The following is a 143,603-nucleotide window of genomic DNA, read 5'->3' on the forward strand; positions in this document are numbered from 1 at the left end:
CCTACCATTCATTTTTAATCAAAAACATAGAGTTTATTTCTTGGATGCAATATCATCAAGGGGGATTCCAGATCCCTACCATCTTTATTTCATTGAACTTTGTTTAGTTGCATATCATCTTTGTTTTTAATTTCTGAAAATCAAAACATCATCTTAATCCACGAATTTATTGAATTAATTAATCTAAAATTATATTAAATAATCTAATATATATTTCGTTCCCTGAGGATTCGACCTCGGACTTCCGAGAATTTACTACTTGTGCGATTCTCCTGCACTTGGGAGAATAATTTTATTTTTGCACCAAGTTTTTGGCGCCGTTGCCGGAGAACGGCTGATTTATTAGTATAATTTTAGATTTAATTAGTATCCTAGTATTTAGTCTTTTTCTTTCAAAAAAAAAAAAAATCTTTATTGTTGTTTTTTTTATTCCCTGCACAGTCTGCATCAAACTCTGATATCTGAGTAATCCACCGTCTGATTGAATGCAGGACCTATGTTTCTTTCATCTGAACGGTCTGATTGACATTCTGAAACTTTTAAGACTGTCAGATTAATACGAAAACTTGCTGCTGTTTGTTTTGAATTTTCTGCATTTAATTGTTTGTTTAGAATCAGAATTTTATTATCATCATATCTCATTAACCCTTGTTGCTACTTGAAAATTGATAAGAACTTTAAGAAAAGATCAAGGGAAATCATAAAAAAAAAACAAAAACAAAACAAAAAAAAACAAACAAATAAATAAACTCTGAAATTTTGTATGCTAGGTTGGAATAGGGACAACACTGGACGTCTGAGTCGACAAACATTTGACAATTCCTTAGATTATAATATTGAAAATCCTTCGCAGTATCTCACACCTTGTGAGATGGCAAATTTTCCTGATGATATAGGAAGTCACCATGGTGATGAAGGTAAACCCCCAGTTATGACACTTCGACAATATTTACATCCCACTAGGACTAGTCAACCTTCATGCATGATTATTCCTGAAAACGTAGGACACTTTGAAATCAAACCAGGAGTAATTCAATTGCTGCCAAAGTATCATGGAATGGAATCCGAGAACCCTTATCTTCATCTTAAGGATTTTGAGGAAATTAGCATCACATTTAGAGTGCCAAATGTATCGGAAGATGTCCTTAAATTAACCTTGTTTCCTTTTTCCTTGAAGGATAAAGCCAAAACATGGCTGAACTCCTTGAGACCAAGATCGTTAGGAACATGGCATGATATGCAAAGAGAATTCTTAAAAAAGTTCTTTCCCGCACAAAGGACTAATTTTTTGAAAAGGCACATTAGTAATTTCCAACAAAAAGACCATGAAACATTTTATGAATGCTGGGAGAGATTTAAAGATTTGCTACTCTCTTGTCCTCATCATGGGTTTGAAACATGGAGAACCATTAGTTTCTTTTACGAGGGATTGTCTCCACAATTAAAATAATTTATAGAGACTATGTGCAATGGTCTATTTTTGGAAAAGCAGCCCGATGAGGCATGGGACTATTTAGACTCTCTCACAGAGACTGCACAATTATGGGATACAGGGGATAGAGTGAATAAACCTTTGCCTAAGACTACTAGCATTCCACACGGGGGCCTTTACAACCTTAATACTCAGGATGATATTCAAGCTAAAATGGCAGCCCTTACTAGGAAGGTAGAGGAAATTGAACTTAGAAGGATTGAACCCGTCAAGACTGTAGAACATAACAGCGAGTGTTGTAGGATTTGCGAGATGCCTGGCCATCTCACCACTGATTGCCCCACAATACCCGCATTCAAGGAAGTCTTGCACGATCAGGCCAATGTTATGAATACTTATCAAAAATCTTTCAACAATCCTTTTTCGGGTACTTACAACCCTGGATGGAAGAACCATCCAAATTTCAGGTGGAGGAATGACCAACCTCAACAAGTATATAACCCAACTCCTCCACCTCCGCCACCTCATTATGCACACGCACCCCCTCAAAAACCCAGTCTCGAAGAAACTTTACAATCTTTCATGCAAGGTCAAGCTAAAATTAATGATGAATTAAGAAATCAACTGACAACGCTGACCACTGCTTTAAGTGCTCAAGAGAAGGGTAAGCTACCAGCTCAACCACAACCTAACCCTCAATTCTACGGCGGTAGCAATGCATCATCTTCAACTTCGCATAAAGAGCAAGCAAAGAGTATAATAACATTGCGAAGTGGAAAGATTATTGACCGACCAGTCCCAGAACAAACACAAGTCATACCTGATTCTGACCCTCCCAAGACAAAAGAAAAGGACAATGAAGAAACCGAAGCACCAACATCTACTAAAAAAATTGAATGTCCTTTTGCTGCACCATTTCCACAAAGATTAAAGCCCTTGCAAAAGCTTGAACCAAACTCTGAAATTCTTGAGCTTTTTAAGCAAGTAAAAATCAATGTACCTCTTTTTGATGCAATAAAACAAGTGCCTTCCTATGCAAAATTTTTGAAAGATTTGTGCACTGTCAAGCGTCGTTTAAATGTCAAGAAGAAGGCATTTCTGGCTGAAAATGTGAGTGCAATTTTACAGCATAACATTCTTCCTAAATATAAGGATCCAGGTTGCCCAACTATCTCGTGCATCATTGGCAATTTTAGGATTGAGCGAGCATTACTAGATTTAGGAGCGAGTATGAACTTGTTGCCATATACGGTATATGAGCAACTCGGTTTGGGTGAGTTGAAGCCAACAACTGTCACCTTACAATTAGCTGACAGGTCAGTGAAGGTCCCTAGAGGAATTATCGAAGATGTGTTGGTCCAAGTAGACAAGTTCTATTTTCCTGTTGACTTTATCGTACTGGACACACATCCGGCTTCCAATTCACCATCTCAGATTCCGGTCATCTTAGGACGCCCATTTCTTGCAACTTCTAATGCATTGATCAATTGTAGGAATGGTGTCATGAAGCTTTCTTTTGGTAATATGACTTTGGAACTGAACGTCTTTAGTATAGGCAAACAACCCAGTGAATATGAAGAAAGTAAAGAAGTTGAATGGGTTGAAACCATTGCGGAAGAATATTTGTTAAAACAAACATTTACTGAATCGGCCGACAATGGTTTGATAGATTGGTGTTATGAAGGTACTGCTGATGATACGGTTCCACCTGGTTTAGATAATTCGGATGTTATGATGGTCAATGGGTGGAGACCGAGAATAGAGGAATTTGAACATTTGCCATCTCGAGGAACAAAGATAGTACCATCCCATGAACAAGCACCTAAGCTCGAGTTGAAACCTTTACCGAAGGAACTCAAGTATGCCTTTCTTGGATCCGATGACACTTTTCCTATAATCATCTCATCTGATCTTGATCATGCCCAAGAAAGAAAATTACTTGGTGTTCTAAAGAATCATAGAGGAGCTTTAGGGTGGTCTATTGCAGACTTGAAGGGGATTAGCCCTTTAATTTGCACGCACCGGATATATTTGGAGGACAATGCCAAAACTACAAGGCAAATGCAACGCAGGTTGAATCCTACGATGAGAGATGTGGTAAAAGCAGAAGTCCTCAAGTTGCTTGACGTGGGTATTATTTACCCAATTTCCGATAGCAAGTGGGTAAGTCCTACTCAAGTCGTGCCCAAGAAAGCAGGTCTGACGGTAGTCAAAAATGAGCAGGGTGAGTTAGTCCCGACTCGTGTCCCCACGAGTTGGCGCATGTGTGTTGACTATCGAAAATTGAATTTGGTCACTAGGAAAGATCACTTTCCCTTACCCTTCCTAGACCAAGTTTTGGAAAGAGTTGCAGGACATAATTTTTATTGTTTTCTCGATGGCTATTCCGGATACTACCAAATCGAGATTTCACCAGAAGATCAAGAGAAGACTACTTTCACTTGTCCTTTTGGTACATTTGCTTTCCGTCGGATGCCGTTCGGGTTATGTAATGTACCTGCAACATTTCAAAGATGCATGCTCAGTATTTTTGAAGACATGAACGAGAAGTTTTTGGAAGTGTTCATGGATGATTTTTCTGTTTTTGGCGATTCTTTTGATGATTGTTTACTACATTTACAAGCTGTCTTAGCTCGGTGTATAGAAAAGAACCTGATACTGAATTGGGAGAAATGCCACTTCATGGTGCCAAAGGGAATTGTCCTAGGACATATTGTTTCATCGAAGGGCATGGAAGTTGATAGAGCTAAGATTGACTTAATCGCCAAGCTACCTGCACCTAAGACGGTTAGAGATGTTAGATCATTTTTGGGTCATGCCGGATTTTATAGGAGGTTCATCAAAGACTTTAGTGTCATAGCTCGACCATTATGTAACCTCCTATCCCTTGATACACCGTTCAATTGGACTGAAACATGTCAAGAGGCATTCGAAAAATTGAAGGCTATGCTTAGCACTGCACCCATCGTGCGACCACCTGATTGGTCATTACCTTTTGAGATCATGTGCGATGCTAGTGACTATGCGATAGGAGCTGTCCTAGGACAACGCAAGGATAATAAGCCATATGTCATCTACTATGCAAGCAAAACCTTAAATGATGCTCAAATGAATTACACCACCACCGAGAAGGAATTGCTTGCAGTAGTATTTGCATAAGACAAATTTCGTTCTTATATCCTTGGTGCTCCTATTGTTATCTTTACAGATCATGCAGCGCTAAAATATTTATTGGATAAGAAAGATGCCAAACCACGCTTAATACGATGGATACTTCTACTCCAAGAATTTGACATCACTATCAAAGATAAAAAGGAAGTAGAAAATGTAGTTGCTGACCATTTATCACGGCTAGTTTTTAATGATTCGGTGCCACAGTTGCCCATCAAGGACTCGTTCCCTGAAGAGCAATTGTTTACACTTACTACTATGCCATGGTTTGCTGATATTGTAAACTTTCTTGTCACGAACTGGATGCCGGAGCATTGGGGATCGAATGATAAGAATAATTTCTTACGTGAAGTAAGAAGTTATTATTATGATGCCCCCTATTTGTTCAAGTATTGCAATGATCAAATCTTTAGAAGATGCATTCCGGATCATGAGATACAAAGTGCACTCTCTTTCTGTCATGCCAGTGCTTGCGGAGGACACTTTGCATCTAAGAAAACAGCAGCTAAGGTGTTACAATGTGGTTTTTATTGGCCTACACTATTTAAAGATGCCCACGAGTTCTGTAGGACATGTGACCCATGTCAGCGTGTTGGAAGTCTAACTCGTAGGCAAATGATGCCTCTTCAGCCCATTACTGCTATTGAAATTTTTGACATGTGGGGTATTGATTTCATGGGTCCGTTTTCACCATCTTTTGGCCATGAGTATATTTTAGTTAGTGTTGAGTATGTGTCAAAATGGGTAGAAGCTGTTGCTTGTAGAACTAATGATCACAAACTTGTTTTGAAATTCCTAAAAGAAAATATTTTTTCACGATTTGGGATGCCCAAGGTTATAATTAGTGATGGGGGAAAACATTTCTGTAATAAGCCTTTTGAGATCCTATTGCGAAAGTACGGTATCACTCATAGAATTGCAACTCCTTATCACCCGCAGACTAGTGGCCAAGTAGAGTTAGCCAATCGGGAGATTAAACGAATTTTAGAGAAAACGGTGAATCCATCACGCAAAGACTGGTCTTTAAAACTTTCTGACGCATTGTGGGCTTACCGTACTGCTTATAAAACTATTCTTGGTATGTCCCCGTATCGGCTAGTCTATGGAAAAGCATGTCATCTACCAGTTGAATTAGAGCATAAATCATATTGGGCCATTAGAAAATTGAACTTTGAATTGTCAGATGCTGGTTTAATTCGAAAATTACAATTAAGTGAGTTGAATGAAATTCGTCGGGATGCGTATGACAATGCTAGACTTTGTAAAGAACGAATGAAAATTAGGCATGATAAATCAATTCTAAGAAAATCTTTTGAACCTACACAAAAAGTTCTTTTGTATGACTCTCGCTTACATCTGTTTCCTGGAAAGTTACGATCAAGATGGACAGGTCCTTTCATTGTAAAAACTGTTTTTCCACACGGGGCAGTTGAAATTGAGAATCCACAGGATGGTCAAATTTTTAAAGTAAATGGACACAGATTAAAACCTTTTCTTGAGAATTTTGCAGATGAAGAGGACTCCTTTCCCTTGGGGGAGCCTTCTTATGACTGAGCATGACGGCCAAGGTATGTGTATATTAGTTAGAATTATTTTTTTTCTTTTATTTTTCTTCTTATTTTGCAGGTCTTCTTTTCTAAAAATCAACAGCTCAAGGTATTCTTCTTCTCTCCAATATTCTTTTCTCTATTGTTTCTCACATATAGTTTTCTTACATTTTTTTACATTGAGGACAATGCAATGTTTAAGTTGGGGGGAGGGAAATATTTTGATCAAAAAAAAAAAAAAAAAAACTTGTTTTTGCATTTGATTTATTCTATTACTTTCTTTTCTGAGCAAATGCACATGTATTTTCATATTGAGTTTGTGCAACTATTAAGGCAAGGAACACATGCATACTATGATTGATCAGGGATCTATTATTAGATCCCCACACGTGTACTTAATGATAATAGAAAGGCCTCAGGAGTTCATATTTGTTAACTGCATTTTTGTTAGCCTTATCCGTAAAAGAAGTATGAGTATCCTTGTTCGTACCATAAGGTTCAGGATTTGGTTTTCACATAAAGATAGAGGTTGAATATCCCGACTAGATTACTTAGGTGCCTTATGATCCGACTTTGGTTGACCTATAGTCACGATGCAGTCACATATATAATAAAAATATTTATATGGTTCAGTCTATCATTTCTTTTCTTGCATAATTATTATTAAAAAAAATAATAATACTTATGATGACAAGTCTGGCCTCGTGGCATAGTCTGGTTCGAGTAATTAAGTCCGAGGGGTGTTTCACCTAATGTCTTGAGCCAACTGGATCGGGGGTCATTGACTGAAAGCTCGCTACATGGACCTTACTAGAGCCTAATGGGGTTGGATAGCTGTAGTTGTCATGTGTATTGAAAGAAAAAAAAATGAAATAAAAATAAGCATGAATGAGTTGGTTAGGCTGAACCTAGTGACATGTGGTAATGGCTGGTTTGACTCCATTGTATTGGACCTCTGTGTACCCGGGTTGTTTAGTTGAGATTGATAGCTCTTTCTTTACATGCGAACCATTCTTGACAAATTTAGACAACATGTGATATTCTGAAAATTTGATGGATCAGGTTCTAATAAAGTGTAGAAAACATTTGTGGACTTGAGTAGTGCACCTAAAACTCAGGCGGTGCTCTGTTGTGGTGGAGGTATTAGTACTCTGAGAAAGTCATATTATTTGATGCACACTACACTTTTATATTCCTTGCTTTGACGGTTGCCATACTTGAAAATATATGTCAATTAATTACATGTGTATTAGCTTAGGGTTTATTTTTATTAAAATCTCATGTCATATCATTCATGATGTTTGTGGGTAACATCCCTGAAAACCCTCACGAGACAACACTCGTCCACTAGGGTAACCTAGGGGTTTAACGGCTTGTTGCACGTGCTAAGTGCAATCGTGATTCCTACGAAAGTGAGTACTTATTTTAATTTTATGCAATTAGTTCTAATAAAATATCAAAGGTTAAACCACATCTTTTGTACTCTCATTTTATTATTTGCTCGTTAATTGCTAGAGACTAGCAATAAGCTAGTTGGGGGGTGTGATGAGAGCACAAAAGTGCGATCTACACATTACTTAAATTAGCATTATTGCTAACAAATAATGATAACAGTGCTGCATTAATATTTTATTTTTGTTGGGTGCAGGTGATCGTAAATCAAGTTGAAATGCGCATCGGGTCCAAAAATATGCATCACCGCAGGTGACCAGCCAACCACATGGGGTCAGTCCCAGTTGCACACTAGAAGGAGCATTAGCCGACTAGGTGCAGCCACATCCAGCGTGCAACCCATCCTCCCACGAGTGATCAACGGCATCCGCGAGCCAGACCACCGCGTCCGTCTTCTCCGCATGCAAATCTCCAGTGAAGTTTCCCAGCGCCCGCGTCCCAGGATCCATGATCTAATCATCCGCATCCCGACTCCTCTTGGAACCCGCGATCAGTTCTTTCTCCCGTGCGTCCACGAAGCCTCCCAACATCCCGAATCTCAGCTTCCGTCCGTTAGCTCCTTCCTGTGATGCACTCCGAAGCTTCCACGCTCCAACACTTCACGAGTCCAAGCTTCATCTTCAGCTCGGTAACCATCCAGCGCATCATCCGATTCTTCCGGATCTACCTTCATCCAGATTTCATCCGCGTCTCAGCCTCCTTCATCGCGTCCGCGTGGAAAATCCAGCTTCCGTGTCCGTGTGATCAGCTCCCAAGCATCCCGTGTCCGTGTGATCTCAGCGTCCCAGCTCCCAGCTCTTCCGTTCGCCAGCATTCATCATCTCCTCCCAGCTCCCGTCCGAGCTCATCCAGCCGTCCGCTTCAATCGCGTCCGCGTGCAAACTCCATCCATCCCCGTGATGCTCTCGTGCATCAGAGCCCCAGCATCCCGTGGAGCTTCTGATTCCGCCTCATCCGCAAAGCTCCCAACGTCCGCATCCGGGATACTGGGCATCTCCACATATCCCGTGGGATCAGGGATCCATCGCGGCATATGGAGGCTCTCGGGGGGTTTAAAAGAGAGAAAAAAACAGAGGCTGGGGATTCCTTCCCATTCGGTGAAACAGAGGAGTAGCCCTCTGTCAAAAGAAAAAAAAGAAAAGAAAGGGAAACAGGGCCTCCCCTGTTTCCGAAAAGAAAAAGAAAAAAATGAAAGGGGGATTAATGTTTTCAATGAGTGGCTGATTTCTTAGGGAGGGAGATGGAGGAACCTTTGATGTATTGCTCTTTGAAGTAAACTCTAAACTTTTACCTTCAATGAATCATATTTACTGATATGTTTTTTGATCCATGCATAGTTATTTCGTAGATAGCTCTTTAATGGATTATGATTATTGATATATGGATTGCTTTAGTATTTGATTCGTCGTAGACGTAGAAAGCACGATGAATGCTTAGAAATTGAGTTCATATGTTCATGAAACATATGCCATGATTAGATCTATCCTACCATTCATTTTTAATCAAAAACATAGAGTTTATTTTTTGGATGCAATATCATCAAGGGGGATTCCAGATCCCTACCATCTTTATTTCATTGAACTTTGTTTAGTTGCATATCATCTTTGTTTTTAATTTCTGAAAATCAAAACATCATCTTAATCCACGAATTTATTGAATTAATTAATCTAAAATTATATTAAATAATCTAATATATATTTCGTTCCCTGAGGATTCGACCTCGGACTCCCGAGAATTTACTACTTGTGCGATTCTCCTGCACTTGGGAGAATAATTTTATTTTTGCACCATAAAGGATGCGCGGATAAGAGTTAAGCAAACAATTCATTTAGACATTTATCTAAGTAAGTAAGTGAGAAAATTAAACAATGAAAGAAAGCATCACAAACACAACAAACGTATAGTGGTTCGGTGCCAACTGCACCTACGTCCACTCCCCAAGCCTCTTGGGAATTCCACTATAATCCCTTTGATTACAGTCCGGTTGTTTTACAAGCTCACAACCTAACTTGTTATTTTTTTCGGGATCATAACGAACTCAAGTTGGTTTTTCCATGCTCACCAACCCAAAACCTATCCCCATTGTTTTCCGGGTTCACAATCAACCCAATTGGTTTTCCCAAGGGCTCACCAACCAAAACCTTATAACGTTGGTTTTCACTGGCTCACCAACAAACCTTAACCCCTCGATTTAATCCCTTAATTAAATCAAGTTACAAGATTTCAGAATAGGAGTTTAAAACAAATACAAACTTCTCAAACAAGCAGATATAACAATATAAACAAATAGAGTAAAGAGAAGAAGCCCTCAAACAAGTTTTGCAGATGAAGAAACTCGGCTTCTTCTTTACTTGATCCTCTTCTGATTTTGTATGAGCTAGAGGATCACTGAGGCAGCACACAGTTGAAGAGAAAGCTTTGGGATTCACTCCGATGCTCTTCTTCTCTCTCTTTTGCTTTGAATAGCCCTTTTGTGCTTTTGGAAGGTTTCTCTTAAAATCCCTTTGAAATCTTTTTCCTATGTGCTCTCTCCCGCTTTCTTTACTTCTCTCCTTGCTCTTCCCTTGATTTTATAGCTTTGGATGGCGTGGGAACAAAGATCTAGCCATTAAAGACAAAAATAGAGCCATTGGAGTTGAAAAAAACTAGCCATTATGCCTCCCAGTCACAGTGGAGTCGTCTCGCCCGTCCAGGAGTCGGCTCGGCTGAAGTGGGAGACGTCTCGCATTGGTGTGGAGGCGACTTGTGCTTCGTCCGAAAGATAGGAGACAACTCGCGCTTTGCGAATCGAAATACACTTTCTGTCTGCCTGAGAGAGGCGTCTCATAGTTGTTGGGAGTCGTCTCGCGCTTCATCCAAAAGGTGGGAGACGACTCGCACATGACTTGAGTCGACTCGCACTTTGCGACCGGAAATATATGTTTCTGTCTGTCTGAGAGAGTCGACTCGCGCTTTGTGAAGATGGCTCGATGGTGTGCCAATATGCCATGCTTGTGCCGGAGTCGACTCGTACTTTTTGGGAGTCGACTCGAGGACTGTTCTTTTGAATTTTTCTTTGAATTTGTTCCTCCAACTTTTCTTGAGAACTTTTGAGGCCTTCTTGCATTCTTCCAACTTGTTATATTCCTTGCAAAACAATTTATCTTTCTTCTTGCAAGACAACCATTAGTAATTATACTTCAAGATTTTGTGATCATCAAAATCAATCTTTGGGTCAACAAATCACAAGCATTACGATCGGCTCGTGGTCAGCCCCAATGGACCTGTGCTGCAATGTACCCTAGTCCACATAGGCCATGGCCAGGTCTGCTTTAATACAATTCGTAATAATCTAAGACCTCACCCAAAAAGCTAGCCCTATAAAAATTTTTGGGTTTCTTAGTTTTATATAAGTACCTAAGATCTTTCGGATGAATAACCTGATGGAAAAAATATTGGGCACCTCGACCTCGGACCGAACTAATCTCCTTGACCTTGGTATAAACCGAGATAAACGACCTCGGCCCCAGTCGAGAAGTCGATCAGCCGAGGAGCCATCAGTCGACGAGCCAATCGGCACGTGCCGACAAGGACTGATAGTTCTGGCCGCCTGCAATTGTGGCAACTTTGCCTTTGACGCATGGTCAGTGTCGTACGCCACCCACACAAAATGATGCCCATGCCATAGTCGTACTACTAGTCGTTACCTATCTATTGACACATGTCATATCATATCGAGAAATGATAAAACAGGTTGTCCTATATAAAAGTACAGGTCGGGGGACCCCAGGTATGAGATGAAACGTCATTCATAAAGAACTCCACTATGTTGAAATCTCTCCCTTCCATATTGTTGCCACCCCATTCTGACTTAACCATCGGAGAGTCTCCTGCTGAAAACTCTCCAACAAGTGAACTTCTTGCAGGCCATCTCCGAAGGAAGCCAGCTCTAGCACACCTCGGCCACTTCATCCAAATTGGTTCTTGTCGACCTCAAGGTCATTCCAAACTACACTTTGACCTCTATCCAGATTCAGTGGCAACAGATTTGAGCTAGAGGAGGGCACTGCCCCAGCTGCATTGGTATAAGGTCAAGGGAGAAATTGCCAAACTGCGGTAATGAGGAGCTCACGATGCGTCACATGCCTCGCAACACCGCGCTCCGGCCTCGCGTGGGTCACTACAGAGCCCAAAACATGTTCTGCTGGAATAACTCACTGCACTGGCGAATAATGAGATTTCATCCTACTCATTCAGTAGGTGCAAGCGCTGACTGCAGCAGTCAGGGCTTGCAGCAAGTAGCAACACAGCCAGAACCAGTCTGGTTGGAATTTGGTCAGCTCGGCCACCATTGTCGGTCGCCAGCGCACCACATGTCCTTAGTCAGCCACCGCTCTCAAGGTTGGGACTCGGAACGGTCCCGTCAGAGTCGACGCACCCGATGGAACAATCCTGGTCGGAATGGACAATGGCGTACTCTAAGCCCCCATTTCGGCAAGAACTCCGTTCAGAGCCTCTCACCACCTCTCCAGCTAGAGCCCTTGCCCCAACAGATGCAAACCTCAATAGGAGAATCAAGAAAATGTGCCGGCAAATTTAAGCCCTCAAGGGACAGGTTTCCAGAGCAAATAACGACCTCAATTTCTCCTCGGAACCTCCCTTTTTTCGGTAGATCATGAAGGAACTGATCACACCTCGGTTCAAGATCTCCTTAGATCTCTTAGATCACCTTGAGAGCTTCAAGGCTCAAGTATGAAATGCAACATCATTCACAGAGAACTCCACTCTGCTGAAATCTCTCCCTTTCATACTATTGCCACTCTATTATGACTTAAACATCGGAGGATTTTCTGCTGGAAACTCTTTGGCAACGGACTTTTTGTAGACCAACCCTGGAGGAAGCCAGCTCCAGCACACCTTGACCACTTCGTCTAGCTCGGTTCCCACCGACCTCAAGGTCATTCCGAGCTGCGCTCCAACCTCGATTTGGATTCAGCGGCAACATAACTAATGTAGGACTAAACACGCGCATGCACGGTTCCTCACACATCATCTCCACATTGCATCTATTTTGTAGTTCCTTGAAAGAATAACATGTGTCTGGTGGTACCTTAGAATGGGAGAGTCCCTCATCCTTGGAGGTAGGCTCGCTTATCCCAGTTTTTCTATATAAGTGAAGTAGGAAGCCATAGAAGACTATCCTTGTTCTGTGGTAACAAGCTGTTTTTCAATTGATAAATTTTGGTACCATTTCCTTAAGAAATATGATCTTTAGGATTTGCCCACGACTCCTGAGTAATTTTGATGTAAGCAACGATATCAGAAAGATCTCTATTGAGAATATTGAGTAAGCAGGACAAGCCATATGGTTGCATCATTCCTATGCCTTGATAATAGAGTTAGGTGCAGTTGGTTTGGGTTGAGACCTATTTATAAAACATAACTTATGTTTTGCTACAAGAGCAACAATTACATCTTCAGGTACTATAATTGTCTCCAATAAGAATATGTGGAGTCCATACAGTCCTCTGGACTATCGGTGATGCAAATATGAGAGCTGAAACCAAATCCATACCATTATTATTGTTGATGCTACAGGATCTGTTTGGAGATAAATTCTTCCGGCGTGCTCATGATGATAAGATACAAAAAATAGGATGGACTGCGGTTGAGACGAGACGGAATCTTTGATGTCCAGCTGAGATACCATGATAAAATTGGTTGGAAAGAATTGTTATATTTCCTTGAATATATATAAGTCCATGTGACACACATTCTATAATTTCTAGGATGGTTAGAAATACAAATTTCATGATCTTAGAAATAGCTATAACATATGTACATAATAAAAGTCAACAACAAAATTATATAAAAATATAAGAAAGAATCCAATTTCGAGATTGCAGAGAGCACGAGTATGAAAATCGATCCTAATTATTATAGAGAGATGAAAGCTCATATGCTTATCCGGATTGCCTAACAGAGATAATGGAAGAAAAAAAAATTTAAAAGTTTTGTATAGCAATAATATAAAAATAAATTTTAATAATTGTGGAGAGATGGCAGCTTACATGATTGACTATGTTGGCTAATAGATCACGCTCTTAGCTCTATAATATTACCAACACTACAACAAAACATATTTTTCCGACGCTTTTTTAAATGTATAAACCGACGCTTATAAGCGTCGGTAATTTCAATGCCGACGCTTCTTAAAAGCGTCGCCTATGTCAGAGTGGATTTTTTTTTACCGTCGAAAATAATGGAATTTTTGCCGACGCTTTAAAGCGTCGAAAATATTTATTATAACGACGCTTTAAAGCGTCATTATAGTTATTTTTTTTAAAAAAAAAAAAGCTCAGTTACAAATTTAATGATGCTTTAACGGGAGCTTTTGTTTTCTATTTTTTGGGGGGAAAAAACACCCTGTATCCATCAAGAAAAAAATCAAGAAAAAAAGAAAGAAAAAGAGAATGAAAGAAGGGGTTCGGGATCACTGTGACTTGGAGAAATTTCGACCTGGCAGTCGATGGGTTAGGGATCACTGCACCGGTTCTTGCTCTCTGCTGACCATTAGGTTTGACATCAAATGGCAACACTCAAAATCTTACTCTGTGAAAAATGGCGAGACTTAAATATTCTCAATTCCATTAGACAGTACGAGTCGATCAACGTAGGTAAAAATAATTTATTGGATTTCATCTGGAAATAACAGAGATCCGAATTGGAGCTGTAATACCTTGGACAAGAAGGTTCAAGAACGGTGATGACTGTAACGAGGGATGGATCCAGCCCTATCTCTTCTGTGGCCTCCCTCATGGCTGTCTCGCGATCATCTGCATCGCCCTCCTCCGCCTTCCCCCTCGGCAACGACACTGCACCTAATTAATAATACCCAGCAATGAATTAAAGCAAAAGCCCGAATCTCGGCAATCCCTTTGGATCAGAGTAAGGAAGGGAGACATTAGTTGGAGATGGAACGAACCGGAGTGGGTGGAGAGGTTGGAGGAGCGCTTGATGAGGATGACGCGTAGATCGCCGCAGTCGCCCTCGAAGAGGCACATGAGGACGGAGGGCGGCGGCATGGCAGACTCGGCCAGCCCCATCCTAGAGAAGACCTTGCCCCCGCGCGTCCACGGCATCGTCGTCATCGGTGTCGGCCCGGGAGGGAGGGGGCTTGTAGAGACGGAGGTCGGGAGCGGAGAGAGGGGAGGACTCGTCCAAGTCCTGAACCGAGAGGAGATCCCTCACGTCGATGGAGCCCAAGAGGACGAAGGCGGATGGGGGAATGGGAAAAGAGGTTTTGCTGGGGGTTAGGGATTTGTATCAAAAGAAAAAAAAAGTCCGTCCACGGGTATTGGGGGATATTTTGGCCGCTCGCGGGTTTTTAGAGCGGCGGGGGGGAGGGGGGGGGGGGGGACGCTTCATATGAAGCGTCGTTAGCCAGTTTTAGCTTACTTCGACTCATATTAGCGTCGTCTAATTTCAATATTTTTCAACGCTACCCACAAGCGTCGGCGAATTTTGGCGTAGTGACAAAATTGCCGACACTTCTTCTCGCGTTGGCAATAAAGGGTTGGAAAAACTTATTTTTACAGTAGTGCAAGCTCCACAATATTACCAAGTGAGGGAGGAAATAGACAATATGTTAGAGAGAAAACAAAAAAGCAATCAAACCGGCTGTTTCGAACAGAGGAGAGAGAAACTCTGGTGTAGAGAGAGAAGTTCCCAACGGCTATCTGGTCGGCGGCGCTCGCGAGCTCATTGACCGGGGATCTTGGTGCTCCGGTGGGCGGTGTGCGTCGTTTGGCCGCGGGATCTTGGGGAGTCCTCGTTTGCTCGTCGAGGGCCGGGTTGGCCGCAGCCTGCGGCTGGGATCTGGTAGCCGAGGAGGAAACCCGAGGAGCTCCGGTGGGCGGTGGTTGTCGGTTGGCCGGCCGGGATCTTGGGGAGTCCTCGTTTGCTCGTCGAGAGCCGGGTTGGCCGTAAGCCTGTAAGCGGGCGAGCGGCTGGGATCTGGTAGCCGAGGAGGAAACCCGAGGAGCTCCGGTGGCGGTGGGTGTCGGTTGGCCGGCCGGGATCTTGGGGAGTCCTCGATTGACCGTCGGTTGCCTGGGTTGGCCCGTAGCCTGTAAGCGGGCGAGCGGCAGGGACCTGGCAGCTGAGGAGGAGACCCGAGGAGGACGGTGGGCGGTGTGCGTCGGTTGGCCTTTGGGGAGTCCTCGGTTGAGGATCTGGCAGCCGAGTAGGAAACCCGAGGGGAGCGGACCACACCGGAAGGGGGAGTACGCCGGTACACTCTATCCTCTTGACTTGGCTGTTGTGTCTTCAGGTGGGCAACAGCGGCATGGAGCACAAGGGGAAGCAGTCGGCGGCGAAGGCGTCGGAGGGAGCGGCGAGAGGCAACGGTAAGCCCACTGCCACCAGCTCGAAGTCGACCGGCCGTGGGGTGCGCCCTACTGCCTGGTCGAAGCCGGGGCCGTGGGTTACCCACTGGCCCACGGCCGAGGAGGTGGACCGCCTGAGCCGCCGCTTCCCAGAGTGCTGCGGCCGCCGGAAGAGCCGATAGAGGCGGCCCGGCAGGTGTGGGAAGGGCGGGCGGCGATTGTCCGGAGTTTTGGTCGCCGGATTCCGGCGGAATGGGTGGCCAAGGATGTGGCCACCCGCGCGAAGCTTGAAGGAGTGGTGGCTGTCCCGTTAGCGGACGATTACATCGCCCTGCGATTCCGGTCGACGGAGGACCGGGATCGGGCTCTCAGGGGAGGGCCGTGGGTGGTGGCGGGGCAGTTGCTCGCCATGAGCCGTGGGTGCCGGACTTTGAGCCGGGGGACGGAACGGTGAACAGGGCGTTGGTATGGCTCCGGCTGCCGCACTACCGCCGGAGTACTGGTCGACGTCGACCATCCTCCACATCGCGGCTCGCGCCGGCCAGCCGGTGGCGGTGGATGAAGTGACCGAGCAGCAGGTGGCGATGGGGTTCGCCCGGGTTAAAGTGGCGATTGATCCCACTGAACCGCTGCGGCCGGGGGTGCTCATACAGGGGAAGACGAAGGTGCGGTGGCAGCCCTTCGTCTTCGAGAATGTCCCTGTTCTTGCCCTAGCTGCGGGCGGATGGGGCATACGGAGGTGACGTGCCGTTTCCGATGGCCGCGGCGCACACAGGGAGGTGCATCCGGCGGCAACGGAGGCGGGGGACAACCGGATCTACCGACCTTCGGTGGTGGGGTGGAGTCCAGGGGCCAGTCTTCGGCCCCTGGATGGTGGCCACGGCGGAAGATCCCTCGGGGGACCTGCCGCCGCGGCCGAAGGAACCTCCCGGGCCCGATCATGGGCTGGGTCGTCTGCGGGGCGGCCGGTGAGTCCGGTGGTGGCGTCACATCGCCTGCAACGGTCTCTCCGGCAGACACGGCCGGCTGGCAGAAGCCGGCTAAGGTTGCTCGGCGTCGATCGCCGGTGGCAGCGGAGGGGGAAGGGCTCCAGCTAGCCCCTCCTCTCGGCCCGTTTCAGGTGGACCTGGCCGATGACGACTTGCTCGGGGACGACGAGACGAGCCAGCCGAGCCGGACCGACACGGGGGGACCACTCACATGCGAGCGGACCCGGGCCGAGTCAGGACAGCCTGTTGCAGGCTGAGACCGGGTCTGGTGGGCCAGCTGTGGCCCGGGCCCAAGTTCAGAAGAGGCCCAGGCCACCGGTGGACCCGGGCCCGCATGGAGGCCCAGGTAGGGGGGATCACCTACGTGCGCTTCCTGCGGTGGGTCAGCGGGCTGACACGCTGTTGGCCCGCGGCCGGGCCCAGGGGCGGGGACGTCGGGGCGTGGGCTGCCGGGTGCGACTCGGGATGCGTCTGCAGCGCGGGGCACGCTGCGTGCTCGATCAGCCCCGGGCCTGCGGGCTCCCCAGCGGCGGGAGAGCGGGCCGGGAGCTGTTGGGCCGGGCCGACTCGCACGGTGGCCATCCCCCCTGAGTGAGGCAGCCATGGGATGCGCAGGGTGGTACTGGCCCCGCTGGAGTCTTCCGGTTTGGCCCTCTGCCCCTGGTTGCGGGTGAGCAGGGGGAAGCCTCCTCTAGTGGGAGTAGGGCCAGGGATCACCTCAGGCCTTTCCGGAGGGGGTCAGGCCGCGCCACCGAGACCAGGAGAGGGTACGGACCACATGACTACTGTGCAGCGTATCAGGGCGGCAGTCATGCAGTCCACTTCTGACGAGCAGGGGATGGGCCCAGGCATCGTACCTGAGGCTGGCCCCGCGTACCAGGGGGAGGATGGGTCTGAGGCCGACTTTGTGGACTGTGATCCATGAGGATCCTAGCTTGGAATTGTAGGGGGGCAGCCAAGCCGTCCTTCATGTCTTCTTTCAAACGGTTAGTGCAAATTCAGTGCCCAGAGATCTGTGTCCTTAGTGAGACCCGGCTATCTGGTGAGGGGCTTGCACGTCTGAGACGACGTCTGGGGAGGGACTGGGAGACATACGCAGTCGAGTCCCAGGGGTTGTCGGGAGGTATCTTGCTCCTGTGGAGGCGTGGGGTGGCGACCTTTGATGTCTTCCATAACTGCTCTCAACAGGTAGTTATGGTTGTATCGGCACCTGATGCTCCTCCGTGGGTTTTGTGTGGGGTGTATGCGAGCACGAATCACAGGGTCAGGAGAGTCCTCTGGCAGGAGATTGCTAGTCTCACTGCCCAGGGTGTCCCGACAGTTGTTGTTGGTGACTTCAATGCATCCTGAATTCGGGTGACAAGAGGGGAGGGGCAGCCTTCACGGATAGAGTGGACAGGAGGGAGTTCCGTGACTTTGTGTCACGCACGGGCCTGGTGGACTTAGGTTTCTCAGGACCTCAGTTTACTTGGTGCAATAATCAGCTTGGCAGTGCTAGGGTTTGGGAGCGTCTGGACAGGGCCTTTGCGTCCCCAGACTGGTTCTTCTCTTTCCTACCTGCAGGGTTACTCACTTACCTCGGATCGCCTCGGACCACTGCCCCCTGCTGATTTCTACATCACTGGGACCCAGGCATCCTAGCCCCTTCCGCTTTGAGAAGGTTTGGCTATCGTACCCCCAGTCCTGGGATATTGTACGTGATGCATGGCGCCTCCCGGTGCGTGGAGACGCTATGCACCGGGTGTCGCGCAAACTAGAGTTGGCCAAGAGGCGTCTCCGGAGATGGAACCGCGAGGTTGTGGGCGATATATTCCGGAGAGTGGAGGGGGTTGAGACCGCGATCTCCGAGCTGCAGTCGAAAGAAGATTTGGAAGGCACGCTTTCGACGAGCGATATGGGTGACCTTCGGGGGCTTCTAGCGACTCACCACTCCCTTCTACGACAGCACGAGATCTTCTGGCGTCAGAAATCTCGAGTCCAGTGGGTGCGTGAGGGTGACCGCAATACTAGTTTCTTCCACCGGACTACGATTATTCGGAGGCAGCGGAGCACGATTCACTCGCTGCGAGATAGGTCGGGACGCGGGTGGAAGGTGAGCCCTCCATTCGTCAGATCTTGTTGGATTTCTTCCGCACCAGATGGACGGAGGAGGAGGAGTCCGACGACAGTAACCCCATCCCTCCGGGTGGATGTGAGGATCGAGGATGATGAGAACGCAGCCCTGGTCCGACCGGTGTCGGCACAGGAGGTACAGGAGGCAGTCTGGGCTTTGGCTCCAGACAAGGCTCCGGGACCAGATGGGTTTCCCCCGTTCTTCTTTCGACGATATTGGGGTATTATTCAGACAGCGGTGGTTGAGGCCATTCAGTGCTTCTTCTCCCAGGCGGCGATGCCAGGGGATTGGAAGGCTACCTTCATCACGCTCATTCCGAAGCGTCAGGAGGCGGCCGAGCCCTGCCACTTCAGACCCATTAGCTTGTGCACTACCTTGTATAAGGTAGTGGCCAGAATTATGGTTCGGAGGATGAAGCCCCTTCTGCCTGCATCATCAGTCAGGAGCAGGGGGCGTTTATAGCTGGCAGAACATTTCCCATAATGTTCTGCTGGCTCAGGAGATGATGTGGGACCTTCAGCGAGCATCGAAGCGACATAGCCTGATGGCTATTAAACTGGATATGGAGAGAGCTTATGACAGGATCAGATGGAGATTTCTTCAGCAGACACTGGAGGCGTACGGATTCCATAGGCAGTGGATCGACTGGGTGCTGGGGTGTGTCAGGGGGCCAAAGTTTTCGATTTTGGTCAATGGCACACCTTCTCCTTTCTTTGAGTCTACTATGGGGCTGCGTCAGGGATGCCCTTTATCCCTTACTTGTTTATTCTTTGTGCTGATATTTTGTCTCGTGATTTGCAGAGGGTGTGTGCCCGTAGGGAGCTGGAGGCCTATGTTCCCGCCCCGGGGGCTAGTCCTCTTTCCCACTTACTCTTCGCTGACGATTGTCTTCTTTTGGCCAGGGCGCGGGTTTGATGCACGGGTCCTTCGTAGGGTGGTTGCAGATTACTGTATGGCGTCGGGCCAGAGAGTCAACTTTCCAAAAGTCAGCTGTCCGCTTCAGCCGAGTACGGAGAGCAGGGTCAGACAGGAGATTCGTGGGATTTTGCAGATTCCTGAGCAGGAGGAGACATTGACCTACCTGGGAGTTCCCATCACAGGCCGCAGATTACGAGTGGCAGAGTGTTCCAGCCTGGTGCAGCGGGTGGAGAGCAGGTTGGAGGGATGGAGAGCAGGTTCCCTATCTATGATGGGGAGACTGACTTTGATCAGATCAGTGTTGGGTCCATGCCAGTTTATCTCATGGCCAACACTGTGGTTCCGAAGACGACCTTACTGAGGATTGAGCGACTGTTGCGGTGCTTCCTGTGGGGGTCACTGGCGGAGGCCGTGGGGTGCATTGGTAGCCTGGGAGCACGTATGCCGGCCTACCAGCGAGGGCGGTCTCGGGGTGCAGTCCCTGCTGGAGCGCGCGAGGCCTTCATTGCTCGGCATGCAGCTCGGTTCCTGCTAGAGCCACACGGGCTGTGGAGTCAGGTGATGGCTGCCAGATATGGACGTGACGGCTCAGAGGTGGCATGGAGTGGCGGCGAGTTTCCTTCATGTGGCGTGAGATTGGGAGGTATGTGCCGACGTGTCGGCAAATACCAGGTGGAGTAGGCGATGGGCGGAGTATTGATGTGACTGCGGACCCATGGGTGGACACTGTCCCATGAGGTGCTGGCCGACCATGATTGATGCTGCGGCGGCGGAGGGTGCGGGTTTTGATCTTCTGGCCCCAGGAGAGTCAGCATGGGATGATGCAGGTTACGTCAGCTGTTTGGGGGACATCTAGCTGAGAGGATCCGGTCTCTTCCGGTGCCAGGCTATGGGGGGCCTGATGTTAGGGTTTGGGGCACTTCCTGCCGATCCAGGGTCCGATTGGGAGATCTCGCCGGTGTTATCCAGCAGGAGCATGAGCCAGGGCCGGACTACACTTGGATCTGGAGGTCAGGGCTCACCCGAGGGCTGCACTCTTCCTATGGAAGGTGGCGTGGGACGTCTCCCGACGAGAGCAGCGCTGAGTAGGCGAGGATGTGAGATCCCTGCGGAGTGCGGGACATGCAGTGTGGAGGAGTCGGTCGACCACGTGCTTTTCCAGTGTACGTGGGCGAGGTCGGCATGGCAGTGGGCAGGGTTCCCAGCAGGTCTGGCATGGGAGGCCTCAGTTTTTACAGACGATGCAGCAGTGGTTGGTCCGCCCTCGGACATGTCAGGAGGCTATTCGAGCGACTTGCACAGCACATCAGATCTGGCTGGCAAGGAACGCTCGTACCCTCGGTGAGCGCAGGGTGTCACCGAGGTTCGTGGTGGAGCTAGCGCACGTACAGGCTTTGGAGATCAGATCCTCTTCAGATGGACCTCTGATAGCTCGGGACACCTGGGGTTCTCTTTCTGCCTCGGCAGCTTCTCAGATGGTGTTTTTCACCTGGGAACCCCCACCCCCGAATTTCCTCAAGGTCAACTTCGATGGATCGGTTTTGGATGGAGGCGCGCGAGGTGGTGCGGGCTTTGTGATACGGGACCCGCACTCCAGAGTTGTGGCAGCAGGGGGATGTCGACTGTTCGGCATATCGGTCCTCGGGGCAGAGTTACGAGCTGCCTGGGCCGGGCTTCGATATGCGAGGCAGGCTTTGCAGGCTGGCTCGATTGTTTTGGAAGGCGACTCAGCCACAGTCATCAGCTGGATTCAGAAGGGGCTGAGGGGTGAGGGCTCAGACCACCCTTGGTTCGGGACATAGGGATGATGTGTGGGGTTGGGGTGGCCATTCAGGCCAAGCATGTATTTCGAGAAGCCAACGGGGCAGCCGACTGGGTGGCTGCCTTCGCGGCTCATCATTCAGGATACACCCTGTGGGTGGGGGAGGGGGAGCTGCCTCTGGCTCTCCGTGAGTTAGTATTTTTTGACTTTATTGGGTGTATTCGTACACGTTTTGTATGAAAACCCGCTTTTAGCAAAAAAAAAAACAAAAAAGCACAGCTAATATTTTAGCATACCATCATCAGTTTCCGGTATGAGAAAGATGGTTCTGTACGAGAGAGAAGCTTTCTGTGACAACTTTGCAGCTGTTTTCCTCTATTAAGTGGTCCCCTACAGTTTGATGATGAGCTTACGGATGACCTGGAGCATGTATGGAATGACCATCCTATAGCTTATTTGAAAATCAAGAAAAATATATTATTTTTATCTATCTATCTACCTACCTACCTCCTTTTTTTTATCAGTATTAGAAAATATTTTCTACAAACAACGACAACCACCATAGGAGAGAAAAAAAAAAGATTAAAAATTAAAACGATGATAATCTTCACATGGGTCGCAGCAAGGTGCTCTCACCATGCTTCAACAGCCACGTCGCAATCACGTTTCTTTCTTTAATGTAGGAGATTAGTGTCTCCATTCTCCTAGTTGCCTTTGTTTTCTATCTACATTTCTTTGCGAACGTCACAACCACTCCCTGCGTATAATTGAACGAGCCTGAGGTCCTTCCTGTCTCGAATTGACAAAGCTCAAGTTTCTCTCTTTGCAGTAGGAGTCTCTTCTGAGATGGTGGGGGTTGAAGTGATCATCGCTGGATGGGCGGCATCTCCCCTTATCAGTAAGGCGATCGACATGCTTAAATCTTATTTGGAGGACAACCACGACTTGGATAAAGATATGAAGAGGAGGCTGGGCGATGTGCAACTCGATCTTCCACGTATCGAGCGCGCGATCAACGCTGCTGAGGGATGGCCGATCGAGGACAAGCCTCTTCTGGCATGGCTAAGGCAAGTCAAAGATGCGGCTTACAAGGCAGAGGACTTGCTCGATGATTTGGAATCCAAATTCCACCAGGGTGAAAATAAGGTGCGTGCTTCTAGTTCCTCTAAGCTACAGGCTGTCAAGCGTACAGTTTTGACTGATGATGATCTCAAAAACTTGAAGAACCTTGTGAATGACCTTGAGCGAATTAATCCACAAATTAAGTCTTGGGAACAAGTGCTGCAGCAGCACAATGCAAATATGAGAGCTGCAATCAGCAAGAATAGGTTTTTTTTAACCCCTCAGGAGGTGATTGGACGAACTAGAGAGACAGATCGTATATTACGGAGGTTACTGAGAGGAGAGGAGGGGACTAGTAGTACTCCGAGCTTTGTTGTCCTTCCCATAGTAGGCATTGGGGGTGTTGGCAAATCTACGCTTGCATGGCATATTTATACGCATGAGAGGCTTTTCCCTGAGGACAAAAGTCAGGAGGATCATTTCTCATGGAAAGTGTGGTTGAACGTGTCTAAGAATCTTGATATTATAGAAATTGCAAATAAGTTAGTCCTGAACAAAGAAAGCCCGGTATCAGAAATTGTAGATGATCGTGATTCTGTTAATGCTATTTTGGAAGATATATTGAAGAAATTTAAGAAGTTGACGAAGGACCAGAAGTTTTTGATTGTCCTCGATGATGTATGGGATGTGGACACACAAAGTTGGGATAAACTGAAGAGCTTCTTAGCATGTGGGGCAAGGGGAAGCACTATATTGATAACAACTCAATATAAAAGAGTAGCAAAAATCATGCGCACTATGAAGCCTATAAAATTAGATGTTCTAACGGACGATGACTATCAGCAACTTTTAGAACAATGCACATTTGGTGGTGATCAGAATCTTGAGGAACAAACAAGGCAAGATTTACAATCAATTGGTAGGAAAATATCTATACTGCGAGGCTTACCTCGGGCCGCAAACGCACTGGGAAATATGTTAAGGCCCTTTCTGGATTCGAATTACTGGGAAACATTCTTGAATAGTAAATGGTGGGAACATAATAAAATTTTAAGAGATGTACTACCATCTCTGGGGTTGAATTATCAAAACCTAGATGCAAGTCAGAAACTATGCTTTGCTTATTGTTCCATATTTCCCAGGGGTCACAAATTCGAGCAAAATCGATTGGTACACATGTGGATGGCTCAGGGTTTCATCCAGCCCAAGACCGCAGGGAAAATGAGAATAGAGGATATAGGGAGGCAGGTATTTGCCGAACTTGTACATAGGAATTTCTTCCAAAAGATATCTGAAAATGAGTATGTGATGCATGATATAATCAGAGAGTTGGCAGAATATCTTTCTTCGGATGAATGTTCTGTGATCAATGATGAGACTGAACAAATTCAACCGGGAGTGCGCCATGTAACTGTTACAACTCAAAATTTGGTTGCATTTAATGATTTGAGCATGGTTGAAAAGTTGAGAACCATTTTGTTCTTTGGCAATTATGAAACGGATGCATTTTATAAGGTTCTTAAGAGCATTTTAAAATATTCGAAAAGCCTGCGAGTGTTGGATTTATCTTACAGTAACTCAGGAATCAGCAAACTGCCAAAAGCTATTAGTCACTTGTCACATCTGCGGTACCTGGATATCTCTAACACTAAAATCTGTTGGCTGCCCAAGCTATTTTGTAAGCTTTACCATCTACAGGTGCTGAACTTGCAGCTGTGTGATTTTAATGAGTTACCTAAAGGCATGAATAAATTGACCAACTTGCGCCATTTATGTGCAGAATCTAAGACAGTTTCTCTAATATCTGGGATTGGGAAACTTACTTACCTTCAAGAACTAAAGGAATTCCACGTTAGTAAGAAGAAGGGTCACAAGATAGAAGAATTAAAGGACCTAAGAGCACTTCGAGGGCAGCTATTAATTCAGAATCTTGAAAATATTGATAGCAAGGAAGAGGCCATGAAAGCAAGACTAAGCGAAAAGAGGCACCTTGATGCACTGCATCTTTATTTTGAGATAAAGGATGGACCAGTGACTAGATCTGGCTTCATTTCAACAAGAATACTCAAAGTATTTTCAAAAAGCGAAAATACACCTAACTTGAAAGGGCTACTTGAAGGGCTCGAACCTTATTGTGATATTAAGGAACTAGTAATCAAGGGTTATGACAGCGAGATGTTTCCAAGTTGGCTTCGGCAACTAACCTCTCTCCAAGAGCTACAGTTTTCTAATTGTGACAATCTCCAGCATCTGCCTGATTATTTGGTAAACCTTTCCTTGCTCAAGAAGTTGACCATATGCGACTGTCCTAAGGTCATGTCATTGCCAAAGAATCTCTTGCCTGCCTCACTTAAAGAATTGCATATCTCGGGATGCCAGCTGTTGAAGGAACGGTGCCAAAAGGAGGGAGGACCAGATTGGCCAAACATTGCTTGTGTACCTTGCATATGTATTGACCAGGAGATCATACAAATGTTGCAAGAAGGAAGCTCAGACACGGCTGCTACTTCTATGTCTTAGGTATATGCTCTGCTTTCTAGCTTTTGTACACATCCCTCAGTTACACTTTACATTTGCTCTGTGTATTAATGATTTCAAATTCTAGTAATATACTAGGACAACAGCTTATGCCGGCCAATATTATCTGCCCTCCCTTTGTTCTTTTTTATTATAATCATTGTTTTTCACAATTGATTAGATGTTCTATTGCTTAAAGAGCTCAGTAACCTCTCTGTAATCTAATCTCAGGTTGAAAAATCCAGTTCCTATTGTTTGTGCTAGTAACACATTGATTGAAGTTCCAAAGATAGTCTATGGCACCTAAGGACAATTTGAGCCTTGTATGAGATATCGTGCTACCTCTAGGTATATGAAGTCCCATGTTATATCCTGTTAACCCACAAGTATGTATTTTGTTTTGTGATCTAGCAATCTTATCATATAGTCTGATGGCAATCCTGCACCTAATCAATTTTTTCCCCTACGTTGTACTTGTTTACATTTCTAAGGTCATGCCACAACCAGCTTTATGAGGGCATTGCATCAAGCTACAGCATACTGATGCATGCACATGTATTTTTGAGTGTGTGGCTTGTACAAACAATCACAGCCTGATTTGTGGTCAACCTTTGCATTAGCAACTGATTGATGTCTGTTGGTGTGTTGCTATAAAGGAGGCTCATTTAGGAATTTGATGGGATTCAGGTTATTTTTCGAGGATGGATGAGATTTGGTTTGTTAATGACATAAAAAAAAAATGTAATCACTATGTATGTACTTGTGCAAGTTTGGGATAACATCAAGGTTGCAAAAGTACCAGTCAAGATTTTGCTAAACTTAATAGAAAATCTCATCTTAGTACAAGCTTAGGATTTTATTATCCCTAACCCCATATTGCATTTTCATTATTTAATTTCTCATGTTGTTGGTTGCTGATCTTGCTCGAAGAATTGCATATCACAATATGCCAGATGAGCAATGCCTTTAGAGTAGGGAGCTGATTGGCCAATGACTGTTCACATCCCCCACATGCATATCGATCTGGATATGCTATGAGATGGTACGACAAAGCCACTGCTACTTCCATTGCTTCGGTCCACTCTCACTTCCTATCCTTTATCTGTCAGTAATATTTTGCATTATTCATATATTAACGGCCTGACCGCAATATTATATGAGGACAACAGTTTACATAAGTCCTTATTTTCCAGCTCTTTTCCTTCTTTTTTTCTTTAGTCATATTCATATTTCAATTGTCTGAAGAGCTCGCTGGTCTAATTGAGAATTCTCTTATTAGATCTCAGTAACGGCACATGTTTTTTAAGGCTTAAAGCACACATTCTGTATTTTGTCATCCCACTGCTTTCTATTCATCTATCGCATCCTTGCAGGTAAATAGAAATATTTCCATTTCTTACCTGGCATTTTAAATTTCTAAGGTCAGCTTGAGATGAGAAACTCTGGGAGGCATTGTGCCAAGGTGTCACCAGTCATTCACGATTTAGATTTGGTAGCATATGGCTTTTGCAATAAATTCAGTTCAAAGTGTTATCATCTTCTAGCACCTGATCAGCCATTCAATTCTTCTGATAGGTTGCATTGGACCAGCCAACTTCAAGGATGCGACAAGCTTCAGTATGTTAAAACTGTTTCAAACCACTTTATGGCCCTTTGCTGAACCCTGAATCAGTTTTAATCACCTAAGAGAAAGTCTTGCTAATCATCTCAATTTGAAACCCCAGGACATGCTGCGATGTTCCACAAGGAAGCCAGCTTCCAAATGTTTTAAACTGGAAAGCACTTCATAGGATCCTGACATGCTGTAATGAACTCTCATTTGGAATGCCACAAGTTTGCGCATTCTTTTCCCTTCTTTTCCTTTCCTCTCTTTTATTTCTTCCTATTTTTTGTTTTTATTGCTGAGAAATGTGATCGCCATGCATTTACATGCATCCTTGGATGATAAATTGCAGAGTTGTTGAAGTTAGATATGAGTAGTTTGGGGTCTCACAAAATATGATGCAAGGTCTTACTGGATGTTCAGCGCATATCTTCTCCACATGCCCAATGTTCAGCACCATCTGGAAAGAAATCTGCTCAGAGCTGGGGATTCTTCGTCCACAATCCTCTTTCGACTATCTCTGCACGTCCAGTGGAACTTAGCTAAGAACAGTCGGCACATTATACTAATGCTGCTCATAGCCTGGCTTGGTCCTGTTGGAGAGAAAGGAACGCCAGTCTTTTCCTTAACAAACACAGACCCGTTGCCTCAATTGCCACTGAAGCACTGCATGCATTCAATGATTGTTCACTAACCTGTAGACCTCTGAATCCTCCTCAGTTGCCTCAATTGTTAGGGTGAGGCATGTTCACAATCATCTGGTCGACCTCTGAATCCTCCATGCACCTTTTTGGTATCTCTAGTAATTGAAGATGACAAGTGGCACAGACTTTGGCACAGACTCTGGCACGGCACAGGGTCTGACATGAATTTCTCTCTGCTACTGGAAAACTGATGGTATCATCCCCTCCCTTACTTGGATGACTGAAAACTCTAGTCACTGGGTCTTCTTCAGCAAACACTTCGACCGGCTCATGGCTAAGGAGAATGAAGAGCTGTAGAATGATGAGATTGCTCCTGGGGCTTTACACATTTGAGTTTCTTGATGCTGGAGATGCTCCCAATTTTGGTTCATCAATTCTCTGCTAATGTAACTGATCACTTGATCTCACTCCTTTTGTAAATACTTTTCCATCCTCAATAAAAGTCCGGTGGCTATTTACTTAGCCTACTTTTCCATCAAAAAACGATCTTACTAGATGTTACCACGCTTGTGTAATTCTGTTTCCTTTTCTTACTATTACAGCCTGCAATCTGAGCTGAGGATAGGTTTTGGGAGTTAGCTGACCCTCGTGGGATCGGCCCACCAATTTTGAATTGTCGATGATAGAGTAGAAGCCCCAAAAGGAGAATTATGAATTTATTTGATAGGGGATTGTAACATTTCACCCGGAGATGGAAAATTCGCTATTATTCGTTCATGAATCATGAGAGCAAACCTGTGATGAGGAGATGAGCTACTGGGAAAATTTTTTGCATGCTCAGAATGTCCATTAAGATGCAGCATCAAAAGCTGGATTCTCCATTACGAGATATGTGGGCCTTAAATTCACGTTTGCATTAAGTTTTTTGACCGAATGATGGATTCCATGTAAACTGCCTTTTACATAAAGAAGCAATGATTCTCAAGTTCAACATTCAAAGAAACACTTCTATTAGCAGAAAAGGTGATGCGCATTGTTTCATTTTTCCAAAAATTCAGATAAATACAAAAATAGAGATGTGAATGCACACAGTTCAGGGGTGCCCAAAAATTCATTTTTTTATGTAAGTGGAGGAAGGAAGACCTTTCCCCAGATGTTATTAAGAGATGGAAAAGAATATCAGGTACAAGTACAGAGGATGAATAGAGGATGATGTAGAAGACAGATGATCTTAATGACTGAGTAGAGTGTCAATCTTCCTCTCTAAGATTTTGTCCTATTTTTCCCTTCTCGGTTGATTGGGGATTTCTTCTTCAGGAACACCCTACAGTTTCTTTCCAACCAAATTTGCCAACAAAATACAAGCACCATTTGATCCTATACTCTATGAAAATAATGGATCCTCTCGCATCTCCAGGTTGTTTACAATGTCTGTAAGGAAGTTGGCTAACCTCTCCAGGCAATGCACTTTTTGACAGCTAACCAAACACCTTTGGAATAGGAGCAATGAATAAGAAGGTGATTAGTGGTTGCTTAAGGAGCTCCACATAATACTCCGGACCACAGTAATATATATATATATATATATATATATATATATATGCTTGCCCAAGTCCCTAATTTCCAGCTTTATTTTCTTCTTTGTTTTCATTGGTCAGAATTCATACTCAAGTTGTTTGAAGAGCCAACTGACTAAGTGATGGATTGGGATGTAGTTTCCTTGCCATAACGCCTATTTCTGGTAATGGTGCGTGTGTTGTTTAAGCACATAAGCACATGCTCTGCATTTTGTTATACAACTTCATTCTATGCAATATGCATTGATTTAGTTGCATCCTTACAGCGAGTTAGAAATTTCTCGATCTCATGACACTTCAAATTTCTCAGGTCACCCATAGCTGAGAGACTTTGGAGAACGTTGCACCAAGGTATCACCAGGGACAATTTAATTTGGGTTGTGTGGCTCTGTTATCAATTATAGCACAATGACAGTATCTTTGACAACCGTACAGTTACTTCGTTGCTTCTGGTAGGTTGTTGCAAAGGAGCTCCTTTCAGAGACGCCATGTACTTCAGTCTGTGGAGACTTTTCTTCAACACTAAACAGGAACGCGACGAGCCTTCGATTGCTTAGAATGGCGTCAGCTGAGGCATACAGGCAAGCCCCATTTAAAGGCCTAGGATACAGCCTGCATGGTTTCAAACCAGAACGAGCTTTCGAGAGTTTTAAACTACCTCCTATGGGACGGGTGGCATGCTCTGTTGACATGGAAGGGAAGCCATCTTATGCACCAGTAACTGATAATGATCTTCTGTCTTCTGATATGCTGTTGGGATGGATTAATTATGCCATAAGCTTTTTATTGATGAAAAATACAATCGCTGCAAAAGACAAAGTGAGAAGAGTCAAATTCTGATTTGTTGTCATTATGGTCACAGAACATGATATAAGAAATTATTGGAGTTTATCAATCTTGTGTAACTTCGCTTCCTCTTTTGCCTTATTATGGTTTCTTCTTGAATAATGACATAATTTTGATGTAGACACTGAAAATTATTGCAAAGTGGACAGATGTATTGCAATAAGGAAAACCAATAGATGGATTCTCCTTCGTGTGAGTCCAAAGCCCTAAATTCATGCTTACAAGAAACACTGTATCCAAAAAAACTAAAGGCAATTAAATATTTTTCCATTTTACAAAATTTCAAAGGAACAGGCATCCATTTAAAAGAAATGGCAGTATGAAAGTACAAGTTCTCGGAGTCAATACAGTAAGAAAAAACACGTATTAGTTCTCTCTCATGACTGGAATGCGATAATTGTTTCTTCTAGAACCATTTTACGCATTGAAAGGATCCACCTCACCATATTTCCTGCTCTCATAGGAAAGTTTCTCTAGAGGAATGTTTAATTCAAAATTCTGAGCAAAATGTTCAATTCAAAACTGTGCGCTAAATTTAGGTTTCAAGTGATGGAAATGCATTCCAGCAGATCATTTTTTCTCTCTATGAATCCAAGCAAATGTTCGGTGGACCCATTCTTCAGGCCAAGGTAACTTCGATATCCGACATTCCACAAATCCTGAACCTGAATACATTTAGAGCAGAAAAAGCTGCAGAAGGTAAGAGTAGACAAAAGCCAACAACGCCTTGACCTGCCTGTTGGCACCCTGCTCCCCTCTCAGCATGCACTGGGGAGATGTTCCAGGTTCAGACGCACAAAACGGCATTTATCACAGTTTTCACAAAATTAATTTCAACACAATGAAAAACATAACCACCACAATGCCAACATAGTTAGAAGAACGAAATTTTTAGCAGCAGGTTCCTACTTATTCTGGATGGTTATTTGCAAATAAAACAAGTAACTCATGCCAGTCCAAATGCCATTATTCTGGGTCAGTCATCTGCAAACAGATCCAGATACTTGTTTTCAACAAATTTTGAAAAAGCTCTCTCAGAAGCAACTTCAGAAATTGGCTTTCATACATCATACAAAAGGCTAAACTTCATAGCAGCAGGAATTAACAGGATAGAGGATGCCACAGCAGCTCCAAATATACGATGCGAAATTGAATATGTTGCACTCAGCTGTGGCTTCTTCAGAGGCAGATGTGGTGATAATGGACGGTTTGAAACAACTTTGGTGGATTCAGATAAGGCTCGACTTGCATGGAGAGCTCGGCTTCCATGGGACGAATTCATTGGCTGTGAAGTTCCCAAATAGAAAGAAGATCCACAAGGGGACCTAGTGAAAGTTTTGTAGCCTCCAAGTTGCTCAAGTCTTGGAAGAGACTGACGAACCAACCTGTATGAACATCCAGAACTGGTGCCAGTGAGAGGATCTGAGAAAATTGAATGCAACATGATGTTTGCACCATAAAGGAGCAACCATATACATGTGCTATGTTCAATTTATAGAGATATTAAGCCTACTAAAAGCCAAGACTGCGTAATGGCTTTAGTTGTTCTGCATGTGAACATACACTTAGTATTGTTGTAGAACTCAAGAAACGTAGTAAATATTAATAACATAAGCTCAGGTGCAAGACATAGGGAGCTAGCTAAGAGCAAAAGGAACAGCAAAACTAGCAAACCTCTTAACTAAAACAAGCTCGTCATAGATGCATGGCTAGCAAACCATGGACTTCTTTAAGTCTTTAAGGAAGAATACCAGGTGAGTTAATTCCTCATAGAGATTTGCACCAACGGCATATATTATGGAGGTCAGATGGTTATATAGGCCATCCCCCTTCGGTCCTTGGTATTTTTAGCAGCATATGCTTTGGCAGACATGGAAACAGGATCCAATCATGTTGCAAGGGATCAAGTCATCTGAGATTCTAAACAATTGTCCAAACTTTTATTTTATGAAGTAAAAAATGGAACTGAAAATGAAGAGTTATATTTTATCACTGAAAATTGAAATTTTTCCCTCCTACCATGAAGTGCAAATAGAGAACCTATATGAAGCATGGAGTGAGCAGTTGGGTTAAACTTACATGCTCCTGCACTAAAATAGTTAACAATTAAAACCTACAGAGTCAAGAAATAAACTAGAGACAAGCTAGATAGGCAGTGCAACATAAGCATCCTCATCAGTTTGCTTGGCTTTAAGCAAGAAAGCTTGATGATCGAGCTTCATTATGGAGACAAGTCTGAAACCGAGGTTTTATGCAGATCACACTTATGTCAACATCCCAGTGAGGAACCAATGATATATGGAAGAATATTTGAGGAGTAAACTGAGGGTTTTGCAGCTTTATCTCAGGTTCTAACCTTTTCGAGAAATTTGATGTGGTGCACCAAAAGTGCTTTTTTTGAGAAAGTAGTATATCAAGTGATAAGGAAAGAATTTTGCAATACAAGCACAGACAAGGGTGTGAGGCCTTATTAAAAATTGAGATGCGCAAGTTAAGCCTTCCAAATGAGAAAACTCCTAGCGAGCAACTTATGCCACAGAACCATTGGATGAATTTATAAGCAAAACAGAGGATAGAAGAAAAAATAGGCAGAAGAAAGGAGTCTATTTTCAAATTTAGAAAACTTTAGCCCACTTTATGGTTTGTATGTGAACTGTAATTTCTGCCAAAAGTTAAAATTTCATTAACGAATAAACTGCTATGAGCTGTGGTTGGGGTTGCAGTTTGCATATTATCCACTTTGACATAAAAATGTTGTAGTTGTATGTTCCCTTCACATGTAGCAGAATTTCACTGCTTTAATATGATTCCAATTGGAACTCTTAACACCTTTGACTTCATTTAATATACTTTTTGAAATGAAATGCAAGATTTCAGAAATCCTAATTTTCCTCAGAGAACCTTGTATTGAATTTACATGGGAACTGCCAAACTTTTACTTATCTCAAAGTAATTCACAAAATAAGGATAAGAAATTTGGCTTATTCAGATTTTACATTAGTACCTTTTAGTGAAACAGCCAATCACTAAAGGCAATGCCACAAGGCACATCAATTGGCACAATTAGCCCAATATCAACCATTCTACAGTGAACCAATGTTAGCAACAACAATAACAATTTTAGGAAATATACTGCTCATATCTATTCTATGTTCATCTCTTTCCACATTTCCAATGGATTTCATACACCAGTTTTTTTGCCAGTAGTTTGACATCTTTCCTGGAATTACTTTCGTGACCAATTTTGATATTCAAGCCAGCAATATAGAGATAATAATTTTTCTTTAGGGTTAAGCCAAACTTAGAATTCATAGGAGTTAAAATGAAAGCACGGTTCGTCGTCTCAGTATCAGACCCCGTACCGGTGCCACACTAGCACTGTGTCGGTACGGTACAGTACGAGATCTTTTTGGCGTACCGAATATCCATACACCATCCATACCGGATACCGGTACCAAACTGGTATGGTATGGTACGCCTATACCATCCGATTCAAGCCGGTACGACGAACTATGAATGAAAGTGTTCTGGGTACAAGCAAAATCTTCCAAGATTACTCTTGATATCAAGAACCCAACAAGATCATATTTTTAAATATATGTCTTTCATTATAACACATTAATCTTACCACAACTCATATGAGGTCCATAGAATAATCTGGACTCACAAAAATGGAAAATCATGCATAAAATCTAAAAGAAAATGAAGATCAGGAGCATAGAATTAATGCAAGTCAACAACTTCAAAAGTGCTAGGCATGAATTATCAATTATCATACTAAGAAATGCTTTTCAAGTTTTCTATATAGGAGCATAACACCATAACAAATGCTATTATATCACCCAACAATGTTATGATTCTATGAAAATAATAAAATCTGTCCCCAAATATTATTTTCCCCTCTTGTTAAATAAAAGTGCTAGGCATGAATTATCAATTATCATACTAAGAAATGCTTTTCAAGTTTTCTATATAGGAGCATAACACCATAACAAATGCTATTATATCACCCAACAATGTTATGATTCTATGAAAATAATAAATCTGTCCCCAAATATTATTTTCCCCTCTTGTTAAATAGAAACCATGAACATATACCAAAACAATATTTATGGTCATGCTCAAGAACCATTACTGGTTTTCAAGCATCTTAAAAAAAAGTTCATATGCCATGTTTATTTCTCTGAAGAACAAAGGCTGGGTATCAAATTTTGACCAATTTTTTATGGGACTTACTTTACAAAAAATAGAGAGTTGCTCATATAATCATGGAAAGAGTAGAGCATCCATGCCCTTAGGACAGCATACGAGCATAAATTGCATGAACTCATTTCAAACAAAATTATGCTTTTCAGAAAGTTAGGCTCATATCAGACCACTATATTCATGTAATGACCCAACTATCTAATTTATCACCAAACAATCTTATACTCGTAATTTTTTATACATAAGAAGAACACCATGATGAATACTAATCTATGACCCAACAATCTTATGGTTTTACCAAAACAACAAAATCTATCATAAAAATCACTATGTCCTCAGGTCTTATTTTCTCCCCTTTCAAAACACAAACCTTGACACACATCTCAAGCCAATACTTATAATCATGCTCATGCAACATTATGAGTGTTCAACCATCTTACTTGAAAGTCAATAATATACCAAGTCTCATTTCTTTAAAGGAAAAATAATGCTGGTATCAAATTCAAAAAACAAATTATTCTCAGACCTATTCTACAAAAAAAGAGTATTGGACCTGTTTTCACATTCTAATATTCCTCTCTTGATTGACCTTGATTTGGATGGATGAAAGGCATGCCTAGGTTCTTTTTCATGACTCACGTAAGAAGACACAATATTGCCGAGTGATTAAAAGAAAAAGAAAACTAAAAGATGCACTAAAAGCATGAACAATATTAAATGAACGGATTGAATCAACCTCTATTTAATCTGAATTCATGCAACACTAAACATCGAACGCATATAATTGAGAAAAACAAAAAGAGGGAGAACACTCAACCATCATTCAATCTGATCTCAAGCATCTTTGGCACCCCAAATTAATATAAAGAGTAGATCGAACCACTAATCTAGAGAAGAATCCTAGTTCTATGATAACAGGCTGATGTAGCCCATTTGGTGTAGATACTGAGGTAGATCTACTGTAGTCTTGGGTAAGGTTGTGAGGGAGAGGGTATGTGAGATCTTCTTGCTGCCTTAGGAAGTTATTTCCAGCAATAACTTCCCTTGGACGGTTGCTTCTTGTCCTGGTAACTCTCATGGTGGTTGTCAGCAATTCCTTGCATGATTAACTTCTTTTTTGTCCAAATAACTTTCTTTAGAAAGTAAATTCGAGCAAAAAACTACCCATAGTTGCCTCTTATAAAAGTGGCGGAGCATAATCTTTTCAAGTGTCATGCATAAATTGATTAACCAAAGCTTGATGGGTCTAATATTTTTGACCATTTCTATAATTGGCTGATCGCTGATTAATTTTTTGGGTGTAAACAGCACCTATACTTATGGATAACAGATTGAACATCTCAATGCCCTAAAGACAGCGCATAAACATAAATAGTAGATGAACTCACTTGAACAAATTTATGTTCTTTGCAAAAGGTCAGGCACCATCTGGCCATAAAATCGTCCATATACATAGATCATAATCGCAGGTGATCTGCTTACATTCAATAGAGGTGCACCAGAATGAAACCAAACTCTCTCTCCCCTTTCAAAAAACGGGAAATAAATCCTAGAAGCATGCGCCAATCTCTAAATTTCCCTTTCAGGATGCATTTTATTCATGGTGGACAAAAAAAGTTCAGATTTTCAATATTTGCATTTTTTTTCCAATCAAATCTCGAGCAAAACTTCACATTTTTTCAACATTACACACCGATCTAGAAAGAAAAGAATGAAATCTACCTCCAGCTGCCGCAGATTTAATTTTCGTCGCCATCTCAGGGAAGATCGCGGAAACCCTAGCAAAATCGGCAAAAAAAAGAACAAATTAAACCGAATAGCAGACATTGAATAGATCTAGGGTTTCCATTCCCAGAGTGGGAAGTGCCCCTACCTCGCACCCTATCTCTCTTTCTCCCTCCCTTGCTGCGTCGAAGCCCAAAAAGATCAATGTTCTTCTCGATAAATAAGCCACCGCTGAATGGGAACCGGAACAGGGCATTGGGCGGAGGCAAGCAAACCGGACAAAACTGACTCTGTTCGACGGTTATCGAATCGGACCGGAGTAGACCGTACGAAGGACGCGGGCACGGGGGAGAGCCGAGCTTAACGGGCCAGGTCGTGGAATGGACTCAACACATTCCCATTAAACTGGCCGGACTCAGACAATGGTCAAGTGGATACGGGATGAGGGGCAAAGAAGGGATAGAAATTCTCTACTCTACTATATCGTTAGATGGTGGAGGACTACAACGCCTTCTAGACTGTACATATGTATTGGAAGACGAATAAAATTGCGGACTAGATCGCAGCTTTTGCTGCCCAGCACTCTGAGAAGTTCTTTGAACCACCAAGGGGCCACTCCTCCACTGCTTTATCATTTTCTCTTTTTTGATTCTGCCAGCTACATTTATGCTAGAAAAGTGTGAGCAACCGTTGTACCGAGAAGAAAGAAAAAAAAAAAGATTCTAATTTGTGAGAGGTACCTTAAGTGTCACCGGTTTTGAGATGCTGTATTGTACCTTAAGAATGGGTCGAAAGGATTTGCAAGAGATACCAGTATTTCATCGGATTCTGCAGAGAAGTGCATGTAACTAATTAACCATTCAATTGGCATCGCCTGACTTCGTCGACTCTTCCTTGCAATGGTAGGTGAGAGGAGATGACAAAGTGGTGGAAACACAACCTGAGGTCTGTGATCGAAGCCCTTATTAGTAATGGAAGTGGATTCTCCACTTCAAACATAACTAAGAGAGGCCAAATTATCATGGCTACTTATGTACATGATCATGAGTACCTAAGTAAAAGAGCCAACCGTGCTACAGGTCAGATTCCATTACAAGTTCTTCTAATTATTTATTTTAGGAAGTTTTGTACATAACCCTTGATAAGCTCTAATAATACAAACAAATTACCAAGGTGATGATCCACAAACATTATTAAAACAAGTCAGCATATGTAGAAAATCCTCTACTTTGTTGCTATACCGAACCGAAATATTATCAGGATATTGCTCTCTAATAAATCAATTTTACATGGGTGTTTTGCATTTCATCTTTTTATTTCCTGAAAAATATAAATCTATAGATCAAGGATCGCAAGCATGTCAAATTGATCAAATTGATCGGAAAGATATAATCAACCAAGGAAAACAAGTTCAGTGGCCTGGTAAAAGAACTTAAACTTTCTAATAGGATGTGAATATTGCAAATAAAGAAATATTAAGCGAAAGTAATAACTTGTAGGTAGAGAAAAAGCAGCAAATAAAATCCCTACATGAAAGAAATATAATTGAATACACCGGCAATTATTCTCAGAGTAGAATAACCATCATGCTAAAGAACAGAATAATCCAATAAGAGTCTAAGATGCCAAATCCTCTTAACACTCAATTGATCTCCTTAAGATAGAATAGGATGTCATTTTAGAGATTTAAACCAAAAATGGATGCAGAATCCTCTCAATGCTCAACAGAAGCTGTCCAAAATCCGGATAGTCAATTATTCATGTGTGTAGAGTGTGATAAACAATAAAGAGTGAAGGTAGCATTTTTACTTTTATGATACAGATTGGTAATTATTTCCAGTAATAAATATTCTCTTTTGGTGGTATTTGTCCTAATTAGCCCTTCTTTGGTGGTTGAATGAGTCTTGTTCTTTTAACTTATTAAAAAAGTCAATTCAACAGTTAACTATCAAAATATGGCTTGTTGAGTAGTTGCTAAGTGGCCAACATGGTCTTCCAAGTATATGTACAAATGATTAGCCTAATATTGATCCATCTTATGTTTTAACTATTTACTATAGTTGGCCGATGATCAATTAATTTTAGGGTGTAAATACCTTTCTTTATTCCCTAGTCTTTCAAGTTTCAACCTATTTAATGTTGCTAAAAGGTCGAAGTGAAAAGATCATGAGACTTTATATGGATATGGACTTGCTTCTCTGGGGATAAATAACTATCAAAATAAAACCAAACAAATGAGACTGAAACCATCCATTTGTAGGATCTAAGACATCTTCAAATGAGTAGTCGCATTCCTTAAGCAATAATATATATTTTGAGATATAAGTCTGAGAAAAAAAAACTAAATCCTAATTTCAAGTGGGTACCTGAGTTGCATCAGTCTTCCTCTTGGGAAAAAAAGAGAATTTCCCAAGTGGCCAAGTTCAGGAGCACAACTAGACTCCTTAAACTCAATAGACAAACTTAAACTTCCAACATGGAAATATTAAACATAAAAATGGTAACGGATAATAAGTTGTCTTCTCAAGTTCTACGTGCATGAAATTGATTTCAATCTTACATGACTTTCATCTTCAACTAAAACATTTATGATCCAAAAACCGTTTCTAAGCATTCATGCATACTTATACCATCCCCACAATCAATTCTTTATAAAGAATGTTAAGTAGAAACATTCATGTGCTTCAAAGAGTTACATTAAATTTATGCATGAGCTATACATAAAGTATCTCCATTCAACTTTTCAATCTTCAAATCTTTGTGATGTTCAATCTCTTTGGATGATGAAAATCATTGACTAATGGACCAAAACATGCATAACCATCATTGATATTATCAGCATGATATATAGAGAATCAACTGATCCTTTTTGAGATAAATCACTGGTTGCAACCTTTAAATAAGAGCAAAAAAAGAAGACTGAATTACCTCTAGTTCATTGTTGTAACAATGGAGCCTCTCAAGCCAGTAGTTCCTTGCAAGGAATGTAAGAAATGTCAAGAGCTCGCTGATTATGGTGAATCTTAGCAGCACCATCATTTCTTAGGATTCTGGAAATGCTCCAAGTTCAGTTCAGTTTTTGTTTGAATCCTAGGAAGTCCTCATGAACTTGATCCATTGTCGTAGAAGTGATGCCATTTACCCTTGAATTATCCAAACCAGGCTATCTCCCTTAAGATAACATAGACAAATGTATCAGAATCTGATACCAGTAATAGAAATGGAAGATACGGGAGATAGAGACCTCCCTTAAGATCTTGTGCATCCATGATGAATAAAATCTATTTTAAAAATCAAATAACACTTCACTAATTCATAGGATGAACTGTTGAACAACTATTACTCGCATAAAAAACTTTATTACTTGGGAGTTGAACGCTTTGAGTCCACTGAAAACATAAGTACCTTTGTTACAAGGCTGAAACTCCAGTATGATCATGTGTATTTCTGGGCTGATATTTGGCCATTGTTGCGGGATTTTCACCCCGACAACATCATAGTCCAAACCGAGCCGAGCAGGAAAAGCGAATGCGTCCCACCGAGGTATTGTCCGTCTGGGCCCATGGGCAGGAGCTCGCACAGGGGGCTTAGGCGTCCCTCACGGTTTTGTCCCAAAAGGCGCCTCGGTGAGAAGAGGTTCTTGAGCCCCCCATTTAAGGCACAGACCTTTCCGCTGAACGGTCGATGTGGGACTAAATTCGGTGCACCCCCCCCCCCCACACAACATAACCCTCCCAGCGGAAGGTCCTGAGCCGGTTTATCTGATTGACGGCCTCCAGACCCAGAGGGTAGCTGTGGCGAGGAGCGCGCCCCTTCCTGGCGCGCCATCTGTTGCGGATTTTCACCCCGACAAAGCATAGTCCCAAATCGAGCCGAGCAGGAAAAGCGAATGCGCCCCCACCGAAGTATTGTCCGCTCTGGGCCCCGTGGGCGCGGAGCTCGTACGGCGTGCACACCACCTACGGGCGCGGAGCTCGCACAGGGGGCTTAGGCGTTCCTCACAGTTTTGTCCCCAAAAGGCGCCTCGGTGAGAAGAGGTTATTGAGCCCCCATTTAAGGCACAGACCTTTCCGCTGAACGGTCGATGTGGACTAAATTCGGTGCACCCCCCCCCACAACATAGCCCCCTTGAACACCACCACCCTTACCCTGAGGGCGCGCCGAGCTCAGGCCAACATTGACCAGAGCGTCCTCGCTCACGAGGTCATTCAGCAGAATATTCTCCCCGAGGCCGCTAAGAGCGTCGAGGATCCCCTGCTCGCCCTTGGACAATTTAGGGGAGCTTTGTTGGCGGTTTTAAGCCGGGTTTGCCTCCCACCGAGGGTCCGAACCCCCATGCCCGCTCGGAAGACAAAAAGAAAAACTTCTCCTTCCATCCATAAATGGATGTAGGAGCACCCGAAAGAGTTGGCCGACCATCCCGAAGGGCAAGGTAGAGCCTACTCTCCATCTCCTGGATTGGACTTCAGCAAGAAGTACCACCGGAAGACGTTTACGGAAGTCGGCACCTGTGGCCTTCCCGTGTGCCAGGCACAAGGATAAAAAAGTCGGACAATCGTCCTCCACGCGTTTGGAGCAAGATGCAACCGGGACGACTTGATACATCGCCAGGAGCTCATTCACGAACCCGTAGAGGGGGGAACCGCAGGCCGGCCCAGAGTGTTTCTAAATACACTCCGATCCGGCCTGGAGGAGGTTCTCCGTTACCGATCCCCCAGCCCCGCGAGTTCCAGACGGAACCCCGCGCTGAGGAAAGAACCATTCCTCAGTCATCTCCACCTCCTCAACCACTCATGGTGGACCCAACTCGTCCGGACCACGGACCCATCTCAAAAGAAAAGAGAGAAAAAAAAAGGAAGGAAGCAAAAGCAAGAGCCCTTCCGAGCAAACGAAGGGGAACACCTACTTAGATCTTCGCCGGAGACGTGCGAGGATCGGAGAGGGAAAACCGAAGTAATTGCTTCGGAAGCGCGAGAGAAATAAGGGAATGGAAGAAAGGGATCCAGAGAACAACAAGCAACGGCAGCCAAGCAGAAACCCTAAGGACCGGGACGGGGGTCTATATAGCCCCCCCAACGGCCCGGATCGATGAGGGCGGAATCCAGCCTCCCGTTCAAATCATGCCGCGTGTCAGCCCCGGAGATCGAGGCGGCATATCCAATTTGGATCAGCGCTTTAAATACAAAATCAAGGAAACATCCCCTCGAGTTGTGGAGCCCCATCATGAGCCCACGATGCGAGGACGCTTCGAAAAACGAAAGGGTGTAGCCCATCATCTCCCATTAAGAGCGCCTTAAAGCGCGCGAAGCGCTGGAACAATTCAAAATTTCCCGGCCTACAACACGGCAGAAACGGCTACTTCTCACGCCCGAGCTCACAAGCGGCTCGAGCTCGGAAGTCAGAGGGTAGTGTTGGGGGAAAAACGAGCCACTTCGGAACATGACCGCCCAGCCCGGCGTCCGACCAGAAGGCGCCCGACCAGGCGCCTGACCAAAGGATGCCCGACCAGAAGGCGTCCGACCAGAAGGCACCTGGCCAGAAGGCGCCCGACCTAGGGACGCCCGACCTAGTGGCGCCCGACCAGGCTTTAAGGCCTGCAACCGGATCTGGAGTCCGACCAGGCGTTCAACTCCAAGACGCCCCGCCCAAACACTCTGGGCCCTTAGCATCCTCGACTTCAAGAGCCTGATCTTCCGACTACACCATTCACCTGTTGCAGTTGCATCCTCCTGCCAGCCCGATTAGGGACCATGCCCTGCCATTGCACTCAACAATTAATGCGCATGGCCTCTGCTGATCTCCGGCTCACTCAACAATTAATGTGCATGGCCTCTGCTGATCTCCGGATCACTCAACAATTAATGCGCATGGCTCCTGCCATCTACGGATCTCAAGCCTTCCCACGGCAAGTCCGCCTGGCCGCGTCCGATCAACCACGACGACTCATTGCCGTCAGCCTGATCTCCTACGGCAAGGCATTAATTCATACGATCATGCATTAATCAGACACATGCAATCATACAGTAACCCGTTCGCTCCATCACATCGCAGGTATATCTATATCCCTCCATAAAAGAAAAAGGGAGGACTCTCTAGGGACTCTCTCTCCTTCCACTCGTTAGCCCCCTCTGACTTAAGCATCGGAGGGCCGGCGCCGGAAACCCCGGCCACCGGCTTTTTGCAGATCCTCCGGAGGACGTCGCATGTCGACGGACCGTCACCCGCAATCTCACGCTGGAGCTCCTCCTTCTCAACCGAGCGGTCACCCCCGGATCCAATTTCCAGCAACAGCCATCATAATTGTTGGAATTTGGATAGATTTTTAAAAGTTTTAAAGAGGTGTTAATAAAAAAGATTTGTAACCCCCAAAATTTTAAAAGAATCATTTCAAATCCCATTTGGAAGTTTCAAAACTTCCTATTATCTCTCATTATGGCCTTAATGAGGCCATAAGTATTCAACCGTTATGGTTGGATTACAAAAGGCCTATAAAAGAACCATTCCTTATATCTAAAAAAAACTAAAAGTCTTCTTCTTGCTCCCATAGTCTCTTCCTACCACTATTTTCTCTTTTATAATTACCTATTTTATTTTATATTTTGGGCAACCGATATAGATTAGATAATCTGCCTACTACAAACATGCACGGTAGATTAGGCCCGCTGTGAGTCGTTTGGGTTGTATCTTGGAATCGTCGTTGACCGCAATACCTGCACGTGAGGAGGCAACAACGGCTTTAGAACAGTGCGTCTCTTGGCGTGCCTCTCACACCTCACAAGCCAGATATTTTCTTACCACTATTTTATTATAATTATTAGATTTTCTTTTTTTATGTGATTTAAATATTTATGAAGCATCTTGTGGATCAATATTTTATTATAATTGTTAGATTTCCTTATTATGTGATTTAATATTTTACAAAGCATCTTGCTATATCAACATTCTAAAGCCGTTATTATATTGTTCCATCTATATGTTTATATATTCTGCAAGATGCATTGTTGAACACTGTTTTTTCTCATCTTTGATAGAAATCATTATTGGATACACTTTAAATAATATATATATATATATATATATAGTTTAGCTTTAGATTCTCAATTTTAACATTAAACTGTTTAATTTAAAAAAAAAATTGGTTTACTATTTTAATCAAGAAAATAGATTACTGTTTTAATTAAAAAACAGTTTACTATTTAATTTAAAAAAAACAGTTTAGCATTTTAATAAAAAAAGTTTACTGTTTAATAAAAAATAGTTTACTGTTTAATTTAAAAAATATAGTTTACTGTTTTAATCAAGAAAACATATTACTGTTTTAATAAAAAAACAGTTTACTGTTTAATTTAAAAAAAATAGTTTACTGTTTAATGAAAAAAACAATTTACTGTTTAATTAAAAAAACAGTTTACTGTTTTAATCAAAAAACAGTTTACTGTTTAATAAAAAAATAGTTTATAAAACAGTTTACTATTTTAATTAAAAAAACAGTTTATTGTTTGATTAAAAAAATAGTTTACTGTTTAATTAAAGAAAACAATTTACTGTTAAACTAAAAAAAAATAAATAAAACAGTTTACTGTTTTAATTAAGAAAACAGTTTACTGTTTTAATATTTTTAAGAAAATAGTTTACTGTTTTAATTAAGAAAATAGTTTTACTGCTTTAATAAAAAAACAGTTTACTATTTAATCAAAAAAAATAGCTTACTGTTTTAAATTAATAAAAAAATAGTTTTGGCTAAGATATATATTAAAAAAAGGAGGAAAAATTAAAAGGAAAAAGTTTGATTGATTAAAGCTATAATAAGTTTTGGAAGATCAAAAAATTTAATTAGAATAGTTAAAAACAAACTCTTAGGATTTTAATTTTCGATAACAATTTGCTTCAAACAATAAATGGTCATTTAATGAGAATTGTATTTGCTTGCAAGTATTTAAACCTAATTGGTGACATTGATGTTGTTTTCCTTTACAATTATTAGTAAAGTTATTGTTACATAGTATATTATTAAGAAATACTCTTAGTAACATCTTGTTTACATTTATTCATTAGTGACGTTATTGTTATTATTTTTCCTCACAGTTGAATATTCTACTGCCCTTTTAAACTTTAAAATCTTAGAGTTTAAAATTTAGAATGGCAAATATGGAAGAAGCTAATAGTGTTAAGCCCGAGAAATTTAGTGGACAAAATTTTCGTAGATGGCAAAGACAACTTAAATATTGGTTGACTGTGTTAGGACTTGTATCTGCTATAGAGAAACCACAGTCTAATCAAGAATTATCTTCTCGGATGACTAATGAGCAAGTAGAGTACCATTGCTATAATAGAATACTTAGTGCTTTATCTGACCACCTTTATGATGTGTATCATGCCACTACCTCAAGTGCAAAAGAACTTTAGGATGCTTTAGAGGCTGAATATGGGATAATAGATGCTGACATTGATTGATTTACTGTCTCAAATTTTAATAGTTATAAAATGGTAGATGATAAACTAGTGGGAGATCAAATTCATGAGTATCAAGAACTTTTGAGGGAAGTTGAGAAAAAGGAACTAAATTTAGTAAAAATTTTAAAGTCTTCTGTCTTATAGATAACTTACTGATCTTAACATCTTCTGTGAGGAATATGAAATAGTATATGAAATAACAACGTCATACTCTCTCCAATCTAATGGAGTAGCTGAAAGAAAGAATAGAACTTTAATGGATGGTTAATACAATATTGATAAGTTCTAGGCTACTTGAGAACTTGTAGGGAGAAGTAGTTCTTACTATATGTTTTATATTGAATAGAGTAACTATGAAAGATAATGATAAGACCTCTTACGAAAATTTGGAAGAAAAGAACACCTATCTTAAAATTTTTAAAGTGTGGGGGTGTTTAGCAAAAGTGGCAATCCTTGAGCCTAAGCGAAAGAAAATAGGGCCTAAAACTATAAATGATGTCTTTATAGGGTATGCTCAAAATAGTAGTGCTAATAGATTCTTAGTTATAAACTCTGAGATTAATAAAATTTCAAACAAAGTTATAGAATCTAGAAATGCTACCCATTTTGAAGATATATTTTCTTATAAAATAAAATTTCACAAGTAATAGATAAATCATCTACTAATAATAAACCTTCCACTAGTACAAGTGCACCTAAGGAACCAGAACCACAATTAGAGTTAAGAAGGAGTAAAAGGTCTAAAATAGAGCAAAATTTTGGAGACGAATTTTATACCTTTATAATAGAAGGAGATCCTACTATCTATAAGGAAGCTATGTCTTCTTTAGATGTTCCATTTTGGAAGGAAGCTATAAAAAGTGAGATAGAGTCTATTATTCAAAATAACTCTTAGGAGTTAACTGATTTACCTCCTGGAAATAAAGCTATTGGGTGTAAATAGGTATTCAAGTAGAAGTTAAAACTTGATGGAAGCATAGACAAGTACAAAGCTAGACTAGTGGCTACAGGTTTTACACAAAAGGAAGGAATAGATTACTTTGCTACATATTCATCCGTATCTAGGATAACTACGATTAGAATTTTAATTGCCTTAGCATCAGTGCATAACCTAGTAATTCATCAAATGGATATTAAGATTGTCTTTCTAAATGGAGACGTAGATAAAGAGATATATATGGAGCAACCTGAAGGTATTGTAGTTAAAGGTCAAGAACATAAGGTTTGTAGGTTAGTTAAATCTTTGTATGGTTTAAAATAAGCTCCTAAGCAATGGCATGAGAAGTTTGATAAGGTGATCTTAGAATATGACTTTAAGATTAATGAATATGATAAGTGTGTATGCTACAAAGAGAGTAATGGAGAACATATGATCTTATATCTTTATGTTGATGATATATTAATACTTGGGACAAATTTGGAGATAGTAAATGATGTTAAGTCTTATCTTTCTAGAAACTTTGACATGAAGGATTTATGAGAAGCTTATGTAATTTTAGGAATGAAGTTAGAAAGAACACGTAATGGAATTACTCTTAATCAAACTAGCACTATAGAAAGAATGTTAAAAAAGTTCAGTTATTTTGATTGTAAACCTATATCAATACCATATGATCTAAATGTGCATTTAAAGAAAAATAATGGTGAACCAGTATCTCAATTGAAGTACTCACAAATGATTGGATCATTGTTATACATAGCAAATAAAATTAGGCCTAATATAGTATATGCAGTTGGAAGACTTAGTAGATATACTCATAATTCTAGCAAAGATCATTGGGTTGCTTTAGAGAGAGTCTTTAAATATCTTAGAGGAACCATTTAATACTCATTGTGTTATAAGGGATTTCCGAATGTAGTTAAAGGGTATAGTGATGCGAATTGGATAACAGACAATATGGATGTGAAGTCTACTTCAGGGTATGTATTTCTTTTGGGTGGAGCAGCAATATCTTGGGGATCTAAGAAACAAACTATTATCTCTCAAAGTACTATGGAGTCAGAACTCATAGCTTTAGATACAACTTGCTCTGAGGCTGAGTGGATTAAGAACTTGATGCTTGACATGCCTTTAGTCAATAAACCCATGCATGCCATTTTCATACATTGTGATAGTAAGGCAGTAATAGAGTTAGTAAGGAAGGCACATACTAATAAGAAAATAAATAGACATTTGCAAGTGAGGTATAAATCAGTTAAAAACCTATTGAATAAGAATATTGTGTCTTTGAAATTTGTAAAGTCTGAGAAAAATATAGCCGATCAGCTGACCAAAGCTCTTTCTAAGAGAGCTGTCATTGACTTGACGAGAGGGATGGGCTTAAGCCCATAAGGGAGTCACCTAGGGAGGTAACCCAACCTTTGTGATTGGAGATCCCATGAAGAAGGTTCAATGGGTAGAAATAATACGTATTGCATGACTCATTTCAGCACTACTTTTAAGGAGAGAGTCTCCTGCTCATCCCTATGGCAATAGTGCTTTGATATGTGACGTTAAGGAAGGGTGTTACCCTGAATGAGCCCGAGGCAGGCATACTCCTACAGGATACAAGTCACATGTATTCTTGGAGGACTCACCTAAATGAGAGTTATCGTAAGACCGCGACTGTGAGAATTAGGCTGTTCTCTAATAACTCTCATGAGAATCAAGATTCAGCGCATGGCCATAAGTAGCGCCTAACCCGCACCAAGTCTATATCAATACTATGTGTGTGGCATGTTAAAATCTGGTCCAAAGGGTCTAGTTCAAGACTTAGTTCACTATGATCCTTCATGTTAGAACTGTCAACACTAAGTGGAGATTCAAGTCCGGAAGACACCTGCACCCATTGCATAGTATAAAGTTGCCCAAATTTTTATGTATATAAATATGTATGTGATTTTATAAAGTTTTGAAACTTGTGGGGGACTGTTGGAATTTGGATAGATTTTTAAAAGTTTTAAAGAGGTGTTAATAAAAAATATTTTTAACCCCCAAATTTTTTAAAGAATTATTTCAAATCCCATTTGGAAGTTTCAAACCTTTCCATTATCTCTTATTATGGCCTTAATGAGGCCATAAGTATTCAACCGTTATGGTTGGATTACAAAAGGCCTATAAAAGAACCATTCTTTGTATCTAAAAAAAAACTAAAAGTCTTCTTCTTGCTCCCATAATCTCTTCCTGCCACCATTTTCTCTTTTATAATTACCTATTTTATTTTATATTTTGGGCAACCAATATAGACTAGGTAATCTGCCTACTACAGACGTGCACTGTAGATTAGGCCCGCTGCGAGTTGTTTGGGTTGTATCTTGGAGTCGTCGTTGACCGTCAATACCTGCATGTGGGGAGGCAACAACGGCTTTAAGACAGTGCGTCTCTTGGCGTGCCTCTCACACCTCACAGGCCAGATATTTTCTTACCACTATTTTATTATAATTGTTAGATTTTCTTTTTTTATGTGATTTAAATATTTTATGAAGCATCTTGCGGATCAATATTTTATTATAATTGTTAGATTTACTTTTTATGTGATTTAAATATTTTACAAAGCAGAAAAAGTTTAACTTGGGAGTTCGAACGCTTTGAGTCCCACTGGAAACCATAACGTACCCTTTGTTACAAGGCTGAAACACCAGTATGATCATGTGTTGTATTTCTAGGCTGATATTTGGCCATCATAACAGCCCAAACCATCCAAACTTGAGGCACAAAGTATGTAGATCTTAAAGTCTGCTTCAGGCAAAATAATCCCATGCTTGATATTTGTCACGCCCCAGATCCGGAATATGATTTGTTGTGCTCTAAATCCAAAACATGACATGGTTGTGCTATCGAGAGGTACAGCCTATGATAACACGAAGCTAACATTACATTTATTTTTCAAATCCATCTCAAATATGGTAGAATAACCAGGAATTTTATTTTATTATCCATTAAATAAAAACTAATACTGGTTCAGAGTGTCTAAATCCAAACATAAATACAAATCCCACAATCTTTACTATTCAGATAATCACTTACTATAATTTCATAATCAACTGAAGAATTAAAGTTCTGCTCTGCTATATAGATCACCAAGCTTGCTAGTGCGAACTCCAAGTGTGGACCATTCTTTATTCCTATCAACTGTATTTGTCTGGAGAGAGAAAAAAGAAAAAATGGAGATATATGAGCAACATGAGTCAGTAAGTAAACCTTCCACTATTTTACCGGATTAAGCATAAGTTTTTGCATGTCAAGGCATCATTTAAAGAAAATAACAGATATTACAAAATAAAATATTTCAAAGTACAGTATATCAAAACAAGTCATAAAGCTAATCATGCATGCATAAATCATTCGTCAAACATGATTCATGGTGTATAGCATAAATAAAATCATAAATCATTTATTATTGATCAAATTACTACTCTCAGACTAAATGCTAAGGTCACTATTATACCTGTGACAGGGTCATAATCGATAAATATCAACTACTATTATCCATTGGTAGGGTCGTATGCCAACTATTATTATCCGCCGGCATGATTGTATGCTAAGTATTATTACCCGCAGGCAGGGTCGTATGCCAACTACTATTAGCCACTGGTAGGATCGTATAAAACTGAATATCAATCTATCCCACTTTTAGAGGCCATACATAGCTATCTAGCTAACAACCTTTTGCTATAGTCATTAAGAAAATTTTTTTAAAGTCATATTTCTTGAATTGTATTTTCTTGAATCATACATAAAAAAATATTAAATAGCTTTATAGAGTTTATAGCCCATAAATAAATATTTAATAGTTAAATAATCATGAAATTATTCTTTTCATAACAAAAATACAATTCAAGAAATAATCATGTGACGTTAAGGAAGGGTGTTACCCTGAATGAGCCCGAGGCAGGCATACTCCTGCAGGATACAAGTCATATGTATTCTTGGAGGACTCACCTACATGAGAGTTATCGTAAGGCCGCGACTGTGAGAATTGGGTTGTTCTCTAATAACTCTCATAAGAATCAAGATTCAGCGCATGGCCATAAGTAGCGCTAACCCGCACCAAGTCTATATCAATACTATGTGTGTGGCATGTTAAAATCCGGTCCAAAGGGTCTAGTTCAAGACTTAGTTCACTATGATCCTTCATGTTAGAACTGTCAACACTAAGTGGAGATTCAAGTCCGGAAGACACCTGCAACCATTGCATAGTATAAAGTTGCCCAAATTTTTATATATATAAATATGTATGTGATTTTATAAAGTTTTGAAACTTGTGGGGGACCGTTGGAATTTGGATAGATTTTTAAAAGTTTTAAAGAGGTGTTAATAAAAAAGATTTGCAACCCCCAAAATTTTAAAAGAATTATTTCAAATCCCATTTGGAAGTTTCAAAACTTTCCATTATCTCTTATTATGGCCTTAATGAGGCCATAAGTATTCAACCGTTATGGTTGGATTACAAAGGCCTATAAAAGAACCATTCCTTATATCTAAAAAAAAAAACTAAAAGTCTTCTTCTTGCTCCCATATTCTCTTCCTACCACCATTTTCTCTTTTATAATTACCTATTTTATTTTATATTTTGGGCAACCGATATAGACTAGGTAATCTGCCTACTACAGACGTGCACTGTAGATTAGGCCCGCTGTGAGTCGTTTGGGTTGTATCTTGGAGTCGTCGTTGACCGTCAATACCTGCACGTGGGGAGGCAACAATGGCTTTAGGACAGTGCATCTCTTGGCGTGCCTCTCACACCTCACAGGCCCGATATTTTCTTACCACTATTTTATTATAATTGTTAGATTTTCTTTTTTTATGTGATTTAAATATTTTATGAAGCATTTGCGGATCAATATTTTATTATAATTGTTAGATTTCCTTTTTATGTGATTTAAATATTTTACAAAGCAGAAAAAGTTTAACTTGGGAGTTCGAACGCTTTGAGTCCCACTGAAAACCATAACGTACCCTTTGTTACAAGGCTGAAACACCAGTATGATCATGTGTTGTATTTCTAGGCTGATATTTGGCCATCATAACAGCCCAAACCATCCAAACTTGAGGCACAAAGTATGTAGATCTTAAAGTCTGCTTCAGGCAAAATAATCCCATGCTTGATATTTGTCACGCCCCAGATCCGGAATATGATTTGTTGCGCTCTAAATCCAAAACATGACATGGTTGTGCTATCGAGAGGTACAGCCTATGATAACACGAAGCTAACATTACATTTATTTTTCAAATCCATCTCAAATATGGTAGAATAACCAGGAATTTTATTTTATTATCCATTAAATAAAACAAATACTGGTTCAGAGTGTCTAAATCCAAACATAAATACAAATCCCACAATCTTTACTATTCAGATAATCACTTACTATAATTTCATAATCAACTGAAGAATTAAAGTTCTGCTCTGCTATATAGATTACCAAGCTTGCTAGTGCAAACTCCAAGTGTGGACCATTCTTTATTCCTATCAACTGTATTTGTCTGGAGAGAGAAAAAAAATGGAGATATATGAGCAATATGAGTCAGTAAGTAAACCTTCCACTATTTTACCGGATTAAGCATAAGTTTTTGCATGTCAAGGCATCATTTAAAGAAAATAACAGATATTACAAAATAAAATATTTCAAAGTACAGTATATCAAAATAAGTCATAAAGCTAATCATGCATGCATAAATCATTCGTCAAACATGATTCCTGGTGTATAACATAAATAAAATCATAAATTATTTATTATTGATCAAATTACTACTCTCAGACTAAATGCTAAGGTCACTATTATACCTGTGACAGGGTCATAATTGATAAATATCAACTACTATTATCTATTGGTAGGGTCGTATGCCAACTATTATTACCCGCCGGCATGATTGTATGCTAAGTATTATTACCCGCAGGCAGAGTCGTATGCCAACTGCTATTAGCCGTTGGTAGGATCGTATAAAACTGAATATCAATCTATCCCACTTTAATTTAGAGGCCATACATAGCTATCTAACTAACAACCTTTTGCTATAGTCATTAAGAAAATTTTTTTTAAGTCATATTTCTTGAATTGTATTTTCTTGAATCATACATAAAAAAATATTAAATAGCTTTATAGATTTTATAGCCCATAAATAAATATTTTAATAGTTAAATAATCATGAAATTATTCTTTTCATAACAAAAATACAATTTCATAAATATGGAGTTCATAGTTCACAAATAGTACTTAACGATAAAACAATCATGGATCCATTAATTCACAATAAATTATGAGTTTCATAATATTATATGCTTGATCCTTAATTTAAAAAAGATATGATATCATCACCATTTAACACTATTTTATATTTTCATAATACCAAAAAATAATTAAAAATTTAAAAATTAGGAAGGAGTATAAGGCTTACTTACAAGTTTAAAAACCAGTAAGGAGTATAAGATTTACTTACTTTTTTCGTCTTAAGCAGTCAAACTTCACTAGGTGATTCAGTTAACCCTATTAAAAATATTAAAAATGAGATTAATTTCTATTCGAATTAAAATAAATAAGAAAAGAGATAGTTGGTCGGGTAATAGTGTTCAGCGGTTTCGGGTGGGTCAGAACCGAGTGATTCGATCAATAAATCATAGGGCATGGATTCGATCAAGACCAAGGTTAATCAATAAGGTTCATCAATGAGGGTTTCAGGGACATTCAATAGGGTTAGGATGATCAGTCCAACAGGCAGTCCGAGCACTAGGGTGGATCAGGGCTCTTAACAGGGGTCAATTCGGATTCATAAATCAGGTCAACAAGATCCGATACTAGGTTCTTTAGATCTTCTAGAGAGATAAAGTAGAGAGAGGAGAGAGAAAATAGAGGGAGAAGAGTAGAGAGAAGATAGAAAATTAAGAGAGAAAGAGAGGAACGTCTCTCTCTCTCTCTCTCTCTCCCCCCTCTTCTTCTTTTCTTTTTTCCTTGGTAGAATAGAGCCATTCTTGGATTGATAGATTCGTGTCCCAGCTCGCTCGCCGATAGCTGGGGCTTCGACATCGGCCAAAGTTCAACGCAGGGGAGAGGCTGGGAGCTGCGGCAACGAGCGCGTGGCAGCGAACATGGCCAAAAAAAAGGAAGAGAAACAGTGAAAATATGGGACAGTGAATAGAAGAATTTTTCAATCGATTTTTGGCCAATTTCTCGACCAATGGTGGAGGGGGCATGGAGAGAATAGAAAACAAAGAGAAAGAAGGGTGGGGCGTTGCCTCACCCCAATTTCTGCCAGATTTAGAGGAGAAAGACAGAGTCTTCTTCTCCTTTTCCTGCTGCAATAGGGAGAGCTTTGGCTAATGGGCCTATTCTTCTTGGGCCGGTCCATTAGCCCAAGTACAAGATTCCCTATAAAGGAAGTCCAATTATTAGATCAAAAGGCTGGTCGCATCCTAATTCCAATGAGATTCTTGATATGCACCGAAATAGTTCTCAAAATATTAAAATCTACGACAAAAGCATGGCCATAAAAATCGCCTTGTTCTGGCGAACTTGGGTCAGCCAAGCATTCCAGCCTAGGATATCTGTTGCCCTATTTTCTTATTTCCTCGTATTCTTTCTCACAACCTCTATCCTCTTTCTGACTAACTTGGAGCCTAAAAGACTGCATCTTTTCTCAAATGCGTGGCTGGAACACCTTTATTAGCCCCAACAAAAGCCTCGGGAGCAAAATTTGTTGGAGATCTCTGTCACAAATTAAGAGGCGCCATCCCCTTGAAAAGATAGATACATTCACCATAAACAACTAAAGTTTCGTCCAAAAATACCAGGAAACCCAATATCTAAAGGAAGGAAATTGATATTTCTTACAATCGTGCAGAATAAAAAGCTGTATGCAACCAATTCAACGCGATTCATGGAAGCATCTATGAAATCATTAGCGTCAGCAGTCTCGGCAGCCTAAGAAAATTCGAAACCTGAGGCAAAAGTAAGCATGAAGAAAAACTGGAAACAAACGAACCAGGGTCAGCTGTTCGACGTCATCCCTGTCGAAATCGTTGCAGGACTCACTGCCGTGGATCCTGCGCCCTCGGCGGCGACACCCCTGATCCCGAAAATGGTGGGATTTTATGCAGTCCGCAAAAATGAGAAGGGAGAGAATATCAAAAAGATCTTGTGATGGGATTTGGAATCTGCAGGGATCGTTTGGTTCGCAGAAAAATAAGGGAGGAAAGTGAGGTCAACGGAAAACTAATGAGATGCCTCTTGTTTGGTTGGAATTTTCAAAGGAGAGAGACGGAAAAATTGTATTCCCACGAGAATATGATTCCCACATTTCGGGCTCGTTTGGTTCGCGGGAAGCATTTTCCTTCCTAGGAATATGATTCCTGGGAAACAAATTCCTAGGAAGAGGATGCCTAGGAAAGTACTTTTGGTTCGTTTGGTTGATCATGGGAAAGTGACAAATTTCCAAGGTGCTTATGTTTGGTTGGCCATCCACTTTCCTAGGAAAGTTATATATAATTCCTATTATGCCCTTAATAAAAATTAGGTTTTTAATGCCTCTTTAATGCTTCTTTAATGTTGAAAGGACTTTTTGGGAAAAAGTAAAAATGGAGTGATTCCCGCCTCATGGGAAAGTAACTTTCCCATGTTTCTCATGGGAAAGACTTTTCCATGAAATGTGGGAATCACATTCCCATGGGAATATAACTTTCCCTTCTCTCTCCTTTGAAAACTCCAACCAAACAAGAGGCATCTCATTACTTTCCCGTTGACCACACTTTTCCCCCTTCTTTTCCCGCGAACCAAACGAGCCCTTCATGGAAAAGACTTTCCCATGAGGGGGATCACTCTATTTTTACTTTTTTCCAAAAAGGCCCTTCAGCATTAAAGAAACATTAAAGAGGTATTAAAGACCTCATTTTTATTAAGGGCACAATAGAAATTATACATAACTTTTCCAAGAAAGTGGATGGTCAACCAAACATAAGCACTTTAGAAATTTGTCACTTTTCCATGGTCAACCAAACATGCCAAAAGTACTTTCCTAGGCATCCTCTTCCTACGAATTTGTTTCCCAGGAATCATATTCCTTAGAGGAAAAATGCTTTTCACGAACCAAACAAGCCCGCAGTGAGATAAATGGAGCCACAAAAGGGAATAACTGCAGTTATTTCGGATTGGAGGAGGGAATATTCGATGCTTTTCTCTCTTTTTTTTTCCGTAAGGCTCGAATTTAGTGGAGTTTAAGACGTTTGGTTATATATATATATATATATATATATATATCGAAAAATAATAAAATAATATTGTTATAGAAATAAAATTTTTATATTTTATCAAAAAATAGGAAGAACATAAGAAAAGCTACTTTTTTTTAGTTGGGTTGTCAAAGATGATTAACTCAGAAATCTCGCCTACTAAACTTACTTCACACATGTCACAATTTTGTATTGAAGTTGTAGAACGTAGCTGGTACGGTGCTCGTGAATGGAAGCGTGCAGATTAGGCCCATGGTGAAGCGGAAACTTTAAGTTTCTACTTCTGCCCACTTATTTATTCAGAAGTTGTTCGCTGACAAGGTCATAACCCGCCGCTTAATATGTGATGGCATAGACATCACGAGATCCACTTGGAAGTTTGAATGATAGATGCGTTAAAAACAAAAAAAAAAAAATGGAAAAAAAATCATTTTTTCCGCTTCGCAGAAGACCTAAACCACATCCATAATAAATGGAGAGGACAGGAAAGCAACCATATCTAGCGGTGATATTTTTTGAGCGAAACATATGAGTGCAAAACCATGTTAACAATGCATGGTTTAGGCCTTGGACTGCAGCCTACTTGCCCTGCTCACTTGCGTTTGGTTAGAATGTTTAGAGTTGGTTTATAAAGATTTGCATTATATCTACCTGAACCTGTAGTATTACTGGTCATTTTTCTACTGTATGAAGTCAGATGATGGCTGAGTTTTGTTTATAAGCCAATAAAAGGAAATTAACAAAATTCAGCAAGGCCTCCTGGTCAGTATTTTACAAATCAACCAAATCTGGATTTTTTCTTTCTTCATGTCAGATCTGGTCTTGTTTGATACATACATACATACATACATACATACATACATACATATATATATGTGTGTGTGTGTGTGTGTGTGTGGTTTTTTAAGAAGTTATTGAATGAACGGGAGATAAAAAAAGAAACATAAATTGTATGCAACATTCATGGATGCATATACAAACAAATTCATGTGTAAGAGAATGACTACAAGGTCAATGAAAAAATCTCTTATTGCACTTTCACTATCATTGTTATTTGGATTTTTTGCATGAATACCCTCCTAAATATTGGATTTTGCATGAATACTCTTCCAAAATTGATATTTGCATGTATATCCTCGTAAAACATTTGTTTTGCTATTCTACCCTTTTTTATTTTTGTTTTTGCATATGTACCCATGCTATCTAGCGACGCTAAAGAATTAATGGTTTTAAATTAAAATGACCGAAATACCTTTAATGGGTAGACATGCAAAAAGATCGCGATCCCAATAGCAGAAGAAGAAAATAGGGACAATTGCATAATTTTAAAATTTTATTTTATTTTTAATTAACATAAATATAATTTTTCTTAATACCGTTAGAGCAACCGTTATATTAGGGGCATTTGTACAATAACAAAATTTTACAAGGGTATACATGCAAATATCAATTTTGGAAGGGTATTCGTGCAAAATTTGATATTTAGAAGGGTATCCATGCAAAAAATTCTTTTTATTTCTTTGCTTCTGCTCTCATCATTAGCTCTCATGATTTTTCTATTTTTGAATCAGTTGATTCCCTTTATGATAGAGAGGGCAATTGTCCATTCGTTTTTCTTTCAGTTTATGAAAGATCACTAGCTTAGTGCAATATCTCTATGTATTTTCTTAACAGAAAAGAAAAAAATTGATAAATTAAATGAAGGTTTGTCATCATTTTGACATCTTCATTGGAAATCTGTTTGAAAAACTCATATAAGCAAACAATCTCAAATATCCTTAGTCATGAGATATATAATTGCCACTATAAATAAGAATCAAAACTCCATCAATAGTAATTAGTATTGACATTCTCTCTTTATTCTTGTCCAATTAATGAGTTTTTCAAAAGATCTACCAAACTCTTGAATGAATAATTTGATCACTGAATATTCAATACTTCCTTGAACTTCGATTGGATGGATTCATATATATATATATATATATATATATATATATATATATATATATATATATATATATATATATATATATAACAAATTAAATATCAATAAATACCATTCGTTACTTATAATTACTTACATTATTTATTATTGCAAATATAATTATTATAATTATACACGTATATCTATAATATTATTGATTTGTTTCATTTGTGAGGAGCTAGATGAGAAGAAACTCTCATGTCCGGTTCCAAAAGGGGGAAGTAAGTTGATCAAAATTCATTGTTGCAGTTTTTCTTTCCTCAATCTCAATCTTGATTCATGCAAAAATTTAAAAATTATGATATTAGTGAAACTAGAGAGATCCGAATTCCGACGAGCGAACCAAGCACGACTTTTATCAACCAAAAAAAAAATAGCCAAGAGGTTTGCCTAGAAGCAGCCACACTAGGAATAAGAAATATGAAAATAAAGACTTTTGTTCAGGAAATTTATAAAAAATATCGACTGATTTGTAGGCATGGACATGTCACCTGGTCTGATTTGGCCACGCGAGAGTGAGAGGCGGATTGATGACGACTTGCACGTGAGACAACCATATTTGCCCAAGAAGAACAAGCCACCAAATATCATAGGTTCAAACAAATAGAGACCGTTCAACCTTAAAACACCCACGCAAGCAGAAGTGGACGTCTAGAGGATAGACAAATTCCCCTTCTTGTTCCTACATGTCAATCGAACTATGAGCTAGAGGTCTTTGGGGTGTTTCGAAGATCATAAAAGCAATGCCGCAAAAAAAGAAGATTTGCTGCAAAAAAAAAAAATGGCTCCATTGCATCATTTGTGATCCTTCGCAAATATTTGCCTGCCATGAAGGATAATCGACTACCAATGTTATGATCATTATATAATCATCATAATGTTGGTAGTCCAAAGACTAAATCCATAGAGATGCCTTCCCAAGGTTTAACGCTCTTCTTGCCGCTTTTTTCTTATATATATATATATATATATATAGACAGATATATAGATATAGATATAAATATAGATAAATACATACACAAGGTTTAACAGCAAATAAAGAACTAGGTTACAGGATCTCCAGAGACAAGTCTTCTCTGAAGTTGGTGATCAATCAAATTAGAATGAACAACTAAGCCTTCGTTTAGGCGATGGGCCACCCTATCATCCTTTCAATTTAAGTATCTTCCAACTCCGAATCCATCATAAGCCATCCCTTTTTTCAGATGCACCAACCTTAGATATGTTAAATAAATGAATTAAGTTTTAAGGTTTGGCCATGATGATACACAGTTCTATCAGATCTCAGAGTTGAAACCTGGTATGGATGCTAACCGGCCCTGGCTGTATTCTTCCACACATAAAATCCAGCAGAGGCACTATTACTTTAATAGACAGATGTCCTTCTCTGGGACGGTCAGACCCACCTCTGAATGCTTCCAGATCGGTGTAAGAAATGAAGGAGAAGCTACAAATAGAATAGAAGAGCACCACAGGACAATTTCCCCCAATATCTTCCACATAGGACTCAAAAATCACAAGAGAAAACACTAGTTATGAAACCGGAAGTAATAGAACCGACATAAATTATCAAATGAAGACACAAGAAGAAGATGACCCTATCATCATCCAATCTCTTTTTTTTCTCTTTTTTCTTTTTTATTTTGTAGAAACATTTATGGAAGGCAAGCACCAACTGCCCCACCACCTCAAAGCGCAAAAGCCAATTCCGACCAACCAAGGACACCCCTCTAAGCTACTCCACCCATCTTCCACATAATGCCATAAATCAAACACCAAGAACCACCATTTTGCCTAGAGAAAATGGCAGCAACACCAGCTCCAGTCGAGGTTGGCACTCGAGGGACAATTGGATCTCTGGTCTCACAGGAGATTGAGTACTTCAGACGGCTTCATCTAGGGCAGCAAGAAGTCTCTAGCCAAAAACAAAAGAAGCCGAGTATGGACATCGCTTCCTTCGGTGGCAGCACCAGGAACAAGTCAGGCTCTGGTGGCATAGCTCCAAAGAAGAAGAAAAAGAAGATGAAGAAGAAGGTAGTACGCATTGGAGGATTCCTTCCAAGCATCTGCTCTGCAGTAGAGATAGCTAACCGTGTTCAGACAGACAGGATCAAAGAGGTTGGATACAAAAACCTGAGAACAGATGGTAAGAAGCTGCCCCAGGACTAGGAGATGGACTCAGAGAGCTTGGAGAAGCCAAGCTTTTTCAGCCGGCTGCTCATGGGGTTGCTGCATTTTAGATCTACAACTTCCACAATGTAAGGTTGTCCTTTCTTATCCACTTTGTCTGTATTTGGATTTCTGTCTATAGCGATATCATCAGAACCTAGCATTGGAACTCGATGTCCATTTTTCCGGGGGTTGTGTCGGGGTTTATGGGCATCTCCGGGGGTTCTGTGAGCTGTGCCATTGCTGCTGCTGCTGCTGCCACTGCTACCAGATTCATTAGGTGGATTTTTCCTATGCAATGTTTTCTTAGGACTAGCACCACAGGGTACTGAAACTGGGCCTGTTTGAGATTTTCTTCGCGAGGAAGATGATGCTTGTGATGGTTGTTTCATGGACTCTAACTCTTGTGACATCAGGGAGCCAATTGTACCAGTGGTTCCCACCTTAACAGAGTCCCCATTGGCATTGATGATTTCTGTTGTCCGAGGCATGATCTTTTCTTCTGAGGAGTTTTAGGTGTTTTTCCACAAGTGAACTGAATGGAAGTCAACGAGGTGCTATTGCTTGAATCTGATGGCTGTTTGAATAAATTGTTGTCCGAAGTCCTGGTGAGGTGTAATAGAATGTGCAGAAGTGATATGTGAGTTGTGTTTATAAATTCACCCAACTTAATTATTAATTTTTCACATTCAAACCCAAAGACGTAAGAATATAACTAGTGCACAACTGAAACTTGTAGAGAAACCGGATGGTGAGGAAATCCTGCCCACCCTCCCTTCCTTCTGATAGAATTAGTAGAGGGTAAATATCCATTACGGATGAAAAAATAAACAAGTTACGTTGAAATATTGTTACAAAGAAACTAAAAAAAATGATTGCATTAAGTATAACATTATTTGTGTTCTAGAATAGAAAGGCGAGATCTGACACTCCAAAGAAGGAAACAAACTTATGGGCTTCAGCACTAATTAGTGATTTTGATTCACAAAAAAAAAAAGAGAATGATCAAACAAAAATGAAATAAACAGCTTCTAAAGCAAGTGATATAAATTGGAAAAAGATTCTTTTGCCTGTAATTATGTGAATAGCAAACAAACACAATTACATGGAAGATGAAACAAACAAAAGTCCTAAAAATTATCAGGCATAAGTTTCTGATCCAGATGGACATAAGCATTAATGTGGGGGTTTGACAGATCATCTATCAGAAGTCAGAACTTGCATAAATTTATCATGACTGGTGCTCAGCCTTATTTCAACTTTTACGATCTAATGCTCCACTTCCAGCTGGTAGAATGACATAGACAGAGAGAGGCCTGTCATTAAGTCAATAAAGCTAATTCAAGGAATATGAAACCACTCTGATGGTTATGCAATTGAAATTCATGCTATAAAGGAAGAAATCCCTCAATAATCCCCTACACGAGGAAAGAATCTAGATGAAGAGCCTTGAAGATAAGATTTGTTATGAGGAATCATATTCATCTCTAAGGCAAAAATAGAGAGATAAAAGCAACATGACCCCAATTGAATTCTACACATGCATGCTTGTATACACTCCAAACTCGGCAGAGGAGTTATTTAAACTTGAACTCTCTAACCTTTGAGAAATTTAGACTGCATGCATGACAAGCATCAATTTCCAACTCCAATCATTGCAGAAGGTGATGAAAAACCCCAGATACTTAAATTTATGAAGAGGTGTGCACGTGCTGACCACTATTAATGCAAGTAATTTAGTTCACAATTTATTCACTGAAAGTAAGAGAGCCATAATTACCTAGAATCTGGCAGGATAAGTGAGTTGAGTTTCCAATATAACAAGCCAACTGCATTTAAAAATTCTTTGTCCTGCAGAATTTCAAATAAAAATATCACAGAGAGAAACATAAGGACTCAGAGATTAGCCTTAAGGCTTCATGAATTTACCATAATGATAATAACTTTTTTAATAAACCAAATAAAATACATCGCTCATACTTGTGTAGCCTAAAAATCAGATTGTAAACAAAGTGTACTGGTTGACAAACATGTTAGTAATAAGGTATCTCGCATATGAAACTTAATTCCATGTGGAAAACATAGAAAACCTTCCTTGGAAGGACTCAGACTTAGTGTTAATATTTTAAGCCAACATTTGGCAATCATAATGACTAAATATTAGGCCAACATTTGACAATCATAATGACTAAATATTAGGCCAACATTTGACAATCATAAAGACCAAATATGAAACTGAAACATAAAACTTGTAGGATTTAGAGGCATCTTCAAAAAATGAGAACTCACATGCCTTAAACAATCAAATGGAAGATAAACCGCCAAAATCATTAAGTCCAAAAAAAATTACCCAACCCTAATTCAAAGTAGATTCCTGATTTGTAACAGGCCTTCCTCCTTGGGAAGAAAAGATAATTGTGCCGAAGTTCGGGAGTTCAGAGAGACTCTTTAAACCCTTAACTCGATGAGAAAAAATAAGACTTACATCAAAAAAATAAAAAGGACATTCCAGTGCAGGAGGATCCCCTATTGCGGGTTCTAGGGAGGGTCAGATATATGCCGCTTTATCCCCATATAAGAAGAGATTGTTTCTATGTTTCAAATCCATGACTCCCATATCATAATGCAGCAACTTTACCATTGCGCCAAGGCCTACCCTCGCATTACATGTTAAGGGATTTATGTTTGATATTTCAACGATGACTTACACATAATGAATTATCTTCTCATGTACTTGCTTGCAAGAAGTTGAACTCAATCTCAAGTAACTTTCATTTTGAACTAAGACACATTATTCACTTTATGATCCAAAGTAATACTTGATAATTCGATGAAATTATTTCTCGAAATCCATGGATACTTATACCATGCATCAACAAATTCTTCATAAAGAATGTTAAAAAGGAACAGGGTGGGCGGAACCGTTACGAACTGGGCGGTTCCAGTCGTTCTGAGCCGCACCGACGGCCTACCAGTATGGTTCTGGCAACAGAAACGAAAACGTTGCTAGAGGCGAAGAAAGAGAAGGAAAAAGAGGAAAAGAGAGAGCGAGTGAGGAGAGAGGGAGAGGGAGAGGGAGAGGGAGGGAGGCCGGTGGAGGAGAATGACCATCCCTCCCTCCCCCGCTCTCTCTCTCTCTTTTTCTCTCTCGTTCGTTCGAAACAAGGAAACGGCTGCAGCTTCCCCTTGCTGCCCCGGTGCCGGCCTCGGCCACCCTTTGCTCGCCTCCCTCCCTCTCTCCCCGGTTCTCTCTCTCTCTTTCTCTCTCGTTCTCCCTCTCCTCCGCCTCTTCTATTGTGTCAGTATGGGCCCAGCATGGCACGGCGCAAACCCGTACTGACTCGTCCAACCGGAGAACCGGTATAGTGCTCGATACCGGTTCCACCGACGTTGAGAAGGAATATGTGTTGCTTCAAAGTTTCAAACATCAAATTCATGCATGAGCTAACCCTCATGTTACTCCTTATAGAGAAAGTTATTTCAATGTCTTTTTTCAGTCTTCAAACCTTCATGGATCAATCTCCCTCAACTGATGAAAATCATCATCTAGCGGACTAAAAGCATTATCATCCAACGCAGTCATCATTCATATTATCAACATGATATATAGAGATATTATCATATTTTTTTGAGATAAATCACTGGTTGCAACCTCTAAATAATAGAAAAAGAAGAAGTGGCAGTTACCTTTGATTCATTCTCATAATGACTGAGCCTCTGCAACGAGGAATCTAAGGTACGTCAAGTGCTTGCTGATTACACTGAAATAATGAATTTCGCAGCACTATCAGCTCTTCAAATTCTGAAATGCTCTAAGATCAGTGTGATTTTTTAGTGTGTCCTAGGATCTGATGCGTTATAGCTAATTTTACCACTTTCTTCATGAACTATCCAAGCCAGACCACGTCCATGTAAGAGGCTGTGATACCAACTAATGCAAACAAAAGATATAGAGACCAAGGGATCAACCTTAAGATTTCATATAATCCACCCTGATGAATAAAGTTTAAAAAAAAAAAATCAAAATGATACTTCACTAATTCATAGGCATGACTTCTTGATATAAAAATCCTCAGTGCCTTCCTAACAACTCTTAAACCAAGTAACTACTAGCAAAACGAGTTACCAACTGAAGGATTTACTTAGGACACTTGATTACCACTTAAAACCATAAAATACCTTTCTTACAAGCGCTGAAACTCCAGCCTGATCCTGTGTTCTAACTCTAGACCAGACCAGCATTTGGTCATCATAACAACAAAAGCAACTGAAACCCAAAACACAAAATATGCAAGGCTTGAAGTCAGCTTCAAACAATTAATCACATGCTTCAACAGACATGCATATTGATGATATTCAATGGAAAAGGCAGCTAAATGATTAGATCAAATAGCTGGTTACATCCTAATTCCTATGGGTTTCCTAATTTGCATTAGAAAAAATCTCAAATATTAAGATCTTCTGCAATAACCATAACCATCTAGCTTTGTTCCTAGTAATTGGGGTCAGCTTTATGGATTCTCAACACTGAGCATTCCAATTTAGGGCTACATGAGATATTATTTCAAATTTTTCCATGACTTTTCTCCAAACCTCCATCCACGTCACCTGAGGTCTTCCCTTCCTAAGATCTTCCAAGAAGTTTTATTAATTCAAAGTTCCCAACAATGAGTTACACTATTTTCCCATATAGAAATCCCAAAAGATCACACCAAAACCCTTTCTAATACCACCTTCATCCCAGATACGGAGTCAAAAATGATCATAATTATGATGACTTTGTCAACACCCAGACAATCAAATAGATAAATAGAAATACTTATAAACTTGGTAAACAAAAATATACAATTGTGACACACCACCCACACCCACATTCACAAAGAAAAGGCTCAAAATGTTAAATTTTCAAAGACTCAAGGCAATCCTCTAGTTTCCATGTTCCACAAATCACAGTTGCAGTCCCCATTGAAACAATGTCGCTAGCACGAAGATGATTCGGATGTCCCAAAGAGAAAAATCATCAGTTAAAAACCTCATAGATTTCCTTGTAAAGACCCACAAAAATCCTGTCTTTCTCCCGACCAAAACCTCGAGGACTACCAAAAATCCGATCAGGACGTTTGCTTCGCTGCTTCAAAGAAGAGCAAACCAAGAGCACCGAGAAAGGCATAGAAACTCCTCTAGTCCACGAATCTACTCCTAATCCATTCAATACAAGCCTTACTTCGATCAAATGACACGATCGAAACAAGAATCAAGAATTTTATCTTTCAAACCACAAACAAACAAATAGAAACAACTCCAGAGCGATTCAATGCGTCAAAAAAATAATAAAAAAAAAATCAAAAAGGCAAACTAGAAAACATATCATCCATTAAAACGTAGGGGTCGAAAAGAGTAATAGAATCGAAAAGGCGTACCAGCGAATGGTCGGTCTAGTGTTCTTCTTTTCTTCGATAAAGAGGAGGTTAAAAAGAAGAATAAAAAAATTGAGGAAAATGAATAAATTCTTGCTTTAAAAATGTCGGTAAGGGAAGCGGATTCTACGAAGAGGAAGTGTTCGCTTCGCCGTGAAATGATCTCGTTGGAATTTATAGCACGCGTCCGCCCCCATCTCGCGCTGTCCAGCATCGTTCCTGTGTTCCTCCGGATCTCTTTACTTAACCAACACGTGGTATCATAAAAATGGATTTATGATTGAAAGAATACAATCATGGTTTACAGCGACTCGGTTATAAACAATAACCGTTAGAAAAGAGAACCAAAGCCTCCTGTTAATTTAAGACAATAATAAGCAAGCGAATATTATTAAGATCCTATTTGGCATGATCTTTGGTTTTCTTTTTTTTTCCCCCAAACACCTAAGCTAAGACAGTAATTTTGTTGGTAACCCATTTATTTATTTTTCAGATTTTTGATTTTTTTTTTGAATTTCTAAAAGTCATGGAACTTTAAAAAAAAAATCTAGATTTCATTTGGCATAATTTCTATTTTTCAATTTCACAAAGCCAAAACTGATTCTATATTTTTTAAATCTAAATCCAAATTTTAATTGATGATCACTTGGATTACAGCAATGACGATGGTGGTGGCCAGTGATAACCATTAAATGGTAGTAGCAATGGTCGACATCACTAACCAAGAACCAACAAGAGTGGTGGCTATGATAGTGACAGAAATATGACGGTAGCTATAAATGGTTTTCATTCTTTATTATTTATAAGAACTTTCACTCTTTTCAATAATATAAAAGGAGTTTTAATTTTTTTTAAAAGAAAAAAATAACCAAGCAACTATTTTGCTTAGGGTTTTGTGTTTTTAGGAACAAGAATCAAAAAGTAAAAATTTTTGATGGTTTTGAAAATGAAAACCTCCTATTACCACTATTATCATATCTATCACCACCATTTTCATCATACGTGTTACTCCCCACCACCTACTGCTATTTTCATTTATTGGTACCATACCAACATCATTAATTGCCACCAACAATTGCCATTATTATTGTTGTCAGCATTATTGCTAAAAACAATCCAAGTAAATGTTAAATAAATTTTGGGCTTTCATTTTTAAATAGAAATAGAAACTAGTTTTGTTTATTAAAAAATTAAAATTAAAAAGTAGAAGTATTGCCAAACACTACCTAAGTCGTGATCTAAACATTGTTTGGTGTTTTTATCTTTTGCTTGATCTAAACATAATAGGTTTTGAATTCAAATCATTGTATTAATTGAACTATGTGTCATCAAAGCATTATTACTTAATAACTCCCATGAAAACAACTCAAAACAAGCTTTCATGATAATAATCCCCAAATGGAAGAAAATCATGGGCTTGAGGGATATTTGGTATGCATATTTGCAAAATCTTTGGTAGTTGTGCAAAATGATTTAGATTCAAATTTCTCATTTACTATAGTTGAAAAATTAAATCGAACATGAGAATTTCTCAAAGAGATACCCATCATAGTCCTACTCTTACCCAGACAAGCTTGGTACTTTAGCACTTAATGCGCAGTTTTGATAGAATTCGATGCATTAGTGCCGATTTGACCGCACTCCTTTTCACTATAGTGTTTAGGAGGTTTGAGATATTAGAAGAATAGCTATTTCTTATAGTATAGCTCATTACCAATTGACCTTTTGTATAAATTGAAAATAATAATAATAATTAGATATAGAAATTATAATGGACTACACTGGATTTGGTTCGGCCAAGTTAGCACAAAATGATAATATATACAAACAATAAGATTAATTCGTAGGCTTGACTCAGCATAACGATTTGGATAAAGTTTAAAGACCTTTTAATGCATATTTAGTAATTGGCTCACATAATACGAGCTGCCTAAGCTATTGGTTATGATACAATCTCAACCATCCTAAGTGGACCAATGTTAATTTGTGGTTTCAATAAGAAAAGAAACAAAATTATCATTCATTTTAACTGATACTTTTGAGATAATTATTGTTTAATAATGATGAAATATGATATCCAATTCAAGAAATGAGACCAAGCTTCTTAAAAGATATGTTACGCCACGATTATGATTTCAGGTGATCCTAATTTAAGCTGACTAAATATGACTGCTCTAACAACCATGAGTTGGATTAAAGCTCTAAACCTAATCAGCAATCCTAAAGCATGTTCATCTAAAAGAAAGCCAACGCTTAAATGAATTAGACAAGATTACTTTTAAGGTTTATAAATCATAACTCTGTACAAATATTATAACCGTTATTGAAACTTCTGAATAGCTAGATGTGTCGTTGTTAATGCTAAAACAGTAATTATATAGGCAAGGGGAGCAGAGTAATGGACATCAATATACTCTCGCGCACTTTTATTGGTCATATATATTTGATCAATGATAGAACTTAATAAATTTGTAATGACTTAGAACCTCATCAAAATAGCTAGTCGAAAGATATTATTTGGATTCTTTAATTCTATATAAGTACCTAAGATCTACTTGATGAATAACCGATGTGGAACTAAATATATGCTCACATGGATCCTCACATACTTCCGCCATTTAAGCCCTAATATCCGCATCAAGCTAAAGATTCAAATCTAATCACAAATAGCATGATAGGCCGTAGTCAGCTCCAATGGATATGTGAGTATCCCCTAGTCTACATAAATTTTAGGCCGGATCCGCTCTGATAGGTTACTCTAAGTAAAATATTAACCTACGTACCTGCAATAGTTAAGATTTTTTTTTTTAAAAAGGGGAAGGAGGAAAAACAACCATTTTATTAAAAATATAATTGCAAGAAACAAGAAGATAATGAATTTACAAGCTCAAGAAATCAGGTCGAAGATAGAGTCCCACAACACAAGTGGCTCCAATCCTAATAAAGATGTAAACCAGCAAGGGAAATAACTTCTGCTAACCTCTCTTTCTGCAGAAAAAAAAATTGTCCTTCGATGTAAGGCAGCAATGGGGGGGAAAGCCAGAATGAACATCACCTTTCTTCTCGCAATGCAGAAATCACCATGCACAGGAGTTTAGCAAACCGATCAAAAAGAAAGAAAAGAAAGAAAAAGAGAAAAAAATCATTTATTTAAATAATCCAGCTCCAGTTCATTTTATTTTTCTCAGAACTACAAAATTTTATTCCATGAACCTTAGCAAATGAGAATCCCTTAGAAAAACTCACTCAGTGCAGAACTCAAACAGCATATTGTGCCTGTACTTCTCGCCAGGCTGAACCACAATTGAAGGAAAGTTTGGCTGGTTGATGGCATTTGGGAATCCCTGGGTCTCCAAGCACAATCCTGCATGCTTTTGGTATACAGCACCTGCTTTACCCACAACACCATCAACATAGTTGGCAGTGTAGAACTGGACACCAGGTGCATCAGCCCATAAGTTCAGGACCCTTGAACTTGAAGGATCCTTCACCTTAGCCACATGCTTTAAGCCCGATTTCACTTCTCCACAATCCAGCACATAGTTATGATCATATCCAACAGCAAGTTCATGGATTCTGCTACCAATCTTGTTTTCTGTTGTAAAATCAAAGGGGGTACCACTGACTGGCATGAGTTCCCCGGTGGGAATTGAGTTCTCATCAACTGGGGTTACATGAGAAGCCCATATTTGAATTGAATGCCCAAGCACGTTGCCAGAGTTATGACCAGCTAAGTTCCAGTACGTGTGTTGCGCTAGGTTGATAGGAGTAGGCTTGTTCAGCGGCACAGCTTCCATTTCAAGTTTCAATGATGTGCTTGAAGGAAGAGAATAAGTTGCCATGACAGTAACATCTCCAGGGTAACCTAGTTAGAGAAAATTCAAGAATCATTTGCTCAGATTATGCAATTTTCTCATAGAAATAGTATTGCCTTCTTCTAGAAAAAGAAAATAAAAAAAGAAAGAGTGCTGCTTACCCTCCTCTCCATCTTTACTATGATACTTGAAGGTGACTGATGGGTTTTTATCATTGTTATATTCTACAACCTCCCACAGCACTTTGTTAAAGCCTTTATTACCACCTGACAATAGTAAACCTCATTAATCACTCACTGCAAATGTTCATTGTATAAGAATTGTTTCAAATAACCATGTTCAGCAGGTCATCAAATAATGAAATGCAATTTCTCACAATATTATGCAGCTGGAAATAAATAATCAAGTCATTCTTGTTTTGGCACTAGTTTCATCATGGGCTTCTTAACTAAGAATGCTTCTACATATGCAAGATGAACAAGATGCCACTAAGATGCTTTTCCTACATCTCTCTTGAGCTCATGTACGCAGTTCAAGTATACTCAAAGAGAATGATCATGCTAAAGTTCAGATATCGCAAAGGAAGAGTTTATTCTACTATTTTGTTTCATATGCAATTTCCAAACCTCACAAATCTATACAAAGTAAAGACATATATGGTACCAAATTTACTTAAGGCAGCTTTTAGCAGTAATAGCTATAAGTGACACTGTATTTTACTGTTAAGCAACAGTTGAGGCCCATCAATCCATAAGCTTCTTTAAATTTATACTAGTATAAACAAGATTTCCTTCAACCCAGACAAGTAATGCGGTTGCTACCAGTAGCTTTGATAATGTTCGTATTCACACTGTCAGCACCAAAAATTTAGCACTTGAGTGGTTACTTCTATAATATGGCCACATCTGTTATAATCTTGGTTACTTCTATAATATGGTCCCATCCGTTATTATCTGATCAACTTTTTCCACGGTTACATCTGGAGGATTTACTTTATTTCTTCTTTTGAATTCCAATACAACAATGCCTCAATCCCTAAATTGAGATTTTTCAGGTAAAAAAGAAGAGGAGAAGACATGAACCTGGAAAGTCCTACTGAAAGTAAAATTCCCCATGGCTATGTTTGGGGATTCAGGTTTCCAAAACAAATCCAACTGCCTAGTCACAATATCATATAACTTGCTTCCCGAGGCATCTACAAAATCATGTTTTATAAATTAATCAAAATGCAACCTATTTTCCATGTTGTGGTGTGATTTAAGAATCAATTCAAACTTGAAAACAGATCATACATACATTGTCTAGGATCATACTGATGCAATGAAATTTAGTGGTGAACAGCTGCATTACATAAAGTGCCAAAGCTACCTTCCTGATCTCTGTAGTACATGATTATTTCAGTATGAAATTTAGCGGCGAACAGCCGCATTACATGAAGTGCTAAAGCTACCTTCCTGATCTCCATCGTACATGATTTTTTCAATAGCTCAGTCTGCGTTGGTTCTATTACTTGGAAAGAACCGTACTACATGAACATAGGCGCCTCTTTCATCAAATAAACTCATTTTTTTGCTGTGAACCATGAAGTAAAGGGGCCATTTTGAGTGTACGAAACAAGGTATCTTTAAATTTGGAGACCTGGGCTGTTATTGCTTAGCAGGTTAAGTACACTTGTGTTTGAAGATGGTCATTCTTTGCTTAAGAAAGTAGTGACCTAAAACCTTGTTTCATTGATGTTTTAATCACAACATGATGATATCAGGAAAACATATAACATACCCAAAGACAAGTTTGCGAGCAAGCATTCCACAGTTACAAAGGAGTTTCATTACTTACCATGGAGACTGTTTGGTCCGTTGTTGATGGCCAGGGAATATTCGACCCCGTTAAAAGTAAACTTCCCTTGTTTGATTCTATTTGCAACCCGGCCAACGATGCAGCCAAAGTAAGGTGGATTATCCTTTTGATCATCATAAATTAACAAAAAAAAGAGAGAAAGGATTAGATCATCACACTTATACCTCGCTGAAGAAATTTAACAAACAAAAGGCATCCGCATTGTCTTCCATCATCATCAACAAGAGAAATGACATCAGAGCATGCATTTAGAACATAAGGTGATATAAGAAGCACGGCATATACTAAGAAAGAAAAAGGAGAACTTTGCACAGAAAAAAAGTGAAAAAGTTGATTTTTCCCCGTACCTTGCAGGAAAATCGAAGTAAACACCCAACTCTTGGATGGGATCTTCAATTATCACCAAAAAGAAAATTCAAAGCATGCATATAAAGGAAAAGGTGAAATTTTTAACGATGGGTATTTCAATCCTATGAAAGAAACCGAAGAAAAAAATTCCCCAAGATTATGGCTATCTCAAAATATCAAATTTATCTAGAGTACATACGTGATACGAATCGAGGGAATCGAAGCCAAGAACCACATCATCACCAAAAAGAAAATTCAAGGCATAAATTTAAAGGAAAAGGTGAAATTTTTATATGGGTATTTCAATCCTATGAAAGAAACCGAAGAAAAAAATTCCCCAAGATTATGGCTATCTCAAAATATCAAATTTATCTAGAGTACATACGTGATACGAATCGAGGGAATCGAAGCCAAGAACCACATCATCACCAAAAAAGAAAATTCAAGGCATGAATTTAAAGGAAAAGGTGAAAATTTTAGCAATGGGTATTTCAATTCTATGAAAGAAACCGGAGAAAAAAATTCCCCAAGATTACGGCTATCTCAAAATATCAAATTTATCTAGAGTACATACGCGATACGAATCGAGGGAATCGAAGCCAAGAACCACATCATCACCAAAAAGAAAGTTCAAGGCATGAATTTAAAGGAAAAAGTGAAATTTTTAGCGATAGGTATTTCAATTCTATGAAAGAAACCAAAGAAAAAAATTCCTCAAGATTATGGCTATCTCAAAATATCAAATTTATCTAGAGTACATACGCGGTACGAATCGAGAGAATCGAAGCCAAGCACCACATCAGAGAGATTTCCTGAAACCCAGGAGAACAAGAAGGAATCGGATCAGAGACCGAAGATGGAATCGGATGGGATGAAGAATGGATTCAAGTGGGCGTAATCATCACCGTGGGCATCGGGGACGAGGAGAGAAGTGATGGTGGCTCCCAAGTTTGTTATTTTGGCGGTGATAGTGCCATTACTCAGTTCGAAGAGCTCCGGTTTCTTGTTCTCCGCCGCCATTCTTTCTTCCTTCGATCCTCTCCAACGTCGTTAGGCGTCTCTACCTCGAAGTAAATGGGAGCAGATGATGATCTCTTCGCCGCGTCTTCGTTTTATTTCAGTCGGAGAGAGGGAATTAGTTGGGGCGGTGGAGCGGTGGGCTGAGATCGCGAAAAATCCGATCTTCAATCGGATCTTCAAGATCTATCCGTCTATTTGTGCCTATTAAATGAAAAAAAACTAAATCCCTCTTCAAAATTTAAAAAATAAAAAATAAAAATATTCATATTTTTTTAAGAAAAATATTTATTTATTTTAAAAATATATATTTTAAAAAGTCACGTACATTAAAAATACCACACCTAAAAAAAAATATTTTAGAAAGCAGAATCTCTTTCTGCTAAATTTAATAAAAAAGTATCTTTATCTTTATTTGATGAGAAGAATACATGAGAGAGTCCAATCTGTTGAATTTTCTATTTTCTATAGATCTAGCTAACTGTCAAGTTTTTTTTATTGATATTAAAAAATAAATAAAAGATTTATTGAGTATAGTTCGAATAGCAGAAATAAAGTCATAAATAATTAAATGCTAAATTTATATCAAGATTTTATCTCAAATACTCTATGTTATGATCAATGTGGATAAGGAATAAAAATTTTAACCGCAAATAACACTCTTTTTAATCAAAAAAAAACATGCGACTATTGAAACACTTTTTTGCAGATTTACTTTTTCAATGGTAAGATCTATCACATTTCACCGTCACATAAGGGTTGTGAGGACTATTTCAGAACCATATTAAATTTTATTAATAGAAATTCACAATATGAGAGTGATATTTATTGACCCGAAAAGTTAGATTATCTCGGCTTAATATCTTAGGATTTGACAAAATCAACAATATACTATCTATAATTGTCTTTTTGGAAATGCTTACTGAGATTGTTTTTCCATCTAAACTCGGCCACCTCTGTGAATTAGATGGGACTTGGAGTTGCACAATTTCAATAAAAACCTGCCATACTCTCTGTCATGGAAAGTAATTTTTTAAAGTTTTGCGTTGGAGTAAATCTTTTGTTAGATGGTGGGATCAACCATCACGAGGATACTTTTGGCAGTGATGCTAATCTAGTATACCAGCTCTGTGTAATATTTGGACTAAAAAGAAAGAAGAAAATCAATCATATGACCTTCTCTCCTTGAGCATGCAAGGCCAAGGAGCAAGAAATAATAAAGATATACACACAACGCAATGCAGTCTCAAAATAAATCTGTTTAGTTCCAACTTGAGCAAAGTCAGATGCGTAGAAAATTTACTAGGAATTTAGCAACACCACAAGAGTGATCTCTTACGTTCCACCAAAAACTTCGTTTCTTCCTCACTTGTCACCGTTGTGGGCTCAGCCAAATCACTCGTTATCCACTCCATTTCATCTGTTTCAACACCCAACAACCGTTACAACCCTCCCTCTGTCCAAGATTCCTTTCTTGCCTTCTTCCCCCAACCTCTTTCAAAACCATCCCCCTCTCAAACTCCCCAAACCTCCATCAACCCCTCGCAAATCCCATCTCTTCGCCTCTCTAATAAAAATTTTGAACATATCTCACTCCCAATTACTAAATCCCTAAAGATCTTCCTCTTTTCCATCTAATTCGTTCCCCATTTCCTCCATCCTTTCCCATTCCCATCATCTCTCTTTAAAATGAATCAAATCTTTCCCTTCCCTTTCCTTATCTAATTCTTTCTCCGTCTCTCTACAGTAGAGCCAAGAAATATGGCCACTGCCATCTCAAAACCCTCCTCAAGGCTCTCCAAGTCGCCTTCCCAGTCCCAAAGCTCTCCCCGTTCCTTCTCCACTTCCAAGTCCTCTTCTTCTTCGCTTTCTTCTCATATGGCCATGGTGGAGCTCAAGTCCCGGATCCTCTCCGCCCTCTCAAAGCTCTCCGATCGCGACACCCACCAGATCGCCGTCGACTACCTCGAGAAGATCATCCGCACCCTCCCCGCCGACGGCGTCCCCATGCTCCTCAACTCCCTCCTCCACGAACCCTTCCCTCCCCCCGACCCCAATTCACGGCAAACTGCCACCGTCGCCCGCCGTGAGTCCCTCCGCCTCGTCGCCCTCCTCTGCTCCTCCCAACCCGACCCCGCCTCCGCGCACCTCCCCAAGATAATCGCCCACCTCGTCCGCCGCCTCAAGGACCCCGCCTCCGACTCCTCCGTCCGCGACGCCTGCCGCGACGCCGCCGGCTCCCTCGCCGCCCTCTACCTCCGCCCCTCCACCGCCGCCAACCCTGAAGACACCTCCGCCGCTTCCGGTGGCGGTGGGTCCTCCTCCCCGGTTGTTTCGCTATTTGTGAAGCCCTTGTTCGAGGCGATGGGGGAGCAGAACAAGGCGGTGCAGGCCGGGGCGGCGATGTGCCTCGCTAAAGTGGTGGAATGTGCTGGGGGTGGTGGGGATGGGGAGGGGGGACGGCCGGCGACGGGTGGAGCGGCTTTTCAGAGGCTGTGCCACAGGATCTGCAAGCTTCTTAGCGGACAGAGCTTTCTGGCAAAGGGGGCGCTGCTTTCGGTTGTTTCTAGCTTGGCTCAGGTTTGTTCAATGATTGGATTTAGGTTTTCTAGTTATAGAAAATGAATGTAAGTGTTTTTAAAGGGCATTTTTTCTTTAGTTGTGTATTAAAGTCTAGATCTTTAGGGGATTTTTTTGGGTTCATAGAGGTGGATTCTTGCCATGGAATTCAGGAGAACCCACATTACCTGATTGGGGGAGACGAGATCTCTATTTTTTTAAGGAAATGAATTAACCATTGTTCTTGTTAAAACAAATAAGGACATTGAAGGAGATGGGATCTTTAACTCTTTTTTCTGTAAGGAAAAACTTTCGCCTTCATTCCTATAAAATCAAATAAGATATGCAGCTTTCGGGTTGACTGTTGCTTGATTTAACCTGTTCTAGATGAGGCGTATAGACGCCAACAGTGTCTTCTTGATCTTTTTATTGCTCTTACTGTTTTCTTTTAGGTGCCCATTCTGTTTCTCTCATTTCTGTTCGTCCTGTCTGTCTTTGAGCCACGAGGTTTTGATTTTGAACTTTCTGATAATTTCCTATATCTATTGATACATGATCTTATCATATATGATCCTCTCTAACCATCTCTTATGTCAATGCAACTAGGAGAAGTTTAGATGCACGCCGACTAATGTGTGTTGACCCTTTCAAAATTAATTAATGTCTACTTTGTCATCCAATGAAGTTTTCAAGTGCTGATGGATTAAACATATTAAAAATCAGAAGTCTTTCCCCTTCAAAATTAACATGGCATGTAAATAGTTTTGTGTTTCAAGTCAGTAGCTTCTGCATGAATAGCAGGTTTCAGCTTTTATCCAAGAAAAAAGAGCAGTTTCAGCACAAAAAAAGTAGAATTTCTGATGAATAGAGTCACAACTACACCATAGCATGTCCAGTTTTAGTGTTGAAGAGGAAGATCCATCTTTGGATGAACCATGGACAAGAAGCTTAGTTTTATAATTATGAAGGAAAAGTAGCTATATGTATTTAGTTGAACTGTAGCTGGAGTACTCACTATAAGAATCTTAAAAAGGTAGGAGCACTTATCCCCCAGAACATGCAACAAGTGCTGCAAAGTGTTCGTGAATGCCTTGAGAATAGTGACTGGGCTACCCGTAAGGCAGCAGCTGATACATTGAGTGTCTTGTCATCTGCTTCAAGCCATCTGATTGCTGATGGGGTTGCTCCAACAATAGCCGCTCTAGAGGCTTGCCGTTTTGATAAGGTAGCTTTCTGTTTTACAACTTCATTGTTTTGAAGTTCGTTAATTATAGGGAAGAGTTTTGTTTAATGAATTAATCAAATGTCAGGGTGCTCAATGAATTAATCAAAAGTTCTCTGCTTTTTTCAGGTGAAACCTGTTAGAGATAGCATAATGGATGCATTGCTGTCATGGAAGAAGATTGCAGGAAAGGGAGAAGATGGAACTTCAGAGGACTTAAAAGGTGTGCATCATACATAAAAATGATTATTTATCTTGTTCTTCTTTCTCAGTTTGTCTTTATTCTTTTTTCTCCTTGAGACCGGCACTTTTCTAGTTCATTTTGATTTGTACACTTTGCTGCAGATGGCAACAATTGTGAATCAGCTGATACTGAAGAAAACTCAGATAATAAAAGGTCAAATGCAAGCAATAGAAGATTAGAGTTCGTGAAAGATTCATCTGCTAATTCTTCACCAACTAATAGTGATACTGTCTCGAAAGAGAAGGGTAGTAACATACCCGAGAAAGCAGCTGTTTTATTGAAGAAAAGAGTGCCTACATTGACCGACAAAGAGTTGAATCCAGAGTTTTTCCAAAAGCTTGAAACAAGAAGTTCTGATGACTTGCCTGTAGAAGTAGTGGTACCTCGTAGGTGTCATCAGTCTTCCCACTCACAAGGTGAAGGACCAGAATTGTCTGATAGTGATTCCAGGGGCACATCTCGGGGTGCATCAAATCATGATGGTTTGGCATGCCATGAGTTGAATGACATTCGAGGACACATCCATGCTAATTATCAGAATGCTGAGAAAAGAGTCGGGGTGTATAATAAACTACAAGAATCAGATGATTCTGCTCAGGATAAGTGGACAGAACAAAGAGGATTTCGGGTCAGGGACTCGAAAGGAAGGGCCTTTGATGTTGATGATAGGGTTGAAGTCAGTAAGAGGGATCCCTCTGCCTGTGTAAATATCTCCAGACCTGATGGTCAAGCCGAAGGGTCCTTCATGAATAACAAAGTTAATTGGTTAGCCATTCAAAGGCAATTATCACAATTGGAGAGGCAACAAGCCAATCTAATGAACATGTTGCAGGTATTGTTTATAAAGGAAGTCGTAGCAGCAATTCTATTATCCAGGATAACATAGTAAAACAAGGTTCGCTGAACTGGTACTGGAACTCGTACTGGTTGACAGCCGATACGGTACAGTATACGGTATGCAATGGCGTGTCGGGTAATTTGATGTTCCTTGATGTTTTTTGATATTTCTATGATGTTTTTCTTCTCCTTCTTTTTCTTCTTCTTCTTCATTTTCTCCTTCTTCGATGTTTTTTGATCTTCTTCTTCTTCTTCTTCTTCTTCTTCTCCTTCTTCTTCTTCGATGTTTTTTGATGTTTCTATAATGTTTCTTCTTTTTCTTCTTCTTCTTCATCTTCTCCTTCTTCTTCGATGTTTTTTGATGTTTCTATGATGTTTTTCTTCTCCTTCTTTTTCTTCTTCTTCGATGTTTTTTGATGTTTCTACGATGTTTCTTCTTCTTCTTCTTCGATGTTTTTTGATGTTTCTATAATGTTTCTTCTTCTTCTTCTTCGATGTTTTTTGATGTTTCTATGATGTTCCTCCTCCTCCTCCTCCTACTTCTTCTTCTTCTCATTCTCCTCCTCCTCCTCCTCCTCCTCCTTCGTCTCCTCCTCCTCCTCCTTCTTTGTCTCCTCCTCCTCCTCCTTTTCCTTCTCCTTCTCCATCTCCTTCTTCATCTTCTTCTCCTCCTCCTTCTTCTTCCTTTTGCTCCAAACCGGTTTTTACAGCCGAACCGACCCGGTTCCACGCCGGTTCGGCCCGGCACGGCCCAAACCGACCATGTAGTAAAATATTATGTGGGGCGAACTTTTTATATATATTCTTTTTGTTTATACATGATGGATGTCATTCACATATTTGGGAGGCTGAAATTAACTCTGTTCCAGTGACTGTAGGTACTCTACATTGTTATTGTCTCAAAATTCATACTTTAGCATGGGAGGGTTGATTTATTAAGAACATATCTGTGGTGTGTTACATGCTTGCTATGGATTGTTTTAGTTTCATTATATCACTGCTTTGTCTGATTGGAATTTATTTTCCCCTTAATTTCTTTTGCTGGCAAGTTTGTTTGGTAGGCCATGAAAAATGGATGCTCTTATTTCCAGTTGTTTTGTCAAAGCACCATTCATGCCTTCAATGCTGTAGTTTTTTGTGAAGCAGGACATTAACATGAAAATTTTTTGAGCTCAACCTTGACTTTTTAGGGGATTAGTCTAATGGATTCCATGCTAGAGTTAGCACAACAAATCTGAGGTTTTTGATTATTACAAGCAGTGAAGGAACATTGTGGTTGAGTTGATGAGAAGCTAACTTTGCGAAAAACTTTGGGAAGGTGGACCAAGAAAATTCTTGGAAACTTGAGGAAAACCTTTCTTCATTGTCAGGTTGGATTTAGTAATTCTATAAAAAGGAAGGGTGATGCAATTCCTTCATTTTCAGTAATCCTCTGACCAGAGAGCTTAGATCACATCAGTAACTTGTTAGCTAGAAATTAAAGGGGTCAGCTGAAAATTAAAAAATGGTGAATGGCTTAAAACTGAAGCATTGAGTTGGATACAAATCCCATAATTTAAGAAGGGTGAATGGCAGCATATATTTCCAGAAGATTACAGATGGGGGAAGAAGGGCAACAAGATCAATGGGACTGTATTAGTGGAACTAAATCTGCAAGCAAGGTTAGGAGGTTTGTGGTGTTTCTGTAGTTGGTTTGGGGTGGAAAATACAGGAAGACCAAAGCCACTCAATTGGTAAAACTTCCATTTTTAGTAGATTGAAGGTGGTGTCCAGATTGATGGGGGTAATTCATCGGTGCCAGATTGGATTTACATGATTGTTCTTTCAAATGTTCAAGCTATATGATTTGAAAAAAAGAGAGTTGACAAATGTACTTATTGAATTTCAAATTCATTGAAACTAACGTTTCTTATCTTTTCTTAATTTTTAGGACACATTATTTTATTCTATATACATTCGTGATGCTATGATTCTTGTCATCTACTGTTTATACAATGCGACCAATATAGAAAGAGATCCTTTTTTCTCCTTCTTGAAACTGCTACAGCATATTAAGATTCACACAATTGCTCCACCAAACCACTCAATTCTCAACTGCTGAGCCCACAAACTGTGCCCTTTTAAGTTTCCATTTAAAACATCCTTGTCTTGTACACTGGAAGTTAGTGGAACATTGAAATACACACTGTATTTGGAGGATTCTTGAAAAGCATTTCTTCTACATCAAATTGAAGAGAGGTTCACAGTGTAATATGCTGATGGTTGAAATAGTAACCAGACTGGCTGGGTTTTGCGATAGAGTGAAGTTCTTTTGGTCATCTAGGCTACATGCATAGACAAGACCTCTTTGCTACCACTGAAGTGCCATTTGAATCTTGTAATAAGTTTCCAACTCTTCAGCATCTTTCTGGTGTATAATGTGAATACATGTACATCATGGACTGCCGTGAAACCTGCTATTTAGAGATAAGGAAACCTCAAAAAGCGTATGCTGTTTTGCACATTCTTAAGAGACCCTGAGAAGATCCTCTACAAATTTGGATGAAACATCCCTGTTTTCCTTTTCCTAGATGACATCCAACAACTTAAATTTGTAGCCATTGAGCTCAATAACTGTTTGATCCCTGTTTTTAATTTGTTTCTCACGTTAACTCCACATGGTGTTCTTGCAGATCTATTTCCTTGTGTTTCCTCGAATGCAAATTAAATTCAGATGAATCTTTAATGCAGTAATTTCTCTAATTTGAATTTATACTGTCTACCTGCTTGCTCTTATCAAGTGAGGTCTTTGATCCCGGTTATGTGCTTCCGAACATACATTTAGTCGTCATTTGGACCTTGAACATAAACATTTCTTAATTAGACAAGGTTAAAAATTTAAAATTCAACTATGGCTTAAAAAAAAAAAATCTTTATTTTATAAAGCATCAAATAAGAATTTGTAAATCTGGGAATGAGTTATGTTTCAAACAGCGATCATAAGTGATACTGCATTATTTAGCAATTATCACTAGTGTTTAAAAAATAAAATCTTTATTTTATAAAGCATTAAATAAGAATTTGTAGATATGGGAATGAATTACGTTTCAAACAGCGTTCATAATTGATACTGCATTATTTAGCAATTATCTTTCTGTAACTGCATCTGTATTAGCAAATTGCTTTTACATATTATATTTGTTTTGTTTTACTAATTTCAGGATTTTATGGGAGGCTCCCATGACAGCATGATAACTCTAGAAAACAGAGTTCGCATTCTTGAGAGGGTTGTTGAGGAGATGGCACGAGATTTGACAATATCATCAGGAAGGAGAGGTGGTAACGTGGTGCTAGGTTTTGAGGCATCTCCTGGAAGGTCCTCGAGCAAATACAATGGCCTTCATGACTATTCAAGCTCAAAGTTTGGCAGGGGGGGTGATGGACGGATTCTGTTTGCAGAAAGATATCTCTCATCAGGTAGTATAATTTCTGGATTTAGGGGAAGAGATCCCCCTTGGAGATCAGATTCTGAATCATGGGATACTTACACATATACAGCTCCAAGAAATGGAGTAATGAACTCTAGGAGGGCTACTGGTGCTGTTGCCATTGATGCTAGGGTATCTAGGACTGAACAGGATAGTGATCAAGTTGGCAACAGGCGATCTTGGGACAAGGGGCAAGGACCATTTAGGCTTGGTGAGGGTCCTTCTGCAAGAAGTGTTTGGCAAGCCTCAAAGGATGAGGCTACTTTGGAAGCTATCCGGGTGGCTGGCGAAGATAATGGGAGCTCGCGAGTTGCAAAACGAACGACTATTCCAGAGCCAGATGCTGAAACTTTGGCAGATGATAACCCAGGACAGGAAAGGGGTCCACTTTGGGCTTCCTGGACCCATGCTATGGATTCGCTTCACAGTGGTGATATAGATTCAGCATATGCTGAGGTTCTTTCTACAGGTGATGATCTGTTACTTGTAAAATTGATGGATAAATCTGGCCCTGTTGTTGATCAACTTTCCAGTGAGGTAGCAAGTGAAGTCTTGCGCATGGTTGGACAGTTTCTCATGGAACAAAGCTTGTTTGATATAGCTCTGACCTGGCTTCAACAGGTATGCCTCACTTTGTAGTTCTGTCTAGAAATGATTGATTTATATGATTATCCATTAATGATAGCAGTGATCTAAATCCCGTGGGACCAGGCAAATCTCTGTTTCTTTGTGGAATAGGATGTGCTGCCATCCCACCGTCCCAATGCTTGGGCTGGGGGATATCCTGGAATGCGCCAACAGGATGCTAGGATGAGGATGATGGGATGGCTCCATCCGGACACTTGGGACGGTGCCCCATCTCAACATCCTGCAGGATGTCCCACTGAGACTTGAATCTATATATGATAATTTGTCTAAGATCCGTCTAAGATACGCTACATTTATATTTAGTGCAAGTATACGTGGCTACATGTTCCATGATGCATCAGGGAAGTTTGCTGCTATAGCTGTTTTGTCTACATTCTGTTTGTTTAGATTGGAACAACTATTATGTGAAGGTTGTGAAGCTGCTCTGCGACAGAGTATCTACATAAAGGAACGAATTATACTTGCATGGGAACTCTGTTTACACTTTTGATGTGCAAATTTGCAAGGCTATATATATGCAACCATGCAGGAAAGGAGGACAATGCATTGGAATATTATTTGTAGCACTCTTCACTCTTCTTTTCCAACTCTATGTTACTTTGAGAATTAGCACTAATTGGTGCACAGCAGAAGTGTCATGTTCACATAGAGGACCATGATGCAGAAGAAGAGAGGTGGAAGGAATATAGCTATTAATCTGCCTGTTTGATATTCATTTATCAGTTTTAAATTCTGGGTTCGTGAATGGGTTGGATTCATGCTAGATTGACCCTCTCTAGGATTTATACTGTTATCTAAACTCTTCAGCTGTACAAGGATCAAATCTGCAGATTTGGCTGAGAATCAGTTCTCAGAATCATGGAGAAGAAAACATGAATGTTGGGGCGGGGGTATTATAACATTTCAACTTAAAATCGCAACTTAAAATTTCAAAATATACATAAATCATACAGAACCAGGATTTTGAAATGCATCCAAATGCTCCTTCTGTCTTAGGAATTTGTTCTTCGCTAGTTTATCAAAAAATTATTTCAGTCTCATCTGTCTGGAAGACGCAATCCATGTATCTTGAATATACGGGCCACTCTCTAGTGTATATTGTATAGCCTGTTGCACACCATTTCATCTTACACATCATTTGCAGAACAAATTTGTGCTGGGCAGCATTTCTATAACAGTGTTTACTGAATGTTTTTTGCAGTTGACTGATCTGGTCGTAGAAAATGGAGCTAACGTGCTCAGCATCCCCATTGAAGGGAAGAGAGAGATCTTGTTGAACCTTCACGCAGCTTCTGCAATCGAACCATCGGAGGATTGGGAAGGGGCTACACCTAAGCAGATAATGATGCAGTTAGCATCCTCCTGGGGAGTCAATTTACAACTGCTTATCAAGTAGTATCTTGGGTAATCGCTCATGTTGTGTACTTTGTTTTCATATAATTTTTTGATTGGCTTGTTCTTAAGAAGCATATAACATTATATGTAATGAAATATAGAGAAGATGGAGCATGCACTACTCATTAGCCACAAATATTACTTCGGTTTTTTTTATTTGTTTATTTACCAAATTTTCTTTCCCACTATCAAAAATGCCCATCACAATGCATGTATCGGTTCGTTAAAATGTTTCAACCAGGTGAGCACCTTGAACAAAGTTGATTATGAGGGTTTCCTGAGCAAGTTATTTTTTGGCTGCGAACGCTTGCTGCTCATCCCCATCTATTTAAAGACTTTTTGGTTTGAGGAAAGATTTTTTTTACTGAAATATTTTTTTCAAAAAAGTTGCTATCTGAGTTTATGATGTCTGAAGAAGTTGTTTTTGCATGTTTCGTTGATTATGGAAATGTAGCACTTTTTAAAATAGTTTATCTTTGGTTAGGCATTTACTTTTTTGAAAAAATTGTGTAAAATGCCTAATAAAAAAAAATTACCTCATTCTGTCCAAAAGCTTAAGAATATTTTTTTTAAAAAAAATATTCTAATTTTCAACCGATGAAAATTAGATTTTTTTTGTCCTGCATATTTTTTTATAAAATATTAAAATCTTATTTTTATAAAAAATTATTTTTATTTTTTAAAAAAATTCTAACTAAATATGAGATTTATATTTTTTTATTTTTTATTTTTTATTTTTTACGAACCAAATGACTTGTAAGATTTTGAAATATTTTGGATATAGGCTGGGTTGCGAAGGATGCCGGGCTCTGGCACCCATCAGTGTTACCAGCAGGCACTGCATGACGGTCAGCATTTAGCAATAGAAACGTGTTGTCCAGCCATTGCCACCTCTCCTTCCCTTTCGTGTTCTTTTGCTGATGAACCATCATGAACCAGAGAGTTGCTCTTGAACCACCGTCGACATCTTTATTGACGTCGATGGCGACCGATTCATCCACAAGCGCAAAAAACAAAGGCAATGTTTTCATATTGAAAAGGCCTACCGCACCTTCCTTTGGAGGTTACCATCCAGGCTTCGAAGGGGCTGTTATACCAACCTACACACGGACCCCAGCAAATCCACATTTCCTCCAATGTTCAGTGAAATCCTTTTTTTTTTTCTTTTTTGAGGAAGAAATCATCAAGGCAAGAGAGGCTTTCCCGCAGCAGAAGCTGTCTTCGCTGCCCGTTTACCATCCCAATATTCCAGGGGGGAGCTCAAGTAATTTTTCCCAGAGAGGCATGGCGAACTTCATTCTGGCGGGGCTGAAAGTTCGGCCTCTTCTTGGAGGGCAAGCACTTGCCCTGCAACCATCCCATGGCCCCCTCAGAAGAACTTCCTCCGTTCTCTTCTCAAACCGGAAAAAGGATGTAACCAAGAGACGAGACTGAAAATCCCTTGAGAGCCCCCATCTATGTTTCAGTTCCACTGACGATGGAAAGCCGTTTGGAAAGCCTTTTCCCAGAAATTTCCCCATATCAATCTCATCGTCAGAGAAGATAATGGTTTATCTTCGGCTGAGGCTCCCAACAAAACCACCTCCGGCCACGAACGCCCATACGTGGGATATCTTGCACCTTAAAGCATCTACAAAATTTTATGCCACTATAAAAATGAACAACGTGTCACCCAATGCCCCAGAATAGGAGAATATACTTACCAGGCACAATCTGCAAGCATATTATAAGCTAGTCAATTCAATCAGTAATGAACCAACCCTTGACCTGTTGCAGTCTCCCTGCAATCTTTCATCCAAAGTACTGCCACCTTTAATCACAAATGTACACTAAAATGTTGAGCTTGATAGGTTTCATAGTCTAACACAGAATGACCATAGCAACAGGTACGTCATCTTTGCATCAATATTATGCTGTTACCTTTTAAGATCCTGGTTATACGTGTTTAGCAGGCTCAATCTGCAAACACACGATACAATAAAAAACAAAAAAAAAAAATGCAGGAACGTGCTCTCGCTCAATGATAGCATGGCAAACGGTTGGATGAAATGGCTCAGGCTCTGGGACCATGAAATGCTACGTTGACCTCAGTACATCTGAAAGCACCAGCACTCCACATTTCCTCTGCTTGTGGTAGTAAAAAGAAACCATAGCACCAGTTTCTCTTGTCGAAGAAATTATTTACATATGCTCATGACTTGGTTCAAAATTTCATGGTATTTGGTGCAACAGGCCTTCAACACCCTCTGAAAACTCCTCTACCAAGGAATTGGAAGGGAAAAATGAAACCGCAGCAAGCTGTTTGGTTACTAATCTTTGGTGCAGTGAGCATCTGTACCATGCCGGTTACAGTGATGATAACCCACACTGCCAAGGAACTTCCTAATCTCCTCTGAACTGCTGTTGCTAGCCTGCAGCAACCGCTCATCTTCCTCATATATGAGGTATGGGGCGTGCCCTTTTTTTCTAGACAGAAGCTTTGAGGCACCTCTCAGGACATGGGACTCCCAACCTTGGACATCAATTTTGATCAGCAACACACGTTCTGTATCTGGAATGACTTCATCCAAGGGGATTGTTGGCACCTCTACAGCAATCTCTTCATTAGACTTGAATGCTAGTTTTGCACCAGTTGCAGAGATGGCACTGTTGTCCAGGCGGCCAACCAACTGATTCATATAGCAAGCAAGAAAAGTATTTTGCTCGGCATGAATAAATATCTGATAAATGTGAAATAACTAAAAAATTTCAAATGTGAAATAACTCAGGCTGTTCTCAATTGAGTCACCACACAATCATAAACCATAAAGTCGTCATAATTATGATTGATTATAAGAACAGAAATATAATAATATTTGATGTAGAAACCAAAGCAATTGTCTGAATTAACCAAATAGGTGAGCAATCATGTGCACAATGAATTTCTGAATAGGAAATTTGAAGTGCCGAGAGAACTGTTGGAGATAATCATATGGCCAGAAAATGCAAGATGTGATGTTACCATTAAGCTTTCCCTAAATGGAAAACCTCTTCTCCGCTCATCTTTCAAGCACGAATTTCCATCGACACACAGGCACCCTTGCATCATGAGAGTAGACAAACAGCATCACAAACAATGACAACTCTGATCTCAACTAAAATAGAAACTTCAAACAAATTTTTCTCACACTGGTCCAAGTCAGCAATTCTCACATTTACAAGGGTCATGTGCCATGAGGCTTCCTTTGAATAAGAGTAGCCTGTGCCGAGCATGTCTTCTCAATCACAATACAAATGGCAGCTAGCCAATATATGAAGCTGTTACCATACCTACGCCGACAGCCTTGCCTACTCCATCAAGGCCATAGCATTCCAAACAGCACCTCCAAAAGGATGTGCCTTCCATAGTAGATCTGGGAGAGATTTGTGTTGAAGATGTGTATCATTTCACTCATCAATTAGCTTCCTCTAAAAGTAATATTTCTATCAATCATCTCAATTGTAAGAGCAACATACAACCCACCCCAGGTTCTGACATCAGTCCCAGCTCACTGCTGGCCTCACTGCAACTATATGGCTTGCCTGCCTGACTTCCTGCTGGTCAACCAGAAACAACACATACACACATAATGAGGATCATTTCACTCATCTATGTTTTGTTTTGAGTATAAGCGAGTTCCCAGTCCTGCTTGGTTGACATTAGCCACCTAATCTGTATCCAGATTATGTTAGGGGCTAGTTTTGAACCTCTTTAGGTTGTTAAAAGCTATGATTAATTTGATTCCAAACAACAAAATACATTAAGAAAGTTTCTTCTTCAAGTCTAAGAAATCATGGCTTTGTAACTAGGGTAATTCACCATCATTCAAGGCATTAACCATCAAATATGAAGTTGTATCTAGATCATCATGGCACCCATGTATATACCAGTATACTATTACTTGATAGACTTTGCACTATCTTATTCTAATTCTCTTCTTTTGCCTTCTCCATAAATCATTGGGGTCAGTTAACACATCATAGGCCTCCCATCTTCATATTCAGTTTTCTCCCACCTCAGAATTATTTATTTCCATTTAATTTATCTAGAAATTAAGGATACATGTCCCATGGATAATAAAGTATCACTTTTGGATGTTAAAGCTATACTAAACAAGATAAGCAAATAAAAATACTTACATCTCCAGACTTCAATATAACTTAACAATAGAAGATTGTCACATGTTCCTACAATTTTATCCTGAACTACAAGCATGCTTGAAGTCATTTAAGTTTTCAAGCGAGTCCAATCCAATAGTCTTTGCCCCTCACCACATAGTTCTGTAAAATATGTTCCTCAACCCTCTCCATAGCCATGTCACCATATAAGGAATTTTCAGTCTCAATTACACATTCATAAATTACACACGTAAGTTCCTTTTCTTAACCCCAAAACCCCTTCCTAAATGAATAAAAGAAATGTCCACTCTACATGCTTCTTAACATAGCCAGCACAAGTTATAGAATTCCAAGGATATATCTTCTGTACACAAACAGAAAACATGGATAAAACATTCACGATAAAAGTAATGAATATCCACATGGTATCACTTACATTTTTGGCATTTGCTAACATGACTAGCATTTCCAAGTAAAGACCTACTACAACATCTTACCCAAAACGTTTTCCATCACTACCAATCCATTGTTCAAATGCCTATCATAGGAGTTCGGCTAAATACTAACCATCTGATAGCAATCCATGCAACAATAACAAGGAAACTTGTCAATTTTCCAAAACTATCCTCACAAATGAGCAATATAGTCGACCCTCTGCATAGTATTGAGCTCTTTGATTTTATATTCTACTTTTGAAAAAGTTTGAATATATAACCCTGACACTTATGGAAACAAACACTCATGCGGTCAAAGAATCCTTAGAAGATCTTATTGCAAATTCATAATTCAGATTATCACCTAAATTCTTCTAGTAATATAAAAAAAAAACTTATACAAGCAAATAGGGACAAAAACCCACTAGATAGTATCATAAGTTCCATAGGTCCACCTTAATACAAATCTACGAGGTCCTCTTGTGGAGCTTCAATTTTGTTTGATCACTTTTCAGAGTTTCCATATTATGCAAGTTTAAAAGAAAGCATGGTAGTTCATAAAAGTTGCTTCAACATACAACTTGATGCTTTTGTGATAATCATGCAGGCCTTGCTACTACTAACCTTCTCAAAATGCTAAATGTGTTATCTAAAAAATCTTGGAGAAAAAAATGCTATAATACAAGTTAGATATATAGCCACCAGTTTTGTCCTTTCTAGGATCCCCTTTTCCACTCCATGCTCCACACTGGCATTTTATTCATTGAGTATACTACCAACCTTCTCCCTTAACAGATTACAATAGGTTTCAGCAGGTTTAAAAATTCAGTTTAGGTTTTGATTGGGCTAGATGAGATTTGGATGCTCTGGCTGTAGTTTCAGCTGAAAATACGAAAATTTTAAAGCTATCAAAAATTAGGAAAACAGAAATAAAGGAAAAATGAGTCAAGAAAATATATTAGAAATTATTTTGGAGCATATTGTATTGCTTGAGATTTTTGAGTGTTTTTTTTTGTGGTTTTATGCTGAAATAACATAAAATATAAATTCCACATTTTTTTAAAAAAAACATAATTCACATCATTATAGAGTGCAGAAAACCACTTAACTGTTTGCTGAGAATCTGACACATGATGGACTACACACATACAGATTTGAGTTCTAGGGTAGCCAACCCTACATCAAAAAATTTATACCTTTCCTCTAAATTTCTTCAGATCCAACATTGCAGTGCTTCCAGATTTTCTCAAAGCTCACAAAGAAATGACTTCAAATTTTCACAAATAGATGAATACCTAAAAGAAGCACAAGTTGCCCATATATACAAATCACCTTATGAGTCTGTTCCGGTAGAAAAATCTAAAACTGGACATAATTTCAAGAAAATTGGTTTCAGCTTTGGAATGTAGGCCAGAAGTTCAAATCCTGACAATAAGATATTATTAGGACTCCCATCTTCGTCTTTTTACACTGTTCTACCTGTAAAAGGCATCAAGCATGGTGTGCAAAACTAATTTCTGAATCTAAAAGTGCTCCAACAAAATTTAAGGTTTATATAGCTAGTTATCTTAAGAAAAAACCTCACAAGTGATCACTTTATAAAAAGCATTAAGCTCATATGGATGGAAAATATACTTTGTGAAGAAAAATTCTATTGCATATTATGTGTAACTAGTTTGACTAAAAAGCCATTTCAAAAGTTATTGGGAATCCTTACAGTTGACAAAAGAAGAGCTTGTCTTATTCCTAAAGTAGAGCACATATAATATGCCTAAAAAAGAGAGAGAGCAGTAATTCCTCTTTGCATTGACAACTTAGTGAGACAAATAGATGTATTTTTGGCAAAAAGAAGAACACCTATTGGCCTCATTTGTAGCACCGAGTGTCACTTAGTATTGGTTATTCGATCTATATACCGTTATATCTTACATGTTTAAATTAAACATCTTATTAGCATATATAGAAATGGAAAGCATTATGCATGTCGATAAAAGGAAACTAATGAACACCGAAGAACATCATTTTCAGTTCCCAATGTTTGGCACTTTCCATACTTCATGGGTGCAACATCAACAAATTCGCTACTTCCACTAATATCTAAAAGCTCATCAATCTCCGTATAACACCAAAACATCAATTTTTTTTTTTTACAAGACAAAACATCAAGAAAGAACAATACCTTATGGAAAGTAATGTTCCCAATTCGATCCGAAGCAGCTGCGGCAAACACAGTCACCTTGTCTGCCGCCCGATTCAGGAAAACACCATCACAAATTCTCTGAAGATTCTCGAACACCGGCTCGAACGCCACCACCCTGAACCCCATCGCCGCAGCCGCGAAGGTTGCCATCCCCACATTGGCCCCCACATCCACCACCAACCCCTCCCTGGCCTTCCCCTCAAGAAACTCCTGGATCGTAACCGAGATGTCCGGCTTCCGGAAGGGCTTCCCCTTGAGCATCCGCATAATATTCTTGTGAGGCTTCTCCGGGAGCGTACCGAGGTCGGCGAGGGAGTAGAGGAAGGGGTGGCGGACGCCCTCCACGACGCTGGCGAACACCGGCGACGCCTGCTGGCAGGAGACGCAGTCGAAGGGCCGGATTCCCGACCCTAGAGTTAGGGTTAGGGTTTCTCGTGCCCGGATTGAGATAGCGTTGGAAGAAGGGTACAAGAAGAAGAAAACAACGAAGAATGATATCGGGAGAAGAACAAAAATTAGGATTTTGGGAGAGAGGACCGGCAAGGGTTTCTCCCTCTTCCAAGCATTCGCCATTTTATTTGCCTAAAATGGAAAGAAAAAGTTCTCCCAACAGTGAGCTCAGAACCGAGCTGAGCACAGAGAGGAGAGAGGAGGGGGATCCGGTGTGAATCTTACACAGGAGATACGGACATACGGTGTATAAGCATAGAGTTCTTAAATGAAGGGCATTTTGGGAATCGAGATTGGATACACAGAATTGCCCGGGGCGTTGCACGAAAATAACGGAATTGCCCCTCAGCGTGTGGGTCTTCCAGACGGAGATATACAGTATATAAGCCCGGGTGGCCCTTGGAAGGAGGCCAAATGACGGAATTGCCCCTGCAGGTCAACGGGACTCCAACGGTCGAATGTCATGTGGGCGAAGGCTTTTTAGCGCGCGACGTGGAGTCAGTCCCAAGGAAACAGTTCCAAGAAACACTCCCAGCGCAGAAGCAAAGAGGAAGAAGTGGAGAACGAGAGAGAGAGAGAGAGAGAGAGAGAGAGAGAGAGAGAGAGAGAGAGAGAAGGCTTGCTCATTTGTTTGATAGATAGAAGGAATCTGGGAGAGTGGGAGAGGGAGAGAGAAGGGAGGAAATGGCACAGGAGAATAAGGAAGGAGAGGCTAACGGATCGACCAAAGGGGCAGAGGCGAATGGGAGCGTGGGGTTTAAGTTCAACGTTCATGCACCGGAGTTTGTACCGAGATCACACAGCCAAGCCCCGCCGATCTCCGGGTACTTCTATCCTTATCTTCAATTCTTTGGGAATGGTGGAGGTGGGCTGGGACCGGATTGGATTTACTTTGCAGAGCAAGAGCCAGCGCATTTTGTCCCTGAACTGCATGGAAAGGTCCCAGGTCACTCCAAAAATAACAATGATGTGATTCAGAAGATTGTAAAACAGGTATCTGTCCTATTTATACATACATCATACATACATATATATGTATATAGTTAAAATTAGTGGATTGAAATGGTCTTTTGTTACGTTTTCGATAGAGTAGGTTGTTGTTCATGATGTTCCATTATGATCACAGTTGATAGAAAAATAGAAGATAATATTTATTATACATTTTTTCTCGAAGGAAAACAGAAAACTATATGCATTACGAGATGTGAAAACGTGTATCATGCTGTCATGCTGATAGTAATCTTTTATTTTTTTTCATTTTCGTTGGAATTTAAAACAAATGTTTATGTACTGCTTACCAATCAATGAGATGTGGGTGTTTTGATTTTGTTATTTCATGCTCATGATGATCCATCATCTGAAAAGAGTTTCTCCCTATGGCAACGGGAGTTAGATAACAGTATGACAAGGTTTCTGCCTACACCCCCCCCCCCCCCCCCCCCCCCCCCCCCCCGCCAAAAAAAAAAAAGAAAAAAAAGAGAGAAATGTCACATTTTCTGTGGTTGCTGTTAACAAGTGCAGTCACTTTACTAGAAAGGCTGGAGTCTGTTAGTATCTTCAAGGTCTTCACGCAATAGAAAACCTCCTTGCTGCCTTTTATGTCAAAGACATGAGATTCAGTTTGTAACAACCTAGGATCTTACCCAAAATGACTAGCCAGAAAATATTATATGGGCTCCTTGATTCTGTATAAGTTTCCAAGATCTACCCAGTGAATAACCGATGTGGGACTAAACACACGCCCGCACGTTCTCGTCAGGCTAAGAGTTCAAATCTATTCAAATCTAATCACAAACATCGCGATCGACCTGTGGTCAGCTCTAATAGATTCGTGCTGCAGTGTCCTCTAATCCACATAGGTTATAGGCCAGGTCCGCTCTGATACTATTTGTAACAACTCAGGACCTCACCCAAAATAGCTAGCCAACAGGTATTATTTAGGTTCCTTAATGCTGTATAAGTACCCAAGATTTATCCAGTGAATAATCGATGTGGGACTAAATACACGCCCGCACATCCTCACACAGCTTTTTAGTTAGAATTCCTCCACTAGCATATTTGGTATATGATATGAATTTAGGCAAAGAGGTACTGCCTAATAACTGTATACCATGCCTTGAGTATTTCAGATCACTTTTTGTTGCCCCTCCAAAGTACCATGTGACCACATTTACTATCTTAAAAATTGCAAAAATTATGTGTAGCTCTGGATAATTTTTGATATTTTTTGACTCAGCTTTAGATGGTATACCTTCATCATGAAGGATATCAATTGCCATTACATTGTACCAATTGAATATCAGGCTGTATGAATTAACTTGAACCTCTCTTTTTAATGTTCTTTTCCAAATGTGTCCTGCATCTAAAAGTAGTGGAATGTCTTTTTTTTTTTATTTTTCTGTTTGTGGTTGTGTACCTGGCCGTTGCAGCGCCTATAAAAGTACTCTATTTCATATCCTTTTTTACAATGTTCCATCTTGTTTAATTTATAATTAACGTGATCGTTCTGGCTTCACATTTAGATAATATCTAATATCCATCATGCTTTCCAGGTCGAATATCAGTTCAGTGATACAAATTTGGTTGCAAGTGATTTTCTGATGAAGATTATGAACAAAGATCCTGAAGGTTATGGTGAGGAAATTATGATATAAATTTTGAAACTTTTTGCTGCCTTTAGATAGGAAATCTCATGCATACTTCTTTCCGAATTTCTTAAAGGGAAATATGCTTATGAATTTCTAACCCCTTATATGCACATAAACACATTCTCATTTTCATTCCACATAATAATAATAATAATAACTATAATAATTATAATTATAATTATAATTATATAGCCCGTATCGATAAGTACCAAGCAGGTTATAATAAATTTTTTTGTTTGTCTGCTGGTAGAATCAACACAAGCCTATCTATTTGTTCTTATTGTTGCAGTTCCAATGTCTGTCATTGCATCTTGGAAGAAAATAAAATCTCTTGGCACTAACAATCAAATGCTTATTAAAGCACTTCGGACCTCAACAAAGCTTGTAAGTTCTTACTCTATCTATGTTTTCTTTTTCTTTTTTCTTTTTTCTTTTTTTCTGCAGTAGGAGTCTCGCACATCTGCAGCTTTAATGCCATCTCGTTATTTGGTTTAATCTTCTCCTGCAGGTTGTGAGTGAGGATGGCAAAAAAGTCAGGCGCAAGCAGCCTTTCACAGAACGAGACAAAGAGGAGCTGCAGGTGAGCATCACGGAATTGGACATGCAGTCATTTGGGTTTCAAAAAGATCATAAGTATGCCATTTATTCAATCTTCTACTGTCCCTTGCAGACTCGTACTGTTGTAGTAGAAAACCTGCCTGAGGATTACTCACGGCAAAACCTTGAAAAGATATTCAGTGTCGCCGGGAGGTTGGCTATGCCTTCATCATTTTAATTCTCTATATACTAAAAGAAAATTACAATATAGTCACACTGCCTTATGTTTATTGAACAGTGTCAAAAATATCCGAATATGTCATCCACAGGAACCCAATTCCGCTAGATCTTCAAAAACTGATGTGCTAATAAGTAACAAGGTATTTTTTTTTATTTTGTGAATTCATCATATTTTTATACAGAATTTTAAGGACATACCAAATCTTGGAAGTGGATAAAGAATATAAAGTACTACATGATTTTATGACTTCATCTTTTCATATATTGTCTGCCATATTTGGAGATCCATTCCATTAATTTCTTTGCTCTCTGAATTGCATGAATTATTTCCTTGAAGCTGCACGCTTTGGTGGAATACGAGACTGTGGAACAAGCTGAAAAGGCGGTAAGTGATTTGAACAGCAGAAGGCACATACCTTTTTGATTACCATGCTTTTGGGTGTGGGTTTCCTCCAGATACTAGTTATTAGAAAAGCTTGTTGTCACCGGGCAGGTTGAGAAGCTGAATGATGAAAGGAACTGGCGAAAAGGTCTTCGTGTTCGAACGATGCTTAGACGCACCGTAAGTATATAATCCATATTCTTTCTCCCAACATTTGAGCTGCAAACATCCTTTGTCGAGCAACCAAGCTATGGGACTGCAATGGAAAACCCAAGTTCTCTGCATGAACCCTTATGTATTACTTGGTATATTCCAATAGTTCTAAGAATTTCCTTCGATTTCCATGTCCAGCCAAGGTCAGTGATTCGAACCAGGAGATCAGACTATGACCATTTTGATATATTTTCTGAGGATGAGCAGTCACCTCCCTCTCAAACAGTAGGCTCACCACACATAGGACAACTACTTGAACACAGTGTAGGTGAATGTTCCATTATTATCTCATATTGAACACCCCACATAAAAGGAGCTTCTCAACTCTATATCTGATTGATATCTTGGTAGATTGAAGACAACCAGAATACCGCAAAAAAAGGGTGGGGAAGGGGCAGAGCAAAATTACATGGGATGGTCCAGAATCACAATGGTCGCGGCCTCCTGTCCCAATCTCCACAACCAGGGTGCCTTGGCCAGCCTGAAGCCACGAGCAAGCAGATACTTCAGGGTCCCAGGATGCCGGATGGAACACGGGGATTCACCATGGGCCGTGGGAAACCACTCACCCCAGTCTTGGGAGCTTCATCACTGACATCAACAGGTTCTGGTCCCGTTGAGCTTTGAGTTCTGCTGAGTGTTCTGTTGGATTGTCAAAAGAATTCAACTTTCTTTGCCCAATGGGTTAGGTCTCAGTAGTGCCATCATAAGCTAATCATTATTTGTCATGATGTTCCTTTGTTCGTTTCTTTTGCGACTACGGTAGCTAGTTTATTCCAACTGTTCCTTCTTTTCTGTAGCTATGGATTGCATAAAGTTAAGTTTGTGGCTGGACATAAATATATTTGCTTTTTGTGAATGTGATTATGCGCAGAAGTTAGCTTCTCAGACTTCTAGTGAGTTTGGATAATGGTTGTTTAATATTCTCCATGATTTATAATGAAAACATGTCTAATATCTGAAGCATCAGTTCATAACGGCAGCGAATTATTTCAAAACCAAGCTAGCTTGTTTTTTCAGAATAAAGTTTGGTCAAAAAAAAAAAAGGAACTTCGTTCTTCAAGGTTCCTTCAGGAAATAGAGTATGTGCATTTGGCATTTGATCTTTCGTCCTTCTTCCAGAACTGGGATTGTCAAGGACTCTTAATTTTCTTGAACATATATGCACTAGAGATGATGAGAATAATTCCAAACAATCATATTATGCTTCTCTATAACAATTAAAACATATTATGAAATATGAACAACACTGTCTGCAACCTGCCTTCTGGTAATTATGAAAAATCACTTGCAGCTCCCTGCATGAACTTTAAATTATTCGACATTCCTAAGTTGTAGCTTTCAGGTGAAGTTGGCATATCTGCATGGATGACAGTATTATTTCCGGATCCCTAATTAGACATTCAATGACTTGAAAAATGCCCAATATACAAGTTTGTTTTAAAGACTGCGGTGAGTTTGCATTATTTAAATAAGATTTTTTTTTCTTTTTGAGATTTCAGAGGTCCTTAATCAACTTAAAATGAAGTCGGCAGACTCTGCAATGTTAAGCAGAATTATTTTTTACTTCCCATAATCTTTAGTGACTTCCCCTGCAGGATTTTCTTCTTCAACTAGCATGATAGCAACGTGAACATAGCCGGGTTAGTGGAGGAAGTTGATCCCTTGCTTTTTTGTAACGTAAAATAATGTAAAAGGTAGCACTAAACACATTTTGCATAAAGAAATCAGGACTATTCTATAATCGCCAAGACTTTAGAAAGGGAAATGCCTTGGAAATCAAATTAGCAGCCATTTATTCATCAAAATCTCCATTCCTTTCATGTATTTAAAAAATCATTTTTCGAATCTCACTGAACTCATGATGTTAAGAAGCTATACCATGTTAGCTGCTATATATTGGAGTTCCATGGATTGGTTTTGCTAGCAGTGCCCATTAAAAAATGTCTCACTAATCTTTAAACCTTCCACTTTGGGGATCCACCACCTTGCTTATCATGCATGGTAAAAGCTTCTGTCGGGGTGGGCGGGGTTATCCACCAGCTTCGAGCAAGACGCTGGCTAACTAGCAAGAGTAGCAATTACCATTTACCAAGAATCTCCCCATTTCTGAGCTTGTATGTAGATGCATGCTTTTGCTACCATTTAACATTATCAAATTCGAATGTACGTTAGTGGTTGCCAACTCTCTCCTCACGGAGAGAGAGGCTGGAGGCGTTCATGCCATGCTACTTACCCAAGAACGTGAAAATCTAGCGGGTTAGCGGGCTAGCGGGTAATCCTCTATTATTCCTTTAATCATGTTTTCGAAATGAGCACTTCCCAGTTTGATCCCCTTCTATTTTTTTTTTTACTCTTTTCTTTCTCCTAATATATATAAGAAAATATAAAATATATAAATAAATCTACTTCATTATATCAATTTAAGTTTTTGGGATAAATGGTGATTTTAACAGAATATTAGAGCAGAGGTTCTAAGTTCGAATCCTGTCTCAGCACTCTCTAATCCTATTATTAAAAATTTTACATATTGGGCTCACCTATTAAAAAAAATCCGGCCCACATATGAGGAGGAGTATAAGAAAATATAAAATATATAAATAAATCTACTTTATCCTATCAGCTTAAGTTTTTGGAATAAGTGGTGAAGAATACATTTCTAGTCCTTCTATTTGAATTTTAAGACCATGGGAACATGTTTTTTTAATTTTTTTGATGATAACAGAGGCGATAGGTACCAAATTTTGGCCCTCCACTTCATATTTTGATGACTATGTTATCCAACCATTCTACAGAGAAATTTGTGTAGAGCAGCCATAGTTGACCGGCCGCTAGTCCTCGGAAGTTAAAAACAAGATCCCATGGAATCGCTGCATTGCCTCGGCTTTCCCATTAATTTAACGCGGGCGACGACTTCTGATTGACTTGGAAAAGAAGTCGAATAATGTTCGGTAATGAACAAACATACTGATACTGAAGCAGATGAGGCATCGTTCCTTTGTTAGGTGGTGCCGGATCAGCTCTCGTCTTCCTTGCACTAAAAGGATCTTACCATACTTCCGTCTTCTCTCCATCCCTCTTCCCTCCAATTAGTGTTTGCTTGGTTGCAAGGTAGAGAGGGACTCTTCTCTTCTGCCATATGGATGTGCCATCGATCCTATATAACCATAGGAGGGTGGTTCATCCAAGTGATCTTTGATAAGTACCTCTCCTCTAAGCTCCAAACATGGGCAGCCAACTCCGGCATAGGTGACGACGTCGACAAACTCCGAATCGCCATGCTAAGGATCCAATCAGTGGTCAACAATGCAGAGAGGAGCCTAGCCGGTGGCACGCATGTATGGATGAAGGAACTCAGAGATGTCAGCTATGATGCTGAAGACCTGCTTGACGAGTTAGAGTACCGGCGTTTTCAACAAGAACTGGAGGCTGGGAGCAGCAGCCCAGTAAGAGCATTCCTGTCCTCAAACTTGGAGGCTGCGAGAGGCGTCGCCACGCAGGCTGGTGGCTTTCTGTCCTCCAGGCTTTCCAGCTTCACTGGTGGGGATGATGTCACAAACCAGGTAACAGATGCCTCCTTACCTTCTAGAATGAACAATACTAGGCCCCCAGCAAGCCCTGAAGTTACCTGGGATAGAGCCACCAAAGCTAGGATAAGGAATATAGTTGAAAGAATGAATCAGGTTGCTTATTGTATGAGTGAAACCATCCAGCTCTCAAAGTTGGTGAATGGTGGTCTCAACCATACTCAAAGCATCAACAGAGGTGCAACAAGCTCGCTAATCAGAACCAAAGTGTTTGGCCGAGCTGCTGAGTTAGAGAAGGTAAGACTTCTGTTAAAATCTGAAGATGAAAGAGTCTCTGTGCTCCCCGTGGTTGGCCCAGGTGGAATTGGGAAGACTACTCTTGCTCAACTTGTGTATAATGATCCGGACATAGTAGACCATTTCGAGTTAAGGATGTGGGTTCATGTCTCTGATAACTTCGATGAGACTAAGCTTACAAGAGAGATCTTAGAATCTGTTTCTGGGGACAAGCGCGAATACAAGGGTGTTACAAATTTCAACAGTCTTCAAATGAGAGTCATGGAGAAGCTAATATTGAAAAGGTTTCTACTCGTTTTAGATGATGTGTGGAATGATGAGAGGAGCAGCAGGTTGGTGGAGGAGGAGAGATGGGAGAGATTTTTGTCTCCTTTGAAGGCAGGGAAGAAGGGTAGCAAGATCTTGATAACATCAAGATTGGCAACAGTGGCAGAGATGGTGGGCACGATGGACTCGATAAATTTGGCTGGTTTGAGAGATCATGATTGCTGGTCCTTGATCGAGGAATGCACATTTGATGGCGTGCATCCTGACAAACACTCAAAGTTGCACAATATCGGGAGGAAAATAGCCAAGAAGCTGAAAGGTTTACCTTCAGCAGCAAAGGCAGTTGCAGGGCTGTTAAAGAATAAGCTGGATGCTGATGAATGGAACAAAGTGTTGGAAAGAAATGACATATGGAATGATATCATGCCAGTTCTGGAATTCAGTTATCAACACCTACCTGCTCGCTTGCAGCGGTGCTTTGCATATTGTAGCATATTTCCCAAAGATTGGAAGTTCAAAGCTGACGAGTTGGTTCACCTCTGGATGGCACAAGGTTACATCCAACCACAAAACAAAAAAATAATGGAGGATATAGGAAGAGACTACATGAATGATTTATTGTGCAGGTCATTCTTTGACAGGCATAAGGATGGTTCTATCACATACTACGTTATGCATGGTCTGTTGCATGATTTAGCAGAAACTGTTTCCCTGGATGAATGCCTTAGAATTGAAGACGATGAACCCACAAATGCACCACTTAACATCCGCCATCTATCTGTTCGGACTGAAACTCTTGCCAATATAAAAGAGGTATGCCAACTTAGGAACCTGCGCACTCTAATGTTGTCTGGGAGAAACCAGTCTGTTATTGATCATCCTGTACTCGAAGATGTGTTTAAAGATTTCACCTGTATCCGCACACTGGATTTATCTTTTCGTAAGATGGAGAAACTGCCAGAGGCTATAGGTCATCTTATACATCTGCGCTACCTGAATCTGTCATCCACTTCTATAAGAGTATTGCCTGAGTCATTATGTAGGCTATATAATCTACAAGTGCTGAATCTATGGGGCTGTAGGCTTGAAGGTTTACCATCGGGCATGAACAAATTGATCAATTTGCGTCATCTTACTGCAGCCCATCAGATAGTAACCACCATAGCTGGTATTGGGAGACTAACCTGCCTTCAACGACTACAAGTATTTAGAGTCAGAAGGGAAGTGGGATATGATATAGGACAGCTAAAGCACTTGAAGGAGCTTCGAGGACTGCTTCAAATTAGGAATCTTGAGAATGTGGAGACTGAAAATGAGGCGAGTGAGGCCATGTTGGAAGTCAAAGAGCACCTCAGTATGTTGCAGTTAGTATGGGATTCTTCTCAAAGGAATGGAGGGGCAGAAATGGAGGTGCAAGTAATTGAAAGCCTCCAGCCACATCCAAATCTCAAGAGGCTGGAGATAAGGGGTTGCAGAGTTGCCAGATCCCCTAGTTGGTTGGAGACTGAATTGCTCTACAATCTTGAATTCATTTGTCTCAGTGGTTGCAGGTTCTGGGAAAGCCTCCCGCCTCTTGGGAAGCTGCCGTCACTCAAGGTTCTCTGGTTACAGGGAATGCATGCAGTGAAGCGAGTTGGTCCTGAGCTTGAGGGCAATGGTGATAAGGTGTTTCCATGCCTGGAGGAGCTGGTGCTTGATGACCTGCCAGAGTTGGAAGTGTGGTCCGGAGACGAGCAATTGTTTTTTAGCCTCCACAGTGTCGTGGTTAAGGATTGCATCAAGTTGAAGAGCTTACCTCCCTTTCCATCTAACATAACAGAACTAACCATATCAAATAGGGGATTCTGGATACCATATTATGATGACGCTATGATGGCACAAATCTTGTCAGCAGTTTCATCACTATGTATCTATAACTGCCCCATGCTCACTGCTGGATTCTCTGCACTCTTGAAGGAGGAAACTGTGGCAAGTTTTTTGCCATTCCGAAGCCTCAACATGCTGAGGAGTTTTTCTTCACTCCGAAGCCTCAACATTGGTGACATCTCCCTACTAACAGTGCCACTTGTCAGGAAAAGCCTTTGGTCCTTACAGAATTTAGATATCCAGGATTGCCATGAGACTACGTCCTTCACTACTGAGCAGCAGGAGGTGTTTCAGCAGCTCACCTCCCTTCAGAGCCTCTGCATCAGTAATTGTGCCAATCTCCAGTTCCTGCCAGAGGACCTGAAGAGTATTTCCTCCCTACAGCAGTTGTTCCTGTGGAACTGCCCTAGTATCCGGTCAATGCCTGAGAATGGCCTGCCAATTTCGCTTAAAGTACTGGAAATTGAATCCTGTCATCCCCTGCTTAAGGAGCGGTGCCAGAAGGAGCAGGGCATAGATTGGCAAAGGATCGCTCACATATCTCACATTGAGATTGATGGTGAAATTCTATAGGAAAAATGTGCTGCTTCTTTACTCTTTTTCTGGTTAAGCTTACCTGCTTCTCCATTGAAGTCCTATAGGACTGCCACCAGGCTGTCAACTACCTCTCTGCCAGCAACATATCCTCCAACGGTCTCTTCACAGCCATTGGTGGCGACGTTGACCTCCAGACCAAGCTCCAGGACCTCGTCAACCACCCCGACGTGCCTTGGGCCTTTGTGATCTTTTGGCAGATCTCACGATCCAAGTCTGGCGACCTCATCCTCAGTGGGGAAATGATGGGCGAGGGTGGTGAATGCAGCCATCAAGGCCACCACAAGGATGGGGAGGGGGCGGTGGTGGGGAGGGAGAAGGGAGACAAAGGTGAGTTCTCTGGATTTGATTGCTTATATCCAAGTTCTCTACGAGGGCCATGAGAGACCAGGCCATCTCTCACTCTTTTACTCCCTGTTCTTCTTCTTTACAACATTCAGATTTGATTGCTTATATTCGATTCTCATGATCAATCCAGAGTTCTATTGATCCAATCGATTTTCAATGTTTTCTTGAGAAATTATCTAAGAAAATGAGCAAAGTTCTCTCTTTGCTGTAATTTTAGCAAGAAGCTTGAATTTTGCTCATCTAGAGACCTCAATGCTATTTAGTATACAAAATACACATTTTTTAATCTTTTCCCTTCTTTGGAAGCTAGGTTTTGATGCCCTTTGCCTGATCCTTCTTCAATCTGCATTTCTAGTCATTTTTTGATAGCTATAGCATTATTTCCTCCAAATATTGTTAGTTTCAGTGCCACTAATGACTCTATAACAACCCAGAACCTCATCCAAAATGGCTAGCCGGAAGGTATTATTTGGGTTCTTTGATCCTGTATAAGTATTCAAGATCTATCCAGCGAATAACCGATGTGGAACTAAACATACGCCGGCACGGTCCTCACATACTCTCCGCATTTAAGCCCTGACGTCCTCTTTAGGCTAAGGGTTCAAATCCATTCAAATCTAATCACAAATACCACGATCGGCTCGTGGTCAGCTCTAATGGATCCGCGTTGCAGTGTCCTCTAGTCCACATAGGTTATGGGCCGGATCCGCTCTGATACCATTTGTAACAACTAAGGACCTCACCCAAAATGACTAGCCGGAAGATATTATTTGAGTTTCTTGATCCTGTATAGGTACCCAAGATCTACCCAGTGAAATGGCTAGCCGAAAGGTATTATCTGGGTTTCTTGATCCTATATAAGTATCCAAGATCTATCCAGCGAATAACCGATGTGGGACTAAACACACGCTCTCACAGGTTCTCACATACTCCCCCCTTTTAAGCTCTAACATTCTTGTCGGGCTAAGGATTTAAATTCATTCAAATCTAATTACAAATACCACAATCGGCTCATGGTTAGCCCCAATTGATCCGTACTGCAGTGTTCCCTAGTCTACATAGGTTATGGGCCGGGTCCGCTCTAATACCATTTGTAACAATCAATGATCCCACCCAAAATGGCTAGTCGGAAGGTATTATTTGAATTCCTTGATCCTGTATAAGCATCCAAGATCTACTCAGCAAATAACCGATGTGGGACTAAACACACACTCGCACGAATCCTCATAGACTCTTTTGCTCTTCTCTTTGTTTGTGGATATAGATTAAGCCCATATTGTATCCTGCTCAAAAATAGAAGGAAGCAGAGCTTGAGAGCCTGCAAAGAAGATGACACTGATAATGGTATCTAGACCCCAAAACTATCTCCCTTTCCAAGGCAAACCTCTGAGGTAGGGGGTGCAATCGAATCAAGCCAAGTCAAGTAGCTAGAGGCTTGAGCTCGACTCAATTCAAAATACTCGAGATCGATCAAGCCTTAATATCTAAGCTTGAACTTGATTCGATAAAGAAAAAAAAAGCCATACTCGAGATTGACTCGAATCGACTAAAATATCAACCGAGCCATACTCGAGCTTGAGTTTGAGCTCAAATTCGAGCCTTGGCCATGATTAAAAAATATGATTAAAAATATAACAAAATATTATATTTTAAATATTAAAATAATACTATATATTATAAATAAAATATAATATTACTAAAAATATATATACTCGACTAGATTCGTGAGCCTACGAGCCGACTATGTTGCTACTTAAGCTCGACTTGAAAAACTGCTCGAGCTACTTGAGCTCGACTTGAGCTAGGTAATAGTTGAGTCGAGTCAAGTTTGGACTCGAGTTGAGCTCGAGAAGTTAGTGAGCTGCTTGGCTCATTTGCACCCCTACTTTAAGGCACTCTTGTTTGGGATCGACCACATGTATCCAAACCCCACACCATTCCCCCTTCAAAGACAAATCTTTCAGGTGCGCTGGACTGGGATCGACTGTGCCCCATGACTATCACTTCTCTCACCACCACTTCTCCCACATCTTCTTTCCTCCGACTCCACGTCGGCAACTGCGAAGGTCCATCAAGGAACTCAAGTGGACGCGAAGCTTAGGACCACCCAAGGCTAAATTAGGCTCAGAGGACTGATCTGCAACCAAGATCAAGGTAAGATCAAGCCACGGTCGTGCTCAATGCTATCCAACCCCACCATATAAGAAGATAACCTCGATCATGCTCAAAGCAAGCACAGAAAAAAGGGCCTCAACTGTATGGCTGGTGATAAGGCCCTGACACACTCAAAGATTAAGGGTACTTTCATTTTTTGAGTTGGTCCATTAATGGTTTTAGGGGCCAGATAGATGGCCAGATAATATTGACATAGGAAAATAATTTGGAGGGGCTAATTAAAATTTAAACTTTACAGGTCAATGTATTTCTCGACTAAAGTTGAAAGGGTGTTGCTGTATTTTTTTCCTGATAAATATTATGAAATATGTGGCTAGAACCTGCTGGCAATTATGACAACAAAATGGCAAGATATGTTGTTGGTGACATTTAAGATACCTGCTTGATCGCCTAGGCACTACCTATAGTGTCCTCGTAGATGTATATGTTTTTCAATTCGAAACATATATAAAAGAGAGTATAAGTCATGCAAGTAGTAAGCTACTAAAATTACCTTTTGTATTTTTATCTGTATAATTTGTGTAACCTCCCAAAAAAAGGAAAATTCGAAGATTCATTTGGAACATTTATGTGGAGCAAACTGGATAATTTTTCTCGAGAATAATGTCTCCGCCTTTTTTTTTTGTTCACAAAGTTTGCTTGTTGTGTCATCCAGTCGGACCAAAACTAGCATAGGTGTTGTTCGAACTAACCAATTTTTTTTCAGATAAAAGAACCTGGCATTTAGGGATTTTTGTTTATGGTACGATTCTTCAGAAAAATCAGAACTTATTCATGAAACCATCAAAACTTTTCAATTAACTGATACTAAGTGTATTCTTGCGGCTGTCTTCACATACATAAATCCATCAATTTATCTTCAAAATGCTGGAACTTGTAACAACGAACCCTAGACCTACCAATAAACCAAGGCAGGAAATTTTTTGGGCCAATATTACTCATCTTCTATTCTCACCATTGGAGATCAATAGAAGGAAAAATAGTAGAAGTTGACAACATCCCCTAAAACAAACAGCGAGGCCTTACCTTCATCGCGTCTTAGCTCCGACCTTCTCTCATGAGCTCCTTGTTCGTGCCTTCTTTCTTCTTTGAAGAAAGGGTGCCATGGATTCGAGCGATGGAGATTGATCCGGACTTGGGAAGAGAGGAAGTCGCCATGGAGACAAAGAAGAAAGAAGAGGAACAGGGAAGGAAGGGGAGGAAGAAAAAAGGGATCCGTATCTCGATTCCAACCTCCAGAGATTTAAGTTCAATGAAGAAAATATTTCCAAGTCCCTGATCGAACTTCAAATTATTTGCTAGTTTCCAAAGTACAAACTTCGCATAGGACCTGCGCATCATTTGCAGACTTTATTTGGCATCTCTGCAGGAAAAACTATATATGGATGATCGTTTTCTGATTTCAGTAGTACAAACTTGACAAGAAGAAAGTACGACAGTTCATAGATTTATGTTAGATGACGAAAATATTTCCTCAACGGGAACTAATTATCAGGCCAACAAAATTGTATCCAGGATATTCTTTTACTGGTATGTACGGAGAGCTTTGTAGGCTTGTAATCTGTAGGAGGTTTAAAGGTGGGATTCTTCTGTATCAACTCGGAAATGATCTCCAGTCTTTGCTCTATGAGTTTTTCATGGAGCCTGGCCTCCCTTGCATTTATCTTAACATCCGAGTTGCCGTAAATTGGTGGTGGTGATGGAGGCCTTTCATTATCAGATCGATTGTCGACAAGCGAAACCCCCGATTGAACTTTAAATTATTTGAGTTTCTAAAGTACAAACTTTGCATAAGACCTGAACATCATATGCAGACCTTATTTGGGACATGTGAAGGAAAACATAATTATAGATGATTATTTTGTGATTCAGAAGTACAGACTTGGCATGAAGAAAGCATCACTGTTCATGATCATCTCTTCAGATTTTATAAACCTTTTGCAAATGACATCCACTCAAATCCACCTATATCCAGTCAATTTCCCTCTTGTTCGGCGTTCCTTGATGGTAATACTAATTATGCAGGGGTAATACTTTTCTGGCGCTCCTAGATTAAGCTTCTTCATTCCTATGGTTCATGTACTATACTACCATCAGAGTGTGGAAAAAGATGTTCATATTTTTTGTCATGTTCTTTCATACTGCTTGAGCACAAGGCAATTAAAGAAAATATGGTGAATGCCCTCTCCAGGAGAACAACTTCTAGGGCAGTTGTTTTGCTCCTCAGCCTGCATTACCAAAGCCACATCTTAGAAGTGGGCATACCATGGCTAAAAGTGCTCTAAGCTATGAGCATGGAGACTGCTTCCCAAGGTCTTCACACAATTGATCTCTCTAGGGATTTTTTTCAGGTATATAACACGGACAAAGGATGAAGTTCCATTGGTATGGACTATTACACAGTTACATACAAAAATATTCAGATATAGGTCACAGCACTTGCTAATAAGTAGTTTTTGGCAAAGGGAAAATGAGTAAAATGAGTATAATATATTTGCTATACACTCAGAAAAATGAGTGACCCTTCCAGTATAGATATCCACACAGCTATCTCGCTGCTATATTATGTTGTTTCATTATACAATGATACATTGATATGATACTAATAGTGTAAGTAACAAGATGTTAAATTTGTTTAACAAAATTACAGTTAATTGTTTCTTCACAATAGCCAAAAACTGTTAATGGCTATGCTAGAGAGAGAGAGAGAGAGAGAGAGAGAGAGAGAGGTGGAGGTGGATATCCTCTTTTAAAAAATTTTAATATTTTTTTCAGATCATCCAGTCCAAGTAGAATACTCCTGATTCTTGCACTACTCAACATGTTTCATTATCTTATTATTAATAAACAGCATAAATACTTAGATCATATGTCCTATTTTTCCTCTGTAACAAACTTCAATCCGCCACCGCATAATCTGTTTCTGATGAAAGAATGAGTAGTTCGCCAATTTATTCACGATAAACGAACTATTTCTGAATAAGGGTTATAATTACATCTTTGTGGAGAGTAAAACTAAACTCTTCATGCAATTACTCGCCTTTATGAAATTTTAGTGAGATTTTCTGAAATTGAATTAGTAGATTGCAAAAGCTTAATCAACAAAGTTTAGCTGAAAAACAATGCATCTAAAATAATTTATGCATACCTCGGATTTACTAAGCCTTGCATTGTAAGATCAAAACCACATGGATGTGTTAAATTTTGCATTGTAAGATCAAAACCATGAATAGCACCGAGTAGAACATACTGGTGAGAGATAAGCAACTGGTTCTAGAAGTTACTTGGCGAGCTGCTAGATCCGCATTCTGGTCTCATGCACGCGTAGCTAGAATATGATGAAGCTATATGAACATTTATTCTGAATTCCTATTCTCTGCATGGAGAACAGATTTTCTCATTGCTTTTTGATTTTCTTTGCTATTATTGGGACATCGTTAGTCCCAGCAATATTTCTATCTCTTAATCGGGAGGAGGCGATTTCTTGGGGATCGATTGTTCACAGTCTTCTCCAAAATTCTTGCTTGGGTTAATCAGAAACTGGAGAGCAGTTACAACTTCACTAATTAATGGGCGAGTGCTTGCTTCCTCTTGAAGACACATAGCAGCTGACTGCACGAGCTTGGCACAAACCTTTTATGGGAAATTTCCCCTGAAACAATGGGTCAGCCATTTGTACGTACTTCCTCTTATGTCTAAAGAGCGGTCTGCCTGCACAATTGTAACAAAATATGATATCATGTACATGCTTGAGGTAGAGAACTCTAACTGTTAAATTGAAGCCATTAGCAGAAATATAATTGTCGAGATACTTTTAACAAAGAAAACAATATAAAATAGACAAGATTCTTTTAATTTTCCCTGGATTCTGTTTGCAAAGTCTGTTTTATAATTAGTTGTTCTTGAAGTCATGTTGTACTGTGTACACATGAATATACATGTGTGTATATACATATATATATACATACAAATCTATCACATGTACAGAGAGCAGGGGAGGGGAGAGAGGGAGAGAGATTACTATATATAATTAGTTAGAGTATTTGCATTATGATGTTGCAATCAAAATAGATGCATGCTTTGTAACAACCCAAGACCTGACCCAAAATGGCTAGCCGGAAGGTATTATTTGGGTTCCTTGATCTTGTATAAGTACCCAAGATCTACCCAGCGAATAACCGATGTGGGACTAAACATACGCCCGCACGGGTCCTCACATACATCAAGTTATAAAGAAAACCTCTGAATTGTGTCATGGTTCACATGGTTTTCTTAAGCCAGAATATTACCTACTTTTCTTTTCTTTGATGATTAAACATAGGGTTGCATCATACGGTAGTGGTGGAAACGAGTGGATTTTTTAAGATGTTACATTAAAAAGCTCTTTGAGAATCTAGTGCCTCAGTGAGCATCAACCTTGAAATCAAGCTAAGATTAGCCAAGTAGTCAGTTTTCTGATCTAGCCTCAATTTGAACAGGCTTCACAGTCTTCTTCTTGTCCTAAACTATCTTTTGAATAGCCAAAGTAGAAAGGTGGTACCTTCCCTCTCATTGTTTGTAAATGTTTAAGCACACAAGCTCAATTGGGCGATTGACTGCACTAAACAGAAGTACATTTGAACTTTCTATATTAAAATGTATGTAATGTATATTTCATGAGCCTTTTGAGTTAAAATCAGGTCACTTGACATGCCCAATGAACAAGGTGTTGCTCATGTGTTGGTTTTGTGATGCCTATAGCTCTCCTCCCAGTAATGTGCTCCAAAGACACAGCCCCGAAACTACATATGTCTTACATCTTTGTTAACCGGCCTGTTAATGCATACTCCGGAGCACAGTAGCCATAAGTACCCATCACTCTTGCAGAAACATGGCTCTTATCTCCAGGATTAGAGATTTCAAGATTCCACTGAATAAATCATTGAAATGGAAGAATGCTTTAGTGTGCTTGTTAGTGCACATGAAAAGTTCTCTGGGCTCATCTATTGCTGCCTTGACGCCTTAACATTCAACAATCCCCTATATATTGAGAAATTATATCCTACATGATGCGCACCACGTGGCTATAATGCCACCAATCGCAGCCGCTTATCTCTGTAGAAGTGCACCAGGATGAGCGCTTGATGAATAGGATTTATAGAAACGAGCGGCCGTGATTGGCGGTATGTACGCCCATATGGTGCATGCCATGCAAGATATAATTTTTCCTATATATTATATTGATTTCAGTAAATGACACCAATCCAATAATGCCATATGGTGGAGGAAAATTTTTATGTGCATTGGCCCATATCATTACTAGTTGGAACTCATAGATCATTGAGTGGCTGAATATTATAACTTGTTTTTATTTGTTTCTCCAACTGTCTCAGCATACTTTGCTCACCATGCAACAAATCAACAATCATAAGGAAGGTAATGGACATTTTTGGATAATGAAGTATTATGTGTATGTACCAATACATATGTTAAAAGACATCCATACACCAGTGAGATAGTGCTTTTTATAATTTATTAGTTGTAATAATATTTTAAGGTTTTAATTTCTAAATTTTGTTTTCTTTCTTACCCTCAATTTAGCTGACATTTCTGGTTTAATTTAAAATTAACTAAGGATGTGAAATTCCACAACATATTAAGTACTAAAAAATGCAGTGGGTGTCGTTCGCCGACTTCATCTACATTCTCATCTCATCTGAAGTAAAGTCGGCAGATTATAATGTACGCGGAAAAACCCAGGGACACTTTTCTTTCTTCTCCTCCGCGATGGTCTTCAATGGCCATCTTCAGAACCCTAAGGATCCTCATCCGAAACCCTAACCCTACATCCCGCCTCTCCTTCCACGCCTCCGAGCTCCCCTTCTCCTCCTCCACGCCCTCTCCTCACTCTCTCGCCACCTTCTCTCCTTCTACTACCTCCCCCGCCCTCGCCGTCGTCCCCAACCCCTTTTCCTTCGTTCTGCGCCTCACCTCCTCGCACCCAACCCTCTTGTCCCCTCTTTCCCGATGGGTTCCGTTCTCTGGCCCGCTCTTCCTCTCCTCGCCGCCGTGGAAGCTCTCGCAGTCGGCTACCCCTCTGTATTTGCGCGGAAAAGAAGCGATCTTTCCAAAAGATTTGCTCAAAGTTCGGAGCTTCCCGATCAGATTAGGATTCAGGTCGGTAGGGGAGGTTGGGAGAGGTGTTGGGGATGTGATCGGATGGAGGCAAGCGCCGAACGTTGACGGAGAGATTGGGAGGGTGGGGATTGGTGAGAGCTTCCTAAATTTGCCGAATTTGATCTCCCTCAGTAGGATGGTGTCTGGCCCTTTGATTGGGTGGTACGTGTGTTCTCTGTTTAATTTGATCTCTTTTGCTTAGTGCTTCCCCTTTAACATGTGCTGTTGTCGTTGTTTGGTCTTGTATTGTAGAAGTAGATGATTTATTTTGGAATTATTTCTTGGTTTAGGGCTGGCATAAAAAAATTAAGTAATTTTTTTTAAAAAAATCTTTTTAGCATTTATATGAAGTTTCTTGATTTATTAAGAAAGCAGGTCTAAATGGTGCAATATCTTAAAGATGGTAGGATGGTGAACACATCCCGTTGGCTTTTTCATCTCTTAGTTCTTTTTTATATAATTTCTTCTTTTATTAGAAGGTAGTTTTGAAACAAAATCTAAACATGCTAAATTAATCGAGGTATTCTATTGAGGTTTATGATGTTAGAAAATTTAACGTGAATGCAACATTTGGATATGATTGTAGCTCAGCTATTATTTTTGAACATTTGGATAATAGTTGGGTTACAGACCTAACATGAAATCCATTGACTTTAAATATTCAAAATATGGAACTTTCACTTGGGATGCCCCTCCTGGTCTTTGTCATATATGGACTTTAACTTTAGGTTGAGCGTACAACTAACATACAACTTTGCCACCAGTCTGACATGCGCATCCCTTGCCATGTTATCTTGCATATTTTGTAGTATTCCAAACTCTTCAACCTGCATGTATATTCTTTCTTCATCTTCCACTTGATAGTCCTTCTAGTCATCTACTTATCTTTATCTTCTCCCCAAAATTCCTTTCTATCTATATACTGTCGATGCTACTTCCCTGTTCAGAAGGTTATCCAGAGAGTTGATGCCATGTTAACAGCTTCTTGCAGAAGAAGGTCTGAAAAGAAATATGTCCTGTGATATTAGCTATGCTGCTGAGGACTTGGCCCTTGATAGTTATGAACCAAAAGTAGAAAGCCCCTAGATATCAGGGTTTGTTGGTTGTCATGGTTGTTATATAGTTGATTTTTATATTCTTCTACCATTTCTAATAATTGAAATTTAGAGGCTTCTTCTTCTTCTTCTCATTCTTCCCTTTTTTTTTCTTTGGTGCGTGTGTGCGCATGTGTGGGAGAGGAGGGAGAGAGAAAGAGAGAGAGCTCATGCAGTGGCAGGTGACAACTTTTGAATCCAACACTGACATACATCATATGTGACACCCATATACGATCGTCTCTGTTGAGCTTTTTAGATTTCATTATACTTAATTCAATGGTTTAAAAAGTCAAACAGCTTCAACAAAGTAGTCATTTCCTAAGAAAAGAAAAAATAATATCACATTGAAAATACAGAAGTACTTTTTTTTTCCAGAATAATCATTTCTTTCTGTTATAAGATCTTTTATTTAATAGCAACTTAATTCTACATCTTTCATGAACTTGTAATACTTGGTGTCACACTAATGCCTTATATTCAGATTCCCATGGAGGTAAAACCCTACACACTATGCCTGGGAAAAATTAAAAAAGAAAGAAATTCTATATCTGTTTTGATTCCCCATTGGATTTCTAATGACCTATGCATGTGGTGTAGGATGATTATGAGTGAGTGGTATCTTCCTGCTTTTGGTGGTTTGGTCATCTCGGGGGCAACTGATTGGGTAGGCAATACTTCTTTCTGTAAAACAATGCCAGTAGAATTATCAAAAATCCTCTTCCCAATTCTGACATATAACTCTCTGTTTTTGTCTTCTTATTGTTATAGTTGGATGGGTTCCTTGCAAGAAAGATGGGTATTAATTCAGTGATTGGATCATATCTTGATCCCCTTGCTGATAAGGTCAAATCGGTTGCATTAAACTAGTGGTTTTGTTGAATTCCACACCTTCAATTGTTAGTGGTGCAGAATAAATCATGTCATCATTTGATGTTCAAATGTTTGACATCTTGTCGATACAGGTTTTAATTGGATGTGTTGCAGTAGCTATGGTGGATAAGAACCTTCTACATCGTAAGTACTTTGAACAACCTTGTTGCTGAGGTACAAGTAATCTATCATAGTTGAGCGCACATTTTGATCTTTTCTTGTCATGTGGAATTTATTTCAATATTCATATGCCCTTCACTAATGCGGCTAGAGCAACTATGTAAACTGATCTAATCTGATTTTTTGAAATTTGATGCTATCACTGTTTTTTTTAATATCACTAATAGGTGGAAAGCAAAAGGCACCCGAGTTATTTGCTTGTGTTTTCTTTCTTTTCCTAATCGATAAAAGCTCTCTGGTGTTTGATTTAATTTCACCTGTACACTTGAGTTGTTTGTTCTAGATGAAAGGTTTGCTTAAAGCAGCGCATGTAAATTTTTCTCTTGGCTGGCAGTGTTTTTTAACCATCTTAGTGAGTTCTCTGAAGTTGTTCTCTCTGATTTAATGACTTAACTGTCTTGCATCTCAATATTGGGTCCTAACAAGGACGTGATAAAGTACTAAAATGTTTTTTCCAGAGAGGACTATAAATCAAGGCACTTGGTTTTATGTGTTGTGTACTAATGTCTGAGAATTACTTTGAACAAATAATAGGGGAAAGGTCTGACTTGGGTTCTGGTTTTTGAAGCTGGGCTTGTTGGCCTAGTGGTGTTAAGAGACATTGGTCTTGTCAGTGGTGCAATTTGCAAGCGAGCTTCTAGCTTGGGGTGGGAGGTGAGGTTTACACAATAAGAGAAAATTGGCCTGCTTTAGTCTGATAACATGATGCTCATCTTTTCTCTTGTAATTTAGTGGAGGAGTTGGTCCGATTTTATCAACGTTGATGCAACTCATCGAGAGAAGATGGAGCCCCTCTTTATAAGCAAGGTATGCTTTTCTGCTCCAACTTCTGTCACATAGAAAATGGTATTTACTTTTCTTTTCTGAGAGTAGATGACTGCAGGTGAATACAGTTTTCCAATTGCTCTTAGTAGCCACTGCTCTTCTTCAACCAGAATTTGGTAGTGAAGAAACCCATCTGTATATAACATACTTGAGGTAATTCACAGTTTTATTTAAATTGTAATTCTAATATTGCTTCAATAAAGGACCATTGCTTGGTGGAATGGTAAAAGTCTTGGGTTGACAAGTTCAATAGCGAGGGTTCCAAGTCCTGGGGTAGCCATATTGTGAAAAAAAGAAAATGCCAAAGGTTAGGTCTTTCCCCAGTCCACCCCTCCCACGACTTGGGACCACAAATGAGTAATGGCCTTTATATTGCTTCAATAAAACTTCAACTCTTATATTGCTTTAAATATGAACTCCAGAAAGCTCATCTGTAGTTCTGTACTAAAACAATAGGCAAATGTTTGGTTAAACTGGAACTTTGGTCACCATTATAAGCAGACAACATGGCTTTAAGTGCCCCAATCTAGTACATTATGACCAAGCTGGTGGTGCTCAATCTATCTTTATATATATTTATATTTCAGGTGTCTATATAGATGTATATGACTTAGGAATTTGGGCTAAAGATGTATGGTTCAGCATCTACGACTCTTTTTGTTATGCTGATTATAAATTTATAAACACATACAATTGACTGATACGCCTGGTGAGTCTAACAAGAAGTTGTATATTATCAATTAATTTGCTGATATAGCCTATGAAGGTTTACGATAGGACCGTGGAGGGTTGGGATTTTGCTCAGTGAACTAATTGTATTCGTATATGCAGTTGATGAATGTGCTGGTGAGTCAAGGGAAATTGTATACAATCGGTTAATAGGCTGATATAACTTATGTAAGGTTCATGAATAGAAAGAGAGAGGTCGGCTCGGTTTTTGTTTGAGGGACAAATTTTATTAGGAATCTAAGGTTGTTCACATTCACTAGTTGATTTCAAATTGAAACAATTGCAGGAAAAAAACATGGTCTGAAATTGGAGAAAATGAATTGCGGAAAATATAAATGATCAAGGACAGCATGCTATGTAAAAGGTTTTTTTTTTGTTTCTTATTGTTTTTTAAGTTCTGATGTGGTGAACCACTGCTACGGGAGCATGGATGCCAGGGTAGATTATTGGCCATACTTCATGTAAAACTATGCCAAACTGCAGTTGAACTGCACTGAACCATGGTGAACATGCTGAACCATGCATGTTCTCACTCAGCCTCACACATGTATGCTGATTAAATGGTTCTAGTTATCCAGGGAGCAAGATGCACCAAGAAGAAACAATAAGGTAGCAGTGGAAAATTTTGTGCTTGTAATTCAGTATCATTTTGCTTATTGGTGCTCAATGGTGCTATAGAGATGAAGACAGCTCTCTACTTAAAGCTACTATCTTCCCCTCTATTTTCATGTTCAAGGAAATTTTGGATGGTTGCGCCTTAATCCCTTGAGCTTGAATTGGGACCTATAATGTATATCTGCCTACCCGCCATCTGGTCCAATAGGTTTGATGGGAAGCCCCCCTCTATCATAAACTCTGCTAATCTTCCTATGGAACTTCCTCGATTTTGAGTTGTACTCTATAGCCAACCCAATATTTAATTGGAGAAGGCTTGGATGATTTTGAAAACCTAGGTGAATATACTCTGATATTGATGCGCATGGCTCAAGGTATTTGTGCATTGTAACTCTAGCTGACACCTGCTAGTATCATTCAATTCTAATTAATTGTTTTCCCTTCTCCTATGATGGATGGACTGACCGTCCTTGGTATGTTACTAGTCTTATTTAACAAAGAAAGATGCAGCAATCTACGAAGCAAAATTCTGATACAAAATAGGTATCTGTTTGCAGTTGTTTGGTAGCTTCAACAACGGTTGCATCTTCAATAGCTTATGGAGCACAACATCTTTGTAAGAGATCAGCTTCTGCCACAGAGAAATGGTGCAACAGGTCAAGCAGCAAGTCTTTATGATGCCACGAGATCATTTTCTCATCAATTTAATTAGACTGTTGGAAGTGCTGGTCATGTTTATTGTTCCAAGCCGCATGCATCTAAAGGTTCGGATATTCAGAATTGTTGTTCTTTACCCGTGTCAACACTTGCCAGCCATGTATCAAAACAAGGCCTGTACATGTTGCTCTATGAAATCCTTTTTTATCTGACGATTTGTGAAATTTTGAAGTTTGAGTTCAAAATCAGAAATAGAAACCAGGGAAAATTGCAATTTTGATAAATAAGTTTGTCACTTTTTCTATGAAATAAAATAGTTAATATATTTTGCTTAAGGATTTTATGGTCCTTTGTCTCAGAATTTTATCAAAGAGGGAGCATCTCGTATCGGCAAATTTGCTTCCTGGGGACAGTAGACCTCTAGTATTGAGAAAATAATAGAATAAGTCAGTTGAAGTCTGTGGTGGAGACCAAACCCCAGAACTTGCTTTATAATAGTAGAGATAGGTTCATATTTCTATTGACTTCCCCAACCAAAGAATTATATTTTGTGGGATTTTCAATAGCTAGGTCTTTAAAATAAATGCCGGTATTGTCTATATTGGATCATATTTTTGTGAGCACATGCAAGACATTTTCATTAGGTAATTCTTATGTTGTAATTTTGGTGTAAGATGTCATTCTTCTCAGGGTGGGACAATTGATTTTTCTACCTTCATGCAAGATACATATTATGTATTCTCCTTTCTTATAGGCATATGAGATCTAAAAAAACTGACAATCTTGCCTTTTTTAATTGAGATGAGGCACAGAAATTATACATTCTTATTGTTTATTATTGGAAATGGTAATTGAATTTTAATTTAAAGAGTTTTTCATGAAAATGTACTACAAGTCAGCATCTTCAGACCATGAATTTTTGCATCGGGTGGTGTGGGAGAGGTGATGAGGTTTCAGCAAAATGAAGTATAATATCATTACAAAGATTTTTTTTTTTTGCTAAATTGTTATTATGAGACTTCTCCGATTTCTGATTCTTTCATGATATTTGGTAAACAAGAGTGAAGAATATTACTGAAACAAAATTAATGCTCCATATGGTGTACACTTTGTTCAAGAAGGCTCTTACCACATATCTATACAGATCCAAGATAATTTGTGCCAGAGTAGTTATAATCTGCAATTTTCCCATTATAACAGGGGTTTGTGAAGCACAACTCTGTGTTGGCTTACAGGTCAGGTTAAGTTCATGGCCACAGCACCTCCAACAAGGCCAAGGCAACACCAAGCGAGTCTTACCTCGAAAACTAGAAGATGGATCACAGGTTATCTAACAGGGTGGAAGGTGAATATGGTGGTTCTAAATTTCATTTATGAAGTTGAGAAATGACACTATCATAACTGTAATGCATGATATGATATATTGTGCTAGTTCAAACACATGCAAAACAAGAAACAGTCACAGATGATTGTGGTACAAAGCTAAAGTTTATAAATAATGGAAATGAAGAGTGGACCAACAAAATTGCCACATACACAAATAGAAACATTCATGTGTGTGAAGAAATAAAATGTTCTGCAGGATCTGAAGGTGCATATGGCATTTCTGTTACTCTCATCAACATAGATTGTGTCACAGTTGGCAATCTTATATACCATAAAAGCTAATAAACTATAAGCTTATCATCTTACATTAGAATAATAACTAACTTAAGAGAAACTATCAGAAAAAAAACTAACTAGATAAGATAGTAAGACACTATCATTGTCCTTCATAGTTTTGACACTTCCTTCCATGGATGAGACCATAACATTGATGAAGAAAAGAAACTTCTCTTGGTGTGTAATGGATATGCCTTGTCTGACAATTTTCTTTTCCTTTTTGTTTCTCTATTACTCCCATGGATCTGTATTGCTATTGCATATGGAAACCTGCAACTAGAGGTTCAGCTTTACATCATCATTATAAACCCTTCATATAATTATCTGCATAAATATATAACCGACAAGGTGCTATCATGTTACACCTGCAGGTCCAAATCAGGCCAAACACATCCATGAACAAGCAAGACAACTAATTTAAGTATCATATAATATGAAGCATTCACCAGATGATGACTACAAAACTAGGGTTACAGAAGTACAAGACTGATTGAGCTGATTCACGGCATATCCTTCATATTTTACTACCACAAATTAACCATTCACTAACAATGAAAAATATGGACAATATGGAACAAACATCATAAGCCCAGCACACAATGAGATATGGTAAAGTCTACATCAATTTATCCACAGGTAGGACATAAAGAACCTATACTGCAAAAGTACAGCCTGCTGCTCTGTCCCCAAGTTCTTGTCCAGTCAAAAGAATGACATAAGAAGATGTGTAGCTCTTCAGGATTGGAAGGTGTATGTCAAGTCCAATTGAACACCTAATATCAAGCCTTATCCTCTCTCCTTGCTCTTTGCAGTCTATTTCATGCATCAAGGTATGGTACATCTTCTTCCAAGGGGAAGATTAAGCAAAATGTGCCTAATCGAATTCTTCGAGGTAATGAAATGAAAGCTCCTCGAGTGATACAAGGATCGAAGCTACCAGCTAACAATATAGCTAAACAACAGCAACGAACAAAGAAAACAAAACCCAGCCCGAACTTACACGGAACGGATCCTCAAACCTCCTCCCAAGTTTTGCTGGGGCACATTCTAAACCAGTCCCTCGGCCAGCCCCGACTCTTTGCTAATATCTATTGCAGTTTGCTTCCTCCACTGAAAATTCTAACGCTCCTTTCTATACAAATCGCCCGATCAAGGTATTGCTCTAGTAGTAGCACTGTCCCTTCAAAAGGTTTGGGTTCGCAGATGCGCGTCGTTGCTTCAATGTGCTAACAGCATGTTTTGTTCGATCTTTTCAGCAGGGCATGCATGGATTTTGTAATGTCCGGGCCCAATACTGTAAGGCCCAGTTGAAGGGTATTGAGCCCGGGTGAGGGGTTAGCGGGCCACACTGGCCCATGAAGAGCAGGATTGTCATCCCCCGCATGGGGCTGAAAGGACAGGACCACCAGATGGCCAACGGAGAGACTCCCACAGGTATGTAAAACAAGAGCCCGCCACCTCCTCCTCCTCGGCAGCTGAGCCCTGAGCTGGCCCGAAGAGGAGGGGCAGCTGGTGGCTCCCGGAGCTCTGAGGAAGGAGAGAATGCCACCTCTCCTTGGCCACCACAAAGCTTCCAGCAACCTGGGAGCTGCAAATTAAACTGTTACTAGACTATGGTCCTTCTCTCCACTTGGATTCCCCAGCCAAAGATTTTATCACTTGGAAGCTGAGCCCTGCATGCAAGCCGGGTCTTTCCTGAGACCGCCAAAGTTTGTTTCAAACCGTTCGCTGTCACCTCATCTACAAGACTACATCTGAAGAAGCCCCAGCTGAGTGCGGCATATTCTATTTCCCATCGTATTTTTAGAGGTTCTATGGCATTTATAATCCTCTTAGCTCCTGCTATTAAGTTTAGCCTCATGTATGATGTATGAAAGCCAATGCTTGCAGCAGCTTTGCACCCTCTATAGTTTTCAAAGCACTCCAAACTTCTTTATTCATCAATCTGCAATGGTCTCAAAGTGGTTATTGCACAATCCAACCTTCACAATTCATCCATCTGCACTCCAAACTCCTTTATTTGATGACTTTAATGCTGATTTGAAGGGAAGAGGAAAGTCCTTGAACCAGAAGGGAAACCATTTCTTTAAATTTTTATCAAATTCAGCCCGGCCCACCTTGACTGGCGGTATATTTTATTCAATTGATGCACTGGTAGACGCGGTCTTCCTTCTTTTCTTTTCTGTCCACAAGCACGCGGTCTTCACTTGATGCACCTTGACTATAGGTTCAACCCATGGACTAATGGACAAAGGAGGAAGTTTCCTCCTTCCCAATCAGCTAATGGACATTTCAACGAGAAAAATACCAGCAGTTTTTTTTTTCCGAGAATATCGTTTTAGAGTAAAGCAAGCTCGAAAAAAAGATAATAGAAATACTTCGAAAAAAATATATCACCAATTCTTTTCTAGCGAATACCGTTTTAGAGTAAAGCAACCTCGGAAAATGATGACGGTAAGATGTATATCATAAAAGAGGCAAAAAAACAAAAAAAAACCCAATGATGACCCACCAATAGTTGGGAACAAGGTGGGTCTGGACCAAATTATAATATTTCATTAGCCCAACCATAAAGAAGTGAAGGGAAAATCTTAGCATGGCCTTAAGAGTTTTCTTGTATATATAGGCCAAGCCGACCGGAAAAGGATTAGTTACTTGATCCTCAGGACCAGCAAACTCGAGGTGGAAATTAGAAGGTGTTGGAAAAATTATGCACAGCGGAATAATAATAAAACGTAAATAGTTTTACTAACCTCCGGCCATCATTGATTAAACACTCTGGAGATTAAGCCCTTCTAATCAAGCACCAATCTTTGATCGCCCACACAAGAGGAAGAAGAGACGACTCAGCACCGATTAAGCACCCAGACTAACTGAGGAGGGAGAGACATGCGAGGGAGAGAAACCACAGAGAGAGAGAGAATTTGGGGCTTCTAACCCATGCAGAACTTGAGTGCCTTAGTTGATGAATCCATAGGCTATTTATAGTGCTAGGTTAGGGATCCAAATCCTTATCCTTAAAGTTTATCTTTAATTAGTTCCTATCCATCAAGAAACTACCTGATAAGATAAACTCCTCTAATGAGATTGAATTAAGTCACCAAGATAAACGAGGTTTATCTTGATGTGGGATAAGCTTGATCAAGTGGGCCACATCATGCTAACATTCTCCCACTTGGCCCACGTAACATAAAGGTGACAAAATTGTATTATGACCATTAAATTTATCCAATCTTGTATCCTTTATCAACAAATACTATTACATGAATCATAGCGGTTATATCTTATTATGAAGATATTTCCTTCTATGTATTACAATGTAAGATATTTATTGATGTGTACTTTATAAGTTATATCCATATCTTACCGAATGACTAAATAATAGTTCCTTAGGGTCCTTTCTTTATGCATCAAAAGATACCATACATGACAAAAATAAACTTTATGTGCAAAATCATAATCATGTATTATTCATCAAAAATAAACTTTATGTGCACAACCATAATCATGTATTATTCATCAAAGCTGTAAGCATTATTCACAAATGTGAATACCAAAATGAGAGAAAAAATCATACATCAAATGAGCTAATAAGTCCCATATGATCCACATGATCAGTATAAACTTTAGCCGACAATGCTTTAGTCATGGAATCAGCAATCATCAGCTCAGTACTGATATGTTCAATAAACACATCTCTAGATTTTACTTTATCTCTCACAACCAAATACTTTATATCTATGTGCTTATTATGGCTGCCACTTTTATTATTCTTAGAGAAGAAAACTGCAGCTAAATTATTACAATAGATCTTTATTGGCCTTGATATAGAATCAACGACCGCTAGTCCTGCGATGAAATTCCTTAGCCATATAGCCTGTGAAGTTGCTTCATAGCATGCAACAAATTCTGCTTCCATAGTTGATGAAGCAGTTATAGACTGCTTGATGCTTCTCCAAGATATAGCTCCTCTAGCTAAGAAAAAAACATATCCTGAAGTAGACTTCCTTATATCCGGACATCCAGCAAAATCTAAATTTGAATATCCAACAACTTCCAAGGAATCTGTATGTGTATAAGTACGCTTGAAGTTCTTGGTTCCTTGTAGATACCACATCACTTTCTTAGCAGCTTTTCAATATTCCTGTCTTGGATTACTTTGGTATCTTCCCAACATTCTTACTGCAATTGCAATGTCTGGACAAGTATATACTTGAGCATACATCAAGCTACCAACTGCAGAAGTATAAGGTATGCTTTTCATATGCTCGAGTTCCAAACTATTTTGTGGTGATTGTCTTAAACTGAATTTGTCTTCTTTGACAATGGGTGTTACTGAAGGTGAACAAAACTTCATATTAAATCTTTCTAAAACTTTTTTGATGTAGGCCCTTTGAGACAATCTCAATATCCTTTGGGATCTATCTCTATGAATCTCTATACCAATGACATATGAGGCTTCACCCAAATCCTTCATCTCAAAGTGTTTAGAAAGAAAATCTTTAGTTTTACGTAGCAAACCCAAGTCACTGGTTGCAATTAAAATATCATCCACATATACGACTAGAAAGATATATTTACTCCCACTGACCTGAAGGTATATACATTGATCAACAATATTCTTCGTAAAACCATATGAAGTAACAATGTTGTGAAACTTGATATACCATTGGCGGGAGGCCTATTTAAGTTCATATATGAATTTTCTTAACTTGCAAACCAGATGACTATCCTTAGATGAAAATCCTTCAGGCTGATCCATGTATACCATTTTCTTAAGATCACCATTCAAAAAAGCTGTTTTAATATCCATCTGAAGTAACTCTAAGTCAAAATGAGCTACTAATGCCATGACTATCCTAAAAGAGTCATTCTTAGAAACTGGAGAGAAGGTATTATAGAAATCAATTCCTTCCTTTTGAGTAAAATCTTTGGCCACAAGTTTAGCCTATATCGTTCAACATTACCAGAGGAGTCTCTTTTGGTCTTAGAGACCCATTTACAGCCAATGGCTTTTGCTCTTTGTAGTAACTCGACGAGATTCCAGACTTGATTTTTAGCCATTGATTCTATCTCTTCCTTCATGGCATCATGCCATAGAAAGGAATGATCCCCTGTCATAGCTTCTGAAAACAAATTAGGATCAACTTGAGGTCCAATATCAAAGTCAGATTCTTGAAGGTATACAAGGTAGTCGCTAGATATTGCTGGTCTCCTTATTCTTGAGGATCGTCTTGATTCAATAAGAGATTCTATATGAGTTTGTTCTTCAAGGTGTGGTTGCTCTTGAATTGGTTGTTCTTCAATTATATTTGGAACTGGATTTTGAGAAACAACCATATTCCCAATTGATTTTCCACTTGGTTCACCAATTGGTTCCTTTATTTTCTCAAACGATATGGTTCGAGGAAAATCACTCCCACTAAACTCATGATCCTCAAAAAAAATAGCATTTCTAGCTTCAACGATTCTAGGTGTGTGTGTGGGACAATAGAACTTGAATCCCTTGGAGTTTTCAGCATCCCAATAAAGAAACCGCTAACTATCCTGGGGTCTAATTTTTTCATGTGTGGATTATAAATCCTCACCTCAACTGGACAACCCCATATGTATAAATGTCTTAAACTTGGTTTCCATCCTTTTCATAACTCAAAAGGAGTTTTAGGAACAGCCTTAGATGAAACCCTATTTAGTACATATACAATGGTTTTTAAAGCTTCACTTGATGCCGGATCAAATTTTAAATGGAAGCAGGAGAGGAGGGGAAGAGAAGGAGGAAGAAGAAGAGAAGAAGGAGAAGGGAGGAGAAGAGAAGAAGAGGAAACGTGGGGGAAAGAAATCTTTAATTCTTCATTAAACCCTAATCATGAAAATAGTTCTCTATATATAGGGCCCAAATACACAACTTGCATAAACCCCCCTTACATAGAAATAAATCCTAATGAACCCACAAATAACACAAATAAGCCCTAAAATGCAAATAAGCCCAGAAATAAAATAAACCACAAATAAACCCTAGAATGCAAATAAGCCCAAAAATAAAATAATAAAATAAATATGCAAATAAACGGGTCTGGCTCAATCCGGGGGCTCAGGATCATCTGGATGAAGGGCTCTGATGTCCCCATCAACTCCTTCCGGGTGAGAAAAACTCGACCCCGTCGAGTACAGGTCTGGCCGGCTGTCGTACTGCTCCAGAAGATCGGGGTCAATGCGCTGCAACTGTGCTTTGGAAATCCACGTCACATCAGACTTTGGTCGACCTTTCCACCGAACAAGGTAACGTTGGTAACCACCGTTCCTGCTTGAAATAACCTGCTCATCCAATATATGTTCTATTTGTTCTCTGCGTGCATGAAATTTGGGAGGTGGTGGCTCAACAGCAGGTAATAGGGCAGGGTGTCCAACATGGGTAGGTCTATCAATAAAGGGGTCAGAAGGCATGAATATTATCTTTTTGTATGGGACCAAATCTTCAATATTAAATGTCGCACTAATCCCATAGTCATCAGGAATATCCACAACATATGCATTCGAACTGATTTTCTTTAAGATTTTGAACGGTTCTGCACTACAAGTTTGCAATTTCTTAAACGTATCTGAAGAAAATCGTTCAAGTCTAATTCTTATCATGACGTAATCCTTTTCACTTAACTCTTTATAACGTCTATATAAATCAGCAAGAAATTTATATTTTAAGTTATTAAAATGACTACAATTGCTGATTTCTTGATGCAATGAATGTGGATGTGAAGCAATTGATTGTGCAGACTCAAAGACTCTATACTGATGAGACATGAAAAACAGGTCTATGGGTTGCCTAGGTTTATAATCATGCACCACTTCGACTGGATTTATGCCTATGGACTTATGAACCGAACTATTATATGCAAACTCAATTGTCGGTAAAATTAAATCCCAAGTCCTAGCATATGCATTTGGGTTGAGCCTATGATGTGGAAGGTTGGGCAGAAATACTCCGGAAACTAGATCAATTGCGTGTTGGATATCACGCATCGGAGAAAGTGCATCCGGAAGATCATCAGGGACTACATCATTAAGCTCCTCTAGAAGGGAAACTACTATAGGGGAATGTTCAAGATTGGACTCCACATGGGTATCTTTAGCTACAAGTGCCAATTCAGGTGACTGACTCTCAATATCTGTCACTATTTCTTCCACAGTAGTGATGTGAAATGACTTGGTTGTACTTAGATCAATAGTCTCCCTTTGGAAATCATTTTGGACAAAATCTAATTCTATAGGTTCGTCTTCAAAGTCTTCTTCATAGTCTTCTAAATTTGGTTCATAGACTTCTTCGACATATTCGACCTCTTGGCTCCTAGCTTCTGGTTCAGTACTCAGGTAGGTCCTAATGGGACATTGGGATGCTATGTGGTCGAATTGTTGACATATTGAGCATTGGGTTTGGTGCCCAAGAGAATGGGGAAGGATTACAGGTGGTGCAACCAAACCGATTTTAGGTTGGGCTGCAACAGGGGTTGGCGGTGTAGGGGTCCTAGAATTTTGCCTGAGCTCACGGATCTCTTGTGTGAATTCCTTGTATCCAGCCCGTATGGCAACGATTTGTTCCTTGGTAGACCTCAAAATGTCGGAATTCATGGTAGCTACAGGGGTTTTAGGTTGACTGAGATGGTACTCCATATCACTACAGGTTGGCATGCAATGATGACACTGGGTGATGATGTGAAATGCAGTGTCACTAATGAAACCTTAATAACTATAATGTAGGACCAAATTTGATGCAGGACAACCTACTAATGCAATCTACTATGATTTCAGAAATCAGCAAGTCTTCACAATAATAACTTAAAATTTAAATATTGCTGATTTTTATTTCGGTTATTCAGAATTAAGGATTAAGATTATTCAATTTAAGAAGTTAGATTGCAATCAAGTAGTACAGTTGTTCTGATCCTAAATCAATATGATCGAAGAATGTTGAGAAGCATCCAGTTGTTAGGGTGTGCTAATTTAATATTTAGATTTTAACAGGGCAAATAGGATGGGTTTGAAAGTAGGGGTTCTATGTTCTGAATTTTGACAACAATATAAATTTTCAAGTATATGGCTATCATGCAAGAGAACTAGAACATAATTAAATGAACAAGCCCAAGAAAAGTGGAAACCTATCACCTGTCGTGAAGTAGTCGACCAAAATTGTGTGCTTGTGGACTGGGGCGACGATCGGTGCGCGGTGAGTCGCCTCGTCGGATGGCGCGAATTTGGTCAAATCACAGCAACTCGGTGGACTTGATATCAACAACTTGGGGGCCTGATCAAAAAAATTCAGTGGGTCTGATGATGGGCCTCAGGGGCGCGGCTCGAATCTGATGGGAGTGATTGGCAGGAGGGCCCTGTTGGACCAATGGATCGGCGGTGTTCTGGTGTGATGTTCGGACCTGGCCCGAAGGCTAATGAGGAGAGAGGGGTGTTCTGGTATGCTATGGTAGTGAAGGAACAAAGCCCGTGAAGGAAGAGGAGGGGGGGGGGGGGGGTGGTGGTTCGGTGCTTCTCGGCGGAAGGGGGAAAACGGCAGGCGGCGGTCGGCAGTGGTAAGGAGGAGGGGCGGAGCTGCGGTGGCGTGCAACGGCGATGGAGAGGCGGCGCAGCTCGGTGGGGGGGGGGGGGGGGAAGGTGGTGAAATGGTGGTGGAGGCGGTGGTTTTGCGGCGTGCGAGCAGAGGGGGCAGCGGCGAAGCAAGGAGGGGTAGGAGGCAGCGGTGGTGGCAATCGGGCGGTCGCGAGAGCGGCGGGGACGACGACGGCGAGGCGGCGCGGCTCGGTGGGGAGGGAGAAGACGGGGCTCGGGCGATGGCGGATCTCGGCGGCGGTGGGAGGCGGCACGGGCGGAGGCGGCGGAGGCGGAGCGGCACGGGCGGAGGAGCTCGGATGGGATGCTCGGCGGCGGCGTTCGTCGGCGGGGAGGCGGCGCTGCGGTGGAGTTCTCGGGGAAGAAAGGTGAGCAATTTTTTTTTTTTTTTGCTCTTTTTTTTCTTTCTTTTTTTTTTTTTAGACACGTGAGATCACGTGTGTTTTTTTTTAAAACCTTGGATCCGGTCGGATTCGGGTTGTCGGGCGTGAACCGCTCCGATAACCCGTTAGTTCCTCACGTGCAAGACACGTGCTTTTTTTTTTCCCTCCGGAACGGATCCGGGCTAGTGGGGCGGACTAACGGGTCTGAGACTTACCCGTGGCCCCAACCTTCTTCAACCTCCCGACGGATTCGGGAGGGCGTCCCGTACTTCGCGGTGGCGGCGGCGGGGCGGGCTCCGATGGCCGTGGCGGAGAGCGGTGATCTCGGCTGCGGCTCCGTGGTCCGCGGCGACGGGCAGCGATCGGTGGCGCGAGGGGTCTTCTCCGGCCGACTGTGGACCGCGTGGTTGGAACCCTTGGCGGCGTTCCTCTCCCATATCCGGCCACAGACGGTGGCGGCAGGTCGCGGCCGAAAAGGCTTTCCGTCGGACCAGGGGCGGCGGGTTTCCGTGGGGATATGGATCCTTCGACGGCGGGCTCGGGCCTTCACTGGGCAGCGGCGGCGGCGAGGACGTCCGACGGTGGCTCGGCGCTGCTGGCGGCGACTGGTGGCGGCGGTGGGCGCAGGTGTGACGGCGGGTGGGGTGGACCTGGCGAAGGGATTTAGGGCCTGTTCCTTGTGTGAGAACCGAGAGAGGGAAGAAAGGATTTTCTTTTTTTTTTTTTAATCTGTTGAAAATCGAGAGTGACAGAGAAGGAAAGAGCTGGATCGTGGCCTTGGCAGCAGGGGCAAAGCCAGCCTTGCTCTGATACCAAGTTGATGCCGGACCAAATTTTAAATGGAAGCAGGAGAGGAGGGGAAGAGAAGGAGGAAGAAGAAGAGAAGAAGGAGAAGGGAGGAGAAGAGAAGAAGAGGAAACGTGGGGGAAAGAAATCTTTAATTCTTCATTAAACCCTAATCATGAAAATAGTTCTCTATATATAGGGCCCAAATACACAACTTGCATAAACCCCCTTTACACAGAAATAAATCCTAATGAACCCACAAATAACACAAATAAGCCCTAAAATGCAAATAAGCCCAGAAATAAAATAAACCACAAATAAACCCTAGAATGCAAATAAGCCCAAAAATAAAATAATAAAATAAATATGCAAATAAACGGGTCTGGCTCAATCTGGGGGCTCAGGATCATCTGGATGAAGGGCTCTGATGTCCCCATCATCACTCCATAGCTTGATTGGAATATTCGAATGACTAAGCATGCTCTTTACCATGTCCATCAGCGTACGATTCCTTCTTTCTACCATACCTTTTTGTTGTGGTGTTTCCGGTATTGAATATTGAGCAATTATGCCCTCTTCTTTAAGGAATGTAGCAAATGGCCCACGCATCTGTCCAGATTCTGTGTACCTTCCATAATACTCTCCACCCCTGTCTGACTTTACAATTTTAATTTTCCTTTCGGTTTGTTTCTCTACCTCTGCTTTATATGTTTTGAAAGCATCAAGTGCCTCAACCTTATCATATAAGAGATAGAGATACATATACCGAGTATGATCATCAATGAATGAGATAAAATATCTCTGACCATTAAGACAAGGTAGTTAATTAATCACCACTTGTTTAATTCAAAATGGAAAAGATACAAATGTACAGAAGCAAAAAATTAATGCTCCTTGGCTGATGCATAAAAATTATTGAAATATTCCAACATTGCTTGCTTACCATCCACGAACATTCGACTCTTATGCACAGATTTTATCTTACCACTTAAAATTGCACAGGCCATAAAAGTCTAACTCGAGCATACTGGTGGGTTTCAGGTTTCCTGCCTAAAAAATCAGCCCGGCTTCAGGACCAAAATTTTCGACTTCAAACGCCCTTTCGCTGCTTTTTCCAACCCCTGCTTTCTCTACCTCTTATAAATAAAAAAATAAAAAATAAAAAATAAAAATAAAAATAAAAAAATAAAAAAAACCCTGCTTTCTCTACCTCTTATAAATAAAAAAATAAAAAATAAAAATAAAAATAAAAAAATAATAAAAAAAAACCCTGCTTTCTCTACCTCTTATGCTCTTATACCTCGCTATTTTAATGTTGTACCAGATTATTATTTTAGAAATTTATCATTGCATCATAACGGTCGTTGTCCAAGTGGATCATCATGACAGACTTTTTCCTCTCACCCTGAACAGACGCAAGTGGGGGGAGAGATGTCGAAACAAAAACGTAAATCAACCAGAACCATTAAAAAAATCATATAATTTTGCAACAGAGAAAAGAAAAGGAGCTTGTAATAGCTAGGATTCTACATATTTGTCTTAAGTCGCATCAAACTAGGTCCCCACTGCAGAAGAAGTTCTGACAGCATTATCTCTAAAACCTACTTTTCACCAGTTAGGAGAGTCTCGTACCCGACACATAATATTTTATTTGATGACTTTAATGCTGATTCGAAGCGAACAGGAAAAGTCCTTAACCATGTCCGGGGGCTTGGGGGTGCATTCGTGGGCGGCAAGGAAAGAAGGATTCCGGCGGCGCGACGCACAACTGAGTACATTCTGAAATTGGATCGCCTATAAAATGCCTGGTGAGGGACAAGTATTGAACATGCTCGACGGTAGCTAACTTTCGGATCTTTTATCTAAAAAACAATATGCGACTATACTTCGATGGTGCTTTATACAATCAAATTAAAAATCGGTGATGATCAGTCCATTGATATTTTAGGAGATGCCTGGATGACTGACCAGCCTTTGGGATGGATGCCAACGATGGTAGACTCAACGAGATTGGAGGAATGCATAGTCTGTGATTTATTTAATTCGGATGGAGGTAGATGGAACGAGACATTGATTCGGGATGCGTTTGGGGAGTCGATGGCTGAGAGGATCCTGGCCCTTCCAATCCCTGCTGAGGCGACGATGGATAGATTGTTGTGGACTCTGATAGAGAGGGTGAGGGTGCGTGCCAGAGATTTGCAGGCATTGTTGGGGAGGGAGCCCACCAAGCAAATCGAGGGTGGGTGGATTTGGAGGCTGCGGTGAACCCTCGAGTGTCGTTGTTCATCTGGAAGGTATCTTGGGGTTGTCTACTGATTCGCAGTGTGCTGGCCAGAAGGAGAGAGGATCATCCTAATGTGTGAGGAGTGCCCGGATACTGAGGAGTCCATCAGCCATGCTCTTCTAGGATGCCCTCGAGCGGTGCAGATTTGGAGGAGGGCGTCACTCCCCATTCTGCGGGATGTGGGATCGACGAAGGATCTGCTACACCATCTGAGGGATTTGGCGAGGCGACCAGATACTGTAGAGCAGGGCATCACTTATGCCTACTTGGCGTACCATATTTGGTTGGACAGAAATACCCGCTTTTTTTGAGATAGGAGGGCACCCTTGAGGGCCATGGTGGACAAAGCCATTAGTCAAGCGATCGAGATCATCACATCTACCAGAGAGAGTTCACCTAGGAGGGCTAGAGACATCTAGGATTCTCATATTGCTGTTATAGTGCCTAGAGTTACTAGTGTCACTTGGGAGCCCCCACCTCCTAGTTTTCTCAAAGTAAACTTCGATGGCAGTGTCTTGGCGAGAGGAGACAGAAGAGGGACAGGCTTTATGATTCGAGATCACCACTCCAGGTTGGTTGCTACAAGTGGACGGCGTACCTGTGACATGATCATTATAGGAACGAACCTCAGGGCAGCATGGGAGGGCATCATATATGCGAGGAGTATCCTAGGGGCTAACAATATCCTTCTAGAAGGTGATCAGCCATGGTGTGGAGTGATTGATTAAAACCCCATTTGATTTTGATGAGCTCAAAGCATTTGAGTATATCTTGTGATTACTAATGAATTCAATTGAGTGTTTCAGTGAAAATCCTGTCCAAGTGTCTCTAGATTTGGTTCATAGTATTTTGGATAAGTTAAGAAGTCTGCTGAACCAAAGTCTGAGACTCGAGTCGACTCCCGAGTATCACGAGTCGACTCCAAGCGTATCAAGTTCACTGGCACGAGCTCGAGTCGACTCCAGACTAGTACGAGTCGACTCCGACTGAGAACAGAAAGAAGAACAGAAAGCCTCATCTCAGAACCTGTCAATGAGTCGACTCCTGAAGTGCGCGAGTCGACTCCAATGTTCAACGAGTCGACTCCAGGGTAGTAAGAGTCGACTCCAAGAGGTACACAAAGAAAAGTCAGAGAGCAGTTTTCGAGTCTGAGATTCGAGTCGACTCCAGTGGAACGCGAGTCGACTCCGATGGTTGGCAAGTCGACTCCAGAGAAAGCAAGAGTCGACTCTCAGCGGTACACAAAGAAAAGGTCAGAGAGCATTTTATGGACTCTGAGATTCGAGTCGACTCCCGCAATACGCGAGTCGACTCCGAGACTGTGCGACCATCGACAGACAGAAAACCATGTTACTACCTCTGAGATTCGAGTCGACTCCCAGACAGCTCGAGTCGACTCCAAGACAAGCTTCACGTCAAAAGGCAGAAGACCAACTTTCGGAAACTGAGAGCCGAGTCGACTCCAAGGAAGTTCGAGTCGACTCCAAGACTGGATGAGCCAAAAGACAGAGAATCGGGAGTTCGGGCTCTGAGATTCGAGTCGACTCCAAGGACAGTCGAGTCGACTCGAGTGGACAAAATTCAAAATTGGATCCACGGACTTCAGTGGATGAGCCGACTCCAAAATTGCCAGGTCAGCTCCAGAAGTTGGCAAGTCGACTCCGGGTCAAGACGAGTCGACTCCCAGTCGTGACGGCAACTTTAATTCAAAGTTGGAACAGTTGCCGAGTCGACTCCGGAAAAGCTTGAGTCGACTCCCGCTACAGCCGAGTCGACTCCTGATCGCGCGAGTCGACTCCAACCCACCAACGGTCATATTGTCAGGCTGCGCAGAGTGTGCAGAACGGACAGAAAAAGCAGTGTAACGGCTAGTTTCCGTGGGGGTTGGCTTAAATAGCCACAGAAGACTGTAGCAAGGGAGAGAACAACCATTCCACTCCAAGCATTCAAGCTTTCAAGCTCTGCAACGTGCTCTTCAACGAAAAAGGGGAAGATCAGCATTTACTGCAACCAACTACATCTTCCCAGCAATTAAAGCCTCCTCCTCCTGCATTCAAGTCGACTACTCATTCTAGAGGAGACCGGAGTTCAAGAAGCCATTCCTCTACTTCAGCTTAAAAGCGTTTGAGGGCTTCTAAACTCCTCTTTTGATTATATTGTTTTACATCTGCTTTTGAGAAGCTTATTTTCCTTTCTTTCTATAACTTGTATTTACTTGGTTCAATCGGGGGATTGAATCAAGGGGATTAAGGTTGGTTGGTGAGCCAAGTTAAAAACCAACGTGTGTAAGGGTTTGATTGTGAGCCCGGGAAAACAATCGGGGTTGGTTCTAGTCGGTGAGCCTGGGAAAACCGACCGAGTTCGTTGTGAGCTCGTAAAACAACAAGTTTGGTTGTGAGCTTGCAAAACAACCGGCTGTAATCCAAGGGGGTTATAGTGAATTCCCAAGAGAGACTTGGGGAGTGGACGTAGGAGCAAGGGGTAGCTCCGAACCACTATAAAACTCTGTGTTTGCATTGGATTGTCTCTTCTCTTCTTCCTCTCACATCACTCACAGCACTTAGCATTAATTAAATAACTTGCAATAGTTTTTAATTAATCATCCATAACGTTTTAATTATCCAAATTAATTTAAAACCCAATTCACCCCCCCTCTTGGGTTGTCTATCTGGGCAACAAGTGGTATCAGAGCCAAAAACTCTTCCACTCAAGAGTTAAAAGATCAAAATGACAACCCCATTTGGATCTTCTCACATTGAGGGTCAGTCCACCCAAAGACCCCCTTTCTTCAATGGATCCGACTACTCATACTGGAAGGCTAGGATGAGAATATTCATCCAAGCCCAAGACTATGAGATGTGGACCATTGTAGTGAATGGCCCATACATCCCATCCATATATGTAGATGGTGTCAAGGTACCCAAACTAGAAACGGATTGGGATGAACATGACATGAGGAAGGCACAATTAAACTCTAAAGCTATGAATGTGTTTTATTGTGCCTTAGACCGTAATGAATTCAATAGGGTTTCAACTTGTAATTCTGCAAAAGAAATTTGGGACAGACTTGAAGTGACCCATGAGGGCACGAATCAAGTCAAGGAATCCAAAATAAACATCTTGGTTCATAAATATGAACTATTTAAAATGGATTCAAATGAAACAATCACATGCATGTTCACTAGGTTTACTGATATTGTCAATGCCCTAAAAAGCCTTGGCAAGAACTATACTAACAGTGAGCTTGTCAGGAAAATCCTTCGGTGTCTACCAAGGTCGTGGGAAGCTAAAGTGACGGCAATCCAAGAAGCCAAAGACTTGAACAAGCTACCACTTGAGGAGTTTCTTGGATCCCTTATGACGCACGAGCTCACCATGAAACAACACAATGAGGAAGAGTCCTCCCATAAGAAAAAGGTAATAGCTTTAAAGTCTACTTCATCTAACAAAGATTTATCTTGCAGTAGCAGTAGTGAAGAAGAAGAAGATGAGGAAGATGGTGGTGAGGCACTTCTTGTGCGCAAGTTCAAGAAATTTATCAACCACAAGAAGTCCTATCATCAAAGGAGAGGCCCCTCAAATTCCTACCGCAAGGACAAAGGTAAGGAAAGAGAAAATGAGGGGATTGGGTGCTATGAGTGCAAAAAGCCGGGACACATCAGAGCTGAGTGTCCCTTACTAAAGAAGGGCAGCAAGTACAAGAAGAAGAAGAAAGCCCTTGTCACCACCCTATCGGACTCCGACACATCATCTTCATCATCGGATGAAGAACAAGAAGAGAAGGCCAATTTCTGCTTCATGGCCAACGAAAACGAGGTAACTTCCGATACGCATTTTGATTTTTCTTTTGATGAACTTTATGATGCATTTAATGAGTTAATGGTAGAATATAAGGCTATAAATCTTAAGAATAAAGAACTGAAAATAGCTAATCAATCATACCTACATAAATACGATAAATTAGTTAAGGATAAGGACTTAATCACCAAAGAAAATATTGAACTTAAAACAAACAACCAACTTTTAACTCAAAAGACTAACACCTTAACTAAAGATAATGAAAAACTAACTAAGGAATTTTCAGAACTTAAAAAATATAAACAAACCTTAGATAAGGATCTTACAAAAGAACTTAATGATCTAAAAGCAGAAAATCAAACACTAACTAAAGAACTTAACAAATACAAACCCTTAGTTGAAAAATTTACATATAGTTCTGAAAAATTAAACATGATACTAAATAGTCAACGAGCAGTATTTAATAAAGCGGGTTTAGGGTATAAACCAAGAAATAAACAAAAACTTCTTAGTAACTTCTTTGTTAAAGCTGGAGAAACTAAAACTAAGAAAATAACCTGCTTTTGTTGTGGAACTATAGGACAAAAGGCAAATGCATGTGACTATAGGAAAAGTAAAACAAAAAGGAAAATTAAAAGGGTATGGGTTCCAAAAGGAACCAACTTGACTAACCTTGAAGGACCCAAGAAAACTTGGGTACCTAAGATGACATGATTTGCTTGTGTAGGAGTGTCTTGCAGCCAAGGTCAACAAAAACCGCTGGTATTTGGATAGTGGCTGCTCAAGGCACATGACGGGTGATAAAGATCAATTTTTCACCCTTGAAGCTAAGAAGGGAGGTGCTGTGACTTTTGGAGACAACAACCAAGGACATATCATTGGTATTGGTAAAGTTCAAATCACCCCTTCTACTTTTATAGATAATGTTAGATATGTTGATGGTCTTAAGCATAACTTGTTAAGCATTAGTCAATTATGTGATATAGGATATGATGTTATGTTTAAACCATCACTATGCATTATAACAAATCCTAATGATAATAGTTTAGTTTTTAAAGGAATTAGACGTGGAAATGTATATGTTGTAGACCTAGAAGATCTTGCAAAACATAACCAATGTTTAGTTGTAAATGAAACTAAAGATAATGATGCTAGTTGGTTATGGCACCGTAAGTTAGGTCATGCAAGCATGGACACAATAACTAAACTAGTTAAAAGAGACTCCGTGATAGGTTTGCCAAAATTAAAATTTGAAAAGAATAAAATATGTGAAGCATGTCAATTTGGCAAACAATCTAGGAACTCTTTTAAATCCATAAAATGTGTCTCTACTTCTAGGCCTCTAGAATTACTACACATGGACCTATTTGGTCCAACTAGAACAACAAGCCTAGGTGGAAATAAATATGGTCTAGTTATAGTAGATGATTACTCTAGGTACACATGGGTCATGTTTCTAGCACATAAGGATCAAGCATTTTCTGTTTTTAAGAAGTTCCATAAGGAAGTAACAAATGCTAGAGAGTCTTCAGTCATAGCCATTAGAAGTGACCATGGTACCGAATTCGAAAATCAATCATTTGATGAATTTTGCAATAAAAAGGGGATAACCCATAATTTTTCAGCACCTAGGACACCACAACAAAATGGAGTTGTGGAAAGGAAGAATAGAACACTAGAGGAAATGGCTAGAACTATGTTATGTGAAAGTAACCTCCCTAAGTACTTTTGGGGAGAAGCCATTAATACCTCTTGTCACATATTAAATAGAGTTCTATTGAGACCCATTATAAAGAAAACACCTTATGAACTGTGGAAAAACAGAAAACCAAAGGTTAATTATTTTCATGTTTTTGGATGTAGGTGTTTTGTGCATAATAATGGGAAAGATAATCTAGGGAAATTTGACCCTAAATCTGATGAAGGAATATTTCTAGGTTATTCTACAACTAGTAAAGCCTATAGAGTATTTAATAAAAGAACCTTAGTCATAGAAGAATCTATACATGTAGTATTTGATGACTCTAGTGACATCTCCTCTAGTAAGAAAGTTAATTTTGATGATGATGTTGAAATACTTGAGGAAAAGATAGATGAGATGGGATTACAAGATGATAATCAAAAGTTGATTGAAGGAGAATCATCAAGCCAAGAGGCTATTGTGGATCATGGGCTAACAAAAGCTTGGAGGTATGCTCACGGGCATCCTAAGGAAGTCATTCTAGATGATCCATCTCAACCAGTTAGGACTAGAGCTTCACTTAGAAATCTAAATAACCATCTAGCTTTTGTTTCACACTTTGAGCCCAAACATATAGAAGAAGCCGAAAATGATGTAAATTGGATAAATGCAATGCAAGAAGAACTAAACCAATTTACTAGAAACAAAGTGTGGGATCTAGTAGAGAGACCTTCTAAATATCCAATTATAGGTACAAAATGGATATATAAAAATAAGCTAGATGAAAATGGAATTGTTATAAGGAATAAGGCTAGACTAGTGGCAAAGGGTTATAATCAAGAAGAAGGCATAGATTTTGATGAAACCTTTGCTCCCGTAGCTAGACTTGAGGCTATTAGACTATTATTAGCATATGCATGCTCTAAGGATTTCAAACTATTTCAAATGGATGTAAAAAGTGCATTTTTAAATGGGTATATTAATGAGGAAGTGTATGTAGAACAACCTCCTGGTTTTGAAAATCATCAATACCCTAATCATGTGTATAAACTGAACAAAGCACTTTATGGATTAAAACAAGCACCTAGAGCATGGTATGAGAGACTTAGTAAATTCCTATTAGAACATGAATTCTCTAGGGGAAATGTAGACACAACATTATTTCTGAAAAAGCAAAATAAGGAGATGCTATTAGTACAGATTTATGTTGATGATATCATTTTCGGTGCTACTAACAATCGCCTCTGCGAAGAGTTTGCTGATTTGATGCAGAGTGAGTTTGAGATGAGCATGATGGGAGAGCTGAACTACTTCCTCGGGCTTCAAATCAAACAATCTGAAGGAGGCATCTTCATCAATCAAGCAAAATATGTCAAGGAGATGCTCAAGAAGTTTGATATGGAAGGAAACAAATCAATCAACACCCCCATGAGCTCATCATGCAAATTAGATCAAGATGAATCAGGTAAATCTGTAGATCAAAAACTTTATAGAGGTATGATAGGATCTTTACTATATCTTACTGCAAGTAGACCTGATATTATGTTTAGTGTTTGCATGTGTGCTAGATATCAGGCTAATCCTAAAGAATCACACCTAGCTGCAGTTAAGAGAATTTTTAAATACTTAATAGGAACTAAGAACATAGGGCTATGGTACTCTAAAGAATCTAGCCTAAACTTAATAGGGTACACAGATTCAGACTTCGCTGGATGTAAGCTTGATAGAAAAAGTACCAGCGGGTCGTGTCAGTTTCTAGGAGAAAACCTAATCTCATGGTTTAGCAAGAAACAAAACTCGGTTGCATTATCCACTGCAGAAGCTGAATATGTGGCAGCCGGGAGTTGTTGTGCTCAAATCTTGTGGATTAAACAACAATTAGAAGATTATGGCATTAAACAAGCTAAAATCCCCATTAATTGTGATAATACAAGTGCCATAAATCTAACTAAAAATCCAATTCAACATTCAAAAACTAAACACATTGAGATAAGACATCACTTCATAAGAGATCATGTATTGAATGGTGATGTGTCACTCCAATTTGTTTGTACTGATAATCAATTAGCAGATATTTTTACAAAACCCCTAAGTGAAGAGAGGTTTAGCGTGCTTAGGAGGGGATTAGGAGTGATTGATCCATCCTAGTGGGAGTTTCCACTAGATTAATTGATTTTGATGATTAGAATGCGGTTAAAATAGAGTTTACATTCAATGATCATCAAACAGATCCCAATTAGGTGATTTTTCCTCATTTGGCACGGTTATAGCATGACTTTTAGGTGCGTGCCAAGGTTAGAGACGATTCGAGTAAGTTTTAGAGCCGGCTCCTAAGGGGGAGTCGACTCGCGCATTTGCGGGAGTCGACTCGCAAAGATGGCAGCTGAGGGGGAGTCGACTCGCACATTGTCGGGAGTCGACTCGAAGTCTACAGGCGCATAAGGAGAGTCGACTCGCGCATATTCTGGAGTCGACTCGAGGTCGAGTCGACTCGCGACTCAGGGGAGTCGACTCGCAGTCGGGATCCGACTTTTTAACCCTAGGTTTGTCGTTTCGCAAACACTTTTCTTTCAAGCCGCCACTGTTCAAAAAGCCCTAGAGCCGACTCCTAGGTCTTCCCCGATCGTCTCCAACCTCTGTTCGGTCGATTTTTCACCGGTTCTTAGGGTTTTCGTCCGTTCCTAGGTCGTCTCCGGTCCGTCCCGAGTCTCCTCCGTCGACCTTTCTCCGTCCTTTAGGTGTTTCTTCCCGTTTAGGTCAAGATGCCTCGTAAGACCGTGGTTAGGAAGAGGTCCCGTCCCGAGGCCGGTCCCGAGCGGCGCTCCAAGGCGCGGCACGATCCCGCGAGGCAACCACCTCCGGCTCGTTCCCCGCCTAGGGCGGTTCCCGCGAGGCCATTGGCCGGGAAGGTCGTCTCCACCGGGAGGTATGTCGATTTCGACTTCCTCTCCCGGGAAGGGTTCACCATAGGTGATAGGCTTAGAGCCCAGGGCTTAGAGTTCTTCCTTACATTGGACCTCCCCACATATCCAGGGCTCGTTAGAGAGTTTTACGGTACCGTCCATCGGGGAGATGGGGGTATCGAGGGCACAGTAGCCGGTGTCCCTGTGTTTGTCATGGAGGATCTTATTGGCCACATCCTCCACCTTCCACTAGTAGGGGTGGCTCCCGCACACCCTGAGGATAGAGTTGAGGCCCTTACGGTCGTCTTAGGGCATCCACCTCAGTCCCCCCTAGACGAGGTATCTGCTAGCTCACTTCCTGTTGAAGTGAGAATCCTTTTGAGTATTCTGTCCAGGTCTGTCTTCCCTAAGACAGGAAGATTTGATTTTGTAAATGAGAGGGACCTAGCTATTATGTCTTACATTCTTCAGGACACCCCGGTCAACTTCCCCAAACTCATATATAGGTATATGTGTGAGCCCCTAGATAGACCTAGGCTCACCCTCCCATACGGCATGATTTTTACTCTTCTCTTTAGGGAGTACGAGATTCCCATTCCTGAGAGGGAACCCTCTCGTGCATTGCGATGGACAGATCGCTTGTGTACGGGGACCATGCACAGGATGGGGTTTCGGAAGAGAGAGGGGGTATGGGTTAGGAAGTCTACCCTCACCGCTCAGACCACCAGACCTTCACCCAGTCCTGAGCCCGATTCAGACTACCCAGACCTTCCAGACCATCCAGACCTTCCATCCACTCCTCCTGCTCCTACCACCTCCGCCGGACCTTCCTCCTCGGCACCACCCTCTATGGCGGTCCGGATTGATCCTGAGCAGCTCCGGGAGCTGCGACAGGAGATAGTCAGAGAGGTGAGGGATGAGCTGCTTCGGGAGCTCCGAGGTGCGGTGCCTGCTCCCACTCCTGCACCCGTATCTTCTCAGTTGGTCCCTTCCTTGACAGCCGTGACTGACATGACGGCTCATGTACGGGAAGAGATCTACAATGTCCGGAGTTTGGTCCAGGCCCAGTTCCACAGCATTAGTGAGGTCACGAGCTCCACTCGACAGATGCGAGAGGAGATAGGTCGTGACATGCACACCACCACCGAGGGGGCCGAGCGCTTGGCGAATGTACTCATCGACAAGCTGGACGCACTTCAGACATCGGTGACTGGGCTTCAGGCGTCGGTGACAGAGCTCTCCACTACACATAGCAGAGCCACCACGTCTATCATCACACAGCTTGGCCATGTCACAGATGCAGTCACCCTCCTCATAGAGCAGAGCCGATTGAGAGGAGGAGCACCATCCTCGAGAGGAGGAGCCACATCCTCGAGAGGAGGAGCCACATCCTCCAGAGGAGGAGATGCATCATCGAGAGGGGGAGATACATCCTCGAGGGGGGATCTTCATCCTCGAGGAGACCATAGATGTTCTTTTTGCTTTGTTTTGTATTGCTTTGCTTTACGTATTATATGCTCAAATGTATTCACATTCATATCAATACAATGAGTAGACATCTTATCTTCATTTCTGTGCCATTTGATGATTGGTTGTGCCATTGATTGTGTGTGATTACCTCCTTTTGGTATGATGACAAAAAGGGGGAGAAATATGTATACAATATGTATAAGGGGAGAAATATGGATGAAATATGTAAAAGAAATCAATGGAAATCAATAAAAAGACACACAAATTTGTTCTAAGTGGATTCGGTACCTCGAGGCTCATTATCTCTCTTTTGGGGCTCCTAATGGAGTAATCTCCAGAATCTATTCAAGGGATATTCGGAGATTAGCTGAATCCTACTCAAGAACAAATTGACAGATTTTCCCTCTAAAAACAAAAAATTCAGTTCAAAAACTTCATAGCATTAAAAGGAAATTCAGAGAATCAAAACATAGTTGAATGCATATGTTGAGGGGGAGAATCTGAATTTTAATCAAGCTAAATCATTAATGACATATAAGCCAAACAATTGATTGCATAATATGAAGGCTTATATAATTCCAAATGAAAGGGGGAGCTTTAACTCCGAAATTTGCTGTTTCACTCCTTTCAAACTTGGATAAATTAAATTATCAGACATTTGAATTCATTTATGGATTTTATTTCATTATTTATTGAGCAAGTCATTTTACATATACTCAAAGTTTTGTCATCATCAAAAAGGGGGAGATTGTGGAGTGATTGATTAAAACCCCATTTGATTTTGATGAGCTCAAAGCATTTGAGTATATCTTGTGATTACTAATGAATTCAATTGAGTGTTTCAGTGAAAATCCTGTCCAAGTGTCTCTAGATTTGGTTCATAGTATTTTGGATAAGTTAAGAAGTCTGCTGAACCAAAGTCTGAGACTCGAGTCGACTCCCGAGTATCACGAGTCGACTCCAAGCGTATCAAGTTCACTGGCACGAGCTCGAGTCGACTCCAGACTAGTACGAGTCGACTCCGACTGAGAACAGAAAGAAGAACAGAAAGCCTCATCTCAGAACCTGTCAACGAGTCGACTCCTGAAGTGCGCGAGTCGACTCCAATGTTCAACGAGTCGACTCCAGGGTAGTAAGAGTCGACTCCAAGAGGTACACAAAGAAAAGTCAGAGAGCAGTTTTCGAGTCTGAGATTCGAGTCGACTCCAGTGGAACGCGAGTCGACTCCGATGGTTGGCAAGTCGACTCCAGAGAAAGCAAGAGTCGACTCTCAGCGGTACACAAAGAAAAGGTCAGAGAGCATTTTATGGACTCTGAGATTCGAGTCGACTCCCGCAATACGCGAGTCGACTCCGAGACTGTGCGACCATCGACAGACAGAAAACCATGTTACTACCTCTGAGATTCGAGTCGACTCCCAGACAGCTCGAGTCGACTCCAAGACAAGCTTCACGTCAAAAGGCAGAAGACCAACTTTCGGAAACTGAGAGCCGAGTCGACTCCAAGGAAGTTCGAGTCGACTCCAAGACTGGATGAGCCAAAAGACAGAGAATCGGGAGTTCGGGCTCTGAGATTCGAGTCGACTCCAAGGACAGTCGAGTCGACTCGAGTGGACAAAATTCAAAATTGGATCCACGGACTTCAGTGGATGAGCCGACTCCAAAATTGCCAGGTCAGCTCCAGAAGTCAGCGAGTCGACTCCGGGTCAAGACGAGTCGACTCCCAGTCGTGACGGCAACTTTAATTCAAAGTTGGAACAGTTGCCGAGTCGACTCCGGAAAAGCTTGAGTCGACTCCCGCTACAGCCGAGTCGACTCCTGATCGCGCGAGTCGACTCCAACCCACCAACGGTCATATTGTCAGGCTGCGCAGAGTGTGCAGAACGGACAGAAAAAGCAGTGTAACGGCTAGTTTTCGTGGGGGTTGGCTTAAATAGCCACAGAAGACTGTAGCAAGGGAGAGAACAACCATTCCACTCCAAGCATTCAAGCTTTCAAGCTCTGCAACGTGCTCTTCAACGAAAAAGGGGAAGATCAGCATTTACTGCAACCAACTACATCTTCCCAGCAATTAAAGCCTCCTCCTCCTGCATTCAAGTCGACTACTCATTCTAGAGGAGACCGGAGTTCAAGAAGCCATTCCTCTACTTCAGCTTAAAAGCGTTTGAGGGCTTCTAAACTCCTCTTTTGATTATATTGTTTTACATCTGCTTTTGAGAAGCTTATTTTCCTTTCTTTCTATAACTTGTATTTACTTGGTTCAATCGGGGGATTGAATCAAGGGGATTAAGGTTGGTTGGTGAGCCAAGTTAAAAACCAACGTGTGTAAGGGTTTGATTGTGAGCCCGGGAAAACAATCGGGGTTGGTTCTAGTCGGTGAGCCTGGGAAAACCGACCGAGTTCGTTGTGAGCTCGTAAAACAACAAGTTTGGTTGTGAGCTTGCAAAACAACCGGCTGTAATCCAAGGGGGTTATAGTGAATTCCCAAGAGAGACTTGGGGAGTGGACGTAGGAGCAAGGGGTAGCTCCGAACCACTATAAAACTCTGTGTTTGCATTGGATTGTCTCTTCTCTTCTTCCTCTCACATCACTCACAGCACTTAGCATTAATTAAATAACTTGCAATAGTTTTTAATTAATCATCCATAACGTTTTAATTATCCAAATTAATTTAAAACCCAATTCACCCCCCCCTCTTGGGTTGTCTATCTGGGCAACACATGGTGATTGAGTGGATCTAGAATGTAGAGTGACAAGGCGACAGTCATGCCCCGAGCCCAAAGTGCGACAGACGCCCCATGCCTACACAGCGGGTATCGGTGTGCAAGGCAGCTGGCCATATCAATATTATTACAAATGTTTAAAAATTTACTTAAACATTAATATATATACAAAACAATCTTACAAAGTTTCCAAAATTTGCATATATCAACATAATTCAAATATTTTAGTTAAACTAACCAAAATTCTAATTTTAGCAAAAAATTTCAAAATCTATCGCACTTTCTAGTCCCGTGCGATCGAGCTTCTGGATCTGAAAAACAAATAAAATAGGATAATGAGCTACATTAGCCCAATAAGCAACATAATACCCTAGAGTGGGGTCAAAGTATATCAAATGTTTAATTAAAACACAAAATAATGACTGAAAAATTAATCATAAATAAACATATTTTTTTCTTTTGAAATTTACTAAGCATTTTCATAAAAAACTCTAATACGGAAATCCCAACATATATAGGCTACGGCCACGTAACCCAGTAGCATGGGTTGCACAAAGTGCCAAACTGTAATAACCCCAAATTTTTTTTTTTATATAAAAAGGGATAGAATAGTCCTTTAAAATTGATATAAGGGATAAAATTGGAAGGAATCAAAAGATAATGGCATAGTTGTAGATATGTTGAAGTGTTAGGGGCAAAATGGGAATTTAATAATATTAAACAAAGGTGAATAGTGCTTTGATGTGATTTAAATGGGGTGGTTGGTGGCTCACGGGAATGAAACCGAGAGAGAGTCACAGAGAGGGGGTTCTCAGGCGTGGAGGAAAAGAAGGAAAGAAAAGAAGAAGAAGAAGAAGAAGAAAGAAGAAGAGGAAGGGGATTCGAGGAGGAGGGGGATCCCGGTTGCACTTCCAGCTGAAGGGAAAAACGTAGATCTCCTTTCCCTCTACGCAAAGACCTCGATTTCCAAAAAGAAAAAGGTAAATATCCGTCCCTATCTAGTCTTTTGATGATATTAGGCTATACAAGGGTGGATATAGTCTAGAGGGGTCGGATAAGGGTTGTAGAGGTGGTTAAAAGAGGAAGAATCGGATTTTAACAAATTTTTCCGGCACTACGGAAAAACTGTGTCGAAGTCCCAACTTCGGCGAATTATTTAGGGGGTCAAACGGCCTCCGATAATGATGCATGTTATCTCTTTGGAATCCTCTATGAGTGTAGAATGTTAGGTAAAAATTTCATCAAATTTGGAGTCCTGAAAGTGGATCAAAACCGGGATGAAGTAACCCACTGTCAGTTCGGGTTACTGTTCATCCGGGTGGAAAATAAGGGATTTCATGCCATAATAGGGTATTAAGCCTAGATTAGGCTAAGGGAGACCTTGTACTCGTGCAAGGGAGTCCCTAATACACATAAATGATGAGTTAATTAATAGAAAAAGAAAAAGAGAAAGAAAAGAAAAGATTTAGGGAACGGGGAGTTGAATCAATTAAAGTTCCCTATATTATAATTGGCACGTAGATTATGACCTTGATACAAGACTAAATGTATGGTAAATGCATGTCACAGTTGGGCAAGAAGCTAGGGAACGAGAGGAAGAAGTTCTCCACTGCCTGCTATAGAATTCTAGAGGCGTATCGAGGCCGTGCCGGATTGGCAGGTGAGTGGGAGTCATGTACTTTGCACCATGAGCATCCTTAATTCATTTTCATGAATGTCGCCAAGTGTGAATTGGATTCCACTCGAGCATATTGATTGATATTGTAGTAGATTCCTCTATAATCTTGATTCTCCATGCTTGATTATTCTGTACATGCATTTGAGGGAACATTGAGAGAAATTACGAGGGGTTGATGAGTAATCAAATTGATTCCGAATTGTGAAATGATTTCTTTTGTAAATTGATTTCATTTTCTCTATTTTAAAGACTTGTGAGTTGTAGCTTGATTATACTCCTTTATGAGTAATGAAATTGGATCTGAATTGTGAAATGACTTCTTTTGTAAATTGATTTCATTTCCTCTATTTCAAAGACTTGTAGAGCCCTTCTCATGGTATATTGAGTTGCATTATACTCCCGTGATTCCTCACTCCCAACCCTGATGTTAGTTATAATTGGGGTCGTGGCCGAGTGAGTGGTAGTCTTGATTATGCTCCTTTTTAGTAGAGTATTGGGAGGGTGCATTATGGCATTTATGCATGGCTTGGCAGTATCTGCAGGACACCTATAGTCGATGGGGTTGAACATCGGCCTTTGTGCACATAGTAGCCTTCTGGGTGGGCGGAGCCCAGTCCCTTCCTAGGGGGGGACACGGCCCTAGGCGTAGGATCGGCCGGTCCTACGACTTATATTCTGCTTGCCGCCGGGCATAGTAAGACCCCGCGAGGTGCAGTATGGCTTTCCGCGGATGTAGAATTCCCGCGAGGTGCCGTTTAGTATGTAGATGTGAGATGATTTCTGTTCTGGATACTGGCCGGGCATTTACATTATCGATATGGTGTCTTATCCTGCATATGCATGTGATAGTAGGAAGTTGTTGCTGGTTCGCCTGGGGCGTAAAACCCACCTCCCGACAGCTGTCTAGTGATGATTTTAGCATATTGACACCTGATTTGTATGTTCCAGCATTATGATCTGTTGAGCATATTCATGAGTAGCATATATGTTTACTTGATTATTCCATATATGCTTCAGATGAGTTGATATTGATTGTGGTGATATTGATGATTTACTCCATATTCTCTATGTTGAGTTCATGTTCATGTTGTTATTGATCTTGAGATTTCATCTCGAGCCATGATTATATTCTGTCTCATGTGCATAGTACTCTCTACTCCACTCACTGAGTATTCATATACTCACTCCCCAGTTTGGTGTTTTTGATTGCAGGGCAGATATTGTATAGAGAGGAGCAGGATTAGTAGTTGCCTGCTAGCTGTGCCGCTCCATAGTATAGTATAGTATAATGTAGATAGAGGTTTATACCCTTTTGGTGTATTATAAACCTTCTGTTGTATATAGTGTATAGTTACAGTCATAGATCCTGTTGTGGATATGGGTTGACCATGGATGGAATGGAAACAGATTTTTATACATATGAGTTATATGCCTGAGATAATGTATTGATATATATATTGTCCAGGTTCATTATGTGAACGGATTATGTGATTGCTGCTCTGACAGGTAGTGTGTTGTATGTATTGAGATAATTCTGACAGGTCACTATAGGAAAAGTGATCATTTTGTGCATGCATCATGCCAAATTTTTCAAGATTCATTGATGATTGAAAGGTAGTAGGGTTCTACGCGGTGGCTGGTTGGCCTTATGCCACCCGCACCCTAGACCGTTGCGGTGGCCCGCGGGAACGGGGCGGGGGTCGTGACAAAGCTGGTATCAGAGCAAAGGTTAAACAAGAGTCCTGTCAGAGCAATAGGTAGTCAGGATTAAGTATAGGATTATACTATGGAGCATAGGATTTTTCTGTATATTCATTTATGAGTCATTTACAATTCAGTAAAATATATTATGGCTCTGTGTAACGACTGCCCTCTCTTTTTGACTCTTTTAGAGACACAATAAGAATACTTCCAAGGAAAATGGAGCCAGATATAGCATTGGATGCGGGTTCTGCCAACATGTGAGCCCCCAAAGAGAAAAATCTCCTCCTGCAGACAGGCGGAGAGTTGATGATCAAGGAGAGGTAGGAAGTAGAGATGCATGATGGAACAGTTACTGGCGGAGATCGGGCTCTGAGGGAGCAGATTGCTCGGGGGAAATCTCCTGCCCGTCAGTAGTATCATCCCACCTCCTGTAGTTGTGCCAGAAGTTTGGCCAGGCGGCTCTTTAGATGATGAGGGGGATTACTGTACAGGAATTTCTGAGGCCCAGAACCCCCGAGTTTAAGGGGAAAGAAGGTGAAGATCCTCAGAGATTCCTGGAGGAGACTGAAAAAGATGATACGGAGACTGCCCCTGTTCTGATGCAAGGGCAATAGAACTTGTAGGGCTCACAATGAAAGAAGAGCCTGGGGCTGGTACCAGAGGCACGTGGAGGACAGATTGTACAGTAGGAATCCTCCAACCTGGAAGAGTTCAGGCAAGCAGTGATGGATGAGTTTTTGTCTCCCCGGCTGAGAGGCAGAATCGGGCTCTTCAGTTTGAGAGGCTGAAGCAGATGCCCGGAATGAGCGTATCTGAGTACGCTCGTGAGTTCACTAGATTGGGGAAGTATGCTTCTTACATCATCCCCACTGAAGCTGCCAGGATAGAAAGATTCAGGCGGGGTCTGATTTCT

The 143,603-nt window shown here is 40.5% G+C and overlaps 8 protein-coding genes, 2 long non-coding RNA genes and 1 pseudogene across 21 annotated transcripts; 6 read left to right on the plus strand and 5 right to left on the minus strand.

Moving 5' to 3' along the window:
- Positions 1–1,294: 1,294 nt before the first annotated feature.
- Positions 1,295–1,392, minus strand: LOC120110714 (annotated as a pseudogene).
- Positions 1,393–22,481: 21,089 nt separating this feature from the next.
- Positions 22,482–28,107, plus strand: LOC113462072 (putative disease resistance protein RGA4). Its single transcript, XM_039125968.1, has 4 exons — positions 22,482–25,332; positions 26,703–26,791; positions 26,905–26,946; positions 27,054–28,107. Exon 1 carries the CDS (start codon positions 22,597–22,599, stop codon positions 25,330–25,332), a length of 2,736 nt encoding a protein of 911 aa, XP_038981896.1. The 5' UTR covers positions 22,482–22,596; the 3' UTR covers positions 26,703–26,791; positions 26,905–26,946; positions 27,054–28,107.
- Positions 28,108–28,176: 69 nt separating this feature from the next.
- On the plus strand, positions 28,177–30,048 carry LOC113463389. 2 transcript variants are annotated; one of them, XR_005511716.1, is made up of 4 exons: positions 28,179–29,094; positions 29,235–29,323; positions 29,464–29,504; positions 29,589–30,048. It is a non-coding gene; the product is annotated as an uncharacterized LOC113463389 (long non-coding RNA). The 2 variants fall into 2 exon arrangements; XR_005511715.1 differs by having other exon boundaries at positions 28,177–29,094; positions 29,235–29,504.
- A 793-nt stretch (positions 30,049–30,841) lies between these two features.
- Positions 30,842–36,181, minus strand: LOC103717229. The gene is made up of 3 exons (XR_605646.3): positions 36,079–36,181; positions 35,928–35,983; positions 30,842–31,384 (listed from the first exon to the last, which is right to left on the minus strand). It is a non-coding gene; the product is annotated as an uncharacterized LOC103717229 (long non-coding RNA).
- A 22,196-nt stretch (positions 36,182–58,377) lies between these two features.
- Positions 58,378–64,312, minus strand: LOC103717230. 4 transcript variants are annotated; one of them, XM_008805540.3, is made up of 3 exons: positions 64,157–64,312; positions 60,517–60,587; positions 58,378–59,341 (listed from the first exon to the last, which is right to left on the minus strand). In XM_008805540.3, the coding sequence occupies exon 3, from the start codon at positions 59,225–59,227 to the stop codon at positions 58,733–58,735; it is 495 nt and encodes a 164-aa protein (XP_008803762.2). In that variant the 5' UTR covers positions 59,228–59,341; positions 60,517–60,587; positions 64,157–64,312; the 3' UTR covers positions 58,378–58,732. The 4 variants fall into 4 exon arrangements, with proteins under 4 accessions (XP_008803762.2, XP_038981898.1, XP_008803761.2 ...); XM_039125970.1 differs by having other exon boundaries at positions 58,378–60,023; XM_008805539.3 differs by having other exon boundaries at positions 58,378–60,052.
- Positions 64,313–67,275: 2,963 nt separating this feature from the next.
- LOC103717232 (galactose mutarotase) lies at positions 67,276–71,372 on the minus strand. Its single transcript, XM_039125971.1, has 5 exons — positions 71,079–71,372; positions 70,936–70,985; positions 69,805–69,928; positions 68,130–68,234; positions 67,276–68,018 (listed from the first exon to the last, which is right to left on the minus strand). The coding sequence occupies exons 1-5, from the start codon at positions 71,191–71,193 to the stop codon at positions 67,396–67,398; spliced, it is 1,017 nt and encodes a 338-aa protein (XP_038981899.1). The 5' UTR covers positions 71,194–71,372; the 3' UTR covers positions 67,276–67,395.
- Positions 71,373–72,462: 1,090 nt separating this feature from the next.
- LOC103717233 (microtubule-associated protein TORTIFOLIA1-like) lies at positions 72,463–81,757 on the plus strand. Its single transcript, XM_026808493.2, has 6 exons — positions 72,463–73,770; positions 74,783–74,974; positions 75,101–75,194; positions 75,317–76,047; positions 79,253–80,140; positions 81,369–81,757. Exons 1-6 carry the CDS (start codon positions 72,952–72,954, stop codon positions 81,561–81,563), a joined length of 2,919 nt encoding a protein of 972 aa, XP_026664294.2. The 5' UTR covers positions 72,463–72,951; the 3' UTR covers positions 81,564–81,757.
- A 1,630-nt stretch (positions 81,758–83,387) lies between these two features.
- LOC103717234 lies at positions 83,388–88,996 on the minus strand. Its single transcript, XM_008805545.4, has 2 exons — positions 88,313–88,996; positions 83,388–84,231 (listed from the first exon to the last, which is right to left on the minus strand). Exons 1-2 carry the CDS (start codon positions 88,904–88,906, stop codon positions 83,872–83,874), a joined length of 954 nt encoding a protein of 317 aa, XP_008803767.1. The 5' UTR covers positions 88,907–88,996; the 3' UTR covers positions 83,388–83,871.
- Positions 88,997–89,432: 436 nt separating this feature from the next.
- Positions 89,433–95,027, plus strand: LOC103717244 (la-related protein 6C). Of its 2 annotated transcripts, XM_039125973.1 has the most exons (10): positions 89,433–89,776; positions 91,336–91,417; positions 91,721–91,815; positions 91,940–92,011; positions 92,102–92,181; positions 92,267–92,348; positions 92,546–92,593; positions 92,702–92,770; positions 92,942–93,067; positions 93,155–95,027. In XM_039125973.1, the coding sequence occupies exons 1-10, from the start codon at positions 89,468–89,470 to the stop codon at positions 93,428–93,430; spliced, it is 1,239 nt and encodes a 412-aa protein (XP_038981901.1). In that variant the 5' UTR covers positions 89,433–89,467; the 3' UTR covers positions 93,431–95,027. The 2 variants fall into 2 exon arrangements, with proteins under 2 accessions (XP_038981901.1, XP_038981900.1); XM_039125972.1 differs by having other exon boundaries at positions 91,940–92,181.
- Positions 95,028–95,342: 315 nt separating this feature from the next.
- Positions 95,343–99,824, plus strand: LOC103717245 (putative disease resistance protein RGA3). The gene has a single exon (XM_026808494.2). It carries the CDS (start codon positions 95,947–95,949, stop codon positions 99,331–99,333), a length of 3,387 nt encoding a protein of 1,128 aa, XP_026664295.2. The 5' UTR covers positions 95,343–95,946; the 3' UTR covers positions 99,334–99,824.
- A 7,740-nt stretch (positions 99,825–107,564) lies between these two features.
- On the plus strand, positions 107,565–114,602 carry LOC103717235 (CDP-diacylglycerol--glycerol-3-phosphate 3-phosphatidyltransferase 1, chloroplastic). 7 transcript variants are annotated; one of them, XR_005511718.1, is made up of 9 exons: positions 107,570–108,195; positions 109,728–109,794; positions 109,899–109,973; positions 110,093–110,144; positions 110,749–110,834; positions 110,913–110,987; positions 111,064–111,158; positions 112,907–113,113; positions 114,207–114,537. XR_005511718.1 is itself a non-coding variant. In XM_039125975.1 (8 exons), the coding sequence occupies exons 1-7, from the start codon at positions 107,597–107,599 to the stop codon at positions 111,123–111,125; spliced, it is 1,026 nt and encodes a 341-aa protein (XP_038981903.1). In that variant the 5' UTR covers positions 107,565–107,596; the 3' UTR covers positions 111,126–111,158; positions 112,907–113,341. The 7 variants fall into 7 exon arrangements, 3 of the variants coding, with proteins under 3 accessions (XP_038981903.1, XP_038981904.1, XP_038981902.1); XR_005511717.1 differs by having other exon boundaries at positions 114,242–114,537; XR_005511720.1 differs by lacking the exon at positions 111,064–111,158 and having other exon boundaries at positions 107,565–108,195; positions 114,207–114,602.
- The last annotated feature ends 29,001 nt before the right edge of the window (positions 114,603–143,603 follow it).

The sequence above is a fragment of the Phoenix dactylifera genome, chromosome 4 (assembly GCF_009389715.1).
Source record: "Phoenix dactylifera cultivar Barhee BC4 chromosome 4, palm_55x_up_171113_PBpolish2nd_filt_p, whole genome shotgun sequence".
Classification (NCBI taxonomy): domain Eukaryota; kingdom Viridiplantae; phylum Streptophyta; class Magnoliopsida; order Arecales; family Arecaceae; genus Phoenix; species Phoenix dactylifera.

Bases quoted from the DNA above. Each gene is read 5' to 3' on its own strand.
- LOC113462072 (XM_039125968.1), top strand. From the start codon at position 22,597: ATGGTGGGGGTTGAAGTGATCATCGCTGGATGGGCGGCATCTCCCCTT.
- LOC103717230 (XM_008805540.3), bottom strand. From the start codon at position 59,227: ATGCCTCGGACAACAGAAATCATCAATGCCAATGGGGACTCTGTTAAG.
- LOC103717232 (XM_039125971.1), bottom strand. From the start codon at position 71,193: ATGGCGGCGGAGAACAAGAAACCGGAGCTCTTCGAACTGAGTAATGGC. The intron at 70,986-71,078 runs GTGATGATTACG...CCTGGGTTTCAG, and splicing joins CCTCGTCCCCGATGCCCACG to GAAATCTCTCTGATGTGGTG. The intron at 69,929-70,935 runs GTATGTACTCTA...GATGATCAAAAG, and splicing joins ATTCTCTCGATTCGTACCGC to GATAATCCACCTTACTTTGG.
- LOC103717233 (XM_026808493.2), top strand. From the start codon at position 72,952: ATGGCCACTGCCATCTCAAAACCCTCCTCAAGGCTCTCCAAGTCGCCT. The intron at 73,771-74,782 runs GTTTGTTCAATG...AATCTTAAAAAG, and splicing joins TTGTTTCTAGCTTGGCTCAG to GTAGGAGCACTTATCCCCCA. The intron at 74,975-75,100 runs GTAGCTTTCTGT...TGCTTTTTTCAG, and splicing joins AGGCTTGCCGTTTTGATAAG to GTGAAACCTGTTAGAGATAG.
- LOC103717234 (XM_008805545.4), bottom strand. From the start codon at position 88,906: ATGGCGAATGCTTGGAAGAGGGAGAAACCCTTGCCGGTCCTCTCTCCC. The intron at 84,232-88,312 runs GTATTGTTCTTT...TATATGAATCAG, and splicing joins GGAACATTACTTTCCATAAG to TTGGTTGGCCGCCTGGACAA.
- LOC103717244 (XM_039125972.1), top strand. From the start codon at position 89,468: ATGGCACAGGAGAATAAGGAAGGAGAGGCTAACGGATCGACCAAAGGG. The intron at 91,418-91,720 runs GTGAGGAAATTA...TTATTGTTGCAG, and splicing joins CAAAGATCCTGAAGGTTATG to TTCCAATGTCTGTCATTGCA. The intron at 92,771-92,941 runs GTAAGTATATAA...TTCCATGTCCAG, and splicing joins GAACGATGCTTAGACGCACC to CCAAGGTCAGTGATTCGAAC.
- LOC103717245 (XM_026808494.2), top strand. From the start codon at position 95,947: ATGTGCCATCGATCCTATATAACCATAGGAGGGTGGTTCATCCAAGTG.
- LOC103717235 (XM_039125974.1), top strand. From the start codon at position 107,597: ATGTACGCGGAAAAACCCAGGGACACTTTTCTTTCTTCTCCTCCGCGA. The intron at 110,835-110,912 runs GTGAGGTTTACA...CTTGTAATTTAG, and splicing joins CTTCTAGCTTGGGGTGGGAG to TGGAGGAGTTGGTCCGATTT. The intron at 111,159-112,906 runs GTAATTCACAGT...ATCTGTTTGCAG, and splicing joins CTGTATATAACATACTTGAG to TTGTTTGGTAGCTTCAACAA.